Genomic DNA, 144,179 nt, shown 5'->3' with positions numbered 1-144,179 from the left:
TACATAAACAGAAATCTGTATCTCTAACCCAGAAATGTATAACTCTAGGAGAGCATCCTGGAGAAGGCAATGGCAACCCACTCCAGTACTCTTGCCTGGCAAATCCCATGGATGGAGGAGCCTGGTGGGCTGCAGTCCATGGGGTGCTAGGAGTCGGACACAACTGAGTGACTTCACTTTCACTTTTCACTTTCGTGCATTGGAGAAGGAAATGCCAACCCACTCCAGTATTCTTGCCTGGAGAATCCCAGGGATGAGGGAGCCTGGTGGGCTGCCATCTCTGGGGTCACACAGAGTCGGACAGGACTGAAGCGACTTAGCAGCAGCAGCAGCAGCAGGAGTGCATCCACAGAAATAATTTTTCACTGTACACACAAAACCTGAACCTCACATGCACAATCCACAAGGACCTCATACTCAGCTATCTGTTTGACTTCTAGGGCAAAAAATCTAACAAAAAGTATATATCTCCCATAGATCATCATACCTGAATCAGGCAGCTGTATTCTGACAAGTCACAGCATTGCAAATAGACTACACTACAACATAGCACAGGCATGATATTAAAGAGAAAGAAAGAAAACCAGTGCCTACTTTATTCCCTACAACCTCCCTGACTAAGGCTGCTACCCCATCCCTGGAGCCCAACCAGGCTTGGGTCCCACTGCTCGACTGGGGTGGGCTTGAGAGAGCCTGGCATGGTGCCCAGCATTGAATTCTTTTTAAACGTTTACTGTCTGCTTTGTTCTGGCTTGGACCAGACTCCCCAGTGGGATCCAGGCCTCCAGGGACTTGGGAACAAATACTACTAAGCTGCCACCTCTGCTGGTGCTGGGCATTCCAGCTCAAGCCTCCTTCCCAGCAAACTGTCACCCCTCATTTTTGTGAAAATGGAAAATACCTTCCATGAAGTTGTGATGCTGTGTGTTGGAAATATAACTGAAAGTTCTGAGATAAATGTGCTGATTATGGAACACATTTGATCCAGCTTTCTATGAAACACCAGTGACAACAATACCTTACATTTGTTTCGCACTTTAGTTTATATGAGGTTTTCATTTGTAGTCTTTTCAGTGCTGCTTCCTAATAACCAATCCCACAGGTTTTCCAAGAAATCCTCTGGGCTCCTTCTTCACCAGTTCTGGTCTGGCCTCTGGCCCTGGGACTGATATAGGTCCCTCAGCTCCTTGGAGACAGATTAACCCTAGGCTTTCGGCCCCACTTCCCAGAGTTGTAACCAGTGGTTAAGAGCACTCCACCTCTCCCACACACCTACAAGCAGACAGCTGTGTCTAGAGCCCAGCAAGTACCACAGTCTAGACCGCAGCACTCCTGGCAAACATGGAGCAGGGCAGAGTGATGGCAGGGAGAAGGGATGTTGGGCAGTGGTTCCTGCCCAGACCTTGTGTAAATGCAAAGCTTTCTGACTCTCATCCCCTCCTCGTGGGCCTTCCCATCCCTGTGTCTTCAGAGGTCTCTGCCCATGTGTTCTTTCCCCAAACCTGGCTTTTTATTGGGGGGGGGGGGTGTTGGAAATCGCATGGATAGAGGAGCCTGGTGGGCCACAGTACATAGGTTTGCAAAGAGGCTGACATGACTTAGCCACTACTTCACAACAAATGGAGAAGGCAATGGCACCCCACTCCAGTACTCTTGCCTGGAAAATCCCATGGACAGAGGAGCTGGTAGGCTACAGTCCATGGGGTTGCTAAGAGTTGGACACAACTGAGTGACTACCCTTTCACTTTTCACTTTCATGCATTGGAGAAGGAAATGGCAACCCACTCCATTAGTCTTGCTTGGAGAATCCCAGGGATGGGGTAGCCTGGTGGGCTGCTGTCTATGGGGTCGCCCAGAGTCGGACACGACTGAAGCGATTAAGTAGCAGCAGCAGCAACAACAACTAGTAGATGATAAAGTGAAGGAAGGTTAAAAGAGAGAGAGAGAGAATACAAAGCAATGAAAAACCATGTCACTGTCTTCATAAGGTAATTGAGGACCTGCCATCACCAATAGAAACTTTCAGATGAACACACAGTTGGAAACTGTACTGTATTCCTACATCCTACCGCACATATTCCTGCTATAATCTGACAGCAAAGACAATAACCATCATGATAATCAATCTCTGCTATTCATGACTATACTCTTCATTTTCAACACATATTTGTTGAATATTTAACCAGTGTGAGGCATTCTCTAGGGGCTTCTCTAGAAGGAGAAACATGCCAAGACACCAAACTAACAAAAATTAAACACAAAAAGCAGCAAGGGAAAAGCAACAGATAACACACAAGGGGATCCCCATAAAGCTAACAGCTGATCTTTCAATAGAAACTCTGCAGGCCAGGTGGGAATGGAAGAACATACTTAAGTAATGATTAGGAAACGCCTACAACCCAGATTAGTCTATTCAACAAGGATCTCATTCAGACTCAAAGGAAAAATTAAATGCTTTACAGACAAGCAAAAGCTAGAATTCCACACCACAATACTAGCTCTTCCACAAATGCTAAAGGAACATTTCTTCATAGGAAACACACAAAAAAGGCCTACAAAAACAAACCCAAAACAATAAAGTAAATGGTAACAAGATCATACATATTGGTAATTTGCTTAAATGTAAATGGGCTAAATGCTCCAACCAAAACATACAGACTGGCTGGCTGGATACAAAATAAGACCCCTATATATGCTGTCTACAATAAACCCACCTGAGACCCAGGGATACATACAGACTGAAAGTGAGGGGCTGGAAAAAGAGATCCCATGCAAATGGAAATCAAAAGAAAGGGGGAGTTGCAATACTCATATGAGATAAAGTAAACTTGAAAATAAAGACCATTTCAAGACATGAAGAAGGACACTACATAATGATTGAAGGATCAGTCCAAGAAGAAAATATAACAATTATAAATATGTATGCACCCAACATAGCATCTCAATACATAAGGCTAATGCTAACAACTATTAAAGGAGAAATTGACAGTAATACAATAATAGTGGGAGACTTTAATACTCTACTCACACCAACAGACAGATCATCCAATCAGATAATTAATAAGGAAACACAGGTTTTAAATGATACATTGGACCAGTTAGACCTAATTGATACCTACAGGGAATTTCACCGAAAAACAATACATTTCACTTTTTTCTCAAGTGCACATGGAACACTCTTCAGGACAGATCACATACTGCACCACAAATCAAGCCTTGGTAAATTTTTAAAAAGTGAAATTATTTCAAGCATCTTCTGTGACCACAACTCCGTAAGATTACACATCAACTACAGAAAAAAAAAAACTATAAAAAACACAAACATATGAAGGCTAAACAACATGCTTCTGAATAACCAACAGATCACTGAAGAAATAAAAAAGAAAATGAAAATATGCTTAGAAATAAATGACAATGATAACACAACAAGGCAAAACCTGTGGGATGCAGCAGAAACTATGCTAAGAATGAACTTTATAGCAATACAAACCTACCTCAAGAAACTATCGAATAATCTGATCCTACACCCAAAGCAACTAGAACAACAACAACAAATCCTAAGTAGAAGTGAAGAAATCATCAAGATTTATGAGCAGAAAAAAACAAAACAGAAACATAGTAGAAATAAATGAAAAAGAAATGGAGACAATAGCGAAGATCAATAAAACTAAAAGCTGGTGCTTTGAGAAGATAAACAGAATTGAAAATCTATTAGCGAGACTCACCAAGAGAAAAAAGGGAAGATTCAAATCAATAAAATTAGAAATGAAAAAGAAGTTACAACAACAAAAACATAAATACAGAGGATCATAAGATACTATTATGAGCAACTATATGCCAATATAATGGACAACGTGAGGGGAAAAGGGACAAATCTTAAAAAAATATATAACCTTCCAAAACTTAACCAAGAAGAAATAGAAAAAATGAACAGACCAACCACAAACATGGACATTGAAAACTGTAATCAAAAATCTTCCAACAAACAAAAGCCCAGGACCACATGGCTTCACAGACGAATTCTGCCATGTGTTGAGAGAAGAGCTAACATCTATCCTATCAAAACTCTTCAAGAAAATTGCAGAGGAAGGAGAACTCCCAAACTCATTGTATGATACCAAAACTAGAACTTTATAGCAATACAAACCTACTTCAAGAAACTATCAAATAATCTAATCTTATGCCTAAAGCAACTAGAACAACAACAACAACAAAAAAAATCCTAAGTAGAAGTAAAGAAATCATCAAGATTTATGAGCAGAAAGAAACAAAAAAGAAACAGAGCAGACAAAGATACCACTCACACAAAAAGAAAGTTACAGACCAGTATCATTGATGAACATAGATGCAAAAATCCTCAACAAAATTTCAGCAAACAGAATCCAACACATTAAAAAGATCATACATCTTGATCAAATGGGCTTTATCCCAGGGATGCAATGATTCTTCCATATACACAAATCAATCAATGTGATACATCATATTAACATATTGAAAGATAAAAAGCATATGATCATCTCAGGAGATGCAGAGAAAACTTTTGACAAAATTTAGCATCCATTTATTAAAAAAAAAAAAAAAACACCTCTCCAGAAAGTGGGCATAGAAGGAGTATACCTCAACATAACAAAGGCCATACACAATAAACCCACAGCAAACATTATCCTCAATGGTGTAAATTGCAAGCATTTCCTCTAAAATCAAGAACAAGATAAGGGTGCCCAATTGTCACCACTATTCAACATAGTTTTGGAAGTCCTAGCCACAACAATCAGAGAAGAAAAAGAAATAAAAGGAATCCAAATTGCAAAAGAAATCAAACTCTCACTGTTTGTACATGACATGATTCTTGACATAGAAAACTTTAAAGATGCTACCAGAAAATTGCTAGCACTAATCAATGAATTTATCAAAGTTGTAGGATATAAAATTAATGCACAAAAATCCCTTGCATTCCTATACACTAACAATGAAAACACAGAAAGAGAAATTAAGGGAACAGTCCATTCATCACTGCAACAAGAAGAATAAAATAATCAGGAGTAAACTTACCTAAAGAGACAAAAGACCTGTATGCAGAAAACTGTAAGACACTGGTGAAAGAAATTAAAGACGACACAGTTGGAGAGATACATCACGTTTTTGGATTGGAAGAATCAATATTGTGAAAATGACTACACTACCCAAAGAAATCTATAGATTCAATTCAATCCCTATCAAAGTACTAAATGGTATTTTTTTCACAGAACTACAACAAATAATTTCACAGTCTGTACAGAAACACAAAAGACCCTGAATAGCCAAAGCAATCTTGAGAAAGAAGAATGGAGCTGGAGAAATTGACCATCACAATCAGCCATCACAATCAACCAAAGTCTACAGTCCTGACTTCAGACTTTACTGCAATACTACAAAGCTCCAGTCATTGAGACAGTATGGTACAGGCACAAAAATAGAAATATGGACCAAGGGAACAAAGTAGAAAGCCTGGAGATAAATCCACACACCTATGGGCACCTCATCTTTGACAAAGGAGACAAAAGTATACAATGAAGAAAAGACAGTCTCTTCAATGAGTGGTGCTGGGAAAACTGGGCAGCTACATGTAAAAGAATGAAATTAGAACACTTTCTAACACCATACACAAAAGTAAGCTCAAAATGGATTAAAGAGTTAAATGTAAGACCAGAAACTATAAAACTCTTAGAGGAAAACATAGACAAAATAATCTTTGACATCAACCATAGCAAGATCCTCTACAACTCATCTCCTAGGGTAATGAAAATAACAACAAAAACAAACAAACGGGACCTAAGTAACTTAAAAGTTTTTGCACAAGAAAGGAAACTATAAGCAAGGTGAAAAGACAGCCCTCAGTATAGGAGAAAATAATAGAAAGTGAAACAACTGACAAAGAACTCATCTTCAAAATATACAAGCAGCTCATGCAGCTCAAAAATGGAAAAACAAACAGCCAAATCAACAAGTGGACAGAAAACCTAAATAGACATTTCTCCAAAGAAGACATACAGATGCCTAAAACACACATGGAAAGATGATCAACATTTCTTATTATTAGAGAAATGCAAATTAAAACTACAGTGAGGTGCCACCCAACAGTGGTCAGAATGGCCATCATCAAAAAGTCCACAAACAATAAATGCTAGGAAGGGTGTGAAGAAAGGGGAATCCTTTTGCTGTCTTGGTGGGAATACACACTGATACAGCCACTATGGAGAACAGTATGGAGATTCCTTCAGAAACTAGGAAGAAAACTACCATATGACACAGCAATGCTACTACTGCACATATACCCTGAGGAAACCATAACTGGAAAAGACACATGTACCTCATTGTTCACTGCAGCACTATTTACAATAGCTAGAACATGGAAACGACCTAGATGTCCATCAACAGATGAATGGAAGAAGAAGCTGTGGTACATATACACAATGGAATATTATTCAGCCATAAAAAGGAATGCATTTGAGTCACTGCTAATGAGGTAGATGGACCTAGAGGCTACTACACAAAGTGAAGTAAATCATAAAGAAAAGATAAATATTGTATATTAGCATATATATAGGGAATTTAGAAAGATGGTACTGATGAACCTACTTGCAGGGCAGCAATGGAGATGCAGACATAGAGATATAGAGATGCAGACACAGTGCAGAAAGGAGAGGGTGGGATGAATTGAGAGATTAGCATGGAAACATATGCACTACCACATGTAAAGTAGATAGCCAGTGGGAATTTGCTGTATGACACATGGATCCCAATTTGTGACACCTAGAGGGGTGGGATGTGGAGGAAGGTGGGAGAGAGGTTTTTAAGAGGGAGGGGACATGTGTATACCTATGGCTCATTCATGTTGATGTAGAGCAGAAACCATCAAAATATTGTGAAGTAATTATCCTCCAAGTAAAAATGAAATAAAACTGTTAAAGAAAAAACAAAGGACAGGTATAGAGTACGTTCCACTTACTGATGTCTGGACCTATTCCAAGCTACACTGCATCAACCACTAGAAGAATAAGAATCAAGAGAACATCTCATAATGGCTCTGCAAAGTGCACATTAGAGTAAATGAGCAGACCGATACATGGCACTAATGCAGTGTCAGCACTGAACTCCACAGGCTTTCCCAAGAGCTTGCCAGTCAGACCCACTAAACCTCCCTGAACAAGGAGCAAGACGTGGAGCCAAGGCATGGAGCTACCTAAAGCTAATGTAAGCCATTGCAAAAATAGTTCTGATGCTCTCAGTTTAAGAAAATGAGAGTCAGAACGACCCACTGCTAATTAATACTCACTTCACACACACACAAAGCTGGTCTCTCATTTACAAAGGGCAAGGGGTCAAGCAGAAAAATCAAACCCACCTCTGATAGCTTACGGTGAATGATGTTGGATTCATGATCTCCAAAGAAGAAGATTTAGCTTCGGGACCAGGGACCAGGCTTGATCACTCAAGAGCTTTTGTGTAGCAGAGTAAGAAAAGGGACAGAGAAAACTTCTGACATAGACATCAGAAGGGGGATGGAGAATGCCCCCCTTGCTAGTTTTAGTGAGGGACTTATGTATTGTTGTAATTAGTTATTACAATAAATCAAAAGAATGTCTCAAGACTGTAAAGATCTTACTAGACCCACTTCCATAATTTAAATCTTAAGATAACAGAGCAGGCAGCTGTGAGGGCGCACAAGTGTGGCTGAGAGGAGCTATCCCACGTCTGAGGTCAGGAGAGGCAGCAGAAGGGAGCTACCCCACGCCAAAGGTCAGGGGTGGTGGCCAGCAGGAGCTACCCCACGTCCAAGGTAAGGAGCAGCGTCTGTGCTTTGCTGGAGCAGCCGTGAAGAGATACCCCACATTCAAGGTAAGAGAAAACCAAGTAAGAGTGTAGGTATTGAGAGAGGGCATCAAAGTGCAGACAGACTGAAACCACAATCACAGACAACTAATCAATGTGATCACAGGGACCACAGCATTGTTTAACTCAATGAAAAAAAGCCATGCCATGTGGGACCACCCAAGACGGACAGGCCATGGTGGAGAGGTCTGACAGAATGTGGTCCACTGGAGAAGGGAATCGCAAACCACTTCAGTATTCTTGACTTGAGAACCCCATGAACAGTATGAAAAGGCAAAAAGATAGGACATTGAAAGATGAACTCCCCGGATTGGTAGGTACCCAATATGCTGCTGAAGATCAGTGGAGGAATAACTCCAGAAAGAATGAAGAGATGGAGCCAAAGCAGAAACACCACCCAGTTGTGGATGGGACTTGTGATAGAAGCAAGGTTTGATGCTCTAAAGAGCAGTATTGCATAGGAACCTGGAATGTTAGGTAAATGAATCAAGGCAAATTGGAAGTGGTCAAACAGGAGATGACAAGAGTGAACATTGACATTCTAGGAATCAGAGAACTTAGATGGACTGGAATGGATGAATTTAACTCAGATGACCATTTTATCTACTACTGTGGGCAGGAATCCCTGAGAAGAAATGAAGTAGCCATCATAGTCAATAAGAGACTCTTAAATTCAGTACTTGGATGCAATCTCAAAAACGACAGAATGATCTCTGTTCATTTCCAAGGCAAACCATTCAATATCATAGTAATCCAAGTCTGTGCCCCGACCAGTAATGCTGAAGAAGCTGAAGTTGAATGGTTCTATGAAGACCTACAAGAGCTTCTAAAACTAAAACCCAAAAAAGATGTCCTTTTCATCGTAGGGGACTGGAATGCAAAAGTAGGAAGTCAAGAAACACCTGGAGTAACAGGCAAATTTGGCCTTGGAGTACAGAATGAAGCAGGGCAAAGGTTAACAGAGTTTTGCCAAAAAAATGCACTGGTCATAGCAAACACCCTCTTCCAACAACACAAGAGAAGACTCTACACATGGACATCACTGAAATCAGACACTGAAATCAGATTGATTATATTCTTTGCAGCCAAAGATGGAGAAGTTCTATACAGTCAGCAAAAACAAGACCGGGAGCTGACTGTGGCTCAGATCATGAACTCCTTATTGCCAAATCCAGACTTAAATTGAAGAAGGTGGAGAAAATCACTAGACCATTCAGGTATGACCTAAATAAAATCCCTTATGATTATACAGTGCAAGTGAGAAATAGATTTAAGGGACTAGATCTGATAGACAGAGTATCTGATGAACTATGGATGGAGGTTCGTGACATTGTACAGGAGACAGGAATCAAGACCATCCCCATGGAAAAAAAATGCAAAAGAGCAAAACAGCTGTCTGATGAGGTCTTACAAATAGCTGTGAAAAGAAGGGAAGTGAAAAGCAAAGGAGAAAAGGAAAGGTATAAGGATCTGAATGCAGAGTTCCAAAGAATAGCAAGGAGAGATAAGAAAGCCTTCTTCAGCGATCAATGCAAAGAAATAGAGGAAAACAACAGAATGGGAAAGACTAGAGATCTCTTCAAGAAAATTAGAGATATGAAGAGAACATTTCATGCAAAGATGGGCTCGGTAAAGGACAGAAATTGTATGGACCACACTTCAAAAGCATCAATTCTTCGGGACTCAGCTTTCTTTATAGCCCAACTCTCACATCCATACATGACTACTAAAAAAAAACCATGGCCTTGACTAGATGGACCTTTGTTGACAAAGTAATGTCTCTGCTTTTTAATATGCTGTCCAGGTTGGTTATAACTTCCCTTCCAAGGAGTAAGCGTCTTTTAATTTCATGGCTGCAATCACCATCTGCAGTGATTTTGGAGCCCAAAAAACGAAAGTCTGACACTGTTTCCACTGTTTCCCCATCTATTTGCCATGAAGTGATGGGACCGGATGACATTATCTTCATTTTCTGAATGTTGAGCTTTAAGCCAACTTTTTCACTCTCCTCTTTCACTTTCATCAAGAGGTTCTTTAGTTCTTCTTCACTTTCTGCCATAAGGGTGGTGTCATCTGCATATCTGAGGTTATTGATATTTCTCCCAGCAATCTTGATTCCAGCTTGTGCTTCTTCCAGCCCGTGCTTCTTCCAGCCCAGCGTTTCTCATGATGTATTCTGCATATAAGTTAAATAAGCAGGGTGACAATATACAACCTTGATGTACTCCTTTTCCTGTTTGGAACCAGTTTGTTGTTCTTTGTCCAGTTCTAACTGTTGCTTCCTGACCTGCATACAGATTTCTCAAGAGGCAGGTCAGGTGGTCTGGTATTCCCATCTCTTTCAGAATTTTCCACAGTTTATTGTGATCCACACAGTTAAAGGCTTTGGCATAGTCAATAAAGCAGAAATAAATGTTTTTCTGGAACTCTCTTGCTTTTTCAATGATCCAGCAGATGTTGGCAATTTGATCTCTGGTTCCTCTGTGTTTTCTAAAATGACTTGAAAATCTGGAAGTTCATGGTTCACGTATTGTTGAAGTCTAGCTTGGAGAATTTTGAGCATCACTTTGCTTAGTAAATTTTTAATCCAAAGTGAAAAAATGGCAGAATACAAGAACACGTGCTCAACTCCTCCTGTGAGAACTCCAAAATACAACTCGCTGTGAACAGCCATCGACAGGACAATGTTGGATCCCACCAAAAAAAGATATCCCGTGTCCAAAGGCAAAGGAGAAGCCCCAGCAAGATGGTAGGAGGGGCAAAATCTTGTTTAGAATCAAACCGCATACCTGCCAGAGATACTTAGAGGGCTCAAACAAAACCTTGTGTGACCAAGGGACCCCACAGAGAATGACCAGACCTGCCTTTGAGTGTTTGAGCATCTCCTATGGAGGTACAGGTCAGCAGCTGCCTGCTACAGGGGCAGGGGCTCTGGCTGCAGCAGACCTGGGTGTGACATAAGCCCTCTTGGAGGAGGTTGTCATTTACCCCACCACAGAGACACCGAGCAGATGACCCACAAACTGCAGAACAATTATACCAAAGAAATTCTTGCACTATTAGGAAAGTTCTAGGACCCAAAACAGAATTCCCAACCTGGGGATCTGGCAAAGGGACTGAGAAATCCCAGGGAATTAGACTTTGGAGGCCAGTAGGATTTGATTACAGAACTGTCACAGGACTGGGGAAACAGACTCTTGGAGGGCACAAATAGAACCTTGTGCACACCAGGACCCAGGATAAAACAGCAATGTCCCCAAAAGAGACTGACCCAGGCTTGCCTATGAGTGTCCAGGAGCCTCTGGCAGAGGTGTGGGTTGGGGGTGGCCTGCTGAAGGGTCAGGGGCACTGAGTGCAGCAGTGTGGGAAAAGGATCTTTTGAAGGAGGTTGCCAATGTCTTCATTACCTCCACCATAGTTTGGTCTCAGGTCAAACAACAGGGAGAGCCATAGTCCCACCCATCGACAGATAGTCGTGTTGAGGGGCATTCAACATTCACAAGGTCCAAGGGTTTCTAAGTAAACAACAACTGATCTCCTGGAGTCTCCTGGGGGGTGTCATCAAAAAGAATTCGTAACTGGGTAGACTGCCACAAAGCCAATTTTAACAGGTACCTTTAACTCACACATTAAAAAAAAAAATCACATGAAAAGTTGCTAACATTGCTAAATATCAGGGAAGGGCATTCAGTATCACCTCATACTACCAATCAGAATGGTGACTGTCAAGCACTCTACGAAGGTTAAATCTGCCATATGCCATGAAGAAAGGGGAATCCTCCACCTCTGTTGCTGGAAATGAAAATAGGTGAATGCCACTAGGGAGGAGAGCGTGGACGTGCATCAACAATGAAAATGAGAGTGAAATTAGAATATCCCTCAAACCACACGCAAAAATAAACTTCAAAGAAGATAAAGATCTAAGTGTAGGACAGATACTATGCAAATTTGAGGACAATATAGGAGGGGCATGCTGTAACATCAGTTCCACAAAGTGTGCCTAGAATAATGAAAAACAAACCAAAACTAAGAAAACAGGACTGAATTAACCCTTAAAAGCATTTGCACAGCAAACAAAACCTTAAATGAAAAAGATAGTCCCCAGATTGGGAAAAAACACTTGAAAACAAAGATGTCCATAAGGAATAAAGAAGATGGGGTACATAGACACAATGAACCATCACTCGGCCACAACAAGCAAGAAAGAATGCCATGGGCAACCTCAGGGAAGAAAGTAGACATGATCATAGCAAGTGAGGTGAGAGGGACAGGGAGGAATATTAGCATAAGATATCACTTGTAGCTGGGATCTAAATATGTATACAGATGATCTTCTTTACCAAAGAGAAACAGTCTCACAGACTCAGAAAAGAATCAGTGGTCCCCAGAAAGAAAAAAACAAAACTGGGACAGGGAGTAGTGAACTGATTCAGTCTAACATAGGGAGGCTAATAGAATTAAAAAAAAAAAAAAAAGTATCCACCAGGAATCACTGAGTAACACAGGAATCCTGTTCAACACTCTGTAACATCCTATACTGGAACAGAACCTGGAAGAGAAGATATATACGTCTATGTACAAGTGAATCAAGTTCCTGTCGATCCAAAAGGAAAAAGAAAAAAGACACACACACACAACCTGGTCATTCAACTACATACACCAATTCAAATTAGGGAATAAAAGTACAAAAAAGGAATCAGAAAGGCTGACTCTATTGCCCTCAGGCCATGGTGAGGCGGATGGTGAAACATCCTTGGAGCATGAGCTGGTTTCAGTCCTAAGACTGGAGGGTCTCAGTGCAGATGGAGCTGGGAGCATGTGGCAGGAAATGTGACCCCATGATGGACCTGGGGTGCCTCCTGCCCTCTGCATGAGCTACCAATCTCCAGATGCAGGTGGGCCCTCCTGCTGAGAAACCAAGCCTACCTCACCCAAGAATTGGTGGAGCATCTGGGCTGGAACAGGTTTGCAAGGTCCCCTGGCCACTGTATGTCCCCTAGGCTGGGCTTCCTACCTCCATCCTTGGGGTCACCCCTCCTACAAATGACAGCACCTTCTACAGAGTGGTGTTCAAAAAAACTGGGATATGTCCTAGGGACACTGGGTAAGGGGGAAGGAGAAGAGACACAAACCTTGGGTGTTTCTTCTGGCACATTCCACACTAGCTGACAATCCATGAACAGAGTTTTCCATGGGGACTCAATGCCTGAGGACCAGAGTGGGGCAGGGAGCAATGCTGTTTCCCTAGGGCCATCTTCCAGAACAACTTTAAACCTAGTGCTGTTGGGCTTTTCATACTCACAAGGCCTGAGGGACTATAAATGACACCTCCCATCCAGTCATGTCCCAGGGTAAATCATCAGACAGGAATTCAAACAGGGCCACCTTTCAAGAAGACAATTTCAAGAGATAAACAGTCACACTGTACAATATCGAAAATCACCAGGAAAATCCTTCCAGCTCACTATGTATTCAGTTCAGTCACTCAGTTGCATCATACTCTTTGCAATCCCATGGACTGCAGCACACCACCATGTATTACATCCACACTAACCGCAACTCCCATGAAAAATCCCTTCCCACAGGTCAGAATGGCCACCGTCTAAAATATCTACAGAGAATACGAGCTGCAGAGGATGGAGGCAAAAGGGAATTCTCCTACACTCTTAGTGGGGGTGTAAATGGGTGCAGCAAGGAGGTTCCTTATCAACTAAAAACCCAAAAACCACAAGGCCCAACAATCCCATGTCTGTGTTCAGACCCAGAAAAAAATCAGAATTCACAGTGACCCATGCACCCTTGTTTTCAGGACAGCTCGACTGACAATGGCCAAACTAGAACTGCTGCTGGCCAAAACCTTGGCTTTCTCTGCCCAGTGAAGCCAAATAAAAAATACAAAGACAGATTTGGAAGGAAATATGAAGGTGGCTTTTATTCTCAAGCCAGCAGAGACGGGCACAGAGAAGGGTCATGCCTCAAGGACTGTGCACCCCCCACCCCACCCATGAAGAGTCTAGGGGCCCATATAAAGCAAGGCCTCACAGTCAGGAGTCAGTGATGAGGAACAAAGGGAACAGGATCTCAATTTCTTCCTCCTACATGTTTTCAAAGACAGTCATAGACTTAAGTCAATAACCCAGGAACTGACTCAGGGAGTTGGCGTGGCTCTATGGCCTTCTTTCTGATATGTAAGTACAAGGGGAAGGGTGTTATAAGGATAAACACCAGATAGCCAAGGTATTTAGCATACAGGAAAAAAATGTTAATTGTAGCTCCTGCAGAGTTAGGGGGCAGAAAAGCAAACTTAGTTATAGACATTCAGAGTTAGGAGCAATTAAAGCCTTTGACTGTGTGGATCACAATAAACTGTGGAAAATTCTGAAAGAGATGGGAATACCAGACCACCTGACCTGCCTCTTGAGAAATCTGTATGCAGTTTAGGAAGCAATAGTTAGAACTGGACATGGAGCAACAGACTGGTTCCAAATAAGAAAAGGAGTATGTCAAGGCTGTATATTGTCACCCTACTTATTTAACTTATATGCAGAGTACATCATGAGAAACGCTGGGCTGGAAGAAGCACAAGCTAGAATCAAGATTGCCAGGAGAAATATCAATAATCTCAGATATGCAGATGACACCACCCTTATGGCAGAAAGTGAAGAACTAAAAAGCCTCTTGATGAAAGTGAAAGAGGAGAGTGAAAAAGTTGGCTTAAAGCTCAACATTCAGAAAATGAAGACCATGGCATCTGGTCCCATCACTTCACGGGAAATAGATGGGGAAACAGTGGAAACAGTGTCAGACTTTCTTTTTGGGGGGCTCCAAAATCACTGCAGATGGTGATTGCAGCCATGAAATTAAAAGACCCTTACTCCTTGGAAGGAGAGTTATGACCAACCTAGATAGCATATTAAAAAGCAGAGACATTACTTTGCCAACAAAGGTCCGTCTAGTCAAGGCTATGGTTTTTCCAGTAGTCATGCATGGATATGAGAGTTGGACTGTGAAGAAAGCTGAGCACCGAAGAATTGATGCTTTTGAACTGTGATGTTGGAGAAGACTCTTGAGAGTCCCTTGGACTGCAAGGAGATCCAACCAGTCCATTCTGAAGGAGATTGGTCCTGGGTGTTCTTTGGAAGGAATGATGCTAAAGCTGAAACTCCAGTACTTTGGCCACCTCATGTGAAGAGTTGACTCATTGGAAAAGACTCTGATGCTGGGAGGGATTTGGGGCAGGAGGAGAAGGGGATGACAGAGGATGAGATGGCTGAATGGCATCACCAACTTGGTGAACATGAGTTTGAGTGAACTCCGGGAGTTGGTGATGGACAGGGAGGCCTGGTGTGCTGCAATTCATGGGGTCCCAAAGAGTCAGACACAAGTGAGTGACTGAACTGAACTGAAAGTAAAAAAATAAAAGAAACTAGGAATTTTCAGGCCTGCTCACTGTTGTCTTTATCCCCTTTGTTCTCAAAAAAAGGAAAGAATAAAAAACTCATTCCTCTTTTTTTCCTTTGCATGTATTCTCAGTCACTTCAGTCATGTCAAACACTTTGCGACCCCCATGGCCTGTAGCCTGCCAGGCTCCTTTGTCCATGGGATTCTCCAGACAAGAAGACTGGAGTGGGTTGCCTTTCCCTTCTCCAGGGGATCTTCCCCACTCAGGGACTGAACCTGCACCTCCTGCATTGGCAGGCAAATTCTTTATTGGCTGAGCCACCAGGGAAGCCCTTTTTTTCCTTCTCCCTGCAACAAATTCAACCAACTCATCCATCGACAGGAAAATGAAAACAGAATGGTGCACCTCTACACAGCAAAGGTACCCAGCTCTGAATCAGAATGGAATAATGCCAATGGCAACAGCGTGGGTGGATAGAGTGATTACCATACTAAGTAAAGGAAGTCCCAGAGAGAAAGACAAATATCACAAGGCATCACTGACAGGTATCTTCTTGAAACTGAGGCAAATGTAGGATATTACCCAGTAGAAACAGATTCACAAATTTTGAAAACCAACTTCTGATTTTTTTAAAAAAAGTTAGCAATGTAGGATAAATGAAGAGTTTGCAAGGAACAAAAAGACATAAATATACATCAAACAGAGAATCAGGAAAAAAAAAACTGTTGAACAGTAAAGGGCAGCATACTGGAGACACTGTAATCCTCTATCTGGGGAAATGAACCCCCAAAAAGAATTGATAAACGGCTGTGTATCATTGAATTAAGCTCCCATATTTCTGAAACAAACACAGTATCGGAAATCAACCCTACTCCAAAATAAAACAAGGAATGCACAGAAAAAATAAATTTAAAAAGGAACATGAGGAATCGCTGACGCCTTGCGGCCATTTTTTATAACAGCAAATCTACAGCTGTGTTCAGTGCAGTTCAATTGCTCAGCCATGTTCGACTCTTTGTGACCCCATGGATTGCAGCACACCAGGCTATCCTGTCCATCACCAGCTCCCGGGGCTTGCTCAAACTCATGTCCATTGAGTCAGTGATGCCATCCCACCATCTCATCCTCTGTTGTCCCCTTCTCCTTCCGCCTTCAATCTTTCCATGCACTTAATATTCACGAGGTCTGTGGGGCTGTAAGTGAAAGACAACTGCCTTCCAGAAGTCACCCAGGGGTTGTCAACAAACAAGAATTCAAAACTTGGCAGGTGATCACAGAGCCAAGTTCAACAGGTACCTTTATAAGGGATGAAAGAGGACACAGAGGAGAAGCCTCATGAAGACAGAGGCAGAGATGGAGGGAGGGGGCCACAAGCCCAGGGACCCCTGGAGCCCCCAAAGCTGGAAAAGGCAGGAAGGACCCTATGCTGGAGCCTCAGGAGGGACTTCAGTCCTGCACCACCTTGATCTCAGGTGTATGGTCTCCAGGACTGGAGGAGGATGAACTCCTATTGTTTTAAACTATTCAACATGTGGTCATTTGTTAAAGAAGCCACAGATAACTCACACAGCCTGTGCTCTGTAGGATCCTAGAAGTGTGAGTCTCACTAAAGGCAGATGGAGGCTGGATTACAGAACACTTAGAGTCAACATTGGGTCCTCAGAAACGCTAAAGCAGTGGCTGGACTCCAGAATGTTGAGGAGTCAATCTGAAGCATGTCCCTAGAGTACTAGCTGCACATGCCTCCCCAGGTTCTTACACCTGTACACGTGGCACAGTAAGTATCTTGTCCTGACTGAGGACATTTAATGTCACCGTTCACATTGCTCATTAAGAACCCACTAGGTACACAGGTGAAAATCCAAGTGGGATGCCAGGGTGAACAATTCTGAAGATGGTCGGGGTGGGGACTTTCTCCCATACAGCCAGCAGCCCCCGTATCCCTGCCCCTGCAAGGAGTGTCCTCACTGGGATGCTGGTGGGCCACAAGCAGGCATCTGGGAGTAAAGTTAGCTGCCCCCAGGCCAGTTGCTCCTGAACCTTATCCACCCTTCCCAGGTAAAATGTTGAAATATGTGGAAAGACTTTACAGGGTGGAGGAAAATGTTGGGAGCCACACTAGTGACAGCTCCCTTGCTGAGTTGGTGCCTGCAGACCAGGCAGGATGGTCCTGGCCTGGGTGCTCTTCTGGAAGCTGTCACTTTCTCTGAGTTTCTCCTTCCATTGTGGCCCCACTGTCTTTTTTCTTGCATCCTCACTTGCATCCTGGGGAGGCTTCAGACAGCAAGCATGGGCATCACATTCTCTTTCTCAGCAGGTGGCAGCCTCGCAAGTCCAGCAGAAGGTCCAGCAGAGCCCCACTCACCTCTTGCTGCCTGGACAGGGTGTTTATATAGACCCCAACTCAGGAATACCTGGGAAGGGCCAGCCAGCTAGGTCAGGCTGCCCTGGTCAGCCAGTCTTCACCCATCAGGGGCTCACAGTTGCAGAAAACAGGCCTTGCTGCACAGGTCAGGACCAAGGACCAGGTGTGGGGTCCTGAAGGTTAGGATGGACATGTGGCTGTTAACTCTGGTTTCTTTTCTCATCATTTCAACTGGCCCATGAGTAGGGAACAACTTCACAAAGACCATGTCTGCACAAGAGCAATCCAGGAGTCAGGGAGAAGGGGGTTGGTGGTGGAGTGGGGGAGACAGGAGCCCAGTGGCCTGGGTGCAGTGAAAGCCTTTAGAGGACTTGCTTCACTGGAAGGAGGCTGCAGAGTGAAGCCTCGGGCCATGGGCCTGGGCAGGAGACTCTCTTAGTTCAGGTTCTGCTCTGAAGCACCCTGGGTCAACTCCAACCAACAGGCGGGCTGGGGGTAGCCTGCAACAAGTGCTATGTGCATGCTTCCTGTGTGTGGAGCTGGAAGGGTGCCCTGTGGCCTCGGAGGGGCCTGCCCTCGTGAGCCCCCAATGGCCTTTGGGGGACCAGCCTCATGGGCTGCCATGTGCCTGCCCAGGAGAGCCCTGGGCACTGGGAGTGTATGAGCAAGCTTCTTCTCTTTGCAACTGGTGCTCTAAGCTGGTTGCTTAGGAGGCAGGGTAAAAGCAGCCAAGGGCAAAGGTCAGAGCAGGGTTGAGGGTTCCTCAGGTGTGTCCCAGTGAGTCCTGAGGTGCAGGGCTCATTGGAGTCCATTACATCCACCTGGGGACCACCACGTGCCTGACCTCAGCCTCGAGCTCCCAACCCATGGCATCAGCACAGACCAGCCTGATGCAAGGCCCATAAGTTTGGACACTTCCATCAGGACTCAAGGTGACCTCCTGGAGCTCAGAGCAGAGGCCCGACCTCTGTGCACAGGTGAACCCACACTGCAGAAGTCCTGGTGCAGCACCCATTCGGTGCAGTCAGCGTGGGTGCCCTTGGGGGAGCCAGTGTCTGCATCCCTCCCCCTGTAACAACCGACCACGCAGCCCTGTTTGGCTCACAAGAGCAGAGGCAATGGAAGGCCCATGGGGGCATGGGGGCATGGGGTCCAGAGGGAGGACTCAGCTACCCTTGCCTAGTGACCCAAGCCACACTGTCCACCCTGGGGTTGGTCAGGCCTTCCCACATCCTGCAGGAGGGCTGCCTCTCCTGTGTTTGGGGCACTGTCACAGCTGGGTGAAGCATTGCATGGTGACTAGAGGGGGCCGTCACCTGCCAGCCAGCATTATGTGGTGACTAGAGCGGGCCATCACCTGTCAGCCCAGGTGGATTGAGGACACCAACCAAGAGCAAGCGTGTGAGCCAGAAGATTGGCCTGGGTCAGCCCTGAGGCTGGATGGAGGCTGTGGAGGAGGCAAGGATCAGGGGATAGCGTTTGGAACACAGAGCTGACCACCCTGTAGCAGACAAACCAGCAAGGCAGCAGGGGGAGGTGAAAATGGCACCCTATGGGAGGATGGAGATACCAGCAGGCCTAGCCACAGGCATGGGGATCCAGGCTGTTCCTTCCTAGCCTGCACTCAGAGTGCCCCCAGCGCCCCCCAGGACCACTGGAAACCACCTCGTCTCCAACTAGACCTCAGCTAGGAAGGCAGGAAACCTGCAAACTCAATTGGACCATGCAGGAGTTGAGATGGGGAAGTGTGGGTGTTTGGAGCCTAGAAAGCAAGGTTTCCTGTGGGGGACAAGATCACAGGGTTCTGGAGAGGGACAGGGATGGACATGGACAGGGTGTTGGGCCTTGGACAGATGAGGGGACCATCAGTGAGTGTCCCCCACCAGTGCACGTCCATCCTCCCTCAGGCAGGTCCCCTCCCCTCAAAGCTGGGTCCTGAAACAGAGACAGGCAGCTCCAGGTATCAATAGATCAGTTTATTATCCAGTAACTTACACGGTGGAATCAGGATCCAGGAACGATCAGAAATATTTGCAGCTGCTTTTTGCATGGCCGGAGGTCACTGGGACTGTTGATAGTTGACGTGGCGGCAGACGGTGCTTGGAAACAGGGCGTACAGTCCTGAATCAAGTTTCATGAATAGTTGACTGGTCTCATGGGTGCCAGGAACGCTTCAGGGAAAAGTCTTCATGGGTTGGGAACTAACAAGGCAGAGGGACCACCTGGCCCTAACGATTATTCAGTTCAGTTCAGTTGCTCAGTTGTGTCTGACTCTTTGTGACCCCATGGACTGCAGCATGCCAGGCTTCAACAGCCTTTATTAGCTAGAAATGGGTTTATCCAGGATAGTTGTTGAGGGAATAAAAAAACCTTTCTAAGGAAGTATTGATAATGCATGATGACTAATTCCTCCCAAACAAACCCAAACACAATGAAGCAAAAGTTTTGTGGTGTCTATCTAAATGAAGGCAAACAGAGAAGAGGGTGGCAGAGGATGAGATGGTTAGATAGCATCATCAACTCAATGGACATGAATTTGAGCAAACTCCAGGAGACAGTGGAGGACAGAGAAGCCTGGCATGCTGCAGTCCATGGGGTCACAGTCAGACGTGACTTAGTGACTGAGCAACAACAAAGTGAAATGCGAGAAGGCAGAACGGTTGTCTGAAGAGGCTTTACAAATAGCTGAGGAAAGAAGCAAGTGAAACAGAAGGGAGAAAGGGAAAGATACACCCAACTGAATGCAGAGTTCCAGAGAATGGCAAGAAGGCCTTCTTCAATGAACAGTGCAAAAAAAAAAAAAGAGGAAACAATAAAATGAGAAAGATTAGAGATCTCTTCAAGAAAACTGGACATATCAAGGGAGTATTTCATGCAAGGATGAGCATGATAAAGGACAGAAATGGTAAATAAGGACCTAACAGAAACAGAAGAGATTAAGAAGAGGTGGCAAGAATACACTGAACTACTATACAGAAAAGGTCTTCATGACCCAGATAAACATAATGGTGTGATCACTCACCTGGAGCCAGACATTCTGGAGTGTGAAGTGGGCCTTATGAAGCACTACTACAAAGCTACTGGAGATGATGGAATTCCAGCTGAGGTATTTCAAATTCTACAAGATGATGTTGTTAAAGTGCTGCACTCAATATAGCAGCAAATTTGGAAAACTCAGCAATGGCCACCAGAATGAAAAGGTCAGTTTACATTCCAATCCCAAAGAAGATAAATGCCAAAGAATGTTCAAACTACTGTACAACTGCACTCATTTCATATGCTGGCAGTCATGCTAAAAATCTTTCAAACTAGGCTTCAGCAGAATGTGAACCAAGAAATTTCAGATGTACAAGCTGGGTTTTGAGGAAGCAGAGGAACCAGAGATCAATTTGCCAACATTCATTGGATTATGGAGAAATCAAGGGAGTTAAAAAAAAAAAACAAAACGACTTATGTTTCAGTGTCTACACTAAAGCCTTTGACTGTAGGGATCACAAAAAACTGAAAAATTCTTTTTTTAATTTTATTTTTAACTGGAAGATAATTGCTTTACAGTATTCTATTGGTTTCTACCAAACATCAATATGACTCAGTCATAGTCTTACCTATTTCCCCTTCCACTGTGGAAAATTCTTAAGAGATACCAGACCACCTTACCTGTCTCCTGAGAAACTTGTATATGGGTCAAGAAGCAACAGTTAGAATTGGACATGGAACAACTGACTGGTTCAGTACTGGGAAAGGATATGACAAGGCTGTATGTTGTCACCCTGCTTATTTAACTTCTATGCAGAGTACATCATGCAAATGCCAGGCTGGATGAATTACAAGTTGGAATCAAGATTGCCAGGAGAAACAGCAACATCCTCAGATATGCAGATGATACCACTCTAATGGCAGAAAGGGAAGAGGAACTAAAGAGTCTCTTGATGAAAGTGAAAAAGGAGAGTCAAAAAGTTGGCTTGAAACTCAACATTCCAAAAACTAAGATCATATCTGGGCTCATCACTTCATGGCAACTAGAAGGGGATAAAGTGGAAACAGTGACAAATTTTATTTTCGTGGGCTACAGAATCACTGCAGACAGTGACTCCAGCCATGAACTTAAAAGATGCTTGCTCCTTAGAAGGAAAGCTATGACAAACCTAGACAGCAGATTAAAAAGCAGAGACATTACTTTACCGACAAAAGTCCATATAATCAAAGCTATGGTTTTTCCAGTAGTTCGGTACAGATGTGAGAATTGGACCATGAAGAAGGTGAGCACCAAAGAACTGATGCTTTCAGGTTGTGGTGCTAAAGACTCTTGGGAGTCCCTTGGACAGCAAGGAGATCAAACCAGTCAATCCTACAGGAAATCAACCCTGAATATTCACTGGAAGGACTGATGCTGAAGCTGAAGAGCCAATGTTTTGGACAGCTGATGTGAACAGGTAACGCACTGGAAAAGACCCTGATGCTGGGAAAGATTGAAGGCAGAAGGAAAAGGGGGTGGCAGAGGATGCAATGGTTAGATAGAATCAATCACTCAATGGACTTGAATCTGAGCAAACTCCAAGAGTTGGCTGACATGAGGAGGCTGACATGCTGCAGTCCATGGGGTTGCAAAGAATCAGACATGACTTAGTGACTGAACAGCAACAGTAGCTAGTTTTGTAGGCCAGTGGTTCTTAGCCAAGGTTGATTTTGCTCCCCTACTCCAACTTGGCAGGAACACTGGGACATTTTTGGTTGTCACAACTGGAGACAGTGTGCTCCTGGCATCCAGTGGTTTGAGGTTAGGGATGCTACTGAACATCCTACAATGCACAGGACATCTGGTCCCAAACATCCACCATGCAAAGATTGAGAAAGCCTGGTTTATGCAAGACCCTTCTGACTACTCTACCAAATACCTTGGGTTCCTTCTCATTCTATCATGGCCAGAATACTCTCTCAACATAAGCTGGGGCAATAACTGAGTTCAGCCCTTTGAAACATCACTACCCCTTCATCGCCTTGAGTCCAGTGTCTTAAAAACAATCCCTTTACTGGGTTATTTCAAGCAGGAGGGTAAACATACTGTTACTCCATCTTATCCAGAAGTCAAGTCTGTAAGGGGTATTACTGAATTTAATGTCCTCTCTCTGAGCATGAGACTTTTAATTGGAGTGTAACCGCTTTACAAGATTGTGTTGGTTTCTGCTGTACAACAACATGAATCAGCCATTAATATGTCTGTCTGTATGTGTGTGCGTGTGTGTGTGTGAACCTCCCCTCCTCTTGAGCCCATGAGACTTTTAAGGTTTTCTTTATTTTGGTCCAAACTTGAAATGTGAATTTTAAAAAGGTAAATCAGGGTGTCAACCTGCACATATAAATTTGCTTTCACAGCCATTCCTCTCTTTGGAAGAGATACAACAAGTCACAATATATTTTGACTATAGATGTCTAATAAACAATACAAATCCATCAGTTTAATAAACAACACGAATCCAAAATAATCCTGTTCAATGTACCATGACCAAAAGAATACTTTAACTTCTCAAATGGTCTTTCTCCATAAGATGAAAGAGTTGAATCAATCTTTAGAATGAATCCAGGAAGAGCTTGGCTGGGCTAGATTGGCAGTGCTGTTCTGGCTAGAAGCTGGGAATTTTGTTGAAACTCCTTTCTTTACACACTTTTAGAATTCCATTTTGCCAGTGAAATGAACTCACGTGAGACTTGGAAAGCGGAAGGAAAGTGGAAGCCAATATTTTTTGCAGGTCAAGGCACTCAGACATGAAGATGCTAAGGTACCTGGCATATCTCCCAGCTTTGTCTCAATCTCCTCCATTCTGCATCCAACTCATCCTCTTGACTACTGGCCCTCCTCACCAACTGGGGACAAAATAGGGCACTTGGCATCAAGTTTACTGAGACCATCGCTTCTTTGCCACAGTCTTCGTCACACAGCTATTTTGGCAAACAGACACGGAGGGCTTCTCAGGTTTTCTAACTGTTCATCAGCACTAATACATTAAGTGAAAATATTTAGGACTCTTCCTCTTATCCCCTAGCACTTGGTTTCCAGACCATCTCTTCCTACTTTGTCATACAACTGTGTACACTTGAATACAGTATTAAACCCCTTATTTTCATCATCCTTCTCTTGGCTGTTTTCCCTCACTGAATTCAAACCAAATCATAGGTCAACCACCACCACCACTCTGCCCAATTTATTATCACCACTCTACCCCATTTATTATTTTTTAAGACAGAGTGGTTCAAACAGATCTGCTTCTAATGTAAATATCACACGAGGATCTATGGCTGCTATTTTTGTTGTTATATAGATTTCCACTAAGACCCCAGGCAAGCAACCCAATTTCTATGTCCATCTTGAGGCTGGGAAGGCAGAGTTAGATAAGGAAGAATCATTATCTGATGGAAGTCCTGCCCATTTATTCTGAAGGAAACATGAATTGTGGCACTATTTGACCTTGTGGCCAACAGTCTGAAGATAAATAATTAGCCTGTGCCACTTCTTTTTCTGTTCATAACAACAAATAATGGCATCACCAACTCAATGGACATGAATTTGAGTGAACTCCAGGAGTTGGTGATGGACAGGGAGGCATGGGGTCATAAAGAGTCAGACACGATTGAGCGACTGAACTGAACAACAAATAAATAGCATTCCCCCAGCCCATCTCTAAGTGTCTCCCTCGAGGAGGCCTGGAGAAAGCTAAATGGGCTGTTTCTGAGTTGCTTTATCATGTACTAGAACATATTCTATCATTCTTTACTTCAGTTACCAAGATTCAAAGGCCCCAAGTGACCCATTATTCTTTTGCTGTGGCCAAGCTTTTTGTACATTTGATCTTTGGCATTCTATCTCTTTTTTTCTTTACCTAAATCTGTTTTGCTATAACAAATTATTCACTCTCACCCTGTATGCCTTCCTTTGAGTCATCTATTTCAGAACCAGTCAGAGTTGAGTTGAAATGGATTACAATCCCTAGGGTTCTTCTGCTGTTCTGTCTCAACCATGGTCTCAGGATGATGGCTGTAGAGGCTGTGTGGTCATTTAATTATCTTTTTGTTGGTTACAGTATGGTCTACATATTTTTTAACTTTTGTGTCTTTTGATTTTGAAGAAAATTTTATACACCTGAGACAGTGCTATAGCTCTTTAAGGCTCCAGGTCACACTTTTAAATGTATTTCCATCACAAGTAAAATACTTTTGTTCTGCAAACTATGGTAAAATGTCATCAGAAGAAATTAGGTTCCATGAAGAAATTCTCAAACAAGCAACTCATTGTATTACTCTTATATTTTTATTAATGTCTTCAGTTTGTGCATCATTTAAAATAAGGTATGTGCTTCAAAAAGCATTCCTATACATAAATAGACCAAGAGATGGTTAAGTAATTTATCCCTAAAACATGCACATCATTTTTATTCAGGTATGTATAAGAAAGGGAAATGAGCTTTCAGTCTTTTTTGTTGAATTAAAGACATTTTGAAATTATTATTAAGAACACCAAATGTTTTCATGGAACAAACGCTTTCCAATGCAAAATGCTAATGGAATTAAAAGGCATTAGTGTTGATCAAAAGAACTGAAAAAACATTTCCACTATACACGATCACAAGGAAAAGGGTTCCAGTGGGTTGAAAACATATGTCAAATAAAGGAATTAGCATGAACTGAAAAGTTTAGATGGAAGAACAGGTAGCAGGATCCAGATTATGTGACATACATATATATATATATATATATATATATATATATGTATGTATGTATATTCAAGGCACATGACTAGGCTAAACAGGTGGCTAGGTTTCATAGACCAATTTGTTCTTTCATTGGGAAAATAGTCAAGTGTAATATAATTTCCATTTACTGGCCTTTATTGATAAGTAAATGCAATTATATCTACAGAGCAAATGTCTTTTCAGATACACACCAAAAGTACACACTAGCTAACAGATACCAGAGTAGCCAAAGCAGTATGATTACATTCCAGTTTTTTTTCACACTGCAGTTACATGGATGTTAGCTAAAATGTCTTTACATTGTTTCTAGATATCATACTGTCTACTCGCAAGTTACACAAAAAATAATCTTCAAACCTAGGCAGGTTAAATAACTTTCAAAACCACAAAGGATGTTCAAACAATTGTTCAACACCAGTTAAACCCAAACCCTGGAATTGATTGTTGATTATATTCAGCTTGGGCTTTTCCCAGGCTGGAAAATTTCTCCCACACTATCTCCCTTTATCTCCCTTTGTGCTAGCGAAAATGCTAGCACGTTGGCTGTAGTTCTCTTCTTTTTCTTTGGTGAATCAGTGGAATGCGCCTACCCACGCCCTCTACTGCCCATTCTATTATCTATACAATTGCCCTAAACATCCATGAAAGGAAAAGGAATATACAAAAAATCCTAGCCTTCAACAATATTTAAACCACCATCTTCTGAAATCAACTGCAATAGGGAAACAGAGGATATCAAGCTCTGCGAAGTTTGTGAATGATCAAAACTCTCGTTCTAAAAGTTAGTAATATGCAGACAAGGGTAATTCTGTGTGCTTCTAACAGGCTAGCAAAACATTTCCCTTCTGACTGAGATGAACTGTTTAATATCAATACTTTACCTGCTTGGGTTCCTTGAAACACCAACAATTGCATTACAATTCCCCAAATAACAATCCTCCATGAACATTGTTTTCAAGCACCTAAAACCCTTCAAAATCAAAAGACATCGAGACAAGATATTAGCAATACTATCAGTCTTTTCAACTTTTGTGTGCACAAAGGTCATCCAGAATTTTAGCCGACAGTTCATAAGACAGGTGGTTTCTACCTTGGTGATAGCTTTGTGCAATTACAAACAAAATGTTTCTGCAAGTAGATGACACTAAACAAAATGCTTTTTTTAAGGCTACTGCTACAATAAATGGTTCAGTCTGAAGTGCACTAAAATAAACAGGTTGACAGGACAAAGATAAACCTGGAGGCATGGAACAAGATTTCAAAAAAAAAGAGAGAAAGAAGCAGGTTGAAGAGACTGGCAGACACCATCTCTCAGGATTAAAAGGCCTGAATTACATGGATTGCTTTTAACTCCTTGGTCTCTTATATCCTTGGTTAATGATAACCTTTTTATTTCTTCACACAGCTTGGCCATGTAAATCCACCGCAGAGAGGTGATACAATAATATAGATGAATACCTGGGGTGGGGGAGAAGGCAATTTTATTTTCTTGAATCTATCACAGGCTCCTAAATAATATATAAAGGCAAGACCAATGAACACATTTTGGTTCCATGAGAGTAGCAGTGGTATAATAATACAACATACTAATCAAGTATTTCCAAAGATAATAGGATGAAAATGATCTTTTATGATATAACTCACAGCCACTTGAATTCCACTCTTTTTCTTTTTATTGGTAAACAGAGCAGTGGGGTTGTTTCTCTTCACTGGGAAGTGAGCAGACTAGAACTATATAAGCCACTCTACTGATAACATCATTGTCATAAGAATCACAAACTAACATAATTCCCTTGAGATATGATTTTATAATTAAGTACATTTTTAGATTTTGCACATGGATTTATTTTTTATTATTAGGGTGATTAAAATAATAAAAAGCATGAGTAGACTCTATATCTATACCACCTATGAACAAGAATGTTGGCATGAACATTTCAGTGGATGACACTAATTGTAATTATTCAATTGTAAGTAACACAGCAAAAATATGAGTCCTTTAAAGATATATTCACTTTTTAATTATGGTATTATAATTGTAAATTATTCTATTTTAATGGTGTATGCTTGCTCACATTACTACATTCCAAAAATAGGTTTACTATCAAATTTAGGTTCACTGCATTGTCAGTCATTCTGTTTTGATTTAAATTATAACCTAAGATCTTTAAGTGACTGATTTCATTACTCACATGCTTAGAAAAAAATACAGATTTTTTTTCCTCTACAAATGTTGGGGAAAATTATGGTTATTAATGAATATGGTAAAGTGCTCAAATTATATTCACACACAGATACTTCAACTTGATATAAAGCTGACATCTGCCACAGGTAAAACATAAGGATTTTTAAAGCTGAAGTACAATACTTGAGGTGACAGCACTTTTTGTCAGAGGTGGCAAAGTCCTCAAACGTAACAAGTAATCAACAAAAATAATCAGTAATCGATAAAAATAATCTGAATGTAACAATTATCTACTTTTATAACTCAATCTAAATTCCTAGATCATGGAAGGGAGAGGAAGCTAAGCTGAAAAGCCAAGAATGTGCCAGCCTTGGATACCATGGATTCTGAACAAGAAGACACACAAGGAGATGCCACAATTTCTAGGATAACATGAATAGATCTAGGGCTGCCCTTCTCAGTTAGGCAGGTCCAGCTGTCTAAGGTGGGAAGACCTTCAGTAGCCACCTTCTGGTGGCTCAGAAAGTAAAGAGTCTGCCTGCAGTGCAAGAGACCTGGGTTGAACCCCTGGGCCAGGAAGATCCCCTGGAGAAGGAAATGGCAACCCACCCCAGTATTCTTGCCTGGAAAATCCCATGGACAGAGGAGCCTGGCAGGCCACCATCCATGGGGTCACAGAGTCGGACCCAACTGAGCACCTTCACAACAGCCTGCTCTGTGGATTTTGCACTTCCCGAGCCAGCTCCTGCCATTGCATAAACTAATTCCCTGTGATATGTCTTTTAATATATATTCAAAGAAATTCAAAGCAGAGAGAATATCTGTTAACAAGTATAAAAGTTCCATGAAAAAATGTTAAAATATAGTAAGCATCCCTAGAAATTTAAAACATGGCTTCCCTTGTGGCTCAGCTGGTAAAGAATCTGCCTGCAATGCAGGAGACCTGGCTTTGATCCCTGGGTTGGGAAGATTCCCTGGAGAAGGGAAAGGCTACCCACTCCAGTATTCTGGCCTGGAGAATTCCATGGACTGTATAGTCCATAGGGTTGCAAAGAGTTGGACACAACTGAGCGACTTTCACTTCACTTACAAAAATAAACATTTTAAAATTAATCATTAATTTTTTAAATTAAGACCTGGATAGCAGAATGAACAGAGCTGGAAGAGTTAGCTGAATGATTCATCCAGAATGTGATACAAGAAAGGAGTTTAAACATATTTCAAAGGCTACCAAACATGCAGGATAGTTCAAAGTGATCCAATATCTGTTTATATTAAGAGTTCCAAAAGGAGAACAGCATATAGACTATATTTACACACAAGAGGATTATTGCATTATAATAAGTAAATACTAGGAAATGGAACTCACCATGCATTAAAAAGAACCTCTTAGTACTTATTCCAGAAATTAAAGTTAATTATTATTGCTTTCATTAATGTCATTCAATATATTAATAGTAAATGTAGTTTTATTATCAATTCATTGTGTGGAGAAATATCATCTCTTAAAGTGAAATGCCTATTCCCAATTAAAAACAAAAGCTTTTAGTACTCTAGAAATAAAAGGTTCTTTCACTTCACAATGAAAGTCTAGTAAGAATTCATAGTAAATATCACTCATAAATATTAGAAGCATCCCAATTAAAACCAGGAACTAAATAAAAATTCTCAGTCATACTGTAATTATTCAACACTGCTAGTAAATGCTATATATATATATATATATATATATATATATATGGTTAAGATTATTAACAGATGGCATTAATCTAATTAATTAACCTAAGATAATTAACCTACAGCAGGAGTCAGTAAACTATAGCCTTCACCTGTGAGCTAAGAATGGTTTTTATAATTTTCAACTTTTTTTTTTTATAAGAATATGTGACACAGGCAGTATGTGACCTGCAACACCTGGACATCACAGAACATTTGCTGACTCCTAATCTACAGCACACAGACGAATCAACTGACAAGCTATTACAACTAATAAAACTTATACAAGGTTGCCAGAAACAAAAAGATGAATTAGAAAAGAAAAAAACAGAAACAGATAATAGAATTAACTAGAAAATAGAGAATATGGACTCAACTAGAAAATGTAATTTGAAAAAAAATCCCATTTTAATAGTGAGAAAACCATGAAATAACCAGGAATATCATAGTAACTTCAGAGGAAAGTAAATGCCTAGCCATATATTTCAGCATTAAAAGTTATACATAGCTCATTTCAGAGTGCTAATCATTGAGAAAAAATTCCAACACCTAATTTCTTAGAGACTGAAAGCTAAAATCACTAAAGGACAAAACTTACAACTGATATGATGATGATGATGATAGTGAGCTTGAGATTCTTCATGCACATGGCTCGGGCAAGATTTCTGCTGGTTGTTTTGAAGGTGACAGACTACGGAAAAAAAAAAAAAAAAGCATGAATTGGTTGATCCCTGGCAATGACTACATGATGGATTTGCAATAATACCTGCCAAACTTTCACTTTCATTAATTCTGTTCCAATGTTCTTTACACCTTCCCTCTCTTCACATGTAGACTGGCCATTTGTAATCTCTAGTTTCCCAAAGCAGGACTCTGCCATATATATGGTAAGCAAAAAGCCCATTGCAAAGGGTTCCCTCCTTTTTCTTCTGCACTGTAGCAGTGCATGTAACGATGACCACTAGAAGTAGTTCTCCCTGCTAGCAGAAAAGCCTTTTTCCCTTTATGCTTCCAGTAGAGAAAGTTTCTTGGAAACACATTTGCCTATTCTGCCCCATTTAATCCTGCTATTGTGAACCATAAGAACTGTTTAGTTCCCCCAGGAAGATATCTATTTACTCATATGAGGGCCCAAACCCAAAGAACTTCACTCCTTCAGTTATCCATTTTCTTTTGCAGCATCAATTTCTTAATATATATCGAACCATTCCCACCAGGACACATGCAGTTTCAAACAAACAATAATCACTAATAGTTCAGAAGTTCCACTCCTAGATATATACCGAACAGAGAGGTATGTACAAGTTCAGCTAAAGACATATATAGAAATGTTACCAACTGCATTATTTGTTTTATTTCAAACCTGGAAACAACCCAAATGCCTGCCAACTGTACTGCAAAGAATTTAACCTTTCCTGAAAAGGATCTGACCTTTGCCCTCAGCTCCTGAAAGACAACATTTTCTTGCTTTGGAGCCATGGGCCCGCCAAATAGTAACTGTAGTTTAGTGCAGGGACTAGTCACTCCAGGAAGACCAACTATATGATTTAGGATAGGGGTTTAGGTCAGACCTAGAGGAGCTTAGACTGGAGACTGAGATTAAGCAAGTAGGCAATCATAAGTCAATCATGCTTACGTAATGAAATTGCAATGAAAAATTAAACAACAAAGTCCTACTGTAGCACAGGGAACTATATTCAATATTCTATATTTAAACCACAATGGAAAAGGATATGAAAAAGAACATATGCATATATACATATATGTATAACTGAATCACTTTGCTGTATACCAGAAACTAGCATAACACTGTATATAAATCAACTATGTTTCAATAAAAACAACAACAAAACTGAGCAATGAAGCCTGGGCAAGCTTCCATGTTGTACAATACTCTGCATATGTTGCAAAATAAATTTATCTGATGGCAAGATAGGAACAATTTAAATATAAAACATTTTCTCTATCCTTTGGCTTCTTCCCTTCCCTCACTGTGCACTGTATATCCGCATTAGGCATCAACCAAATCTTCTCCATCACCAAAATACCTGCTCAACCATAAAGACCAACATTCTACCAGCACCAACAAGACAACTTAAAGATAACATTCTTTCTTAATCTTGCGAGGGGCCACAATCTGGATTGTGTAAACTGTCAACAACATGTCACTTAATGTCCAGCCCTCTGTCTCAAAAACACTTATAGAACTGTGCATTGACTTCCAATGGGCAGAACAGTTCTCAGAGCTTTCTGAGATGCTGTTCCCAGGTTATAATCCTCAAATTTGGCTCGAATAAAATTTTCAGTTTCTTTGATCAATGGATTAATTCTTTGTTGACAATGTCATCACACATCTATGCTGGCAGAGTAACAACCCCACAGGGAGAGAACAGAAACTCTGGGTTTGGTACCTCCCTTGAACTCCACCCCAATGTGCTTCTGCTCTTGATTGAGCTTAATCTGTAACATTTGCCTGTAAAAAACCATAACTATAGGTATAATAGTTTTCACAAAGTCCTTCTAGTGAGTTATCAAACCTGAGAGTGATTTGGGGAATTAACAAGCTTGCACGCGGTGTCAGAATTGAGGGCTGTTTGGGGACTGTGGCCTCTAAACTGTATATAGTTGGTGAACACTTCTAAGTTGCCTAAACTCTTTACAATTACTCACAAACAAAGTCATAATAAAGAATCCAAGGAGGAAGAAGATAATATGAAGAAGTAGTGAGCAATGAGCTTCCTTGATGGCTCAGTCAGGAAAGTACCTGCCTGCAAATGCAGGAGACCCAAGAGACATGGGTTTGATCCCGGGGTCAGGAAGATCCCCTAGAGGAGGAAACAGCAACCTACTCTAGTTTTCTTGCGTGGAGAGTCCCACAGACAGAGGAGCCTGGCAGGCTACAGACCATGGGGTCACAGAGTCAGACACGACTTAGTGACTACACCACCACCACCAGTGAGCAATAAAGCTAATATAGTTAAGTGACTGAATGGATTGAAGATTTCTCCACAAGCCTCAGGTTAATATTCAAACACTAATAAATCACCTACTTAAAACCAGTTAAACTAAACAGAACAATTGTTACACCTTACCAAAGCTTTCCATGGAGACAGGTGGGGGTGGGTGTAAGTAGAAAAGAACAAGAATAAAGAAAAAAAAAACCTGTGAAAATGACAAGGGCAAGCTGACAAGCCTATGGCCTATCCACTCCGTGTTGATGATTTCATTAGCAGCTGATGATGCCCTAAAATTGGGCGAAGGACTTGACTAATTTCTCCAAAGAAGATACACCAATAGCCAATAAGCACATAGCTTCCCTGGTGGTTCAGATGGTAAAGAATCTGCCTGCAATGCAGTGACGCAGGAAGATCACTGGAGTTGGGAAGATCCCCTGGAGAAGGGAATGGCTATCCACTCCAGTATTCAAATTGGGAAAGAAGTATGTAAAGGTCGTATATTGTCACCCTGCTTCTTTAACTTGTATGCAGAGTACATCATGCAAAATGTCAGGCTAGATGAATCACAAGCTGGAATCAAAACTGCTGGAGGAAATATCAATGACCTCAGATATGTAGATGATTCTAATCTAATAGCAGAAAGGGAAGAGGAACTAAAGAGCCTCTTGATGAGGGTGAAAGAGGAGAGTGAAAAGGCTGGCTTAAAACTCAACATTTCAAAACCTAAGATCATGGCTTCTGGTCCCATCACTTCATGGCAAATATTAGCCTGGTGAAAAAGTAACTGCAGTTTCAGACTGTGAATTTTAAATCATTACAAGTAGGCTTAAACACATTTTTATTAATCAAAATAGGAACTAATACAATCAATACATTTTTGCCAGTGTGAAATAAGTTTGTTTATTCCTGTGGCATAAAAATCCATGCTTTGGGATTCGCTGAATTCTTGGGAAGTATTTTCTGCCTCCTGATGGTTGTGGAAGCATTTTCCTTGCAAAAAGTTGTCGAGATGCTTGAAAAACTGGCAGTCTGTTGGTGAGAGGTCAGGTGTTGAACATGATTGATGAGACAAAGCTCATAGCCCAGTTTATTCGATTTTTGAAACACTGATTGTGTAACGTACATTGTCATGAAAAAGAATTGGGCCCATCCTGTTGACCAATGCCAGGTGCAAGAGTTGCCAATTTTAGTGCATTTCATTGATTTGCTGAGCATACTTCTCAGATATAACGGTTTTCTTGGGATTCAGAAAGCTGTAGTGGATTAGACAGCAGCAGACCACCAAACAGTAACCAAGACCTTTTTTTGGTGCAAGTTTGGCTTTGGGAAGTGCTTTGGAGCTTCTTCTCAGTCCAACCACTGAGATGGTCATTGCCAGTTGTTGTATAAATCCATTTTTCATTGCATGTCACAATCCAATCAAGAAATGGTTCATTGTTGTAGTACAGAATAAGAGAAAACAACACTTCAAAACAATGATTCTTTTGACTTGTGGGCAGTTCATGAAGCACCTACTTATCAAACTTTTTCACCTTTCCAATTTGCCTCAAGTGCCAAATTACCATAAAATGATTGATGCTGAGTTCTTGGGCAACCTCTTGTGGTGTTTTAAGAGCATCAGCTTCAATGATGCTCTCAACTGGTCGTCGTCAGCTTCCAATAGCCAGCCACTGTGCTCCTCATCTTCAAGGCTTTTGTCTCCTCTGCAAAACTTCTTGAACCACCACTGCATTGTACGTTCATTAGCAGTTCCTGGGCCAAATGCATTGTTGATGTTGTGAGTTGTCACTGCTGCTTTATGACTCATTTTGAACTCGAATAAGAAAATTGCTCGAATTTGCTTTTTGTCCAACATCATTTCCCTAGACTAAAATAAATATAAAATAAACAGCAAGTATTAAGTCATTAGCAATAAAAACAAACAAATAAAGCAAGAAGTGTGCATTTAAATGATGTCTAACATAACCACATTTACTTAAGAATGTATTCAGTATCAAAGTGCAACAATGTAAAACCATAATTACTTTTGCACCAACCTACTAGAAGGGGAAACAGTGACAGATTTTATTTTCTTGGGCTCTAAAATCATTGAGGATGGTGACTGCAGCCATGAACTTAAAAGAGACCTGCTCTTTGGAAGGAAAGCTATGACAAACCTGACAGCATATTAAGAGGCAGGGACATCACTTTGCCAACAAAAGTTTGTATAGTCAAAGCTATGGTTTTTTCAGTAGTCAGGTATGGATGTGAGAGGTGAACCATAAGGAAGGCTGAGCGTCAAAGAACTAATGCTTTCAAATTGTGGTGCTGGAAAAGACTCTTGAGAGTCCCTTGTACTACAAGGAGATCAAATCAGTCCATCCTAAAGGAAATCAGTCCTGAATATTCACTGAAAGGACTGACGCTGAAGCTGAAGCTCCAATACTTTGGCTACCTGATGTAAAGAGCCAATTCAAAGAAAGAGACTTGGATGCTAGGAAAGATTGAAGACAAAAGGAAAAGGGGAGTGATAGAGTATAAGATGGTTGGATGGCATCACGGACCCAATGGACATGTGTTTCAGCAAACTCTGGGAGATAGTAAAGGACAGGGAAGCCTGGCATGATGCAGTCCATGGGGTCAAAGAGTCAGACACGACTCAGTGACTATATAACAACAAATAAGCACATGGCAAGATGATTAACATCACTAGTCACTGTTGTTGTTTCAGTTGCCAAATCCTGTACAATTCTTTGTATCCCCATGAACTGTAGCCTGCCAGGCTCCTCTGTCCATGGGATTTCCCAGGCAAGAATACTAGAGTGGGTTGCCACTTCCTTCTCCAAGGGATCTTCCCAACCCAGGGATCAAACCTGTGTCTCCTGCCTTTCAGGTGGATTCTTTACTGTTGAGCCACCACAGGAAGCCCCATTAGTCATTAGGGAAATGAAAATCAAAACCACAATGATCCCACTTCATATCAATGAGCATGGCTATAACAAAAATATGGAAAATGACAAGTGTTGGTGAAGATGTGGAAAAACTGGTATCCTTGTACATATATATATAGTGGACATATATGTATACATACACATATACATATAGTGGGACTATAAAATGGTGCAGCAGTTAAGAAAAACTGTTTGGTAGTCCCTCAAAAAGCTACAATTCCACTCCCCCATAAATACTCAAAGTAACTGAAAGCAGGGACTTGAATGAATACTTGTAATGCCAGTGTTTGTAGAAGCATAATTCACCAGAGCCCAAAGATGGAAATAACTCAATGGTCAATCAACAGATGAATGAATAAAAAAAGTGGTATATCCATATGATGGAATATCAGGCATAAAAATAAATTAAGTTCTGATACATGCAACAACATGGATGAAACTTGAAAATATGATGCTAAGTGAAATAAGCAAGGCACAAAAGGACAAATAACTATAGGATTCCAATTATAGGTACCTAGAAAAGGAAATTCATAGACAAAAAGTAGATAAGAGGTTATCAGGGGCTGAGGAGAGTAGGAATGGGAAGTAATTGGTTAACAGTTGCAGAATTTCTGTTTGGAACAATGACAAAGTTTTGTACACTGATAGCTATGATGGTTGTGCAACACTGTAAATGTAATTAATGTCACTGAATTATACACTAAACTGGTTAAAATGGGAAATTTATTATGTATATTTCAAAATTAGAAAAATATAATATGCCAAAGCCCACTGAACTGTATACTTTAAATGGGTCAACTGTATGGTCTGTGGTTTATTTATAAATAAAGAAATTTTAAAAGCTGTTAAAAATCAAGAGGTGATAAAATGAAACAATTTTTAAATACTTGAATAAAAAAATAAAGAAACATGTATAATATCATACATGAAATGAATCGCCAGTCCAGGTTCAATGCATGATACTAGATGCTTGGGGCTGGTGCAGTGGGACAATCCAGAGGGATGGTACGGGGAGGGTGGAAGGAGGGGGGTTCAGGATGGGGAACACGTGTATAACTGTGGCAGATTCATGTTGATGTATGGCAAAATCAATACAATATTGTAAAGTAATTAACCTCCAATTAAAATAAATTTATATTAAAAATAAATAAATAAAAAAGAGGAACAAAGAAGATGAAGCAAATAAAAACCAAAGTACAACATAGCTTACTTAAACCCAACTCTCCCAATATTTACATTACATGTAAATGGAATAAACATTTCAATTATAAGTACACTTTATATATTCAAGAACGTAAAGGAAAGCTTGCAAATGTTTAAGGAGATAACACAAAAGATATAAAAAAGATCCCTGTAGAGATGAAAAATACATAAAATGGGAGTAACAGATTATAAACTGCAGAAGAAAAAGACAAGTAAACTCAAAGACATAGTAACAGAAACTATCCTAAATGAAACACAGAAAGAAAAAAGACCAAAAAATAATGAACAGAGCATCAGTGAGTTGTGGGACAACTTCAAATAGTTTAATGTACATAGAGTTGGACTACTAGAAGGAAAGAAGGACAGAAAAATATTTGAAGAAATAATAGCTATTTTTATAATTTGATTAAAATCTACAAACTCACACTTCAACAAACTGAAAGCTGAAGAAACATGAAGAAAACTGAAGTATATTATAATGAAATATCTTAAAACCAATGATAGAAAAATGTTAAAAGCACCCAGAGGGGGAAAAAGACACATTATATATGTAAAAGCATCAATGGAATTTTTGTCAGAAACAACATAAAAGACAGCGATGAAATATCTCTAAAATGCTGAATGAAAAACTTAATGTAAAATTCTATTCTGTGAAAATATCTTTTAAAAAAGGAAATGAAAGACTTCAGATATACAAATACTGAAAGGATTCATTATTAGCAGACCTACAATGCAAGAAATTTTAAAAGATGTCCTATAAGCAGAAAGAAAATGTCACCAGATGGAAATCTGGACCTACAGAAAAGAATGATGTGAGTTATAAGAAATATTAACTACATGGGTTAACAGAAATGATGTTTTTTTAACTATTTAAATCTCTTTAAAAGATAACCAACTGGTTAAACAAAGAAAACGACAGAAAGAGAAGGTGAGGGGAAGAAAGAACAGATGGTACAACAGGAAACAAACAGTAACATGGCAGATTTAAAATCTTCCCATACAGAAAACTTCAGGCTGGGACTGCTTCACTGGTGAATTCTTTCAAATAACTAAGGAATAGATAATTTCAATAGTACTAGCACAAAAACTCTTTTGGAGGACAGAGAGATGCAGGTAACACTTTTCAACCTGTTTATTGGGGCCAGCATATCTCTGATACCAAAGCCCCAAAATAAAAGCAAATGACACACCAATGTCCCTCATGAACAAAGATGCAAAATTCCTGAATAGGTTAACAGCAGATCCAGTAAGATATTATATAAAAAGGATAATGGATAATGACCTTGCAGGAATGCAAGGCTGGTTTAACATTCAGAAATAAATATTAATTTAGTAAGTTAGGTTCAGTAATATTAACTGAATAAAAGAGAAAAACTATATAATTCTCTAAGTAAATAGAGAAAAAATATTTGATAAAATTCATGAATAACTTTCAAATGAGGAACTGAAAGAACTTCTTTCATCTGATAAAGTGTACCTATAAAGAAAATCTACAACATAATTGAAAATACTGAATCTTTCCCCACAAGATGTGCTCCATGCAGAAATGTCTATTCTTATGACTTGTCTTCACTATCATGTAGGTTCTAGTCAGTGTAATAAGATAAGGAAAAGAAATAAAAAGCAAGCATCTACCAAAAACACTAGTAGAATAAGTGAATTTTGCAAAGTTGCAGGATATAAACCAGGTCAATATATAAAAATCAACTTCATTTCTATATATGAGAATAAATATTGGAAAGCAAAATTTTAAATTTATAATAGAACACAAAACCATGAAATTCTCAAAGGTAAATTTCACAAAGTATGTGCAAGACTTGTATACAAAAAACTAAAAAACACTGGTGAGAAAAATTAAAAAAATTCTATGCAAAGCAGAGATATGCCAGGTTTATGCATAGGAAGACTCAAGGCTGTCAAGATTCCCAAATTTCCCTAAATTGACTTATTAAACGCAATCACAAAGACACATTAAAAAAAATAAAAGGATGGAAAATAACAGGCATATTCTGAAACATAAACGGAAATGCAAAGGACCTAAAATGGTGAAGACAATCCTGGAGAAGAACATAGTGAAGAACTTAGGGAATTCTATAAAGCTCAGTTAGCAATACAGTGTGGTACTGGCATAAAGGCAGACAAACAGACTATGGAACAAAATAAAGAATACAGAATTAAAGCCCAAAGAGAAGAATGGATAAACAAACTGTGGTTGGTAGATTTATACAATGGAATATGCAGTACAAAAAATAAAAATAATAAATTATTACTACACTCAACAACATGGACAAATAGGCATACTGGTGAGTGAAAGAGGCCAGACACAAAAAAATAGATAACATATGATTCCATTTTTCTATACATTCTAAGAACAGGAAAAAACACTATCTAAGGTGATGTAAAAAAAGGTCAGACCTCTGTTAGGGATTGTTAACTGGAAGAGGCATGAGGCAGTTTTCTGAGGTGTTGATAGTGTTTTATATCTTGATGTATGTCTTGATCTAGGTGGTGTTTGGGATTCCCTGGTGGCCCAGTCGTTAAAGAATCCACCTGCAATGAGGGAGACGTGGGTTTGATCCCTGGGTTGGAAAGATCCGCTGAAAAAGGGAAAGGCTACCCACTCCAGTATTCTGGCCTGGAGAATCCCCAAGGACAGAGGAGCCTGGTGGGCTGCAATCCATGGGGTCACAAAGAGTTGGACATGATTAAGCAACTAAGCACAGCATAACACAGGTGGTATTTACATGGGTATATTGTTGTTTAGTTGCTAAGTTGTGCCTGACTCTTTTGCGACCCCATGAAACTGTAGCCTGCAAGGTTCTTCTGTCCATGGGATTTTCCAGGCAAGAAAACTGGAGTGGGTTGCCATTTCCTTCTCCAGGGGAATCTTCCCTACCCTGGGATCAAATTTGTGTTTCCTACATTGCAGGTGGATTCTTTATCACTGAGCCACCTGTGAATCCTGTTCAGTTCAGTTCAGCTCAGCTCAGTCGTGTCCAACTATGGACTGCAGCACACTAGGCTTCTCTGTCCATTACCAACTCCCAGAGCTTATGCAAACTCATATCTACTGACTCGGTGATGCCATCCAACCATCTCACCCTCTGTCTTCCCCTTCTTCTCCCACCCTCAATCTAAGCCAGCATCAGGGTCTTTTCAAATCAGTCAGTTCTTCTCATCAAGTGGCCAAAGTACTGGAGCTTCAGCTTCAGCATCAGTCCTTCCAATGAACACTCAGGACTGATTTCCTTTAGGATGGACTGGATGGATCTCCTTACAGTCTAAGGGATTCTCAAGAGTCTTCTCCAACACCACAGTTCAAAGGCATCAATTCTTTGGCACTCAGCTTTCTTTATCCTCCATCTCTCACATTCACACATAACTACTGGAAAAACCATAGCTTTGACTAGATGGACCTTTGTCAGCAAAGTAATGTCTCTGCTTTTTAATATGCTGTCTAGGTTGGCCATAGCTTTTCTTCCAAGGAGCAGGCGTCTTTTAATTTCATGGTTGCAGTCACCATCTGCAGTGATTTTGGAGCCCCCCAAAATAAAGTCTGTTACTGTTTCCATTGTTTCCCCATCTATTTGCCATGAAGTGCTGGGACCATATGCCATGATCTTAGTTTTCTGAATGTTGAGTTTTAAGCCAAGTTTTTCACTCTCCTCTTTCACTTTTATCAAGAGGCTCTTTAGTTCTTTGCTTTCTGCCATAAGGGTGGTGTTATCTGCATATCTGAGGTTACTGATATTTCTCCCAGCAATCTTGATTCCAGCTGTGCTTCATCCCAGCCGGCATTTCACCTGATATACTCTGAATAGAAGTTAAATAAGCAGGGTGATGATATACAGCCTCGATGTACTCCTTTCCCAATTTGGAACCAGTCTGTTGTTCCATGTCCAGTTCTAACTGTTGCTTCTTGACCTGCATACAGATTTCAGATCTCAGGAGGCAGGTCAGGTGGTCTGGTATTTCCATCTCTTTCAGAATTTTCCATAGTTTGCTGTGATCTACACAAAGGGTTTGGTGTAGTCGATAAAATAGAAGTAGATGTTTTTCTGGAACTCTCTTGCTTTTTCGATGATCCAGTGGATGTTGGCAATTTGATCTCTGGTTCCTCTGCCTTTTCTAAAACCAGCTTGGGACTGGAGTGAAAACTGACCTTTTCTAGTCCTGTGGCCACTGTTGAGTTTTCCAAGTTTGCTGGCATATTGAGTGCAGCACTTTAACAGCATCATCTTTTAGGATTTGAAATAGCTCAACTGGAATTCCATCACCATGAACAGTATGAACCCCATGAACAGTATGAAAAGGGAAGCCTGCTACAGAGGTATAAACATATATATATATAAAATAACTGAGCTGCACATTTATTAATAGTACACTTGCTGTACTTTGCTGTATTTGTTACTCTTCCATAAAAAGAGGCAGCAGTTAGTTCATTAATACCTTTTATTATTCTGGGTCATTTAGTCAACAAAATTAAGGCTTTTTTTTGGAAAATTCTTAATAGTACACTTGCTGTACCTTGCTGTATTTGTTATTCTTCCATAAAAAGAGGCAGCAGTTAGTTAATTAATACCTTTTATTATTCTGGGTCATTTAGTCAACAAAAATAAGGCGCTTTTTTTTTTTTTTTTGGAAAAGTGAAGACTCTATTGGTACTGGTCAAACACAGGCCACTCCAGCTAAATAAGGTCATTTCCAGGGATTAAGGGGGCTTCCCAAGTGGCTCAGTGGTAAAGTATCTGCTCACCAATGCAGGAGACACCAGTTTGATCCTTGGGTCAGGAATATCTCCTGGAAAAGGAAATGGCAACCCACTCCAGTATTCTTGTCTGGGAAATCCCATGGACAGAGGAGCCTGGTGGGGCAATAGACCATAGGGTCGCAAAGAATCAGACACAACTGGATGACTAAATAATAACAACCAGGGATCAAGAATAACCAAGAGATGGACTGAGTGAGGGAGTGACAGTCACTCAGTCATGTCCGATGGACTGGAAGTACCAAAAAATCTGCCAGCAGATTTACAATCAGATAACATGTCTTCCCTCTTTGCCCCCAAGCAATGGTTTACAAAGTGAGACATTATAGAACCCTGGTGTTTTGACTTCCTGTATGGTGGCACCCTTCCTTCAATTTCCATGTACTTTGGCTAAAGACCACACTATTCTCCTAAGACTCACTGTTAAATAGATGTCACTATAAAACTAACAATAACAATAAACCTTTAAATAGCTCTTACTATATATATGACACTGTTAGGGACTTTGCATGCATTGTGTGCTTTAACCCTCAAAATACTATGAAGAAGATATATCTCCATTTTATATACGATGATTGGAGGCACAGAGAGGTTAAGCAACTTGCCTAAGGTCACAAAACTAGCAAGTGGCAGAGATGGGATTCAGTCTCAGGCAACAGACTCTAGAGCTTGTGCTGTAAACCACTACAATCTAGCTGTTAGTAAGAATGAACAAGATCACTCATTTATATCTGTTTTAAGATGCAAACTTCTACTCTTCATGTAAATTTGTAGATCCAAACTGTGACTGATCTCTGCCCTCCTTCTATTCGTTATCTATTCATTCCTTCTATATCTATCATCTTTCTTCAAAACTTTCATCTGCTAACCAAATGGAAAATGCAGAGACACACATTAACTGCAGCAAGAGTAGGTTACAGGGACATGTCAGTCTCTGCCTCTTGCTTAATGCAAAGAAAAGTCAAGCTCTCATGGTAAGCAAGAAAGTGACTTTACTGTCAGGTTTTCAGCATTCATCATGGGTCACAGGTGGCCTGTACTTTTGTTCTCTGTGTTACAAAATGTACACTTCTACAGAGCTGAAGTGCTAAGTTAGGTAAGCAACTATCCAAAGCTTTAAAAAAAAACAAAACTATTCTTTCATACTGAGTATATTTTCCAAAAAAAAGCTTGCTTAATGGCTATTAATGGGTTGTGGGTTTTTCTATGCCTCATGTTATCCTCATCATCACAAAGTAGTCAGGTAACAGGGGTTAGAAAGGAAAAAAAAAACTCCACTAAAGTATCGATTTTAAGACATTTCCCTATTATTTTAGCCATTAACCACAGTATCTCTACTTTACAATACTATCATATCCCATACTTACCGAATCCACAAGATTTTCTGTTTTATCTATTAACAATTCCAATCTTTCACCTCGTTGAGCTACCAGATCTGAAAATGTTGGGGAAAAAAATATCATGTTTATATCACAAAATTGCTAATTCTGGCTTTAACACAAATCAGATTTTAATTATAGTTGATATTCTTGACAACTCATATTTACTACAAAAGCACTTAAATCTTAAAGAAAAAGACTGTACTCAACTCTGGCAGACATAAGGGTTTCCCAGGTGGCTCAGTGGTAAAGAGTCAGCCTGCCAAGCAGGAGATGCTGGTTTGATTCCTGGTTAGGAAAGATACCCTGGAGGAGAAAACGGCAACCCACTCCAGTTTCTTGCCTGGAAATTCCATGGACAAAGGAGCCTGGAGGGCTACAGTCCATAGAGTTGCAAAGAGTCGGACAAGACTGAGCAACATCAGACACAAACAGATAAATGAATGGGCATGACTGTGTTTCAGCGAAACTTTATGTAGAAAAACAGGCCAGATTTGATGCAAGGGCTGTAGTTTGCAAACACCTAAATGAAGGGTACGATCTGAGACTAAAAACAAATGAGAGGTGGACATTTCCAGAATCACAGTGTGAGGTCCTCCCCAGAGTGTCTCTCCAATAAAACCATCACAACTGGTAAATTAGAAAAAAACAAACAAAAACAATTCAAAGTCTGTGAAAACTGTGACTGTCCTAAGGGCATACAGCAAATGGAGAAACATTTATACAAGAAAATCAATGAACTCTCAGTGAGAACAGTGAGAGTCTCGGGCATTTGAGCCACGATCTACTTCATCCTTCAGTTCAGTGAAATGGCAGCTCTACTTCTGGCAAATAAAGCCTGGGAGCTCTCTTTTCCCTCAGGTCCCATTCAAAATTTATGATTTCTCCCCATGAGGGGCAACTCATCAGCATTTCTCCTTCTGCCTTACCCCAGCCCCAGGTCCGTGAGGCAGAAGCTCTATTCGAGCATGGCATAGATGGTAGGTGTGAGGGCTCCTCCCTCTACCAAGCCCCCCCCCCCCACCCGCCACACACACACACAGGGCCGAAGCTCTACCACAGGAGGCAGGACAAGAACCCTGGGCTGTAAGTGCCCCTGCCCTGACATAACTCATAGAGCAGAGGTTCCACACTGGGAGGGGGCAAACCAAGAAGACCGGGGTTACCCAGCAGTCCAATAGCAGAGCAAGGGTGTCACTCTAAGAGAAGCACTTCGTTGCCCATATCCACAGCACAAGGGCAGTGGTTCATAGATTGTTCCCATGGGGAAAGGCAGGCCTTAGGAACAGATCTTCCCTGAGAGTTCAGACTTTATTTGGAACAGAGTATGGGCAAGTTCAAGCCTAAGGGTGCTGTCAAAAACAATGCTGTACACCCATGGCTGATTCATGTCAACGTATGGCAGAAACCACTACAATACTGTAAAGTAATTAGCCTCCAATTAAAATAAATCAATTAATTTTAAAAATATACATTTAAAAAAAACAATGAAGATTTTGGATGTAAGCAATGACAATGAGGCTGGTAGCTTCATGGGAATAACAAGTTAAAACTATGGGACAGCTGGAAGTTAACAGAGTATTTGGGGAAGAATCAGCTAAGAAGAGCCCTCCTGAAGTCAAAACAAACACCTAAGACTAGCCACAAAGACAAGGGAACACAAACCTAATTAGATCACTGGAGGAATTTATGTCTGGGGAACTGTGAGAAAAATAAAAATAGAGCAACTAGCCTGCAATTAGTGGAGGCTAACAGCTAGGTGAGATACTACAAAGGCAGGCTTAATAGGGAGATCAGGAAAAGAAACCAAGAGCGCTCTGTCATTCCAGGGTGACTGTGGGCATGCCCAAGGCTGTTCCCTCTGAGAAGTGACACTGGAGGCTGCACACTGTGGGAGAAACAGACTTCAAAGAAAAAGTCCAGCCAAGTCACTACACAAGTAAACAACAAACCCTGGGAGTTGGGAAAGAGAGCGCAGAGTTACTACATTATCTAAACTGTCCAATTAAAATATATATGAGATGAAAAGAAACAGGAAAGTGTGATCCAGACACAGGAAAAAGAACAGACATTAGACACCTGAGGAAGGGTGAGCTCAGCTGTTTCACTCAACAAGAGAATGCAATTAGAAATCAGTAACAGAAGAAAAACTTATGAGATGAAGTAAAAGCAGTGCACAGAAGAAAATTTATAGCAGCAAACACCTACATTAAAGAGAAGAAAATGGTATAGACTGAACTGCGTCCCTACAAATTCATATAATGAAGCCCTAACCCCTAATTCAGAGATGGGGCTTTTGGGAAATCATTAGGTTTAGATAAGGTCATGCAGGATTATGATGGGATTCATGTCCTTCCAAGAAGAAACACCAGAGAGCTTGTTCCCTATTTTATTTCCAGCTATCTGAGGACACAGTGATAAGGCACAATCTGCAAGCTGGGAAGACAGTTCCCACCAGGACCCAACCATGCAGGCACCCTGATCTTGGATTTCCAGTCTCCAGAACTGTGAGACAATCACTTTCTGTTGTTTAAGCTACCCAGTCTGTGGTACTTTTTATAGTACTCTAAGTTGACTAAGGGGAGAAGGCAATGCCACCCCACTTCAGTACTCTTGCCTGGAGAATCCCATGGACGGAGGAGCCTGAAAGACTGCAGTCCATGGGGTCACTAAGAGTCGGACACAACTGAGTGACTTCACTTTCACTTTTCACTTTCATGCACTGGAGAAGGAAATGGCAACCCACTCCAGTGTTCTTGCCTGGAGAATCCCAGGGACGGGGGAGCCTAGTGGGCTGCCGTCTATGGGGTCGCACAGAGTCGGACATGACTGAAGCGACTTAGCAGCAGCAGCAGCAGCAGCAAGTTGACTAAGACAAAAGATCTCAAATTAATAACCTATCTTTTTACCTTAAGGAACTGGAAAAAGAAGAGCAAACTAAATCCAAAGCTAAAAAGGGGAAGAAGATAATAAACATTAGAGCAGAAAAAATATCAGCAAAACAACAGAGGAAATCAATGAAACCAAAAGTAGGTTTGAAAACATCAACAAATCTGACAAATATTTGCATAAACAGACCAAAAAAAAGAAAGAAAATTCTCAAATTACTAAAAAAATCACTATCAACTTCACAGAAATGAAAGGGATCCTAAGAGAATACTATGAGCAAGAGTATGTCACACATTAGAAAAATGAAATGGATAAATTCCTAGGAAGACACAAACCACGTAAACAGACTCAAGAAGAAATAGAATATCTGAATAGAGCTACAACAAAGAGATTCAATCCGTAATTCTTAAACTTTGCACAAACAGAAGTACAGGCACAAATGGCTTTAAGGGTGAATTCTACCAAACGTTTCAAGAATTAATATCAGTTTTCACAAATTCTTATAAAAATAGAAGGGGGAATACTCAAAACTTATCTGATGAAGTCAATAACAGTGTAGTATCAAAACCAGATAAAGATATTACAAGAAAATAATACATCAATATATCTTATGAATATACATAAAAAAGCCCTTAGTAAAGTACTGGTAAAATGAATCTAGCAATATATAAAAACAATTATAAACCATGATGAAGTGGCATTTGTTTCAGAAATGCAAGGTTACTTTCATACTCAAAAATCAATGATTGCAATGTATGAATAAAATAAAGGACAATACAACATGAACATCTCAACAGATGCAAAAAGCACCTGATAAAATCCAACACCTTTACATGATAACCCAACAAACAAAAAATAGAAGGACACTTCCACAATCCAATGAATGGCATCTGTGAAAGACCACAGCTAACATCATACATAACTGTGAAAGCTTCCTAAGATCAGGTATAAGACAAGCATATCTGCTGTTGCTGCTTTTATTCAACACTGTACTGGAGGTTCTAGTTAGGGCAATTAGACAAGAGAAAGAAATGAAAATTATCCAGACTGGAAAGGAAGAATTAAAACTCTATTTTCCAATGGTATGATCCTGTATATATAAAATCATAAGGAACGATTAAAGTAAATGAATTTAACAAGGTTGTACAAGATCAAAATACAAAAACCGACTACATTGCTATACAAAAAGCAATGAAAAATCCAAGCATGAAAGAAAAATTCCATTTACAATAGCATAAAAAATGGGAACAAGGCAAGAAAGATGATGGACGAGAAATATTATTAAAAAGAAATAATTCTGCTCATCAAAAATGGTAAGAAAGACTTTATTCAAGACTATTGCAACAGGGACTTCCCTGGCAGTTCAGTGGTTAAGACTGTATGCTTCCAATGACGGTGCATGGGTTTGATCTGTGGTAGGGGAACTAAGATCCCACACACCATGTGGTGCAGCAAAAAAAAAAAAAAAAAAAAAAGACTACTGCAATAGAGGATAGAGATTGAGCTCAACTCTGAACATAATAAGGAAAAGTGGGATGATGTCAGCAACATAATAGCATAAGACATTGCTTCTTTTCTCCCTCCTTTTAAGCAACTAATTATACATCTATCCATGAATAAGAGTCTCTCTGTTAGAATTTTGGGGTCCAGCATCATATGCCAAGGGCCCTGGGAGGATTCTCATCCACCTGTACATTGGTAACAGGCAGATAGACCATCACACAGGCTGTAGAATCAGCAGGACTCGTGATCTGCCCCAACCCCTCTTGGCCATGGTGGGGTTAGGGAAAATCTGAATAGTGCTGACTTGGGCAGGCAGCCAAGGACAAAAGAGAATTAGTAGAAGTTCAGCCTTGCTGAGGTAGAGTCCAGCATGGTACTTGAGCAAAACAAAACAAATCTGAGGCTGGATTTCCATGACTGTGGGGAGATGGAACGGAGGAGATCAGGAAAGAAGCAGGTAAGAATATCAAACACTATTAAAGGATATGGTTCCTGATGATTGTGTTCAGGACTTCAGCAGAAAGCCCATTCACAAGTTTATGGGAAACCCTCACCCCATGAGCCCTTCACCAGTCCCACAATCACCTGCAATGCCCAGAGTGCAAGACTCATACCTCCCCCTACTCTCCAGCTATCTCCTTATACATACTCCTGAGTTCAGTGGCAAGAGCAAGCTCCAATAAAAAGAGTTATCTCAAAGTGTCTTACCAGGGTCTATGTGCAAGGGAGAAACTATATACTTGAGTTGTAGTGTTATCTTCAGCAAAACAAAAGAGATGTTTCTAGCAGACACCCTGGTGAGCTATAAAACCAGAGAAGACACAAAAGCTTAAAAATTATGCCACAAGAGGGAGCAAGAAGCATGGAGCATGGTATGTCAACACAAAGTCAGAGAAAATCCCAGATATAACAGGATTTATGAATAGAATTTCCCACCTGAAGGGAACTAATAAAGATGTGAGGAGAAGTCTCATACTTCTTATATGAAAGGAGTGACACAAAACTCCAAGCAACATTAAGAATTAAGAAAACACATGACATCACCAAAAGATAATCATTCACCAATAGCCAAAATCAAAGACATAAAATTTTGTGATTTAGCTGATAAAAGAATTCAAAAGAGCAGTTTTGAAGAAACCAAACAGCAGCAAGAAAACACAGAAAGACAATTCAACAAAATAAGGAAAACAGTACATGAACAAAATCTGAATCTTAATGAAGAGATAGAAATCATGGAAAAGAACCAAACAGAAATTCTGGAGCTGAAGAATTCAATGAATGAAATAAAAAACGGAATACAGAGTATCTATCTCAGAACAGACTGAGTGGAAGACAGAACAAATGAGCTAGAGGATAGGAAATCTGAAGTTAAAGGATAACAAAGAAAAAATAATGGAAAAGAGTAAAGAAAGCCTATGGATCTATAGGATTCTATTAGACATACAAATATTAGAATAACTGGGGTTCCAGAGGGAAAAGAGAGGGATCAAAGGCAAAAAAGTAGCTGAGAACTTCCCAAACTTGAAGAGAAACTTGGACATCAAAATTCATGATGCTAATCACCCTATTGTCTTAATGCAAAAAGACTTTATTAAGATAAATCATAATGATATTGTCAAAACAACAAAGATAAAGAAAAATCCTAAAAGCACCCAGAGAAAAAGACTGTGACCTAAAAAAGAATCCCCATTAGGTTATCAGCAGTTTTCTCAGCTGAAACCCTACAAGCCAGGAGAGAGCAAAATGACACATTCAAAATGTTGAATGAAAAACATTTCCAGCCAAGAATAGTACAGAAAAGTTATCCTTCAGATATGAAGGAGGAATACAGATATTCCCAGACAAACAAAATCTGAAGGATTTCATCACCACCAGACTCACAATGCAGAAATGCTATAAGGAAAAGATGTTAATTAGTGACATGAAAACATATAAAACTATATAATACACTGGTAAAGGTAAATACGCTGATTTAGAAGACTAATTCTGTAATATGATGGTGTCAAAGTTAAAGCAAAAGAGTATTAAAAATAACTACAGCTACTATAATTTGTTAATGAATACACAATATAAAAAGAGGCAAAGTGTGATAGCAAAAATATAAGAGGGACAGAAAATGAGTGGAGCTTTTGTATGCAAAATTAAGTTGCTATCAGTTTTAAATGGGCTGCTTTATCTATAATATTCTTTATTTAAGCCCAGTGGAAGCCATAAAACAAAAATTTATATCAGACTCACAGAAGACAAAGAAAGGGGAAATAGAGGACACTACTACAGAAACTTACCAATTTTTAAAAAGCAAGCATAAATAGAGGAAAAAAGGAGCAATGAAACTATAAAACAGCCAAAAAGCAATGAATTAGATGTAATCAGTAAGTCTTTTCATATCAATAATTAATCAAACTATAAATAGATTGAATTCACCAATCAAAAGGCACAGAGTGGTTGGACAGATTAGGAAAAAAAAAAGAAGACCCAACTATATACTGCCTCCAAGAGACTCACTTCAGACTAAAGTACACACACAGACTCAAAGTGAAGGAATGGGAAAACATATTCCATGCAAGTGGAAACCAAAAGAAAGTGGGGATAACTATACTTAATATCACACAAAATAAGACTGTACGTGGAATTCTCTAGGCCAGAATACTGGAGGAGATAGCCTTTTCTTTCTCCAGGGTATCTTCCCAACCCAGGAATCGAACCCAGGTCTCCCACATTGCAGGCGGAGTCTTTACCAGCTGAGAAACAAGGGAAGCCCCCAAAAATGTTACCAAGAGATAAATAAGGTCATTATAAAATAATAAAGTACACCAGCCCCAAGCATCCAGTATCATGCATCATACCTGGACTGGCGATTCATTTCATATATGATATTATACATGTTTAAATGCCATTCTCCCAGAGGGATGGTATGGGGAGGGAGGTGGGAGGGGGTTTCAGGATGGGGAACACGTGTATACCTATGGTGGATTCATGTTGATGTATGGCAAAACCAATAAAATATTGTAAAGTAATTAACCTCCAATTAAAATAAATAAATTTATATTAAAAATAAAAAAATAATAATAAAGTAATCAATTCATTAAGAAGATATAACAATCATACATCAGAGAACCTAATTATCTTCAGCTAATATTGAAAGATCTGAATGGAGAAACAGACAATACAATAATATTCAGTTCAGCTCAGTCGCTCAGTCATGTCAGTATCTTTGCAACCCCATGAATCACAGCACACCAGGCCTCCCTGTCCATCACCAACTCCTGGAGTTCACTCAAACTCACATCCATTGAGTGGGTGATGCCATCCAGCCATCTCATCCTCTGTCGTCCCCTTCTCCTCCTGCCCCCAATCCCTCCCAGCATCAGAGTCTTTTCCAATGAATCAACTCTACAAATGAGGTGGCCAAAGTATTGTAGTTTCAGCCTCAGCATCAGTCCTTCCAATGAACACCCAGGACTTATCTCCTTTAGGATGGACTGGTTTGGTCTCCCTGCAGTCCAAGGGACTCAGAAGAGTCTTCTCCAACACCACAGTTCAAAAGCATCAATTCTACGGGACTCAGCTTTCTTCACAGACCAACTCTCACATCCATACATAACTACTGGAAAAACCATAGCCTTGACTAGACTGGCCTTTGTTGGCAAAGTAATATCTCTGCTTTCTAATATGCTATCTAGGTTGGTCATAACTTTCCTTCCAAGGAGTAAGCGTCTTTTAATTTCATGGTTTCAGTCACCATCTGCAGTGATTTTGGAGCTCAAAAAAATAAAGTCTGACACTGTTTCCACTGTTTCCCCATCTATTTCCCATGAAATGATGGATGCCATGATCTTCGTTTTCTGAATGTTGAGCTTTAAGCCAAATTTTTCACTCTCCTCTTTCACTTTCATCAAGAGGCTCTTTAGCTCCTCTTCACTTTCTGCCATAAGAGTGGTGTCATTTGCATATCTGAGGTTATTGATATTTCTCCTGGCAATCTTGATTCCAGCTTGTGCTTCTTCCAGCCCAGCGTTTCTCATGATGTACTCTGCATATAAGTTAAATAAGCAGGGTGACAATATACAGCCTTGACGTACTCCTTTTCCTATTTGGAACCAGTCTGTTTTTCCATGTCCAGTTCTAACTGTTGCTTCCTGACCTGCATACAGATTTCTCAAGAGGCAGATTAGGTGGTCTGGTAGTCTCTTGAAGAATTTTCCACAGTTTATTGTGATCCACACAGTCAAAGGCTGTGGCATAGTCAATAAAGCAGAAATAGATGTTTTTTCTGGAACTCTCTTGCTTTTTCCATGATCCAGCGGATGCTGGCAATTTGATCTCTGGTTCCTCTGCCTTTCCTAAAATCAGCTTGAACATCTGGAAGTTCATGGTTCATGTATTGCTGAAGCCTGGCTTGGAGAATGTTGAGCATTACTTTAATAGCGTGTGAGATGAGTGCAATTGTGCAGTAGTTTGAGCATTCTTTGGCATTGCCTTTCTTTGGGATTGGAATGAAAATTGACCTTTTCCAGTCCTGTGGCCACTGCTGAGTTTTCCAAATTTGCTGGCATATTGAGTGCAGTACTTTCACAGCATCATCTTTCAGGATTTGAAATAGCTCAACTGGAATTCCATCACCTGCACTCGCTTTGTTTGTCATGATGCTTTCTAAGGCCCACTTGACTTCACATTCCAGGATGTCTGGCTCTAGGTGAGTGATCACACCATCGTGATTATCTGGGTCGTGAAGATCTTTTTTGTAGAGTTCTTCTGTGTATTCTTGCCATCTCTTCTTAATATCTACTTCAATACCCTACCTTCAGCAATGAATAGGTCATCCAGACAGAAAATCAAAAAAGAAACAGTGGATTTGAAACATATATTAGACCAAGTGAACCTAACAAACATGTAAGAAACATTCCATCCAACAGCAGCAGAATACACATTCTTCTCAAGTGCACACAGAACATTCTCCAGGATAGACTACATGATATAATACAAAGCAAGTCTTAACTAATTTAAGAAGATTAAACCATACTATCTTTTCTGTCCACAATGGCATGAAACTAGAAATCAATACTAAAAGGAAAGTTAGAAAATCTTCAAATATGTGGAACCTAAATAACACACTCCTAAACAACCAATGGATCCAAAAATAAATCAGAATGCAAATAAAAATTTAAAAAAACTTCAAACAAGTAAAAATGGAAAGACAACACACTAAAACATATAGGATGGTGCAAAAACAGTCTGAAAGGGAAATTTATAGTGAAAAATGAATATATCAAGAAATTAGAAAGCAACTAAACTTTACAATTCAAAGAATTAGAAAAAGAACAAAGTAAGCCAAAAATTAGCATAAGAAAGGAAATAACAAAACTTATGGTGGAAATTAACTGAAATAGAGGCCAAAAAATGCAACAGAATATACCAAGAAAACTATGAACTGGTTTTCTGAAAAGAGAAACAAAACTGACTAAGCTTTGGCTAGACTGAGAGGACCCAAATAAATAAAACCTGAAATAAAAGGGAAGACATCACAACTGATAGCTCAGAAATACAAAGAATCATTAGAGACTACTATGAATAGTTATGGCTTCCCTGGTGGCTCAGACGGTAAAGCATCTGCCTACAGTGTGAGAGACCCGGGTTCGATCCCTAGGTTGGGAAGATCCCCTGGAGAAGGAAATGGAAACCCACTCCAGTACTCTTGCCTGGAAAATTTCATGGACTGAGAGGCTCCTCAGAGCCTGGTAGGCTACAGTCCATGGGGTCACAAAGATTTGGACACGACTGAGTGACTTCACTTCACTTATGAATAGTTATATGCCAACAAACTGGATAACCTAGAAGAAATGAAATCATTTCTAGAAACATACAGCCTATCAAGACTGAATCAGAAAGAAATAAAGTATTAACATTGTAATAATGAATAAGGAGACTGAAAGTGAAAGTGAAAGTCACTCAGTCATGTCTGCCTCTTTGCGACCCCATGGACTATACAGTCCATGCAATTCTCCAAGCTACAGTACTGGCGTGGGTAGCCTTTCCCTTCTCCAGGAGATCTTCCCAACCCAGGGATCGAACCCAGGTCTCCTGCATTGCAGGTAGATTCTTTACCAGCTGAGCCACAAGGGAATCCCAAGAATACTGGAGTGGGTAGCCTATCCCTTCTCCAGGGGATCTTCCAACCCAGGAATTGAACCAAGGTCTCCTAAGGAGACTGAACCAGTAATCAAAATCCCAGTACCAAACAGCTTCACTAGTGAATTCTACCAAATATTTAAAGAAAAATGAATGGCAATTCATCTCAAACTCTTCGAAAAAACTTAGAAGGGAACACTCACAAACTCATTTTACAAGGCCAGCACTACCCTGATATCAAAGACAGATTGGGACACTATGAAAAAAGGAAAATAAATCAATACTCTTGATGAATATAGGTACAAAAATCCTAAAAAAAAAAAATACCAAATTGAATTTGACAACACATCAAAGCAATCACCATGACTAGGTGGGATTTATCCCTAGGAAGGAAGGATAGTTCAACTACACAAGTAGTTCAACAATACACAAGTCAATACATGTGATATCCATGTTAATAGAATGAAAACTATTTATGATCATCTCAAAAAATGCAAAAAATACAACTGATAAAATACAGCATAATTTCATGACAAAAACTCTCAACAACTTGAATACTGAAAGAACTTACTTCAAAATAATAAAGGCTATATATGCCAGACCCAGTGTTTTAACATCATACTCAATGGTGAAATATTGAAAGCGTTTCCTCTAATATCAGAAACAAGACAAGAGTGCCCACTTTCATCACTGTTATTCATAAAGTACTAGAAATCCTAGTTAGAGGAATCAGACAAGACAAAGAAATAAAAAGCATCCAAAATGAAAAGGAAGAAGTAAAATTGCCATTATTTAAGATAATATGATATTATACATTGAACATCTCAAAGATTCAACCAGAAAACCTGTTAAACTAATCCATGAATTCAGTCAAGTTGCAGGATGTAAAATCAACATACAGAAACCAGTTGTTTCTACATAACAACAAAATATCAAAAAAGTAACAAAACTATCCCAATCACAATAATATAAAATAATAAAATATTTAGGAATAATTTTAACCAAGGAAGTAGGAGGCAGTCCTAGGATGGCAGAGGAATAGGACAGGGAGATCACTTTCTCCCCCACAAATTCGTTGAAAGAACATTTGAACGCGGAGCAAATTCCACAAAACAACTTCTGAATGCTGGCAGAAGACATCAGGCACCCAGGAAGGCAGTCCATTGTCTTCGAAAGTAGGTAGGACAAAGTATAAAAGATAAAGAGAGAGATAAAAGAGGTAGGGATGGAGATCCGTCCCAGGAAGGGAGTCTTAAAAAAAAGAAAAGTTTCAAAACACCGGGAAACACTCTCTCTGGCGGGTCTGTGGCGAGCCTTGGAATCTCAGAGGGCAAAATAACCGGGAGGAAAAATAAATAAATAATTAAAACCCACATATTATGCGCCTAACAGCAACTCCCAACAGAGCAGCAGCCCAGATGTTCGCATCCCCCACTAGCAGGAGGGGCTAGACAGGGAGGCGAGGGCTGCATTGCATAGGGTAAGGACTGGGCCTGAATGCCCTGATGGCATTCTGAGGGAACTAGCTGGAGATAGCAATCCAGACTGTGGGACAGCTATCCAGTGAAAAGCCCTAACGTAAGACACCACCAGGCCCACTCACAGAACAAAGGACTAAGCAGAGATAGCTGGCTGCGGACCAGCCCATTTCCCGCTAGGGACAGGTAGGCAGCAGCCAGAGCCGGAAGGGGGCAATCACGGCCTCTGAGAGGCATCCTATACCAAACTGCAAGCAGATTTTGTTGCTAACAAGACTTCGTGGGATTCTGGACTGTCGACATCCACCGGGATAGTCGCAGCCAGAGATCAACTCCCCAGAAGAGACACACAGCACACCTGAGAAGGCATGCCCATTGTATACCCAGAAAATCAAGCGGCTGGGATGAGGGAGGCGATAAGTCGCAGTGCCCACCTGGGGGCGACTGTGCTCACCAAGCACCTTGTCACCTGAGCTGCTAGGACCGGAGACAGGCTCAAAACGCAGGCCCAACCAAGTCTGTGCCTTTGTGGAGTACCTGAGAAACTGAACCTGAGCAGTTTAGACCTGGGGAGTTCATGCAACCCAGGGCCTACGTCAGAGTTCCCCACAGAACAGCCTAGAGCCTGAACAATGTAGACTGGGAAAGCACACATGCTGTGAGCAGGGGCAAACCCAATGTGGCTGAATCACTGTGAGCATACACCAGTGTTATTTGTTTGCAGTGTTCCTCCCTCCGCATAGCATTACTGAACAAGTGAGCCTAAAAAAACTGACCACCACTGCCCCACCTTGTGTCAGGGTGGAAATTAGACACTGAAGAGACCAGCAAACAGAAGAAGCTAAAATAAACATAGGAAAATGCTTTGGAAGTGACAGGTGCAATATATTAAAACCCTGTAGTTAGCACAGACTACATAGCAAGGGGTCTATAGACCTTGAGAAGTATAGCCGGACCAAGGAACTCTCTGAAAATGAACTGACCCCACATTGTCCACAAGAGCTCTAGAGAAAGTCCTAGATGTATTTTAATTACTATCATTTAATAAATTAAAAAAATTATTTTTCAGTCCCCTATTATTCCTTTAATTTTCATTTTTATAATCTACTATTACCGTGAAAAAAAAACCCTATTTTTAAAGCAAACTTCATATATATATATTTCATGATTTTTGTGACTTTGTGTTTTTTTTTTTTACTATTGGATTTATCAAATTGCCAGCATCCACTGGATCATGGAAAAAGCAAGAGAGTTCCAGAAAAACATCTTCAGCTTTATTGACTATGCCAAAGCCTTTGACTATGTGGATCACAATAAACTGTGGAAAATTCTGAAAGAGATGGGAATACCAGACCATCTGACCTGCCTCTTGAGAAATCTGTATGCAGGTCAGGCAGCAACAGTTAGAACTGGACATGGAACAACAGACTGGTTCCAAATAGGAAAAGGAGTGGGTCAAGGCTGTATATTGTCATGCTGCTTATTGAACTTACATGCAGAGTACATCTTGAGAAACGCTGGGCTGGAAGAAGCACAAGCTGTAATCAAGATTGCCAGGAGAAATATCAATAACCTCAGATATGCAGATGACACCACCCTTATGGCAGAAAGTGAAGAGGAGCTAAAGAGCCTCTTGATGAAAGTGAAAGAGGAGAATGAAGAAGTTGGCTTAAAGCTCAACATTCAGAAAACGATCATGGCATCTGGTCCCATCACTTCATGGGAAATAGATGGGGAAACAGTGGAAACAGTGTCAGACTTTCTTTTTTTGGGCTCCAAAATCACTGCAAATGGTGACTGCAGCCATGAAATTAAAAGACGCTTACTCCTTGGAAGAAAAGTTATGACCAACCTAGACAGCATATTCAAAAGCAGAGACATTACTTTGCCAACTAAGGTCCATCTAGTCAAGGCTATGGTTTTTCCAGTAGTCATGTATGGATGTTAGAGCTGGACTGTGAAGAAGGCTGAGCGCCAAAGAATTGATGTGTTTGAACTGTGGTGTTGGAGAAGACTCTTGAGAGTCCCTTGGACTGCAAGGAGATCCAACCAGTCCATTCTGAAGGAGATCAGCCTTGGGATTTCTTTGGAACGAATGATCCTAGAGCTGAAACTCCAGTACTTTGGCCACCTCATGCGAAGAGTTGACTCTTTGGAAAAGACTCTGATGCTGGGAGGGCTTAGGGGCAGGAGGAGTATGGGACGACAGAGGATGAGATGGCTGGATGGCATCACTGACTCGATGGACATGAATCTGAGTGAACTCCAGGAGTTGGTGATGGACAGAGGCCTGGCGTGCTGCGATTCATGGGGTCGCAAAGAGTCGGACACGACTGAGCGACTGAACTGAACCTCTACTCTAGATTCTTAATCTTTCATTTTTGATATTTGTTATGAACTTTGTACCTTTAAGAACCCAATCTTCAGTATCCATTTTTACTTGGCAGCGAGATTACTGGTCTGATTGTTCTCTCCCCCTATTGACTTTCCTTCTTCTTCACCAGGTCGCCCTATCTCCCCTCTCCCCCTTTTCTTCTCTACCCAACTCTGTGAATTTCTTTGTGTGTTCCAAGCTGTGGAGAACACTTAGGGAAGGGATTACTGGCAGGATCTGTCTCTCTCCTTTTGATTCCATTTATCCTCCTGGACACCTCTGTCTCCTTCCTCCCTCTTCTCTTCTCTGTGTTAACTCCGTGAACATCTCTGAGGGGTCCAGACTGTGGAGAGCAAAGGGAAGTGATTACTGGCTAGCTTGCTCTCTCCCCTTTTGATTCCCCATCTTCTCCTTCTGGAAACTTCTATCTCCCTCCTCCCTCTTCTCTTCTCCATGTAACTCTGAGTACCTCTCCGGGTATCCCTCACTGTGGAGAAACTTTTCATCATTAACCTAGATGTTTTATCATCAGTGCTGTATAGATGGAGAAGTCTTGAGGCTACTCTAAGAATAAGACTGAAAACCAGAGGCAGGAGGCTTAAGTCCAAAACCTGAGAATACCAGACAACTCCTGAATCCAGGGAACATTAATTGATAGGAGCTCATCAAATGTCTCCATACCTACACTGAACCAAGCACCACCCAAGGGCCAACAAGTTCCAGAGCAAGACATACCATGCAAATTCGCCAGCAACACAGGAACATAGCCCTGAGCTTCAATATACAGGCTGCCCTGTTATACCAAACCCATTGACATCTCAAAACTCATTACTGGACACTTCATTGCACTCCAGAGAGAAGAAATCCAGCTCCACCCACCAGAAGATTGACACAAGTTTCTCTAACCAGGAAACCTTGACAAGCCTCCTGTCCAACCTCACACACAGTGAGGAACCTCCACAATAAAGTGGAACCACAAATTGCCAGAATACAGAAAGGCCACCCCAAACACAGCAATATAAACAAGATGAAAAGGCAGAGAAATACTCAGCAGGTAAAGGAGCAGGATAAATGCCCACCAGACCAAACAAAAGAGGAAGAGATAGGGAATCTACCTGATAAAGAATTCAGAATAGTGATAGTGAAAATGATCGAAATTTTGAAAACTAATTGGAGTTACAGATAAACAGCCTGGAGACAAGGATCGAGAAGATGCAAGAAAGGTTTTACAAGGACCTAGAACAAATAAAAAAGAGTCAACATATAATGAATAATGCAATAAATGAGATAAAAAACACTCTGGAGAGAACCAACAGTAGAAAAATGGAGGCAGAAGATAGGGTAAGTGAGGTAGAAGACAGAATGGTAGAAATAAATGAAACAGAGAGGAAAAAAAGAATTAAAAGAAATGAGGACAACCTCAGAGACCTCTGGAATAATGTTAAACACCGCAACATTCGAATCATAGGAGTCCCAGAAGAAGACAAAATTAAAGACCATGAGAAAATACTTAAGGAGATAATAATTGAAAACTTCCAAAAATGGGGAAGGAAATAATTACCCAAGTCCAAGAAACCCAGAGAGTCCCAAACAGGATAAACTCAAGATGAAACACCACAAGACACATATTAATCACATCAACAAAAGTCAAACACAAAGAACAAATATTAAAAGCAGCAAGGAAGAAACAACAAATAACACACAAGGGGATGCCCATTAGGATAACAGCTGATCTTTCAATAGAAACTCTTCAGGCCAAAAGGGAATGGCAGGACATACTTAAAGTGATGAAAGAGAAAAACCTACAACCCAGATTACTGTACCCAGCAAGGATCTCATTCAAATATGAAGGAGAAATCAAAAGCTTTACAGACAAGCGAAAGTTCAGAGAATTCAGCACCACCAAACCAGCTCTCCAACAAATGCTAAAGGATCTTCTCTAGACAGGAAACACAAAAAGGGTATATAAACTTAAACCCAAAACAATAAAGTAAATGGCAACAGGATCATACTTATCAATAATTACCTTAAATGTAAATGGGTTGAATGCCCCAACCAAAAGACAAAATGGCTGAATGGATATAAAAACAAGACCCTTATATATGTTGTCTACAAGAGACCCACCTCAAAACTAGGGACACATACAGACTGAAAGTGAAAAGCTGGAAAAAGGTATTCCACGCAAATAGACACCAAAAGAAAGCAGGAGTAGCAATACTCATACCACATTAAATAGACTTTAAAACAAAGGCTGTGAAAAGAGACAAAGAAGGACACTACATAATGATCAAAGGACCAACCCAAGAAGATATAACAATTATAAATCTATATGCACCCAACATAGGAGCACCACAATATGTAAGACAAACAAGTATGAAAGGGAAATAAACAATAACACAATAATAGTGGGAGACTTTAATACCCCACTCACACCTATGGATATATCAACTAAACAAAAAATTAACACGGAAACATAAACTTTCAATGACACAACAGACAAGCTAGACCTAATTGATATCTATAGGACATTTCACCCCAAAACAATGAATTTCACCTTTGTACCAAGCGCACATGGAACCTTCTCCAGGATAGATCACAGCCTGGGCCATCAACCTAGCCTTGGTAAATTCAAAAAAAGTGAAATCATTCCAAGCACACAATGCAGTAAGATTAGATCTCAATTACAGGAGAAAAACTATTAAAAATTCAAACATATGGAGGCTGAACAACACACTTCTGAATAACCAACAAATCACAGAAGAAATCAAAAAAGAAATCAAAATATGCTTAGAAACAAATGAAAATGAAAATACAACAACCCAAAACCTATAGCACACTGTAAAAGCAGTGCAAAGGAGAAGCTTCAAAGCAATACAGACTTACTACAAGAAACAAGAAAAAAGTCAAATAAATAACCTAACTCTACACCAAAGCAACTAGAAAAGGAAGAAATGAAGAAGCCCAGGGTTAGTAGAAGGAAAGAAATCTTTAAAATTAGGGCAGAAATTAATGCAAAAGAAACAAAAGAGGCCATAGCAAAAATCAACAGAGCCAAAAGCTAGTTCTCTGAGAAGATAAATAAAATAGACAAACCATTAGCCAGACTCATCAAGAAACAAAGGGAGAATAATCAAATCAACAAAATAGGAAATGAAAATAAAGACATCACAACAGACAATACAGAAATACAAAGGATCATAAGAGACTATTGTCAGCAACTATATGCCAATAAAATGGACAACTGGGAAGAAATGGACAAATTCTTAGAAAAGTACAACTTTCCAAAATTGAACCAGGAAGAAATAGAAACTCTTAACAGACCCATCACAAGCATGGAAATTGAAACTGTAATCAGAAATCTTCCAACAAACAAAAGCCCAGGACCAGACAGCTTCACAGCTGAATTCTACCAAAAATTTAGAGAAGTGCTAACACCTATCCTACTCAAACTCTTCCAGAAAACTGCAAAGGAAGGTAAACTTCCAAACTCATTCTAAGAGGCCACCATCACCCTAATACCAAACACTGATAGTTCAGTTCATTCAGTCACTCAGTCGTGTGCGCCTCTTTGTGACCCCATGAATTGCAGCATGCCAGGCCTCCCTGACCATCACCAACTCCCAGAGTTGACCCAAACTCTTGTCCATTGAGTTGGTGATGCCATCCAGCCATCTCATCCTCTGTCATCCCCTTCTCCTCCTGACCCTAAACCCTCCCAGCATCACAGTTTTTTCCAATAAGTCAACTCTTCGCATGAGGTGGCCAAAGTACTGGAGTTTCACCTTCAGCATCAGCCCTTCCAAAGAACACCCAGGACTGATCTCCTTTAGGATGGACTGGTTAGATCTCCTTGCAGTCCAAGGTACCCTCAGAGTCTTCTCCAACACCACAGTTCAAAAGCATCAATTCTTTGGCGCTCACCTTTCTTCACAGTCCAACTCTCACATCCATACATGACCACTAAAAAAAACCATAGCCTTGACTAGATGGACATTTGTTGGCAAAGTAATATCTCTGCTTTTTAATATGCTATCTACGTTGGTCATAACTCTCCTTCCAAGGAGTAAGCGTCTTTTAATTTCATGGCTGCAGTCACCATCTGCAGTGATTTTGGAGCCCCAAAAAAGAAAGTCTGACACTGTTTCCACTGTTACCCCATCTATTTCCCATGAAGTGATGGGACCAGATGCCACGATCTTCGTTTTCTGAATGTTGAGCTTTAAGCAGGCTTCTTCACTCTCCTCTTTAACTTTCATCAAGAGGCTTTTTAGTTCCTCTTCAGTTTCTGCCATAGGTGACATATGCATATGTCATCTGCATATCTGAGGTTATTGATATTTCACCCGGCAATCTTAAATCCAGCTTCTGCTTCTTCCAGCCCAGCATTTCTCATGATGTACCCTGCATATAAGTTAAATAAGCAGGGTGACATTATACAGCCTTGATGTTCTCCTTTTCCTTTTTGGAACCAGTCTGTTGTTTCATGTCCAGTTCTAACTGTTGCTTCCTGACCTGCATATAGATTTCTCAAGAGGGAGGTTAGGTGGTCTGGTATTCCCATCTCTTTCATAATTTTCCACAGTTTATTGTAATCCACACAGTCAAAGGCTTTGGCATAGTCAATAAAAGAGAAATGGATGTTTTTCTGGAACTCTCTTGCTTTTCCATGATCCAGCAGATGTTGGCAATCCGTGCCAGTGAGAAATAGATTTAAGGTTCTAGATCTGATACATAGAGTGTCTGATTAACTATGGATGGAGGTTGGTGACACTGTACAGGAGACAGGGATCAAGACCATCCCCATGGAAAACAAATGCAAAAAAGCAAAATGGCTGTCTGGGGAGGCCTTACAAATACCTCTGAAGAGAAGTGAAAAGCAAAGGATAAAGGAAAGATATAAGAAAAGAAAAGGAAAGATATAAGAAAAGAAAAGATATAAGCATCTGAATACAGAGTTCCAAAGAATAGCAAAGAGAGTTAAGAAAGCCTTCCTCAGCGGTCAATGCAAAGAAGTAGAGAAAAACAGTAGAATGGGAAAGATTAGAGATCTCTTCAAGAAAGTTAGAGATACCAAGGGAACACTTCATGCAAAGATGGGCTCAATAAAGGACAGAAGTGGTGTGGACCTAACAGAAGCAGAAGATATTAAGAAGAGGTGGCAAGAATACACAGAAGAAATGTACAAAAAAGATCTTCACAACCCAGATAATCACGATGGTATGATCACTCAGCTAGAGCCAGACATCTTGGAATGTGAAGTCAAGTGAGCCTTACAAAGCATCACGACGAACAAAGCTAGTGGAAGTGATGGAATTCCAGTTGAGCTATTTCAAATCCTGGAAGATGATGCTGTAAAAGTGCTGCACTCAATATGCCACCAAATTTGGAAAACTCAGCAGTGGCCACAGGACTGCAAAAGGTTAGTATTCATTCCAATCCCAAAGAAAGGCAATGCCAAAGAATGCTCAAACTACTGCACAATTGCACTCATCTCACACGCTAGTAAATTAATGCTCAAAATTCTCCAAAAACCTGATAAACAATGCCACAAAAAAAAAAGAAAACTACAGGCCAATATCACTGATGAACATAGATGCAAAAATCCTTAACAAAATTCTAGCAAAAAGAATCCAACAACATATTAAAAAGATCATACATCATGACCACAGGGCTCTATCCCAGGGATGCAAGGATTCTTCAATATCTGCAAATCAATCAAAGTAATATACCATATTAACAAACTGAAAGATAAAAACTGTATGATTATCTCAATAGATGCAGAAAAATCCTTTGACAAAATTCAACATCCATTTCTGATTAAAAAAAAAAAACCCTCCAGAAAGCAGGAATAGAAGGAACATACCTATACATAATGAAAGCTATATATGACAAATCCACAGCCAACATTATCCTCAATGGTGAAAAATTGAAAGCATTTCCCCTAAAGTCAGGGACAAGACAAGGGTGCCCACTTTCACCACTACTATTCAACATAGTTTTGGAAGTTTCACCCACAGCAATCAGAGCAGAAAAAGAAATAAAAGGAATCCAAATTGGAAAGGAAGAAATAAAACTCTCACTGTTTGCAGATGACATGATCTCTACATAGAAAACCCTAAAGACACCACCAGAAAATTTCTAGAGCTAATCAATGAATATAGTAAAGTTGAAGGATATAAAATCAACACACAGAAATCCCTTGCATTCCTATACACTAACAATGAGAAAATAGAAAAATTAAGGAAACAATTCCATTCACCATTGCAATGAAAAGAATAAAATACTTAGGAATATATCTACCTAAAGAAACTAAAGACCTATATATAGAAAACTATAAAACACTGATGAAAGAAATCAAAGAGGACACTAATAGATGGAGAAATATACTGTGTTCATGGATCGGAAGAATCAATATAGTGAAAAAGAGTATACTACCCAAAGCAATCTACAGATTCAATGCAATCCCTATTAAGCTACCAATGGTATTTTTATGGTCAACAAAAGAGTCCGAAATGCAGTACTTGGATGCAATCTCAAAAACGACAGAATGATCTCTGTTTGTCTCCAAGGCAAACCATTCAATATCACAGTTAACCAAGTCTACGCCCCAACGAGTAACACTGAAGAAGCTGAAGTTGAACGGTTTTATGAAGACCTACAAGACCTTTTAGAACTAACACCCAAAGGAAGTCAAAAAACACCTGGAGTAACAGGCAAATTTGGCCTTGGAATGCGGAATGAAGCAGGGCAAAGACTAATAGAGTTTTGCCAAGAAAATGCACTGGTCATAGCAAACACCCTCTTCCAACAACACAAGAGAAGACTACACATGGACATCACCAGATGGTCAACACTGAAATCAGACTGATTATATTCTATGCAGCCAAAGATGGAGAAGCCCTATACAGTCAACAAAAACAAGACCAGGAGCTGACTGTGGCTCAGATCATGAACTCCTTATTACCAAATTCAGACTTAAATTGAAGAAAGTAGGGAAAACCGCTAGACTATTCAGGTATGACCTAAATCAAATCCCTTATGATTCTACAGTGGAAGTGAGAAATAGATTTAAGGGTCTAGATCTGATAGATAAGAGTGCCTAATGAACTACGGACGGAGGTTCGTGACATTGTACAGGAGACAGGGATCAAGACCATCCCCATGGAAAACAAATGCAAAAAAGCAAAATGGCTGTCTGGGGAGGCCTTACAAATAGCTGTGAAAGAAGAGAGGCGAAAAGCAAAGGAGAAAAGGAAAGATATAGGCATCTGAATGCAGAGTTCCAGAGAATAGCAAGAAGAGATAAGAAAGCCTTCTTCAGCGATCAATGCAAAGAAATAGAGGAAAACAACAAATTGGGAAAGACTAGAGATCTCTTCAAGAAAATTAGAGATACCAAGGGAACATTTCATGCAAAGATGGGCTGATAAAGGACAGAATGGTATGGACCTAACAGAAGCAGAAGATATTAAGAAGAGGTGGCAAGAATACACAGAAGAACTGTACAAAATAGACCTTCACGACCCAGATAGTCATGATGATGTGATCACTCATCTAGAACCTGACATCTTGGAACGTGAAGTCAAGTGGGCCTTAGAAAGCATCACTACGAACTAAGCTAGTAGAGGTGATGGAATTCCAGTTGAGCTGTTTCAAATACTGAAAGATGATGCTGTGAAAGTGCTGAACTCAATATGCCAGCAAATTTGGAAAACTCAGCAGTGGCCACAGGACTGGAAAAGGTCAGTTTTCATTCCAATTCCAAAGAAAGGCAATGCCAAAGAACGTTCAAACTACCGCACAATTGCACTCATCTCACATGCTAGTAAAGTAATGCTCAACATTCTCCAAGCCAGGCTTCAGCAATACGTGAACCGTGAACTCCCTGATGCTCAAGCTGGTTTAAGAAAAGGCAGAGGAACCAGAGGTCAAATTGCCAACATCCGCTGGATCATGGAAAAAGCAAGAGAGCTCCAGAAAAACATCTATTTCTGCTTTATTGACGATGCCAAAGCCTTTGACTGTGTGGATCACAATAAACTGTGGAAAATTCTGAAAGAGATGGGAATACCAGACCACCTGACCTGCCTCTTGAGAAATCTGTATGCAGGTCAGGAAGCAACAGTTAGAACCGGACATGGAACAACAGACTGCTTCCAAATAGGAACAGGAGTACGTCAAGGCTGTATATTGTCACCCTGCTTATTTAACTTATATGCAGAGTACATCATGAGAAACGCTGGACTGGAAGAAACACAAGCTGGAATCAAGATTGCCGGGAGAAATATCAATAACCTCATATATGCAGATGACACCACCCTTATGGCAGAAAGTGAAGAGGAGCTAAAAAGCCTCTTGATGAAAGCGAAAGAGGAGAGTGAAAAAGTTGGCTTAAAGCTCAACATTCAGAAAAAGACGATCATGGCATCCGGTCCCATCACTTCATGGCAAATAGATGGGGAAACAGTAGAACCAGTGTCAGACTTTCTTTTTGGGGGCTCCAGTATCACTGCAGATGGTGACTGCAGCCATGAAATTAAAAGACGCTTACTCCTTGGAAGAAAAGTTATGACCAACCTAGATAGCATATTCAAAAGCAGAGACATCATTTTGCCGACTAAGGTCCATCTAGTAGGCTATGGTTTTTCCTGTGGTCATGTATGGATGTTAGAGTTGGACTTTGAAGAAGGCTGAGCACCAAAGAATTGATGCTTTTGAACTGTGGTGTTGGAGAAGACTCTTGAGAGTCCCTTGGACTGCAAGGAGATCCAACCAGTCCATTCTGAAGGAGATCAACCCTGGGATTTCTTTGGAAGGAGTGATGCTAGAGCTGAAACTCCAGTACTTTGGCCACCTCATGTGAAGAGTTAACTCATTGGAAACGACTCTGATGCTGGGAGGGACTGGGAGCAGGAGGAGAAGGGGACGACAGAGGATAAGATGGCTGGATGGCATCACGGACTCAATGGACGTGAGTCTGAGAGAACTCCGGTAGATGGTGATGGACAGGAAGGCCTGGCATGCTGCGTTTCATGGGGTCGGAAAGAATCGGACATGACTGAGTGACTGAACTGAACTGAACTGAGAACAAATAATTTCACAATTTGTATGGAAATACAAAAAAACTCAAATAGCCAAAGCAATCTTCAGAAAGAAGAATGGAACTGGAGGAATCAACCTGCCTTACTTTAGGCTCTACTACAAAGCCACAGTCATCAAGACAGTATGGTACTGGCACAAAGACAGAAATATAGATCACTGGAATAAAATAGAAAGCCCAGAGATAAATCCATGTGCCTATGGACACCTTATCTTTGACAAAGGAGACAAGAATATACAATGGAGAAAAGACAATCTCTTAAGTGGTGCTGGGGAAACAGGTCAACAACTTGTAAAAGACTGAAACTAGAACACTTTCTAACATCATACACAAAAATAAAGTCAGAGTGTATTAAAGATCTAAACGTAAGACCAGAAACTATAAAACTCCTAGAGGAAAACATAGGCAAAACACTCTCCGATATAAGTCAAAGCAGGATCTTCCGTGACCCACCTCCAAGAACATTGGAAATAAAAGCAAAAATAAACAAGTGGGACCTAATTAAAATTAAAAGCTTTTGCACAACAAAGGAAACTATAAGCAAGCTGAAAAGACAGACTTCAGAATGGGAGAACATAATAGCAAACGAAGCAACTGACAAAGAATTAATCTCAAAAATATACAAGCAACTCCTGCAGCTTAATTCCAGAAAAATAAACGACCCAATAAAAAGTGGTCTAAAGAACTAAACTGACATTTCTCCAAAGAAGACATACAGATAGTTACCAAACATATGAAAAGATGTTCAACATCACTCATTATCAGAGAAATGCAAATCAAAACCACAATGAGATAGCATTTCACGCCAGTCAGAATGGCTGCTATCCAAAAGTCTGCAAGCAATAAATGCTGGAGAGGGTGTGGAGAGAAGGGAACCCTCTTATACTGTTGTTGGGAATACAAACTAGTACAGCCACTATGGAGAACAGTGTGGAGATTCCTTAAAAAAAAACTGGAAATAGAACTGTCATATGACCCAGCAATCCCACTGCTGGGCCTATACACTGAGGAAACCAGAATTGAAAGAGACACGTGTACCCCAATGTTTATCGCAGCACTGTTTATAGTAGCCAGGACATGGAAACAACCTAGATGTCCATCAGCAGATGAATGGATCAGAAAGCTGTGGTACATATACACAATGGAGTATTACTCAGCCATTAAAAAGAATACATTTGAATCAGTTCTAATGAGGTGCATGAAACTGGAGCCTATTATACAGAGTGAAGTAAGCCAGAAAGAAAAACACCAATACAGTATACTAATACATATATATGGAATTTAGAAATGTGGTAGCAAAAACCCTGTATGCAAGACAGCAAAAGAAACACAGATGTATAGAACAGTCTTTTGGACTCTGGGAGAGGGCAAAGGCAGGATGTTATGGGAGAATGGCATTGAAACATGTAAATTACCATATGTAAAACGAATCACCAGTCCAGGTTCGATGCATGATACAGGGTGCTCGGGGCTGGTGCACTAGGATGACCCAGAGGGATGAGATGGGGTGGGAGGTGGGAGGGGGTTCAGGTTGGGGAACACATGTACACCCATGGCGGATCCATGTCAATGTATGGCAAAATCAATACAATATTGTAAAGTAAATAAATAAAACTGAAAAAAAAGAAATATCCAGTTTAAACAAATATTGAAAAAAAAAAGGAAGTAAAGATCCATGTGCTCCAAGACTTTGATGAAAGAAATTAAAGAAGATACAAACAAATGGAAATATATCCTACGTCCATGGATCAGAAAAATTAATAGCTAAAATGTTCATATTAGCCAAAGTCACCTACAGATTCAATGCAATCTCCATCAAAATTCTAATGGCATTTTTGACAGAAATAGAAAAAAAAATCCTAAAATGTGTACAAAACTAAAAAAGATCCCAAATAGCCAAAGAAATCCTGAGAAAGAACAAGGACAGAGGCATTACACTTCCTGATTTCAAGCTATACTAATAAAGCTATAGTAATTAAAACAGTATTCCTGGCAAAAATAGATATGTGGACCAAAGGAACAAAACTGAAAGACCAGAAACAAACCCCCATGCATGTGGTAAACTAAGATTTGACAAGAGAATCAAGAATACTCAATGAGAGAAAGGATAACCTCTTCAAAAAATGGTGTTCAGAAAACCCCATGGATAACCACATGTAGAAACTGGAAACTGGACCCCAATATACATCACTCAAAAATTAATATAAAATGGATAAAAGACTTAAACGTAAGACCTGAAGCCAATACACACCTAGAAGAAAATATAGGAAGAAAGTTCTTGACACTGGTCTTTGCAATGATACTTAGGATATCAAAAGCACAAGCAATGAAAGCAAAATCTGTAAGTTGGACTACATCAAACTAAAAAGCTTCTGGACAGGAAAAGTAACAATCAACAAAATGAAAAGGTAACCTATAGAATGGGAGAAAACATTTACAAACCATTTACTGGATAAGGGTTTATCATCCAAAATGTATAAGGAATTAATACAACTCAACAAAAAAAAAAAATCTGATTTAAAAATAGGCAGAGGGACTGAATAGAATTTTTCCAAAGAAGATATACAAATGGACAGCAGGTACATTAAAAATGCTCAACATCACAAATCAACAAGAACATGCAAATAAAAGCCACAATGAGATATCAACGTTATACCAATCAGAATAGCTAACATCAAGATAAGACATAAGTATTGATGAGCATATGGATTAAAGGGAAGACTTATGCACTGCTGGCGGGAATGTAAATTGGTTCAATCACTAAGAAAAACAGCATGGAGTTTCCTTAAAAAATTAAAACTATAACTAACACATATATCTAGTAACTGCATTTCTGGGTATCTATCTAAAGGAAATGAAAGCAGGATACTGAAAGGATATCTATACTCCCATGTTTAGTGCAGCATTATTCACAACAGTCTAGATATGTAAATGAACTAAGTGCCCATCAATGGATGAATAGATAAAGAAGGCATGGTGCATATATACAGTGGAATATTACTGTGCCATGAGAAAGATGGAAGTCCTGTCATTTGCAACAGGGATGAATCTTGAGGGCACCATGCTTAGTGAGTTAAGTTAGTCAAAGAAAGACAAATATTGTATGATGTTAATCATATGTGGAATCTAAAAATGTAAACCTTGCTGAACCAGAATGGTTAGTACCAAGACGGGAGGGGAAAGGAATTGGAGCGATGCTGTGAAAGGGTATAAATTTACAACTAGAAAATAAGTTCTGGACATCTAGTGTACAGTATACTAATCATCGTCAATAATATTGTATTATATACTTCAAAATCACTAAAGCCATGTTTTATATAACTCCATTTATATGAAATGTCAAGAACAGGCAAATACATGTACACAGAAAGGAGATTAATTGCTGCTTAGGTCTGGAGGTTGAAGAGAAAAGAGGAGTGACTGTAAATGGGTACAGGATTTCTTTTGGGGATAATGAAAATGTTCTAAAACTGATTGTGATGATTGTCACACAGCTCTGTGGATATAGTAAAAACAGTTGGATTGTACAGTTTAAAAGGATGAATTGTATGGTATGTGAATTGCATTTCAATAAAGCTGCTAAAAAGCAAAGGGAGAAGATTAGATATGTTTTTCCTACATTTTAAATTTGTTATTTCTATAATTCTAAAAATAAGCCATTTAAAAGGAGTTGATTAAAAAGGTTCATTTTCTGGAAACATTACACATCTGCAATAAATAATATTTCAGCAGGTGGCTGCTTCCACTTTCAAGCAAAATAAATATATTTGGTGACCAAAAAGAGAGAAAAATATTAGTAGTTTTTCACTAGGTTCTCTAGTCTGCATCTAGACATACAATCAAAATTAACATCAAAGAAAGAAAATCCCTTCAAATAACCAAGAGACATACATATTAAGAAATGTAAAAATGTTTCTGCCTTTTGATTATTAATCCCAATTCTGGGAATTAATCTCAACAAAACAAGAAAAATAAGCATGATGCTCAGTTGTTGTGTCAGACTCTTTGCAACCTCATGGACTGTAGCCTATCAGGCTCCTCTGTCTATGGGACTTGCCAGGCAAGAATACTGAAGTGGGTTCCCATTCCTCCTCCAGGGGATCTTCCCAACCCAGGGATTGAACCCCTGTCTCCTGAACCTACTGCATTTATGGGCAGATTCTTTACCCCTGTGCCACCTGATAAGCCGAAGAAAAAAATAATAGGCATAAAAATATTTATAACAGTACTTACTATAACAGAAACTTCTAAATCAGTGCTACATAAGAGTGTCTGCTACTGATCAACTAAGTTTCCAAATACACTGTTCAGTGCCTGGCCAGGGTGGGCAGTTTCAGTCAGTGTGTTTCCCCTAACAGAAAGGAAGTGGGAAGATGGTGGCCAGTTGTAGAGTCCAGCCACGAAGAGCAGAGGGAGAGAGACGAGATGGCACTGGAGGCAGAGCCTGAAACAAAAAAAAAAGCCAAGGAAGAGCCTGAAGCTTTGGGAGCCATTTTATCTTTCACTGTTCGCCTCAGTTCATTTAAAAATTTTATTCTAGAGAGACAATTTTAGGGAGACTCCTGATAATCTTGGGAAGCCCCAAAATACCAAATGAAATAAGCATTCCACTCACGTCTGGAAATTTTTGAGCTTTTGTAATTAAATCTGGCTTTAAGGAAATTAAGTTTGAGAATTTCAAAAGTTCCCCATTGGCCATTGGTATTCTAAATTGCCTTTGGGCAAGTCAGTCCATATAGTTAGAAGACACATCAGCTGGAAACCTGTTGGGGGGAGCACCCTCAAAATATTTAGATAACTGGGATTTCAATTCTTAGAGGTTTTTCCCTAGAGTTTAAAAAATGATTTTAAACAGCTCAAACATTTTACTATTCAAACAGCTCAATTCAAACTGCTTGCAGGTTAATCACAATCAATTCTAAGGAAACAGCTTGGTCCTGGAGAAGTCAGGTGAAATGCTTCTTAAAGCCAGTTTCCAGCTGAAAAACCTGGTACATGAAGCTAACAAAGGTCCGTCTAGTCAAAATTATGGTTTTTCCAGTAGTCATGTATGGATGTGAGAGTTGGACCATAAAGAAGGCAGAGCACTGAAGAATTGATGCTTTTGAACTGTGGTGTTGGAGAAGATTCTTGAGAGTCCCTGGGACTGCAAGGAGATCCAACCAGTCCATCCTAATGGAAATCAGTCCTGAATATTCATTGGAAGGACTGATGCTGAAGCTGAAACTCCAATACTTTGGCCACATGATGCAAAGAACTGAATCAATGGAAAAGACCCTGATGCTGGGAAAGATTGAAAGAGTGAGCAGAAGGAGATGACAGAGGATAAGATGGTTGGATGGCATCACCAACTCGATGGACATGAGTTTGAGTAAGCTCCGGGAGTTGGTAACGGACAGGGAAACCTGGCTTGCTGCAGTCCATGGGTTCGCAAAGAGTCAGACATGACTGAGTGACTGAACTGAAATGAACCCAGAGGATGCTGATGCTGCTAGCCTAAGAACTACAATGTGAAAACTGGAGCTAGTAAAAAATTAACATCATCCTAAATCTAAATACCATCATTATAATCAATCAAAAAAATAAACTTGATGTATTTTCTTGGATTATTTTAATGTGCTATATAGGTTCTTGACAAAACACAGGCCAATGGAATTTATGTCACAGTTCATTTTCTTGAAGAATACAACAGCTTTTTGATCCAATTATTTCTTTCAGTCAAGAGCTACAAACTTTATAAGGAGGTCAAAGAGTTATACTCTAAGTATCTATATTGATAATAACTATCTGGGTATTTCTAGCCCAAATTGAATTATTCTAAACTGCTGAACTATTTAAGGGTCTTAGACATAAGTTTTGCTAAGTAAACTAATGTTTTTATTTTTTAAAAACATCTTTACAGAATTTGTTACAACACTGATTCTGGTTTGTGCTTTGGTTTTTTGGTCTCAAGCCATGTGGGATCTCAGCTCTCCAAACAGGGATTGAACCCTCATCCATTGCATTGGAAGAAGTCTTAACCACTGGACCTCCAGGGAAGTCCCTAAACTAACCAATTTAGAATGAAGAAAGTCATAAATGCTAAAAGAAACCATTCATACAGCAGGCAGTATTAGAGGTAAGAAATATCCACAACTCAGCTGACAATTAGCTTCCAATATTAAGAATAAAGAAGTGCTATTTCAGTTTCTCTAGAATGATTTGACCCCAATCAAGTAATCTAATATCATTTTTGCCCACATACATGCAGAGTATGTCATGAAACATACCTATATTTCTGACCATGATTCCTTTAAGTTCATCCACTTGGGCTTGAGTCTCCATCACTTTATCTAGGCCCTTATTCTCAGAGTGATGCTTCTATAAAAAAAATATGATTTAACATATGATACCCAGACATTATTCACAATACGAAAACAAACAGAAGAGGAATGACACATAAAAGCTACAACACAAGCACAAAAGAGATGTCACTTCATTCAAAAATTGTTACCAGACCTAGGGAAAAAATATACAAAAGCATAAAATTTGCTACCATATGAAATATAAGTGTTATAGTATAAAAAGATCACCTTATTTCAAATGAAATAAAGCTAAGGATATCAAATACACATCTGAGATTCCTGGGCAGAAGTAGGGTGTTATATAATCTATGTTCAGACAAGGAAGAAAGGAGAAGACTGTAGCTGAGGCAGAGGTAACAGGTTAGGGAAAAGGTACTCTTAATCTTTTCCTATTTCTTGGGTGTGATGAGGTAGGGACTGGCCTAGCTTCTGGGCATCTATTTTTGAATCTATTGGGATCAGAGTATGCATGCTATTTTCACTGGCTTATTATAGGATCTAAAAATGTAAGAGTATAAATGAGAGTATATATTTTGAAGTTATTATCTATAGCAAATAATTGTAGACTTCATAATACACAATATTCCAGTCACTTCACTGCGCTAAGTGCTTCAAATATGGGATATTATTTAAACCATGCAAAAACTCTATGAAGATAGCATTATTATTCTTTCCATTTATAGACAAGATCCTGTCACAGATTTGTTTAGAGGTTCACACACATATCTGGAGCTAAAGACAAACTGGCTAAATTGAAAGTTTTGCTGCCAGCGGAACTAAATACCTTTTTTCCCCTTATGATGTGAACTCTTAGGATTTACTCTCAATGATGTTCATATATAACATAAAGCACTGTTAATTATATTTATCATGTTGTCCACTATATCCCTAGTATTTATCTTATAACTGTAAGTTTGTACTTTTGTGACCACTTTCATCCAATCATCCCTCCCCACAACCCCAGCTCTCTGATCTCTTTTTCTATGAGTCTGTTTTGACATTATGAGTTTGTTATGAGAGTTTGTTAGTTTCTGTTGCACAACACATTGCTGTTCAGTCACTAAGTCATGTGTGACTCTTTGAGATCCCATAGACTGCAGCATGCCAGGTTGCCCTGTCCTTCACTATCTCCAAGAGTTTCCTCAAACTCATGTCCATTGAGTAGGTGTTGCTATCCAACCATCTCATCCTCTGTCGCCCCTTCTCCTTTTGCCTTCAGTCTAACGCAGCATCAGGGTCTTCCAGTGAGTTGGCTGCTTGCATCAGGTATCCAAAGTACTAGAGCTTCAGCTTCAGCATCAGTCCTTCCAATGAACATTCAGGGTTGATATCCTTTAGGACTGACTGATTTGATCTCCTTGCTGTCCAAGGGACTCTCAAGAGTCTTCTCAGCACCACAGTTTGAAAGCATCAGATCTTCGGCACTCAACTGTCTTTATACTGTACTTAGTAGCTCAGTCACGTCTGACTCTTTGAGACCCCATGGACTACAGCCTGCCAGAATCCTCTGTCCATAGTGACTCTCCAGCCAAGAATACTGGAGTGGGTTGCCATGCCTTCCTTCAGGGGCTCTTCCCAACCCAGGGATTGAACCCAGATCTCTCGCATTGCAGGCAGATTGTTTCCTGTCTGAGCCACCAGGGAAGCCCCAATCTTCTTTCTGGTCCAACTCTAACATCTGTACATGACTACTAGAAAAACCACAGCTTTGACTAGATGGATTGTGTTGGAAAAGTGGTATCTCTGCTTTTTAATACACTGTTTAGGTTTGTCATAGCTTTTCTTTCATAGAGCAAGCATCTTTTAATTTCACGGCTGGAGTCACTGTCTGTAGTGATTTTGGAGCCCATGAAAATAAAACGTGTTACTCATTCCACTTCTCCCCATCTATTTTGCATGAAATGATGGGGCTAAATATCATGATCTTTGTTTTCTGAATGCTGAGTTTTAAGCCAGCTTTTTCACTCTCCTCTTTCACTTTCATCAAGAGGCTCTTTAGTTCTTCGCTTTCTGCCATTAGGGTGGTATCATCTGCAATTTCCGAGTTTTTTGATATTTCTCCCAGCAACCTTGATTCCATCTTGTGATTCATCTAGCCTGGCATTTCACATGATGCAGTCTTCATGTAAGTAAAATAAGCAGAGTGACAATATACAGCCTTGACATACTCTTTTCCCAGGTTGGAACCAGTTCATTGCTCCATGTCTGGTTCTAACTGTTGCTTCCTGACCTGCATACAGGTTTCTTAGGAGACAGGTAAGGTGGTTTGGTATTCCCATCTCTTTAAGAATTTTCCAGTTTCTTGTGATCCACACAGACAAAGACTTTTAGCACAGTCAGTTCAATTCAGTCGCTCAGTCGTGTCCGACTCTGTGACCCCATGAATCGCAGCACACCAGGCCTCCCTGTTCATCACCATCTCCTGGAGTTCACTCAGACTCACGTCCATCGAGTCCATGATGCCATCCAGCCATCTCATCCTCTGTCGACCCCTTCTTCTCCTGCCCCCAATCCCTCCCAGCATCAGAGTCTTTTCCAAAGAGTCAACTCTTCACGTGAGGTGGCCAAAGTACTGGAGTTTCAGCTCTAGCATCATTCCTTCCAAAGAAATCCCAGGGTTGATCTCCTTCAGAATGGACTGGTTGGATCTCCTTGCAGTCCAAGGGACTCTCAAGAGTCTTCTCCAACACCACAGTTCAAAAGCATCAATTCTTTGGCGCTCAGCCTTCTTCAAAGTCCAATATGACCACAGGAAAAACCATAGCATTGACTAGACGGACCTTAATCGGCAAAGTAATGTCTGTGCTTTTGAATATGCTATCTAGGCTGGTCATAACTTTTCTTCCAAGGAGTAAGCGTCTTTTAATTTCATGGCTGCAGTCACCATCTGCAGTGATTTTGGAGCCCCCCAAAATAAAGTCTGACACTGTTTCCACTGTTTCCCCATCTATTTCCCATGAAGTGATGGGACCAGATGCCATGATCTTCGTTTTCTGAATGTTGAGCTTTAGGCCAACTTTTTCGCTCTCCTCTTTCACTTTCATCAAGAGGCTTTTTAGTTCCTCTTCACTTTCTGCCATAAGGGTGGTGTCATCTGCATATCTGAGGTTATTGATATTTCTCCCAGCAATCTTGATTCCACCTTGTGTTTCTTCCAGTCCAGCGTTTCTCATGATGTACTCTGCATATAAGTTAAATAAGCAGGGTGACAATATACGGCCTTGACGTAGTCCTGTTCCTATTTGGAACCAGTCTGTTGTTCCATGTCCAGTTCTAACTGTTGCTTCCTGACCTGCATACAGGTTTCTCAAGAGGCAGGTCAGGTGGCCTGGTATTTCCATCTCTTTCAGAATTTTCCACAGTTTATTGTGATCCACACAGTCAAAGGCTTTGGCATAGTCAATAAGGCAGAAATAGATGTTTTTCTGGAACTCTCTTGCTTTTTCCATGATCCAGCGGATGTTGGCAATTTGATCTCTGGTTCCTCTGCCTTTTCTAAAACCAACTTGAACATCAGGGAGTTCACGGTTCACTTATTGCTGAAGCCTGGCTTGGAGAATTTTGAGCATTACCTTACTAGCATGTGAGATGAGTGCAATTGTGTGGTAGTTTGAACATTCTTTGGCATTGCCTTTCTTTGGAATTGGAATGAAAACTGACCTTTTCCAGTGCTGTGGCCACTGCTGAGTTTTCCAAATTTGCTGGCACATTGAGTGCAGCACTTTCACAGCATCATCTTTCAGGATTTGAAACAGCTCAACTGGAATTCCCTCACCTCCACTAGCTTTGTTCGTAGTGATGCTTTCTAAGGCCCACTTGACTTCACATTCCAAGATGTCTGGTTCTAGGTTAGTGATCACATCATCATGACTATCTGGGTCGTGAAGGTCTTTTTTGTACAGTTCTTCCGTGTATTCTTGCCACCTCTTCTTAATATCTTCTGCTTCTGCTAGGTCCATACCATTTCTGTCCTTTATCGAGCCCATTTTTGCATGAAATGTTCCCTTGGTATCTCTAATTTTCTTGAAGAGATCTCTAGTCTTTCCCAGTCTACTGTTTTCCTCTATTTCTTTGCACTGATCACTGAAGAAGGCTTTCTTATCTCTTCTTGCTATTCTTTGGAACTCTGCATTTAGATGCCTATATCTTTCCTTTTCTCCTTTGCTTTTCACCTCTCTTCTCTTCACAGCTATTTGTAAGGCCTCCCCAGACAGCCATTTTGCTTTTTTGCATTTGTTTTCCATGGGGATGGTCTTGATCCCTGTCTCCTATACAATGTCACAAACTTCATTCCATAGTTCATCAGGCACTCTTATCTATCAGATCTAGACCCTTAAATCTATTTCTCACTTCCACTGTAGAATCATAAGGGATTTGATTTAGGTCATACCTGAATGGTCTAGCGGTTTTCCCTACTTTCTTCAATTTAAGTCTGAATTTGGTAATAAGGAGTTCATGATCTGAGCCACAGTCAGCTCCTAGTCTTGTTCTTGTTGACTGTATAGAGCTTCTCCACCTTTGGCTGCACAGAATATAATCAATCTGATTTCAGTGTTGACCATCTGGTGATGTCCATGTGTAGAGTCTTCTCTTGTGTTGTTGGAAGAGGGTGTTTGCTATGACCAGTGCATTTTCTTGGCAAAACTCTATTAGTCTTTGCCCTGCTTCATTCCGCATTCCAAGGCCAAATTTTCCTGTTACTCCAGGTGTTTCTTGACTTCCTACTTTTGCATTCCAGCGCTTAGTGAGCCGGCTCTTGCAGCCACCCACGTTTAGTGAGCCAGCTCTCGCAGCCGCCCACGCTTAGTGATTTAGCACAGTCAATGATGCAGAATTTTTTCTGAAATTCTCTTGTTTGTTCTATGATACAACAGATGTTGGCAATTTGATTTCTGGTTCCTCTGTATTTTCTAAATTCAGCTTGTACATATGGAAGCTCTTGGTTCATGTATTGTTGAAGCCTAGTTTGAAGGGTTTTGAGCATTACCTTGCTAGCATGTGAAATGAGTGCAACTGTGCGACAGTTTGAACATTCTTTGGCATTGCCCTTCTTTGGGATTGGAATGAAAACTGACCTTTTCCAGTCCTATGGCCACTGCTGAATTTTCCAAATGTGCTGGTATACTGACTGCAGCACTTTAACAGCATCATCTTTTAGAATTTGAAATAGCTCAGCTGGAATTCCACCACCTCCACTAGCTTTGTTCATAGTGATGCTTCCTAAGGCCCACTTGACTTCACATTACAGGATGTCTGGCTCTAGGTCAGTGATCACAACATCATGGCTATCCAGGTCATTAAGACCTTTTTTGTACAGTTCTTCTGTGTATTCTTGCCACCTCTTCTTAATATCCTCTGCTTCTGTTAGATCCATATCATTTGTCCTTTATTGTGCCCATCTTTGCATGAAATGTTCCCTTGGTGGCTCTAATTTTCTCAAAGAGATCTCTAGTCTTTCCTGTTCTATTGTTTTCTTCTATTTCTTTGCATTGTTCACTTAAGAAGCCTTTCTTACCTTTCCTTGCTATTCTTTGGAACTCAGTATTTCTATACATTTCTAAATGATCACAAGCAATAAGCTTAGTTATCATATGTTAAAATCCAAAGACATTATATAGTTACAACTATATATTCACAGTATGGCATATTTCATACCTGCAACTCTTACATTGCAACTTGAATTTTGTAACTCGGTCTCCTTCACCTATTTCTGTCCTACCCCCAACATTTTCCCTCTGGCAATCATATATTTCTTCTCTGTATCTGTATCTCTGTTAGTGCTTTATTATGTTTCTTTTTTTGATTCTACATATAAGTGAAATGATACAATATCTGTCTTTTTTTTTCCACTTAGCAAGACATCCTCTAGATCCATCAATGTTGCTGCAAGTGACAAGATTTCCTTCATTTTTATGGTTGAGTAATACTCATGTGTGTGTGTGTGTGTATATATATATATATATATACATATCACATCTTCTTTATCCATTTATCCATTGATGCACATTTAGGTTGTTTCTATATCTTAGCTGTTGTAAATAATGCTTCAATGAACATAGGGGTGCATGTGCCTTTTCTAATTAGTGTTTCTGTTTTCTTCAGATAAATACCCAGGAGTAGAATTGCTGCTAATACGATAGTTCTATTTTTAATTTTTGGAGGAATCTCCATATTGTTTTCCATAGTGGCCGCACCAATTTACACTCCCATCAACAGTGCAGGAGGGTTCCTTTTTCTCTACATCCTCAACAACACTTGTTAATTCCTTGCCTTTTGGACAACAGCCATTCTGACAAGTGTGAGGTAGTATCTCTCACTGTGGTTTTGACTTGCATTTCCTGGACAAATAGTGATACTGTGTATCTTTTTTTAAGTGTCTGTTGGCCATCTGTCTGTCTTCTTTGGAAAGACAGCTATTCAGTTCTTGGGTCCACTTTATAGTTGGTTTTTTAATATAAATTTATTTATTTTAGTTGGAGGCTTATTACTTTATAATATTGTATTGGTTTTGCCATACATCAACATGAATCCACCACGGGTGTACATGTGTTCCCCATCTTGAACCCCCCCTCCCACCTCCCTCCCCGTACCATCCCTCTGTGTCATCCCAGTGCACCAGCCCCAAGCATCCTGTATCATGCATTGAGCCTGGTCTGGCGATTCATTTCACATATGATATTATATATGTTTCAATGCCATTCTCCAAATCATCCCACCCTTGCCCTCTCCCACAGTCCAAAAGACTGTTCTATACATCTGTGTCTCTTTTGCTGTCTCACATACAGGGTTATCATTACTATCTTTCTAAATTCCATATATGTTAGTATACTGTATTGGTGTTTTTCTTTCTGGCTTACTTCACTCTGTATAATAGGCTCCAGTTTCATCCGCCTCATTATAACTGATTTAAATGTATTATTTTTAATGGCTGAGTAATACTCCATTGTGGCTTTTTAGATGTCCAAGTTTTATCAGTTCTTTGCTCATTGTAGGTATTATCCCCTTATCAGATATATTGTTTGCAAATATCTTCTCCCTTTCAGTAAGCAGCCTTTTCATTTTATTGGTAATTTCCTTCACTGAGCAATAGCTTTTCAGTTTGATGTACTCCCATTTGTTTATTTTTGTTTCCCTTGCCAGAGACATATCCAAAAAAACTATCAATACCAATGTTAAAGAGCATACTATGTTTTCTTCTAGAAGTTTTATGGTTTCAGGTCTTATACTTGTGTCCACGGTGTAAGAAAGTAATCCAGTTTGATTCTTTTGCATGTAGCTGTCCAGATTTCCCAACACCATTTAGTGGAAAGGGAAAAAGACAGCTTTTTTTCCCACTGTATATTCTTGCCTCCTTTGTCATAGATTAATTGACCATATAAGCATGGGTTTATTTCTGGGCTCTCTATTCTGTTCCATGGGCTTCCCAGGTGGCTCAGTGGTAAAGAATCCACCTGCCAATGCAGGAGATACAAGAGACACAGGTTCGATCCCTGGGTTGAGAAGATCCCCCAGACGAGGAAACAGCAACCCATTCCAGCATTCCTGCCTGGAAAATCCCATGGACAAAGGAGATTGGTACAGCCCATGGGGTCACAAAGAGCTGTACAAGGCTAAGCATGCATGCATTCCAGTCCACAGATCTATGTGTCTGTTTTTTTTTTTTTGACAGTACTATACTGTTTTGACTATTGCAGCTTTGTAGTATAGCTTGAAATGAGGTAGCGTAATACATCAGGTTTTGTTCTTCTTTGTCAAGATAGTTCTGGCCATTCTGCCATCTTTTATGTCTCCACACAAATTTTAGAATTATTTGTTCTAGTCCCATAAAAAAAAAACCATCATTGTTGGTATTTTGATAGGGATGGCATTGCCTCCATAGAATGCATAGCATAGTCTTTATTTTTAGTATAATCATTTTTAACAATATAAATTCTTCAAATCCATGAGCACAGTATATCTTTCCAACTTCTTCAATATCTTCAATATCTTTCATTAGGTTCTTAGTTTTCAGAGTACAGGTCTTTTATCTCTTTAGTTAAATGCATTCTTTTTTATTCTTTTTGATCTGATGGTTAAGTGGGATTGTTTTTGTAATTTGTTTTCCTGATAGTCTGTTGTTAGTATATAGAAAGGTGATAGGTTTCTGTATAATTTTGTATCCTGCAATTGTACTGTATTATTTCTAACAATTGCTTTTTTGGAAGTATCGTTAGGATTTTCTATAGATAGTAAGATAGTTATCTACAAAGAGAGACAATTTTGCTTCTTCTTTTTGAATTTGGATTCCTTGCATTTCTTTTTCGTATCTGATTACTGTAGCTAGGGGTTCTAACACTATGTTGAATAAAAGTGGCAAGAGTGGCATCCTTGTCTTATTCCGAATTTTAGAGGGAATGCTTTGTTTTTCACTACTTAGTATGATGTTAGCTGTAGGCCTGTCATACATACCCTTTATTATGATGGGGTATGTTCCCATTTTGTTGAGAGGTTTTATCATAAATGGATGTTGAATACTGTTAAAAGCTTTTTCTGTACCTATTGAGATAATCATATGATTTTTATTCTTCAATTTGTTATCATGGTGTATCACATTGATTTCCAGATACTGAACCATCCTTGCATCTTTGAAATAAATCCCACTTGATCATGTGTATAATCCTTTCAATGTATTGTTGAGTTCAGTTTGTTAAATTGTGATTTCTAAATCTATGTTCATTAGCTATAATGGTCTGTAATTTTCTTCATTTGTGATATCTTTGCTTTTTGTGTCAGGGTGATATTGACCTACAGAATGAGTTTAGATGTGTTCCTTTTGCTGCAATTTTTGAAAGAGTTTTCTAAATGTTTGGTAGAATTGACCTGTGAAGCCATCTGGTCCTAGACTTTTGTTTGTTGGAAGTTTTAAAACTTCAATTTTCCATATCATTAGTGGTAATTGTTCTGTTCATGTTTTCTATTTCTTCTTGGTTCAGTCTTGGGAGACTGTGCATTTCTAGGAATTTCCCTGTTTCTCTTAGTTTGTCCATTTTACTGGCATATAGTTGTTCATAGTAGTCTATTATGAACTTTGCATTTCAATGTTATCTGTTTAATTTTTCCTTTTTTCTTATTTTATTGATCTGAGCCCGATTTTTTTTCTTGATCAGTCTGGATAAAAGTGATTAGCTTTGTTTATCTTATCAAAGAACTAGCTCTTAGTTTCATTGATCTTTTCTATTATTTCCTTATCTCTGATTCACTTATTTTTGCTCTCATTTTTATGATTTCTTTCTTTCTACTAATTTTGGGTTTTGTTTTTTCTTTTCCTGGGTCCTTTGGGTATAATGTTTGTTTGATATTTTTCTTGTTTCCTGAGGTAAAATTCTATTACTATAAACATTCCTCTTAGAACTGCTCTTGCTGGATCCCATAGAGTTTGAATCACTGTGTTTTCATTTTCAATTGTCTTCAAGTATTCTTTTTCTCCAAGTATTTTTTTTATTTCCTCTTTGGTTTCTTCAGTAATCCATTGTTTAGTAGTATATTGTTTAGCCTTCAAGTGTTTGTGTTTTTGGATTTTTTTTTCTTATAGTTGATTTCTAGCCTCATAACATTGTGGTTAGAAAAAACGCTTGACATGAATTCAATTTTTCTTAAATTTACTGAGGCTTGTTTTATGCCCAGCATGTGATCTGTCCTGGAGAATGTGCTGTGTGCACTTGGAAAGAATGTGTATTCTGCTGTTTTTGGACAGAATGTTCTATATATGTCAATTAAGCCCAATTAGGTGTAATGTGTTGTTTAAGACCAGTGTTTCCTCCCTGATTTTCTGTCTGGATGATCTGTCCATTGAGGTTAAGTGTGGTGTTAAACTCTCCTACTATTATTGTGTTACTATCAATTTCTTGCTTCATGTCTATTAATATTTGTCTTATATATTTAGGTGCTCCTATGCTGGGTGCATATACATTTAAAATTGTTGTATCTTCTCGGATTAATTCCTTTATCATTAAGTAATGTCTTTGTCTCTTACAGTTTTTGTTTTAAAGTCTATTTTCTCTGATATAAGTATTGCTATCCCAGCTTCCCTTTCATTTCTATTTGCATGGAATAACCTTTCCCATCCCTTCACTTTCTATTTTTGTCTTTAGAGCCATACTGAGTCCCCTGTAGGCAGTATGTATATATGGGTTTTGTTTTGTTATCCGTTCAGCCACTCTGTGTCTTTTGACTGAAGCATTTAGTCCATTTCCATTTAATTATTGATAGGTATGTACTTACTGCCATTTTGTTAATTTTCAGTTGTTTTTGTACTTCTCTTTTGTTCTTTTGCTTTCATCCCTTATGATTTGATTAGTATCTTTTGTGTTATATTTGGATTCCTTTCCCTTTGTGTGCATCTAGTGTAGGTTTCCTGGTTTACGATTATCATAAGGTTTGTATGTAACAATCTGTATATATCTACATGATTATTTTAAGTTGCTCATCTCTTAAGTAGAAATGCATTTTAATAACCCTACATTTTTATGCCCCCTCCCACAGTTACTGTTTTGACATATTTTATACCTCTGTTTTGAAATCCCTTATTGTGGTTATGGGTGATTTTACTCCTTTTGTAATCCTCCTCATAGCTTTATATGTGATTGGTTTAGTACCCTTACTGTGTATTTGCCTTTACCAATGAGATTTCACCTTTCATAATTTTCATATTTCTTCTTACAACCTTTTTTTCGGCTTGGAGAAGCCCCTTAAACATTTCCTTTAAAGCAAACCTGGTGGTGATGAACTCTTTTAGCTTTTGTTTATCTGTAAAACTTTCTATTTCTCTATCAAATCTGAGTGAAAGCCTTGTTTAGGATTCTTGGTTGTCGGTTTTTCCCTTTTACCACTTGAAATGGGAATTTCCTTGTGTGCAACATTTTGCTTTTCCCTAGCTGCTTTTAATATTCTCTCTTTATCTTTAATTTTTGCCATTTTAATTACAATGTCTTAGTGTGGTCCTCTTTGGGTGGATCCTGTGGGAACTCTCTGTGCTTGCTGAACCTGGATATCTGTTTCTTTCCCCAAGTTAAGGAAGTCTTCAGTTAATTTGCTTTCAAATATGTTCTCTGCCTCCTTTTCTCCTTCTTCTGGGAGCCCTATCATGCAAATGTTAGTACATCTGATGCTGTTTCAGAGGTTTCTTAAACAGTACTTATTTCTTATATTTATTCTTTTTTTCTGTTGAGCTTCAGTGATTTCCACTACTCTGTCTTACAGCTCACTGATCTGTTCCTCTGTATCATACAATTCACTGTTGATTCCCTCTAGTGTATTTATTTCAGTTATTGTATTCTTCATCTTTGCTTGGTCATTCTTTACATATTCTAACTCTTTGTTAAGAAATTCTAATTTCTCACTCTGTTAATCCAATCATTTATTGGGTTCTTTGATCATTTTACAATCACTACCTTGAGTTTTTTATTGGGTAGGTCGCTTACATCCACTTCACTTAGCTCTTCTTATGGGCTTTTCTCTTGTTCTTTCATTTGCAACATGTTCCTCTGTCTCATTTTGCCTTATTTCCTTTTTAATTTCTATGTATTTGGTAAGTTGATTACATTTCCTGACCTTGAAGATGTGGCCTTTTCTAGGAAACATCCTATGAATCCTAGCAGTGTACTTCCCTCTGGTCACCAGAGCCATATGCTGTAGGGACAGTACCTACACAGGCTGTGTGGGTCCTTCTGTTGTGGACAATGTGGTAGGGATGGCTGGCCCCCAGTCTGGTTGGTTCCCAGACCTTACCTTGCACAGAGGCTGTCAGCCACTGATGGGCAGGGCCAGGTCACAAGCCAGCTGGCTGCAGAGACCCAGGGGGTCCTGGGATCTCTGGCTGAAGGGCCTTGGAGGGTCCCAAGCTGATGTTGGTCTGCTGCTGGGCAGGGCAAGCACCCAGTGGGTCCTGGGACTGCTGTTTGTCCACTGGCTGGTGAGACCTACTGGTTTGTGGAGCTGGGCCATGGGATCTCTGGCTGAAGGTTTCTGGAGGTTCCAGAGTTGATGCGCCAGCCTGCTGATGAGCGAGGCTGGGGTCCAGGGGGTCCTAGGGTGGCGCCTGCTCACCAGTAGGTGATCTTGGCCCTGGGGACAGTGCTGGCTCACTGGTGGGCAGATCCAGGTTTCAGGATCTCTGGCTGCAGGGCCTAAGTCGGGGTTCCCAGGGCTAGTGCACACACACTGGTGTGCAGGGCCATGTCCTGAGCCCCCTGTAGGTTCAGGGGTTCTTAAAGCAACCAGCCTGCAGTAAGTGGGGCTGATTCCCTGTTTGGCTAGTTGTTTGGCTTCAGATGTCTCAGCATTGGTGCAGATAGGCTGGTGGGTAGGGCCACGTTCTGGCATTAATATGCTAAATTGTGCTTACGGGCTCCATTGGTAAAGAATGGTAGAATGAGGTCCCAAAAATGCCTACCACCAATGTCTATGTCCCGAGGGTGAGCTCCAGTGGCCTTCCACCTTTCCATGAGACTCTCCAAGATCAGCAGGTGGATCTGATCCGGGCTCCTTTCAAATTACTGCTTCTGCCCTCATTTCCTGAGCATGTGGATTTTATACACACTGTTTAAGAGTAGAGTCTCTATTTCTCACAGTCTTTCAGCACTCTTGTAATTAAGCCCTGCTGGTCTTCAAAGCCAGATATTCTGGGGGCTCTTCTTCCCAATGGAGGACTCCAGGGCTGGGGAGCCTCATGTGGAGCTTGAGCCCCTAGCTGCTTGGAGAGAATCTCTGCAATTGTAATTATCATTCTACTTGTGGGCCACCCACTCCAAGGTATGGATCTTGATTATACTGTGTGTCTGCCCCTCTGTCTTCTTATGGTTCCTTCTCTATATCTTCAATAGTATAATATTCTTTCTGCTAGTCTTCTGATCTTTCTCATCAATAGCTGCTCTGTAAACAGTTGTAATTTTGGTGTGTCCATGGAAGGAGGTGAGCTCAGGGTTTCCTACTTCACCATCTTGGCCATCAACCTGAACCTATTTATTTTCAAATGGGCATTGGTATATATTTTGCTGATTGTGTTTTACTTAGATGTATGTATATAAGTATTCCCTAGTGGAAGTATGAAACAAACCAACTGAATAATAAAGACTCATAACTATTTAAATGAACTTCATCCTGACAGGATACATATTTAGAAGTATAATCCTCAAAAAGGTATTAAAAACAACACTTACAGGAGAAATAAAGAGGAAATTATTCAATGACAGTGAGTCCTTTTTTCTCATTCACAACACTATCATAGATAAAACTTATGTCTTTGTACTCATACGGTTTGATGGATAAAAAGTAAGCATTCTTTAATGCAAAATAAGACCACAATGAGATATCATTACACATCCACAAGGATGAATTACATTAAAAAGACAGACCATAAGAAGTGTTGGCAAGTATGCAGAAACACTGGAAGTGCTAGTGGGACTATAAATGGTACAACCACTTTGGAAAAAAGTTTCATGATTCATTATAAAATTAAACATCATTCACCATATGACCCAGCAATTCCACCCCTAGGTATTTACCAAAGAAAAATAAAAACACATGTCTATGCAAAGACTTGTACATGGATATTCATAATAGTTTTGTTGGTGATAGCTGAAAACTGGAAGTAACTCAAATATCCAGCAACAGGTGAATGGATAAACAAATTGTGTTATATGCATACAATACTACTCAGATAAAAAGGAAACTACTGATTTATACAATATGGATCAATATCAAAAACCTTACACTGAGCAAAACAAGGAAGATACAAAAGAGTATATAATGTATGATTCCATTTATAAGAAATTCTAGAAAAGAGAAAACTAATTTATGGTGACAAAAATAGAGCAGCGGTTGCCTCAGGGAAGGACCTGACTGCATAGGAACATGAGGACCCCTTTAGAGTCATGAGATGTTTTCTATCTGTAAAAAGTATATAAATATGTATATGTAAATATAAATGTATGTATATGTATAATATGTATATATATGTATAAATTCACTGAACTGAGAATTAAGTATTCATACAGATAAACAGATTTTCAAATGACTAACTGAACTACCCAAAAATTAAATTTACCTTGTGGGAGGGTAGAGGTTAATCTACAGGTTAAGACACCATTTGGCATGTTGAGTGGATTGATACATTAAATGGGCAGTTGAAGTAGATATCTTTAATCTCCTTCCCAATCATGAGATACTCTGACCACCATTTATAGAGAGTATCACTTTCCATCCTAAAATGGCCCATTTGTATATTTTTTTTAATCTGGGAAGTTTTACTATCTGGGCATATAATAACAGTCAGAAAAATACACTGCAGGTCAGGGTCCCCTATATCCATGGCTCTTTAAAGTAATAAAGAAGATATGAATCAAATACTATATCCTGAGAAAGATCTTACCAGCTGTGCAGCCAAGACACTTGAGAACTCACTATTCATGGCATATGGGAGTGCTGTTTGTGCTCTTGAACCATATGTAGTCTGGAACCTCTTCTTTATCTCATTCAGAAAATTAAAGGCTCGCGAACGCTCAAAATCCTGAGGAGATGAATACAGAGTTAACACTAAACAAAAATTATATGGATGATTAAAAACAACCAAAAGAACAGATAATATTTACTGAGCAATGATTCTACAAAGAGGAACTGACCTCATTTTACAGATAAAGAAACAAAGGCTCTAAAAAGAAACTAACTTGCCAAAAGCAAAACTAGTAAATGAAAGAGCTGAGTCGAATCCAAATGTTAGATTACTGCCAACTAAGATAACAATACCTACGCTAGCGTCTTAAGAGCAGGAATTGGGTTTTACTCCAACCATATCTTTCACAGGATCTATTAGAAAGCCCAGCCCAAGAAGATGCTTGAGAAATCCATTGTAATAGTACAGTCTTTCACACACAAAGATAACACTATTGACATAAACTTTTAATTAACTTTTTTCAGTAGTGGAGGTATATTTGAAAAGATCAAGGAATGTACTCTTGTCTAGTTCCAGTCAAAAACTGTGTGTATGTGTATAACCTATACACAAAAGTACAATTATAGCTTAAGAAATGTAAGACTCAACTCTGACCAACCCAAATTTAGTGCTATTTCTCACCTACTCTCAGCACTTTCACATCAGTCATTTCAGATATAACTGGATTTTTAAAATAATTTTAGAAAATACTGTGAAACCAGGGAATATAAGTCATTGTGATAATCACTGTGGTTGCCACACATCTCCAATTCACCTAAGATGAGTAGTCTAAGCCAAGAATTCTTAAAGTTGGGTCAACGGTCCAAATTCAAGGGGCCAATGTATTTGGATTAAAAAAATATCTCACTATTATTTTCACCAAACTTTAACTCAAATTTCAACTGTGAATGTAGTAACAAAATAGAGTAGTATTAAACAGTATCTGGGACTCTGTCACCAAGAGAAGTCTTTTTTGCATATATCATCAGTTACAGACATCTCTCAAAATATCATTAATACTTGTCACCACATCAAAACTATGTTTATTAAACCTATGACTATATCTTGTTATTAGTGAATTCATAAAGAAGCATATATTACTAAATCAATATTTAAACTACTTTGAATACTGTGAAAGTCACTCAGTTGTGTCTGACTCTGTGACCCCACGGACTATAGCCTGCCAGGCTCCTCTGTCCATGAAATTCTCCAGGCCAGAATACTGGAGTGGGTAGCTGTTCCCTTCTCCAGGGGATCTTCTCAACTCAGGAATCAAACCCAGGTCTCCTGCATTGCAGGAAGATTCTTTATCACCTGAGCCACCAGGGAAGCCCTGAATACTGAATTTCAACATAACTGGTATTACTAGGTTGGTGCAAAAGTAATTTTGATTTTGCATTGTTGAACTTTGCCATTTGATACTGAAATACATTTTTAAATACATGTGGTTATGTTACATATCATTTTAATGAGCATTTCTTGTTTTATGATTTTTGCTAATTATTACTTGCTAACTATATGTATTTTAGACTATGGAAATGATATTAGGCAAAAAGCAAATCTGAGTGATTTTCTTATTTGAGTTCAATATAGGTCATAGCTGCAGAGACAACTCACAACATCAACAATGTGTTTGGCCCACGAACTGCTAACAAATGTACGGTGCAGCGGTGGTTCAAGAAACTTTTCAAAGAAATCAAGTCTTGACAATAAGAACCACGGTGGCTGGCCATCAGAAGTTGACAATAACTAACTGAGAGCATCATCAAAGCTGATCCTCTTACAACTACATGAGAAGTTACCCAAGAACTCAATGTTGATCATTCTACGGTCATTTGGCAATTGAGGGAAATTGGTAAGGTGAAAAAGTTTGATAAGTGGTTGCCTACTGTTGTTGTTGAGTCACTCAGTTGTGTCCAACTATCTGCAACCCCATGGACTGCAGCATGCCAGGCTTCCCTGTCCTTCACCATCTACCAGAGCTTGCTCAAAATCATGTCCATTGACTCAGTGATGCCATACAACCATCTTGTCCTCTGTCGTCCCCTTCTCCTCCTGCCTTCAGTACTTTCCAGCATCAGAGTCTTTTCTAATGAGTTGGCTCTTTGCATTAGGTGGCCAAACTATTGGAGCTTCATCATCAGTCCTTCCAAAGAATAGTCAGGGATGATTTCCTTTAGGATTAACTGGTTTGATCTCCTTGCAGTCCAAGGGACTGTCAAGAGTCTTCTCCAACACCACAGTTCAAAACCATCAATTCTTCGGTGCTCAGCTTTCTTCACAGTCCAACTCTCACATCCATACATGACTACTGGAAAAACCATAGCTTTGACTATATGGACCTTTGTTGGCAAAGTAATGTCTCTGCTTTTTAATGTCTAGGTTGGTTATATTTTCTCTTCCAAGGAGCAAGCACCTTTTAATTTTATGGCTGCAGTCACCATCTGCAGCAATTTTGGAGCCCAAGAAAATACAGTCTGTCACTCTTTGCATTGTTTCCCCATCTATTTGCCATGACGTAATGGAACAGATGCCATGATCTTCATTTTTTGAATGTTGAGTTTTAAGTCAGGTTTTTCACTCTCTTCTTTCATCTTCATCAAGAAGTTCTTTAGTTCTTTGCTTTCTGCCATAAGGGTGGTGTCATCTGCATATCTGAGGTTATTGATATTTATCCCAGCAATCTTGATTCCAGCTTGTTCTTCATCTAGTCCGGCATTTTGCACGATGTACACTGCATGTAATTAAATAAACAGGGTGACAATATACAGCCTTGACATACTCCTTTCCCAATTTGAAACCAGTCTATTGTTCCATGTCCTGTTCTAAGTGTTGCTTCTTGACCTGCATACAGGTTCTGCAGGAGGCAATTAAGGTGGTTTAGTAGTCCCATCTCTTTAAGAATTTTCCAGTTTGTTGTGATTCACAGAGTCAAACGTTTTAGTGTAGTCCATGAAGCAGAAGTTGATTTTTTTTTTAATTCTCTTGCTTTTTCTATGATCCAACAGATGTCAGCAATTTGATCTCTCTGGTTCCTCTGCCTTTTTAAACTCCATCTTGAACATCTGGAAGTTCACAGTTCATGTACTATAGAAGTCTGGCTTGGAGAATTTTGAGCATTACTTTGCTAGCATGTGAAATGAGTGCAATTGGGCAGTAGTCTGAACATTCTTTCGCATTGCCCTTCTTTGGCACTGGAATGAAAACTGATCTTTTCCAGTCCTGTGGCCACTGCTGAATTTTTTAAATTTGCTGGCATATTGAATGCAGCATTTTAACAGCATCATCTTTCAGGATTTGAAATAGCTCAGCTGGAATTCCATCACCTGCACTCTTTGTTCATAGTGATGTTTCCTAAGGCCCACTTGACTTTGCCCTCTAAGATGTATGGCTCTAGGTGAGTGATCAAACCAGTGCGGTTATCTGCGTCATGAAGATCTTTTTGTATAGTTCTTCTGTGTACTCTTGCCACCTCTTCTTAGTATCTTCTACTTCTGTTAGGTGCATACTGTTACTGTCCTTATTGTGCTCATCTTTGTGTGAAATGTTCCCTTGGTATCTAATTTTCTTGAAGAAATATCCAATCTTTCCTATTGTATTGTTTCCTTCTATTTCTTTGCATTGTTCACTTAGAAATCTTTCTTATCTCTCGTTGCTATTCTTTGGAACTCTCCATTCAGATGGGTATATCATTCCTTTTCTCCTTTGCCTTTCGCCTTTTTCTCAGTTATTTGTAAGGCCTCCACAGACAAGCTCTTTTCCTCCTGAGCTGACCACAAATCAAAAAAAGATAATAACTTTGAAGTGTTATCTTCTCTTATTCTACACAACAACAACAAACCACTTCTTGGTTGGATTGTGATGTGCGACAAAAATTGGATTTTCCACAACAACCAGCTCAGTGGTTGAACTGAGATGAAGCTCCAAAGCACCTCCCCATGCCAAACTTGCACCAAGAAAAAAAAAAAAAAAGGTATTAGTCACTGTTTGGTTGTCTACTGCCCATCTGATCCACTACAGCTTTCTGAATCTTGGCAAAACCATTAACATCTGAGAAGTGTGCTCAGCAAATTAAGGAGATGCACCAAAAACTGCAATGACTGCAGCTTGCATCAGTCAACAAAAAGGGCCCAGTTCTTCTCTGCAACAATGCCCGGCCACTTGTCACATAACCAAAGCTTCAAAAGTTGAATGAATTGGGCTATGAAGTTTTGCCTCATCTGCCATTCACTTGACCTCTTGCAAACTGACTACCACTTCTTCAAGCATCTCAACAACTTTTTGCAGGGAAAATGCTTCCATGACCAGCAGCACACAGAAAAAGCTTTCCAAGAGTTCATCAAATCCTAAAGCACAGATTTTTTTTTGCTACAGGAATAATCAAGCTTATTTCTCATTGGCAAAAATGTATTGATTGTAATGGTTCTCATTTTGATTAATAAAGATGTATTTGAGCCTAGATTTAAAATTCAGGGTCCAAAACTGCTATTACTTTTGCAGCAACCTAATAAAATCATGCATTTAAAAAATTCTGGGAGTGATCCATGAGCAGCAAAGAGGTCTGTGATACAATAAACGTTAAGAACCACTACCTATGGCAATCATGCCAATTCCATGGCTCTTGTCTGTGATCAATTTAAAAATAAGTACATAACCTAGTCCTAGCCATAAGGCATAAAAAGTCCACTTTGAAAGTGGGAGAAGGGAAAGGTGTGCCTCTGGGGAGTTTCCTCATTCCTGCAGGAAGAGACTTGAGAAGACATAGCCCCTCTTTTTTGGACACAAATAAATAAGCACATAGCTCTTTGAAACCATAAGGGAAATGTGTCCAAGAAGAAGTTGACACTAGGATTGCAGAGAGGAGAGAGGACCTTGATGGCACTGTTAAGGTATTGAGCATTTTGCATCAAACTACAAATGCTCAAAAACAACCTACCAATGTAAACTATGGGTTTACAAAGTTGATTATAATGTGTTGTGATTTTGTTTTCCCAAAGTCCACATACATTAAAAAATTCACTAACTACTGATTAAAGGAGTGAAATCATCTATTTACTATTTCAGATAAATTTTGAGGGTCTGATACTGAAGAATCATAATAATGAACACCAATTCTCACTAAAACAATAAATTAAGTATAGAAGTTATAATAAATGGTTCATCTAAAACTCTACAAAACCAAACTGATTTGCATATACCCAGATATCAACTTTTTCTGTGATTTGCTGCTTTATATGACAAATGCAAAGCATAAAAAACAATTTTGAGCTATAGAAAGTTATATTTGCGTCAACTTTACCCACCACAGATACAGATAATTAAGAACTAACTCTACTAATGTTACACACAGTTAAAGAGCAACATGTCCTCAAATTACTTACATCATCAGTGATACAAAGATATACAATCCTGTCTTGGCAGATGTAATGAAACAGATAACTGTAGAATAAAAGATATAAAACTTACTGTGGTTATGAGCAATATCTCTTTCACTTCTATCTTCTATCTACGTATAAGAAATTTTAGAACTGCCAACATGACCATATTATTTACAAATACTGTCTATTTTCCCTCTCGCCTATATACCTATTTCTCTCAAGTCAAACTTGATAGAAATAAAAAAGAAATTAAAACAAGGTCTTTATCCTACCTAAATAGTGCAACATCATGCACATTATTCTTAAAAATAATATCTAAGAAAGCATACTTGGACTGTTTTTGCTCTGCTGCACGACATGCTGGATCTTAGTTCCCTGACCAGGGACTGAACCCAGGCCCCAGCAGGGAAAGCACTGAATCCTAACCACTGGATTGCTAGCGAAGTCTCAGATTCTTAAGGTTTGAACAAGAGATGACATCTGAAGGACACATAATTAAGATAAACACCCAAATGGGCCACACAGAGCAAACATTTTTTTCTACCAGATACTCAACAATGACATATATTTGGCATCGACTCGGAGCCAGTTACTGGGTTAGGCGCTGAGGATACAAATAAGCAAAATCATCAGTCCATGCCTTCAGAGAATGAAAGTGTAGGCAACTGTGGAACTGCATAGTAAGGAGGATGATAAAGAGTTAGAGGGGAGGGGAAGAGTTAAAGGCAGTACATGGTGCTATAGGGATATAGAAGAGACACCTATATCTATATAGAGGAGTTTGGCAAAGGGTAACTGGAGGACATCCCGGAGCACATGTCTGAGCTGAACCTGAAGACCAAGTAAGAGATGGCAAGAAGAACAAGTGAAGACCAACAGGCTTAAGGGCTTCGAGATAAAACAGCACATACTGGGTTTGAAAGTAAAATTAATTAACATGGCTAAAGTATAGAATGTACAGAACAAAAATAAATGGCTTCCACAAAGGAGGCTGTAAGTAAGCAAATACTTTCAAATCTTGTAGAAGGTTTTCAAGTCTCACTATATCTATATAATCCTAAGATCAATGATCAAGCATCAAACGGTCTTAGAAAGGGGAGTGTGATCAGAACTGCCACAGAAAAGGATGCTTTGGCTAGAGTGTGAGAATTAATCAAAAGGAGGAGCAGGCAGGAGACTACTAAGTAGAACACTGAAGGAAACAAACTAAAGTACTATGGACAACGAAGAAGGAACAGATAAAAGAACTTGAGGACTGGCTATTGGGGTTGAGGCAGAGAGATAATTTGATTTTGCTTCCCAGATTTCTACTCTGGGCAAGTAGATACACAAGAGTAGCTGCTGAATTGTATCATTAATGTTCACATAGAGGTTTGATATGAATTATAAGGAGGTGTTGGAACTCAAATGTCTTCCTCCACCACTCTGAAACTGTTCACATCAACTCCACCAATCATTTCCACACTCCACATCCAGTGGCTCTCTCTGACACATTTGATACTGCTGACCACTTCCTTCCTCTAGAAACTGCTCTCTCTTCACTAGATATTTTGACACCAGGCTTGCCTGGTTTATATGGTAATCTCTTTCCCTCTCTGTTGATGCTTTCCAGCATCCTCAGCCCCCTGCTTTTCTCACAAAGATTCCTTGGAGGGTGGCACCCACTTTCATGTTTTGCTGCTGATACCTGTTTTCAGCTAATACAATTACACTGATTTCCAAATCTAAATCTGACCTATCTCCTAGGCTCAAGGCCTGAATATGCTACTGTTGGCTAGACATATCTAACTAGACATACCATAGACAAACACAGCAGGTACAAAAATAGAAGTCATCATTCCCCCCACAAAATTTGTTTCTACTAAACCACACTTTTTGCCTTTTCATACTTTTCATGGGGTTCTCAAGGACTTTGGAAGTTCTTTGGAAGGACGGATGCTGAAGCTGAAACTCCGATACTTTGGCCACCTGATGCAAAGAACTGACTCATTGGAAAAGACCCTGATGCTGGGAAAGATTGAAGGCAGGAGGAGAAGGGGACAATATAGGATGAGATGGTTGGATGGCACCACCAACTCAATGTACATGAGTTTGAGCAGGCCCCAGGAGTTGGTAATAAAACACAGAAGCCTGGTGTGCTGCAGTACATTGGGTTGCAAAGAGTCAGACACGACTGAGTGACTGGACTGAACTGAAACCACACTTAGAATTAATGCTTTCGAATCGTGGTGCTGGAGAAGATTCTTGAGAGTTCCTTGGACAGCAAGGAGATCAAACCAGTCAATCTTAAAGGAAATCAATCCTGAATACTCATTGAAAGTACTGATGCTAAAGATGAAGCTCCAATACTTTGGCCACCTGATGCAAACAGCTGACTCCTTGGAAAAAAACTGATGCTAGGAAAGATTGAAGGCAGAAGAAGAGGTCGACAGAGAGTGAGATGGTTGGATGACATCACTGATTCAATGGATGTGAACTTGGGCCAACTCCAGGAGATGATGAGGGACAGGGAACCTGGCATGCTGCAGTCCATTGGGTCACAAAGAGTCAGACACAACTTGGTGACTGGACAACAACAACAAAACCACACTTGGGAGTACCTTGGCACAAAGACCATAGGAGGTAATGAGGTATGGTTGCTGCCATCAAGGAGCCTATAGTCAGGGGACAGAGACAAAAAAGGAAGATTGCAATTATAACACAGTGTCAGAAGTGCTATAATGAATAAATACAGGATACTATGCTGCTGCTAAGTCACTTCAGTCATGTCCGAGTCTGTGCAACCCCACAGATGGCAGCCTACCAGGCTCCCCTGTCCCTGGGATTCTCCAGGCAAGAACACCGGAGTGGGTTGCCATTTCCTTCTCCAATGCATGAAGGTGAAAAGTGAAAGTGAAGTCGCTCAGTCGTGTCCTACCCTCAGCAACCCCATGGACTGCAGTCTTCCAGGCTCCTCCATCCATGGGATTTTCTAGGCAAGAGTACTAGAATGCGGTGCCATTGCCTTCTCTGACAAGATACTATGGAGACACATAAAAAGGGGGCACCTGGCACAGTCTTGGAGTTTTCAGGGGTTTCTAGAAGAGGAAACATAAGCTCAGGAAGACAAACTCAAATTTTGAAAAAGTAACAGCTATTGCAGAGGCTAAAAAGAGAGAACGAACCCAGAATTGATATGCACATAGCTAAGTATGGCTGAAGAACAAAACTGAGGGCTCAAGTAATGAGAGATGGGGCCAGAAGAGGCAAATCTTGAAGAATTTTTCAAGCTGAGTTAAGAAACTTTACCCTGAGCACCTGGTGAAGGAAGGGACATTATTAGAATCGCCCTTTTAGAAGGATTAAAGTGAAAATTAGAAAGTATTTCATTTGGGACATGTAAAAAGAGCAAAAATGTACCAGGGGACCTAGGAGGGGAAGGACATTCCAAGATGCAAGATCAAAAAAATATATATACCAAAGCTTAAAATAACGTAGATTGGTCTGGGACTGACAAAGATATCTATAGAGACAAAGATGGAAAAGTCAGAAATAGACAAAATAATGAAGGCTTAGTTTGGGTTTTAAGCAAGAAAGTATAATCTTAGGAATGTTAAACACAGATTTAACGAGGGATCAACTAGAAGCAGAAAGACCAGTTGTGGTTTAGTCGCTCAGTCATGTCCAACTGTTTGCAACACCATGGACTGTAGCCCACCAGGCTCCTCTGTCCATGGAATTCTCCAGGCAAGAATGCTGGAGTGGGTTGTCATTTCCTTCTCCAGGAGACCTTCCTGACCCAGGGATCAAACCTGTGTCTCCCGTGCTGCAGGTGATCTGCATTGTAGATGGATTCCTTACTGACTGAGCCACCAAGGAAGCCGAAAAACCAGTTAGGAGGAGGTCATTAGGAATGAGAAACAATGAGTGTCTGAGCAAACACTATGATGAATGTGGAGAGAGGAGACTAAAATACCTCTTGTAGCAGAATGGCAAAGATTTGGTGAAGAAGTCAAATGTGATTCTGAAGTTTTAAGCTTAGCCAGCTGAATGACTGGTGATGCTATTAATGAAAGAAATAGCAAGAAGAAGGTCAGATTTCAGGAAAAAATTATTTTCATACAGTAAAATGGAACTTTTTCTTTTGGTATACAGTGATAACACTGGAAAAGACCCTGATGTTGGGAAAGATTGAAGGCAGGAGGAGAAGGGAATGACAGAGGATGATGGTTGGATGGCATCACCAACTCAATGGACATGAGTTTGAGTAAGCTCCAGGAGTTGGTGATGGACAGGGAAGCCTGGCGTGCTGCAGTCCATGGGGTCACAAAGAGTCGGAAATGACTGAGTGAAGTGAACTGACTGAAATAAAAGATATGTTTGATTGGGATAATGGAACATGATTATAGGAAAGAAACCAAGGTAGAAGCTTAAAAAGAAAGAAACAACTCAGTGACGGATACTTACTCCAAATGAGACCAGGTAGGACTGGGTAAGGATGCAGGTAGAAAGACACAGCAGATAAGTAACATTGCTTTCTTGCAGTATAACCACATTTTCATTGAATTACATAGCCAACTTCCCTTAGAGTTAGATATGGCTATGTGATAAGTTCTGCCTGATAAAATGTGAGTGGAAGGTACATATCCTGTTTCCCACTCTTGCCTCTAAAAAGATGACACATGCTTTCCCTGAGCATTTTCCTGGGAACTGACTAGAAACACGATCGTTAAGCCCAGCAAATTTTTTAAGAAACCCTAAAGCCATACTCACGAGCAACTGGGGTCATTTAACCCCTAGGTAATTTCTCAGACCCTAAACTACACCAAAGAGTAGTAGACTACGGAACCTGTGCAGTTCCCAAAGATGACAAACTCACTAATACCCATTTTGGACGTGGCCACAGAGGATAATGTACCAGGAGGAGCCTCTGGGAGAACAAAGGCAGAAAAGATGAAGAAATTCTTCATGCAAAGCAGAACCACTCCTGGGTCAGAACAGGAGTCTCTGAAATTACTGTGTGGTAGTTATCTGAATACTGCTGGGAAGCAGTGACATCTGCATGTCAATAGGCCACAGGAGTCATCTCTGGGTATGACGGAGAGGACTGTATCACCCAGACTGTCTGGACCTGGAGCTGAACAAAGCGATCAGATAAATCTTTGGGGCCACTTCCTGCAGAGAGGAAGTGTGTTTTTTGGGAAGAAGAGCACATCCAAATATTTTGGAGGCCCAGAACAGTAAACTAGAAGATTGTGAGCTATCTCCTGATACCCTAGAATTTCTTCCAGAGTAATGGAGTTTTAGCTGAGCACATGGCTACATAGCTAGAAATGACAAATTTTAGTCTCCATTTCCAGCTAGGTTAGCTGCATAATGATGTAGTGAACAATACTATCAGCCACTTCTGGAATGTGCCTTAAAAAATACCAGAGCTGAAGAAGCTGCCTTGGCCAGAATTTGAAGGCACTAACTGAAACTGGCAGAGCCACTCCAACAGTCCCGAAGTCTTCACCTCTGGGCTATCTCATAAATTAACACTGTCTTTTAGGGTCTCTCTGTTGCAGTAGCTTACACTAAATCCTAAATGATATAAGGAGTTAGTTCTGGAAACCAACAAGGACCTCCTACTGAGATAGGGTCTAAGGAAATTAGGATGAGTTAGGTAGCAAAAGATTTTTAAGTATTAAGGAGGAAGGCTGAGGCAATATTTATGATTACTAAGATTTCCCACCTATGCCCCCTTCAATTCATTCTCCAATCAGCCACAACAGTGATCTTTCTAAAGCAAAACCTTACCATGTCACACCCCAGCTGGAAACGTTCAATGCCTTCCCATTGCCCACTGCGTAATGTACAACCCCTTAACATGGCCTATGAGGCCCTATAGGACTTCTCTTCTATCAATCTCTCTAGCTTTATTTTCATGACGTTGTGCACCAGTCACAGAGAATCACCCAAAGTTCACTAAATATGCATTATGAGCTCATGTCTCCATACTTCTCTACCAGCTGTTCCTTCTACCTGCAATACCACCCCCTACCCACTACTTTCTACTCTCTACTGTGATTATCTATGAATTTGACCATCTCCTTCATTAAACTATAACCTCCATTAAACAACGAGGACAAATACTGAGTAATTTCATGTATCTCCAGCACCACCAAAGTGTCTGGTGACAGTTAAGTGCTCAGTAAATATTTACAGAAAGAATGAACAAATAATTATTATTTACCATAACTATATCAAGTTTCACATATCCTAGAGCTCTATAGCAGAGTCACTTTTATACCTAACATTTGCATACTGTTCTTTAAAATACAAGTAACACTTAGGTGACAGAATAAAATAATTTTTAGCTAAATTTAAAATTAATAGAACCAGACATTTTCTAAGCTGGTAAAGATTATTGTTCTGTCAGCTTATTAAAATTATCTACTGAGAAGCTTGCTTTTCTAGTTTTCTACTGTTCTGAGTATAATAATATAATTCATTTCTTTTACCCGCTACCCACACAAAGCAGAACTCACTTGCCATGTGAGTACGTTAGTTTGTTATTTTCAGAAGGTATCTTAGCCAGAATCTGCTCTGTCACCTCCAGGAAGTTGCCTCCACACCAAGCATGTTTGGCAAGGATAGTGGTTCCCCTGGCAACAACAGCAAAAAGAATGGCCATGGCTTCAATCTATCAAAAAGAAAAAAAAAGAAACATAAGATTTAGAATATTTCTTTGATATAACCTTTCAAAAGTAACTTACTATCTATCATTTACCAACATCCATCCATCCATCCATGACAATATTGACCAAGGCACTGTAAGAGTAAACAGAACAGACTTAACAAGGTCACAGTCTCGTACAAGCCTAAAACATACTGATGTGCATTCAAATACACAGACAAATCAAATGGATACATATATATATATACTTTTATGTATATGTGTGTGTATACAATGCAATGCATATGATACATACATACACACACAATTACATTGATAGATAGGTTGCATTTGCAAATTATACAGCACAAATTGATTATCACCCTCTGAAAAGCAATGACCATAGATGGCAAAGGGACAGAAAGAGTCTTCATTCTTTAATGAAGTGATCTCATCTTGAAAATTTATCCTAGGGAAATAGTTCAATAAAAGTTAGATTCTAGATTTACAAATATATGTATTATCAATAATAATAGCCCATATGTATTAAGTACTTACTATATGCCAGGCACAATTTTAAACACTTTACATTTATTAACTCATTTAATCCTTACATCAATTAAATTAATACACTACTATGACACTTACGGTAAAATGAGGAAACTTAAGGATAGATGACTTACATAATTTATCCAGAATTACAGAACTAAAATTACAGTGGCAAAAGTTGTGATTTAAACTGAGGAAGTATGATTCTAGTATCCACAATTTTATCTCTACACTGTATACTGCCTCTACTATGAAGGCATTAACCATCACAGGAACAAAGTGAAAACAACCCAAATCTTCCACAAGAGAGGAATGGTTCTATAAATTATTGTAAGATCTTTTATAAACAAAATATTTCAAAAACAGTACAGCATGAGTTTAAGACTATAGTAATACCTGGGAGATACTGTAGGTTCAGTTCTAGACTACTACAATAAAGCAAATATAACAATAAAACAAGTAACATGAACTTTTTGCTTTCCCAATGTGTACAGAAAATATGTTTATAATACGCTATAGTCTACTAAGTGTGCAATAGCATTATATCTTAAAAAATAATATTCATGTCTTAAATAAAAAATACTTAATTGCTAAAAAATGCTAACCATCATGTGAGCCTTCAGCAAGTCATAATCGTAACATCCGAGATGACTGATCACAGATCACCATAACAAATAAAATGAAAAAGTTTGAAATATTGCAAGAATTATTAAAATGTTACACAGAGACATGAAATGTACAAAATATTACTGGAAAAGTGATGCTGATAGACCTGTTCAATGCAGGGTAGCTACAAACCTTTGATTTGTTAAAAAAAAAAAAAAGCAAAATCCATGAAGCACAATAAGGCATACTTCAATAAAAAGAGGTTTGTGTGTATTTTCCTCATATTTATGAATTTATACTATCTTTCCCCACAGAACAGTCAGGTTTCTCTTATTTAATGCCATAAACTTATAAAAGGGATGAACAAATGTCTTCCTATTCTTCAGCTAATTCTTCAACCTAATGTTATTTGTTAACATGCTCCATTTCATCCAATAAGCCAGAGTCATCCTGGGTGGCAGAGTGAGAATCCCTTATTAAAAATTCAAATCCCTGGTACAATCTCCTGAAATTCTGTTCAAGTAGGCCTGAGGTAGGGTCCTGAAATATACATTTAAGCCAACCCAGTCTGGATGCAGGTGATTCACAGGACCACATTTTGTGAAATGCAGCAATTATATTGAGGTGAGGGATTCCCTCTTGGAATGTCCTTGGTAAGAAGGATAGTATACAGAAGTGCTCATCTGTCTTTTGAGCTGAACTCCTCTTGAGGTCTCTGCATTTCACTCTCTAGATGAAAGTGTTTCAAGGGTTGTGTTCTCAGCCATCTTCTTTCTGGATTTCTCCAAACACATAAGTAGTAGCATGTCTTAATTTCCAAATGACTCTCTCATACATTATATCCCTTGATTCTAAAAGCCTCAACTGGCGGAGGAATAGGATGGGGAGACCACTTTCTCCCCCACAAATTCATCAAAAGATCATTTGAATGCTGAGCAACTTCCACAAAACAACTTCTGAACGCTGGCAGAGGACACCAAGCACCTAGAAAGGCAGCCCATTCTCTTCGAAAGGAGGTAGAACAAAATATAATAGACAAAAAGAGAGACAAGAGTCTGGGACAGAGACTCATCCCGGGGAGGGAGTCGTGAAGGAGGAGAAGTTTCCAAACACCAGGAAACCCTCTCAATGGCAGGTCTGTGGGGAGTTTGGAATCTCAGAGGGCAACATAACCGGGAGAAAGAAAAAGAAAACTCACAGAATACAAGCCTAACTGCAACTGCCAGTGGAAGAAGTAGCCCAGATGCTCGCGTCTGCCAGCAGCAAGCAGGTGCTGAACAGGGAGGCGCAGGCTGCACTGCTTAGGGTAAGGACCGGGCCTGAATGCCCTGAGGGCAATCTGAGGGAGCTACGGTGAGACAGCAAGCCAAACCATGGGGTAGCCAGAAAGAGAGCAAAAAAGAGAGAGAGAGAACTTTCCCACAAAAAGCTCTAACCTGAGGCACAGCCTGGGCAGCTCACAGAACAAAGGACTGAATGATCACCAAAGGAGTGCTGGCTGGCTGCAGACTGGCCCCTCACCCACTGGAGGCAGAGAGGCAGGCGTGCAACAGCCATAGCCCAAAGGCGAGGGGCCATCTCAGTCCCAGAGACAGCATCCTCCACCAAACTGTGAGCAGGCTCCCAGATGCTAACCACGTCTTCCTGGGATCCTGGATGGTTGACATCTGCCAGGAGGGTCCCAGTCAGAGGAGACATATGGCACAACTGCAACGGTGCTCTTGCAGTGCACCTGGGAAACCAAGGTGCCAGGACCAGGGAGGAGATTAAGATGAACAGCCCACATGGGACAGTGCGCTCACTAAAAACCTGGTCACCTGAGCTGCTCGGACCTGGGAAGGGCACAAAACGCACGCCCAACCAAGTCTGTGCCTTTGTGGAGTACCCGAGAACCTGAACCTGAGCAGCTTAGACCTGGGAAGTTCACAAAAACGCAGGGCCCACTTTGGACAGTTCCCCTGCAGAGCAACCTGGAGCCTGAGCAGTATAGACTGGGAAAGCACAGGCCATCGTGAGCTGAGGCAAACCCCATGTGGTCTATACACTGCGAGCACTCCCCAAACATGGCAGTGATATTTGTTTGCCGTGTTCCTCCCTCCCCACAACACAACTGAACAAGTGAGCCTAAAGACGTGACCACCTTCACCTGCTTCTGTCGGCAGAAATTACACTGAAGAGACTTGAAGCCAAAATAAAGAAAGAACAAGGAGCCACTCTAAAAGTGACAGGTGCAACAGATTAAAACCTTTAGTTAGCATTGACTAAGCACTGGAAGGGGCCTACAGACCTTGAGAAGAAGTATAAGCTGGAACAAGGACTATCTGAAACTGAACTGACCCCACACTGCCCTCAGCAGCTCCAGACAAATTCCTAGATATATTTTACTATAACATTTTTTAACTTTTTTAAAATTTGTTTTATTTTTAAATTCTTTATTACTCCCTTTTCATTTTTATAATCTATCACCTTGCAAAACAAGACTATTTTTAAAGCAAATTTCACATATATTTTTCATAATTTTTGTGATTTTGTTTTGTATTCTTAATATTGTATTATTGAGAGTCTAACCTCTACTCTAAATTTTTAATCTTTGCTTTTTGGTATTTGTTATCAATTTTGCACCTTTAAGAATCTAATCTTCAGTACCCATTTTTACTTAGGGGTGTGATTACTGGCTTGATTCCTCTCTCCCCTTTTGACTCTCCTTTTTTTCCCACAGGTCACCTCTATCTCCTCCCTCCCCCTTCTCTTCTCTACCCAACTTTGTGAATCTCTTTGGGCATTCCAGGCTGTGGTGAGCACATAGGGAATTGATTACTGGCTAGATGGCTCTCTCCCCTTTTGACTCCCTCCCTTCTCCTCCTGGTCACTTCTGTCTCCCTCATCCCTCTTCTCTTCTCCATGCAACTCTGTGAACCTCTCTGGGTGTCCCCCACTGTCGAGAAGCTTTTCACCATTAATCTAGATGTTTTATCATCAATGCTGTATAGATGGAGAATTCTTGAGGCTACTGTAAGACTAAGACTGAAAGCCAGGGGCAGGAGGCTTAAATCCAAAACTTGAGAACACCAGGGAACTCCTGACTCCACGGAACATTAATCAACAAGAGCTCATCCAAAAGCCTCCTTACCTACACTGAAACCAAGCTCCACCCAAGAGCCAACAAGTTCCAGAGCAAGACATACCAAGCTAATTCTCCAGCAACGCAGGAACACAGCCCTGAGCATTAATATACAGATGGCCAAAAGTCACACTAAACCCACAGACATCCCAAAAATCACTACTGGACACTTCATTGCACTCCAGAGAGAAGAGATCCAGCTCCACCCACCAGAACACGGATGCAGGCTTCCCTAACCAGGAAACCTTGACAAGCCGCTAGTCCAACCCCATCCACAGGGAGGAACCTCCACAATAAAGAGGAACCACAAACTTCCAGCCTACAGAAAGGCCACTCCCAAACACAGCAATAAACAAAATGAAAAGGCAGAGAAATAGTCAGCAGGTAAATGAACATTATAAATGCCCAGCAAACCAAACAAAAGAGGAAGAGATAGGGAGTCTACCCGAAAAAGAATTCAGGATAATTAAAGTAAAGGTGATCCAAAATCTTCAAAACAAAATGGAGTTACAGATAAACAAACTAGAGACAGGGATTGAGAAGATGCAAGAAATGTTTAACAAGGATCTAACAGAAATAAAAAAAAGAGTCAATCAATAATGAATAATGCAATAACAGAGGTCAAAAGCATCTGGAGGGAACCAACAGTAAATAACTGAGGCAGAGGATAGAATAAGTGAGGTGGAAGACAGAATGGTGGAATTAAATGAAGCATAGAGGAAAAAAGGAAAAAGAATTAAAAGAAATGAGGACAACCTCAGAGACCTCTGGGACAATGTTAAATGTCCCAACGTTCAAATCATAGGAGTCCCAGAAGAAGACAAAAAGAAAGGCCATGAGAAAATACTTGAGGAGATAATAGTTGAAACACTTTCTAACACCATACACAAAAATAAACTCAAAATGGATTAAAGATCTCAATGTAAGACTAGAAACTATAAATCTCCTAGAGGAAAACACAGGCAAAACACTCTCCAACATAAATCACAGCAGGATCCTCTATGACCCACCTCCCAGAATATTGGAAATAAAAGCAAAAATAAACAAATGGGACCTAATTAAACTTAACAGTTTTACACAAAGAAGCAAACTATAAGCAAGGTGAAAGACAGCCTTCAGAAAGGGAGAAAATAATAGCAAACAAAGCAACTGACAAAGAATTAATCTCAAAAACATACAAGCAGCTCCTGCAGCTCAATTCCAGAAAAATATAAAACCAAACAGAAATTTCTCCAAATAAGACTAACACATGAAAAGATGCTCAACATCACTCATTATCAGAGAAATGCACATCAAAACCAGAAATGTAAAATCAAAATGAGGTACCATCTCACACCAGTCAGAATGGCTGCTATCAAAAAGTCTACAAACAATGAATGCTGGAGAGGGTGCGGAGAAAAGAGGACACTCTTACACTGTTGGTGGGAATGCAAACTAGTACAGCCACTATGGAAAAGAGTGTGGAGATTCCTTAAAAAACTGGAAATAGAATCGCCATACGACCCAGCAATCCCACTGCTGAGCATACACACCGAGGAAACCAAAATTGAAAGAGACACGTGTACCCCAATGTTCACTGCAGCACTGTTTACAATATCTAGGACTTGGAGGCAACCTAGATGTCCATCAGCAGATGAATGGATAAGAAAGCTCCGGTATACTATTACTCAGCTATTAAAAAGAATGCATTTGAATCAGTTCTAATGAGGTGGATGAAACTGGAGCCTATTATAGAGAGTGAAATAAGTCAGAAAGAAAAACACCAATACAGTATATTAACGCATATATGTGGAATTTAGAAATATGGTAATGATGACCCTATATGAGAGACAGCAAAAGAGACACAGATGTAAAGAACAGACTTTTGGACTCTATGGGAGAAGAGGGTGGGAAAATTTAAGAGAATAACACTGAAACATATATGCTATCATATGTGAAATAGATTTCCAGTCCAGGTTCGATGCATGAGACAGGGAGCTCAGGGCCAGCGCACTGGGATGACCCTAAGGGATGAAACAGGGAGGGAGGTGGGATGGGGGTTCAGGATGGGAACACATGTATACCCATGGCTGATTCATGTCAATGTATAGCAAAAACTACTACAGTATTGTAAAGAATTAGCCTCCAATTAAAATAATTTTTTTTAAAAAAAGCTTGATCTGACCCTCTAACATGCTCCAGGTACTGGTCCATTTCTTAAAATCATTTACACACTATCACTGCATCTCTATCTCCTTGTAGTTCTTCAGCTTCCTATAATCTGGCTTTTGCTCTCAACACTCCAGAAAACCATGCCTGTGAAGAGCACCAACAGCCTCTACATAGCAAAATTGTGTATTCACTTCTCTAGTCTCACCTCAATTGATCTCTCAAGAATACTCAACACAGCTAAATAACCCTCCTTCTGAAAACACTCCTACAAGTCTGGCTGCTCCTTCTGTCTCCCTGCTGAATCCTCCTCTGCTAGCTGACCTCTAAATGCTGACTTTCCATGGGGACTGGTTCTGCACTCTCTTAACCCTAGATAAGCTCATCTAGACCTGCAATAATAAACATGCATTTTTTGCTGAAGACACATTGCATACAGAAAAAAACGAAAGGCATAACTACAGCTGAGGGACAAACCAAAGACAAAACCCAAGGTATACCAAATAGTTGAGGCAAAGGTAGATGAATAGAGACCCACAAAGAAGACAGAGGAGGACCAACCAGGAAAGTAAGAGGAAAGCCAGGAAAGTGTGGTGATCTTGAAGCCAAAGGTCGAGGGGGGGGAACAAAACAAAACTTCAAGAAGGAACAAGTGTCACCTCCCAGCTCCGTTCACTGATAACATTAGGACTTTAAAATAGTCACTGAATTTTTACAAGGAAGGAGGCCATTGGTAAGGGTCAGAGAGACATGCTGTGGAATGGAACAAAAACACAAGAGAAACAGTGACGACAAATCATATGGTCCCTGAGACAAAGAGATGAAAATGTAGCAGCCTTAAAGAAGAAAACTGACTTTAGCAACAATACAAAAATATCTAGGGTCTTAGTGGACCATAAATTGTTTATGAATGGTAATTGCTTAAAATGCTTATGCTTATGAAATCTTAAAATTACATTAAGTAACAGGGTGTCTTGATTTCTTTAAGTACTCTTGCCATTATACCCTGTGTTGGTTAGAACGCATGCATAATACTGAGTTAAATTCTGGGACAGTGTATTAAGACTAGACAGAAGTGCAAAGTATGGTGAGAGACTTGGAGACTGTCATCACCCAAAAAATGGCTAGAGGACTAGAAATATTAAACATGAAAAGGACTTAGATGGAATGTGACAGCAATCTTCAAGTTTATATAAAGTGTAATCCAATGGCTCTGCGGGTAGAGAATCCATCTGTAATGCAGGAGACACAGGAGATAAGGGTTCAATCCCTGGGTCAGAAAGATCCCCTGAAGGAAGACATGGCAACTCACTGCAGTATCCTTGCCTGGGAAATTCCACTGACAGAGGAACCTGGCAGGCTACAGTCCATGGGGTCACAAAAGAGACATGACTGAGCAACTACGCACAAGCATACAAATCACCTAGAAGGGGGATGACATTATTTGGAATATAACTAAGAACAGTGGATATAAGGATAGCTATGGAAGCTATGCATACAGTGTTTTAGTCAATTTAAAAAGTCCTCAATTTTAAAAATGGCTGACTATTACATACTGGGTATAAAGCCACAGAAACTTTATTCTCCTCTCAGATGTCACTAACAAGCATTTCTTATTTGCTCCTATATTGCTAAAACTCACACCTATAATCAAGTCTCACATACCCCCACTACAATGCTCTTGCAACAGAATCTGTAATGTCTAAAGGAATACTGGAATAATGGAAATAACTATGGTACAAACAATATTGCATATGAAGTCAGAAAATATGTTTCTGCTAATAATGAGGAGTATGTGAATGCCCAATAAATGATAAAGTGCTATATAAGATCATGGTCAAGAAGAAAAAGAATTAAATTCTAAGCCATAGAGAGAAGAGGAAAAAAAGATAACGAAATATAAAGGAAAGTCGTCTTACCACAGTTCTTCCCTGTTCTCTTACTCACTCCTTGCTTTGTCCCACAGCCATTAACCCTATTCCACTACATTTCTGCTAAGAATCCTGAATGAGTTTCCTGTGGCTGCTCTGACAAAACACCAAAAGATGCAAAGTTGAAAACAACAGAAATTTATTGTCTCATAGTTCTGGAGGCCAGAAGCCCCAAATCAAGATGTTGGCAGGTCCATGTTCCCTCTAAAATCTGTAGCAGGGAATCCTTCCCTGTCTCTTCCTAGTTTCTGGTGGTTTGCCAGCAATCCGTGGTGTTCTTTGGTGCGTCCATGTCTTCACATGAGAGTCTCTGTGTCTCTTCTCATAAGGACACCTACTCCAGTATGATCTCATTTTAACTTACATCTTAATTATATATGCAAAGACCCTATTTCCAAATAAGGTCCCATTCACAGGTAGCAGGGGTCAGGATTCAACACATGTTTTTTGAGGACACAACAAATTCCCATCTTGGAAACTCACTGTTCCTCTCAAATCACTCCTAGTCTCCTCCTTCTACATATTCATTATCACCCCAACTTGCCTCCCTGACCTCTCAAAAACCTCTATCTAATCCCTTTCCTTAATGATATTAGAGGCATGTCCTTAGAACAATGGACCAGAAGGGCAACCTCCAATTAAAAAGACCTGTTTCTTCTGCCTAGAAAGTTCCAAGGAAAGAACATTTTTGTTTCAGCTTCTGGGGATTCCCCCCCCTCAAAAAAAGATATACTATTGGGGAATCCGAGTGAGAATTCTGAATGCAGTTTTTTCTTATAGAGGAATTATTAGAAATTGTGGTGAGGGTCTTTTAGTCCGTTAAATGAAAGGCTATATAAGATGCAACTGGTTGACCTAACAACCAAAATGTCATGAATACCCTTATTTATAGAAAAAAAATGCATCCAGAGTTTCAAAAATCTTACAAAGGAATTTTTGGGTTATATCCATTTGTAAGTAAGAGGCTGCTTGCATTTAAAAAGAACTGCTAACAAAACAGCACAGCAACAATATATATGCTCCTCCTCAGTGGAGGCATCTTCAAATGGAAGTTGAAGATGCTTTCAGAGAACTGAGTATTGAAAAAGGATGAGATGGTGTTTCTCACACTCAAGTCAATGCGTTTGGACAATTTTTTTAATTCTGTATTTTTATTTTGATAACATTAAAAATATATAAAGTATCCTGGATTATCTACACATATACCCATTAAATGAGTGATGGCACACAATTCAGTGTTGCACTTGAATTACAAAGGCATAGGTGCCAAGATATTCCCTAAAATAATAGTGCTTAATTTTTAATGTACTGGAAGCATGTCTGGCTGCTGTTAGGTTGGCACATCCTAAAATCATGACAATCATGACTCAAGCACTCTTGTATTCCTGCTGTGTTTTTAAATCTGTTATAGAGACAAAATTTATCTCTTGCAGTAATGATTTACAAGAGCTGAGACTTTTTTTTATCTGATAGTCTGAAAATGACGGTGTGGAAAAATAACGTTAACACATAAATTATCTCAAGCTAAACAGAAAATAATACTGAAAGGTGTTTGTATCAAGTGGAAACCAAGTAATACTACAATGTACTATATGAATAAAGGTAGTGCAACTATTTAAACAGAACAAAGAAATGGAAAAATTAACTTGCCACATAGTGCATGGTAATGGCCAATGCTAAAGCATTCCATATCATTAATTGTATTACTGCAAGGAGATGTATTATGTTTAATCCTTACAACAGTTTATTAGCAGGATGTTTCACAGAATATATGTTAAGAAAATTAAATTTTCCACCCTTGTATCATGGGCCATACTATTAAACTGGCCCATTAAATTAAATGCAGGTGGAGATGGAAGGTGCTCAGGAAGGTGGCACTAGTGGTAAAGAACCTGCCTGCCAATACATGAGACACAAGAGGCCCGGATTCTATCCCTAGGTGGGGAAGATCACCTGGAAGAGGGTACGGTCACCCACCCCAGTATTCTTGCCTGGAGAATCCCATGAACAGAGGAGCCTGGTGGGCTAGTCCATGGGGTCATGAAGAGTGGGACACGACTGAAGCAGCTGAGCACACTGCATGGAACAAGAGAAGGCACAGAAGTGAGAACAAGCTAGAGAAGGTTCACGAACTAGCTGGATGAGATGGAACAGTCGGCATTTGGCAAATGAGACGATTTAGGGATAAGGATAATGGCCATATGTAAAAACAAGGCCTCACATAAATTAAGTACTTTGTATTTGCTCAAGTAGTCTTTCAATTTCAGTTCAACACATGTTCTAAGCATTCAGTATAGCAGACACTGGAGGCATGAAGACCAGTGAGAAAGGATAGCTATACTCAAGGGAGCCAGAGTACAATATGGAAGACAGAAACAAATAAATGCAATAAAGTTTAAGAGTGAATAATCTAAGAATGTACACAACTGTTCAGAAGATTCCTTGTGATTATCTCATCTTGGACAATGAAAAAATTTTAAAAAATGCAGGTGTCAGACTGTATATTGGGAATTTCCTCAGTATACAATTATTTCATCTTGGAAGAGAGGTCAAAGTGTCTATTTTATCCTCACTAGGCTCTCAAAACCCAGCACAGAGCCTTACATATAATAAGCCCTCAAATATTTAATAAATTAATCAACACTGAGCATCTTTTGGTTTTATGGGGGCTTCCCTGGTGGCTCAGATGGTAAAGAATCTGCCTGCAATGCTGAAGACCCAGGTTCAATCCCTGGGAGGGGAAGATTCCCTGGAGAAGGGAATGGCTAACTACTCCAGTATTCTTGCCTGGAGAATTCCATGGACAGAGGAGCCTGGTGGGCTCCATGGGGTCACAAAGAGTTGGACACATCTGAGTGACTTTCATACACACACATAAATGGTAGATAACTTTATATCCAGTAGGAGCTTGCAAGAACAATATTTTGATTACCAAGCTATCTCCCTAAGTAAGATAAATGAGTTGAGCTGAGAGTAATGCAATCCTCAACTCTTCTCAGAGAGGAAATAAGCAAATGACAGAAAACCACCAATTCTGATGCAATAACCTTGGAAGAGACAGAAGAATGAAGAACAATCATTTATATGGGAGAAAAAGAAGATATGTTTATGAAAATCCTGAAATCTGGCCCCAGATCAAGAATATTCTTGTTGGTATTGCAAATATTCTTTTAGGGTGATGCTCTGAGACCCAACCTAATCCTTGTCACTTTCTCAAGACAGGAGATTACCCTGTCAAGTAAAAAATACCTGTTCTGTTTTGCATTCACCACCACCACCATATAACATCATCTTGATTCTTTCTGTTTGCCCCTTCCACACACACTCACATATATGTAAGCTACTGAGAGTAGCGATCTATCTTATTACCAGCTATATTCCCTGCAGTTAGAAGAGCGTCTAGCTCATATTAGCTGTTCAATAAATGTTTGTAAAACATATGAGTGGCTCTGCTTTCAGTCACAGCTATTCAAAGTGAAAGAATGTCCAAAACATAACAGTATCCTCTGGGATCGAGGATGAGACCATGGAGTTACAGGTAGCTGGAAGCAATTCATAAAACATAAAGATAACTGTTTGTGAGGGTTATGGAGGAGGAGGGAGGTGTAAAGCATTTCCTCAAGAGTCTAGTACGCGTTCAGTTCGTTAAATATCAGCCAATAGTAACAACAAGAACATCACCATACAGGTCTGACGCTGAGGAAATAAGTCTGGGCAGAGAGAGAGAGAGTTCCTATTTGAACTGAGGAAGAAGAAACGACAACACTAGGCCTTGGAGGAAGGGCTCGCAGAGGGTTACAAACCCAGAAGTAGAAGGTAAGGCAGAAAGTGACGTCATCGAAACTAGGGCGTAGAGTTTTTAGAAGATTCAAGAAATCTCAAGAGATTCGAAACCTACAAAGGGGTCTTGTGGAATACAAAGTGAGGGAAAATTTAACATTTTTTTTCTCTTCTGTAACAACTTGTGACGCATTCGGACTCTTTCGCTCGAGGCCTTTTTAGGTGTATAAAACGCACTTAATCCAAAGTGGACCTGTCCGACCATTCGAACTGTCGACACCAGAGAAGCCCTAGTCACCCTTCCACTGCCTCCTAATTCCACCTTCCCGTGAGCACCTCTGCGGTCCCCGTGCCGTCGTCTCTCCGCCTTCCACCCCGTTCTCCCCGCTGCTTTTACCTGTCCGGGCACCGTGCGAGAACTCGCCGCGTCAGGACAGAGCCGCTCGGATTAGCACCGGGTCGCAGGCTGCGGGGTCCCAGAGGAGGCTGGACCGGACGCCACCGGCTTCCGCAAAAAAGCGCCCCGCCCGCGCGCGGCCCCCTGGGAATGTGAACGCTCACCCAATGGGAGCGAGAGGCGGGGCGGGGCCGGTGGCGTTCCCAGTCCTCGTACTTCCCAGGAGCCGCACTGCATCCTGGGAGTGGTAGTTTCGGCTGTCCTATCGCCGACGCTGTCGCGCCTGCTCAATCAACAGTTCTCATCATCAACCACATCAAGCGCTATTCCTTAGAGAAAACGAGAGCATGTAGGGCCACCAAAAGCCTAGCATTGAGTTGGTAGGATCAATGAAGAGCTGAGCTTTACCAACCGTCTCCCTGCTTAGTCGCAGCAGGTAGCATCACCTGTTACTTCATAGACAAGAAAGAATTCATCTGACAGGAATTCTCTCTACTTTCACCACGACATTTTTTAACCGGTTTGGGTCGCTGAGCAATCCTTTCTCCCATTTCTTTCAATGATAGTTGTAGAGTAGTAGTAGTAATAATAATAATCAACTACTCTCATTGGCTGTAAACTCCCTCATCCCTTTTACATCCCTATTCCTTCTTACCAACTTGAGCTCCACTAATAAACTCGAACTCCACTAAGAAACTCGCCTGTGTCACATCTCAACGGCTCTCTGCTTTCTTGCTCTTTGTTGTTCAGTTGCCAAGTCGTGTCCAACTCATTGCAAGCCTATGGACTGCTGCACGACAGGGTTACCAGGCCCTCATCATTTCCCGGAGCTTGCTCAAACTCATATCCATTGAGTCGGTGATGCCATCCAACCATCTCATCCTCTGTCGACTTCTTTTTCTGCCTTCAATCTTGCCCAGCATCGGGGTCTTTTCCAATCAGGTGTTTCCATCAGGTGGCCAAAGCATTAGAGCTTCAGCTTCAGCATCAGTCCTTCCAAACAGTCCTTCCAAATCAATTCAGGATTGATTTCCTTTAAGATTGACTGGTTTGATCTCCTTACTTTCCAAGGGACTGTGTAGAGTCTTTTGAAGCACCATAGTTTAAAGGCATTAATTCTTCCATATTCTGCCTTCTTTATTGTCCAGCTCTCACATCTGTACATGACTACAGGAAAGATTATAGCCAGACAATACAGACTTCTGTTGGCAAAGTGATGTCTTTGCTTTTTAACATATTGTCTAGATTTGTCATAGCTTTCCGGCCAAGAAGCAATTGTCTTCTAATTTCATGGCTGCAGACATACAAGATGAGAGAAACCGCCCCAAGCCTCTCACCACACACAGACTTAACCTCCCCTTTCCAGTCAAAATTCTCAAAGGTGTTGTTAAATAGACATTCTCCAACCAACAGGGGCAAATATTATTTTCTTGGGCTCCAAAATTACTGTGGATGGTGACTACAGCCAGGAAATTAAGAGACACTTGCTCCTTGGAAGAAAAGCTATGACAAACATAGACAGTGTATTTAAAAAGCAGAGACATCACTTTGCCAACAAAGGTCCATATAGTCAAAGCTATGGTTTTTCCAGTAGTCTGTACGGATGTGAGAGTTGGAACATGAAGAAGGCTGAGTGCCGAAGAATTGATGCTTTTGAACTATGGTTTTGGAGAAGACTCTTGAGAGTGCCTTGGACTAAAAGGAGATCAAACCAGTCAATCCTAAAGGGAATCAGTCCTGACTATTCACTGGAAGGACTGATGCTGAAGCTCCAATACTTTGACCAACTAATAGGAAGATCTGACTCATTGTAAAGAAAACCCTGATGTTGGGAAACATTAAGGGCAGGAAGAGAAGGGGACGACAGAGGATGTGATCGTTGGATGACATCACCAACACAATGGACATGAGTTTGAACAGACTCTGGGAGATAGTGAAGGACAGGGAAGCCTGGTGGGCTGCAGTCCATGGGGTCAGAGAAAGTTGGAAATGATTCTTTTTTTGAAGTGCTTCTGGATATCCACACTAGAGTGCATGCAGAACCATTTAAATAGGTGGCTTTATAATTTTATAATTTTCTAATTTAGAAGTTCTGTTACCATTTCTCCAAGTTATTGAAGAGTGGAATCTCTTTTTATAATACATGATTTTAGATAGTTTGAAATTCTGTAATAAAGGTTTCAATTTCCATTTCAGTTCCTGTTGTTAACAAGCCTATATAGAACTGATGATTTATATAACCTAATGTAATCTCCCAACAGTACGGACGACAAAAATTACGAAGCCAAGAAGAGATGGAGCCTGGATTATGAACTAGCTTTCTTACACTATAGGCTCGAGAAATGTCTGGTGGGCTAAAATAAGATACATATATCACACAGAACTCTACTCATATCTGAGAGATCTTGGATTTACATTCTGCTTATCAGGATTTGATCATGATGTATTATTTTGTAGTTCACAAACGAATTCAGTGACTTTTGCTTTGGCAACATCAAAATCATTCACATTATTGCAATATATCACTGATCATCAGTGCTGTTTATGCTTCTTTTCTCCTGGATATTTGAACTTGGGCACATTTTCTTCCTATTTGTGCTCATAATAAAATTACCTCGAGAACACCTGTTCTCCTTCAAAATTCACAGTCACTAGAGGGAGTGAACACATTATCAATATCTACAAAATCATTGCCTTTTACTATGGAACAGTTTCTCTTTGCAGCTCATTCCAGTTAATGTTGCCACATATCCTGCTCTGCTGGTCTGAGCCATCAATGATTCCAACATCAGCTTTGGCAAAGCATCTCTGAATCACTTCTAAGCTGTCTATTCCATTTGCAAAAAAAAGGCAAAATGGCTGTCTGAGGAGGCCTTGCAAATAGTTGTGGAAAGAAGAGAAGAGAAAAGCAAAGGAGAAAAGGAAAGATATACCCATTTGAATGCAGAGTTTTAAAGAATAGCAAGGAGAGATAAGAAAGCCTTCTTCAGCGATCAATGCAAAGAAATAGAGGAAAATAATAGAATGGGAAAAACGTCTTCAAGAAAATTAGAGATACCAAGGGAGCATTTCATGCAAAGATGGGCTCAATAAAGGACAGAAATGGTATGGACCTAACAGAAGCAGAAAATATTAAGAAGAGGTGGCAAGAATACACGGAAGAACTGTACAAAAAAGATCTTCACGACCCAGATAATCATGAAGGTGTGATTACTCACACTCACCTAGAGCAGGACATCCTGAAATGTGAAATCAGGTGAGCCTTAGGAAGAATCACTATGAACAGAGCTAGAGGAGGTAATGGAATTCCAGTTGAGCTATTTCCAATCTTAAAAGATGATGCTGTGAAAGTGCTGCACTGAATATGCCAGCAAATCTGGAAAACTCAGCAGTGGCCACAGCATTGGAAACGGTCAGTTTTCATTCCAATCCCAAAGAAAGGCAATGCCAAAGAAAGTTCAAACTACCGTACAATTGCACTCATCTCACACACTAGTAAAGTAATGATCAAAATTCTCCAAGCCAGGCTTCAGCAATAAGTGAACCGTGAACTTCTAGACATTCAAGCTGGTTTTAGAAAAGGCAGAGGAACCAGAGATCAAATTGCCAACATCTGCTGGATCATCAAAAAAGCAAGAGAGTTCCAGAAAAACATCTATTTCTGCTTTATTGACTATGCCAAAGCCTTTGACTGTGTGGATCACAATAAACTGTGGAAAATTCTGAAAGAGATGGGAATACCAGACCACCTGACCTGCCTCTTGAGAAATCTGTATGCAGGTCAGGAAGCAACAGTTAGAACTGAACATGGAACAACAGACTGGTTCCAACTAAGAAAAGGAGTACGTCAAGGCTGTATATTATCACCCTGCTTATTTAACTTGTATGCAGAGTACATTATGGGAAATGCTGGGCTGGAGGAAGCACAAGCTGGAATAAGATTGCAGGGAGAAATATCAATAACCTCAGATATGTAGATGAAACCACCCTTATGGCACAAAGTGAAGAGGAACTAAAGATCCTCTTGATGAAAGTGAAAGAGGAGAGTGAAAAAGTTGGCTTAAAGCTCAACATTCAGAAAACGAAGATCATGGCATCTGGTCCCATCACTTCATGGGAAATAGATGGGGAAACAGTGGAAACAGTGTCAGACTTTATTTTTGCGGGCTGCAAAATCACTGCAGATGGTGATTTCAGCCATGAAATTAAAACACCCTTGCTCCTTGGAAGGAAAGTTATGACCAACCTAAACAGCATATTAAAAAGCAGAGACATTAATTTGCCAACAAAGGTCCATCTAGTCAAGGCTATGGTTTTCCCAGTAGTCATGTATGCATGGGAGAGTTGGACTATAAAGAAAGCTAAGCACCTAACAATTGATGCTTTTGAACTGTGGTGTTGGAGAAGACTCTTGAGAGTCCCTTGGTCTGCAAGGAGATACAACCAGTCCATCCTAAAGAAGGTCAGTCCTGAGTGTTGGTTGGAGGGACTGATGTTGAAGCTGAAACTCCAATACTTTGACCACCTGATGTGGAGAGCTGACTCATTTGAAAAGACCCCGATGCTGGGAAAGATTGAGGGCAGGAGCAGAAGGGGACGACAGAGGATGAGATGGTTGGATGGCATCACCGACACAATGGACATGGGTTTGTGTGGACTCTGGGAGTTGGTGATGGACAGTGAGGCCTGGTATGCTGTGGTTCATGGGATTGTGAAGAGTCGGACATGACTGAGTGACTGAACTGAACTGAACTGAACTGTCTATCCCACATAGCAGTGAAATTTCTCATCACACCAAGGACATGCCATTTCTTTCCACCTGCAATAGAACAGTGCTTCTCATAATGTACCAAGCATTTGCAGCATCCAACTTTTGATGATTTATTATTTTTCAGTCGAATGGCTACACACAGTCATAGTGCTGGTAGGCACTATGTTGTTGTTGTTGTTTAGTCATGTCCCACTATTGCCGACCCCACGGACCACGGCACACCAGGCTCCTCTGTCCTTCACTATCTCTCAGAGTTTGCTCTAATTCATGTCTATTGAATTGGTCATGCCATCCGACTATTTCATCCTCTCTTGCTCCCTTCTCCTTTTGCCTTCAATCTTTCAAGGCATGAGGGTCTTTTCCAGTGAATCAGCTCTTCCCATCTAGTGGACAAAGTATTGGAGCTTCAGCAAAACTCCTTCCAGTGAATATTCAGGGTTGATTTCCTTTAGGAGTGACTGGTTTGATCTCCTTGCAGTTCAAGGGACTCTCAAAAGTCTATTCCAGTACCACAGTTTGAAAGCATTTATACTTTGGCCTCCAACCTTCTTTATTGGTCCAACCTACACATCTGCACATGACTACTGGAAAAACCATTGTTTTGACTATATGGACCTTTGTCTGCAAAATGATGCCTCTGCTTTTTAATACACTGTCTCGATTTGTCATAGCTTCCCTGGTGGCTCAGATGGTAAAGAATCTGCCTGTAATGCAGGAGACCTGGGTTTGATCCCTGGGTCAGGAAGATCTCCTGGAGAAGGGAATGGCTACTGACTCCAGCATTCTTGCCTGGAGAATTTCAAGCACAGAGGAGCCTGGTAGGCTACTGTCCATGGGGATCATGAAGAGTCAGACGTGACCAAGAGACTAACAATGTCTTTTTATTTCATGTTCCCAGTGATTTTAGAGTCCAAGAAAACAAAATCTGTCACTGCTTCCATTTTTTTTCTCTTCTAGTTGCCTTGAACTGATGGAACCATCTGCCATGATCTTGTTTTTTAATTGTTGAGTTTTAAACCAGCTTTTTTACTCTCCACTTTTACCCTCATCAAGAGGCTCTTTAGTTCCTCTTCCCTTTCTGCCGTTAGAGTGGTATCATCTGCATGTCTGAGGTTGTTGATATTTTCCCCAACAATCTTGATTTCAATTTGTGATACATCCAGCTTGGCATTTCTCATGATGTACTCTGCACAAAAGTTAAATAAGCAGGGTGACAATACACCACTTTAACGTACTCCTTTCCCAATTTTGAACCAGTCCATTGTTCTATTCCAGCTCTAACTGTTGCTTCTTGATTTGCATAAAGGATTTTCCGGAGACAGATAAGGTGGTGGCACTCCCACCTTTTTAAAGAATTTTGCAATTTGTTGTTATCCAGTATTGCATAGGAAACTTAAATGATAGGTCCATGAATCAAGGTAAATTGGAAGTGGTCAAACAGGAGATGACAGGAGTGAACATCTACATTTTAGGAATCAGCGAAGTAAAATGGACTGGAGTGGGCGAATTTAATTCAGATGACCTTTATATCTACTACTGTGGGCAAGAATACCTTAGAAGAAATGGAGTAGACCTCATAGTCAACAAAAGAGTCCAAAATGTAGTACTTGGGTGTAATCTCAAAAACAACAGAATGATTTGTTTGTTTCTATGGCAAACCATTCGATATCACAGTAATCCAAGTCTATGTCCCAACCAGTAATGCTGAAGAAGCTGAAGTTGAACATTTCTATGAAGACTTACAAGACCTTCTAGAACTAACACCAAAAAAAGAGAAAAGATGTTATTTTCATCATAGGGGACTGGAATGCAAAAGTAGGAAGTCAAGAGATACCTGGAGTAACAGGTAAGTTTGGCCGTGGAGTACAAAATGAAACAGGGCAAAGGTAACAGAGTTTTGCGAAGAGAATGCACTGGTCATAGCAAACACCTTCTTCCGACAACACAAGAGAAGACTACATGTGGACCTTTATATTTCTGATGTATTTGACATCACCAGATGGTCAATCACAAAATCAGATCGGTTATATTCTTTGCAGCCAAAGATGTAGAAGCTCCATACAGTCAGCAAAAACAAGACTGGGAGCTGACTACAGCTCAGATCATGAACTCTTTATTGCCAAATTCAGACTTAAATTGAAGAAAGCAGGGAAAACCACTAGACTATTCAGGTATGACCTAAATCAAATCCATTACGATTATACAGTGGAAGTGACAGAAAGATTCAAGGGATTAGATCTGATAGATAAGGTGCCTGAAAAACTATGGATACGGGTTTGCAACATTGTACAGGCAGTGATCAAGATCATCCCCAAGAAAAAGAAATGCAAAAAGGCAAAGTGTTTGTCTGAGGAGACCTTACAAATAGCTGACAAAAGAAGAGAAGCTAAAGGCAAAAAAGAAAAGGAAAGATATAAGCATCTGAATGCAGAGTTCCAAAGAATAGCAAGGAGAGCTAAGAAAGCCTTCTTAAGTGATCAATGCAAAGAAATAGAGGAAAACAATAGAATGGGAAAGACTAGAGATCTCTTCAAGAAAATTAGAGATACCAAGGGACTATTTCATACAAAGATGGGCACAATAAAGGACAGAACTGGTATGTACCTAACAGAAGCAGAAGATACAAAGAAGAAGTGGCAAAAATACACAGAAGAACTCTAAAAAAAGGATCTTAATGACCCAGATAACCACTATGGTATGTTCACTCACCTAGAGCCAGACATCCTGGAATGTGAAGTCAAGTGGGCCTTAGGAAGCATCACTACAAACAAAGCTAGTGGATGTGATGGAATTCCAGTTGAGCTACTTCCAATCCTAAAAGATGATGCTGTGAAAGTGCTGCGCTCAATATGCCAGCAAATTTGGAAAACTCAGCAGTGGTCACAGGACTGGAAATGGTCAGTTTTCATTCCAATCCCAAAGGAAGGCAATGCCAAAGAAAGTTCAGACTACCGCACAATTGCACTCATCTCACACGCTAGTAAAGTAATGCTACTACTAGTAGCAAAAAAATTCTCCAAGCCAGGCTTCAACAGGATGTAAACCATGAATTTATGAATGTTCAAGCTGGATTTAGAAAAGAGTCAGACATGACTGAGAGACTGAACTGAACTGAACTAAGTAGTGAGAGCACTGAATGCTATAGAAGTATATGATGAGGACATGATGTAGTCTTCAAGGGACCAGAGTCAAAAGTTATAGTTAAAATATCTAAAGAATGAGCTGCAGTAAACTATGTGAAGAGAATTGATTAGTTAGTCAAACATGGGCAAATGTCTGAGCAGGAGAAAGCTTGGTATGTTCAAGGAAATGAAAGAAGGCCAGTATACCTGGAATAAAGTGAGGGGAGAATGTAAGACATGAGATAGGAGAGAACTAGGCAGTGACATGACAATGTTAAGAAATTTGATACAGTAATTAGGGGGACTGCAAAGAACAATGAAAATCAAGTTAATGACATAATCAAATTTGAATTAAATTTTTTTACTCTTTATTATGTAGAGAAAATTTTGGATGGTGACAAAAGGTTTTATTTTAAAACTAGTTAAGAAAGTATTGGAGCAGTACAATTAAGCATTATTAATAACTTCGTGGTTAGCAGGTATGGTTTGGGAGACCTAGGAAAGTTAATAAATTGGAGAGTTTCTTTAAGAAAGTAAAATTGACAGGACTTTTTTTGATCCATTGTATATATGGGATAGCCATTCCCTTCTTTGGGGGATCTTGTCAAACCAGGGATAGAACCCAGGTCACTCACACTGCAGGCAGATGTATGAGATGGGCTTCTCTTGTGGTTCAGATGGTAAAGAATCTTCCCACAATGTAGGAGACCCAGGGTCCATCCCTGGGTCAGGAAGATCCCTTGGGATAGGGAATTGCTACCCACTCCAGCGTTCTTGCCTGCAGAATTCCATGGAGAGAGGAGTATGATGGGCCTATGGTCCATGGTGTCACAAAGAGTCAGACACGACTGAGTGAATAACACAAATACACACATATGGGATGAAGAAAAAGGAGAAAATAAGATTGATTCATAAGCTTATGGCTTAAGCAGTTGAATGGTTATGAAGCTTTCCTGATGGCTTAGCAGGTAAAGAATCCACATGCAATGCAAGAAACACTGACAAATGCAGGTTCCTTCCCTGGGTCTGGAAGATCCCCTGGAGGATGAAATGGCAACCCAATCCAGTATTTTTGCCTGAAAAATCTTATGGACAGAGAAGCCTGGTGGGCTATAGTTCATGGAGCTACAAGAGTCAGACGCTACTAAGTGTGCTCACAGCACCATTACCATTTATTGAGTTTGGAAACCCCAGAAGATGAGCACCTTTAAGGGAAAAAAAGTTCAATTTTGAACATATTGAACTTGAAATATGCAGATGTAGAGTATGCAATTAGGTATATTATTGAGCTTAGAAAATGGTGTATGCTGGAGATTCAAAGGGGGAAGTCATCAGCATATCAGGTGGTAATTAAAGTAAAGAGTGGATGACATTTCTTAGGACATGTGTGTAGAACTGAAAAGCAAAGTGTCCAGAAGAGTTCTCAGTACTCCAGCATTAAAGGACCAGGTATAAGAGAGGGACCTACTAAAAGAGACTGGGAAATAACCACATTGATAGGAGGGAAACCAGGAAAATAAAGTTTGATTGAAGCCGAGGTAGGAAAGAACTTCAAAGAAGGAAGGGTCATTTGTGTTGAAAGCTCCTGATCTGGTATAATAAAATGAAAAGATGTGTTTAATGTTCATACACATATTCTACATGAATATAATTAACAAAGAAGATGGTATTACAGAGTGCAAAGAAAATGACATTTGGTTGATACAAACCAGGTTTAAAAGCCTAGCTCAAGAAGATAATGTCAGCAAGACACTGAAATAGGGGTTTTAGCTCTCCTCCCTCCAACAGAAACACAGATTTTTGACAATCACCCATGACAAGAATACCTTTGTGGGCATGCAGAAGTCCATAGAGAGGTTTCAGAACCTCATTGGAGCAAAAATCCAAGAATAAAGTCATTGATGAGAATAAGAACAGTGTTACTTTATCTGTGTAAAACTTCCCCAAAGGGAACACAGCTCAGTGCCAAGAGAGATCCCCTTGGCCTGAGAGTTTTCTCATGGCGGGGGAAGTGAGTATCTGGCTTCTCTAGCTGCTCCAAAGGCCCACTTTATTTTCACTCCACCCATAACATTTAAGATTTTGGCAGAGTGAGTAGTCAGGAGGCAGCAAGGAGTGGGGAAAAGGAATGGGGACTCAGAAAAATTGATTTATAGAATTCAACAAAAAGTCATGGAGTCTACTAGCCACTTCATGGACTCCACCAAGGGGCCTATACACTAACCTAGTAGGATACATTACCTGCAGGCTCCACCAACTGGTCCATAGGTGCCTCCAGAACTCCATGCATCCCTCACCCCCCTGGAGTTAGTGCCCTGTGCCTGCCCCATAAAAGGTACATGTGAGCTTCTGCAGACCATGCACAAGTACATACATTTAGCTGGCTCAACTCTACTGGTTTGAGAGAAGGTATATAATCTTGAATGCTTCAGGGCACTACTCTAGGGGAAACAAATGGGAGACCCTCAGTAATTGGCCTGTCTTTGCAGGATTGAGACTAAAACTCCCCTACCCTCAAGAAGGAACTAGAGGAACAGAGTAGACACATCCATATGAAAGATCTGAGAGGCCCCCAGATTCCCTAGTGAGGCTGACTGGTGAAGATCCTTTTCTCCTGCAGTCAGTTAGTAAAGACCAGAAGAGGTGATAGTTTCTTCAAATACAAAGAAGGCAATGCAAGTATTCAAGGGACTAAAAAATAAAATCAAAGAAATAACACCACCAAAAGAATGCAATAATTTCCCAGTAATCTGCCCTAAAGAAATGTAGATATACAAATTTCCTGACAAATAATTCAAAATAATTGTTTTAAGGAAGCTTAGAAAGCTATAAAAGAACATAGACAATTCAACAAAGTAGGAAAAACCATAAAAACAAAATGAGAACTTCAACAAAGAAGGAAAAAAATCATAAAAAGAGAACAAAACAGAAATTCTGGGGCTGAAGAATATGATGAATGAAATGAAACATACAATAGAGAGCTTCAACAGTAGGTTTGATCAAATGGAAGAAAGAATCTGTGAACTCAAAAACAGACCATTTGAAATTATCCAGTCAAGAGGAAAAAAGAATAAAAAAGAGTGAAGAAGTGAAGTGAAGTGAAAGTCATTCAGTCATGTCCGACTCTTTGTGACCCCATGGACTATACAATTCATAGAATTCTCTAGGCCAGAATACTGGAGTGGGTAGCCTTTCCCTTCTCCAGGGAATCTTCCCAATTCAGGGATTGAACCCAGGTCTCCCACATTGCAGGTGGATTCTTTACCAGCTGAGCCACAAGGGAACCCCAAGATACTGGAGTGGGTAGCCTATCCCTTCTCCAGCAGATCTTCCTAACCCAGGAATCAAACCAGGGTCTCCTGCATTACAGGCAGATTCCTTATCAACTGAGCCATCAGGGAAGCCTCATCATGTAATTCATGAGGCCTCATCAAACAAACTAATAAACACATAGGACTCCCTGAACAAGAAAGAGAAAAGGGGACAGATGTTTTATTTAAAAGTATAATAGCTGAAACTTCCAAATCACAATATCCAGATCTAGGAAACTCGGATCATCAAACAGGATCAACCAAAAGAAGATTAAACCTAAACGTACTGTACTTTGGCCAATACTTCAGCCACCTGATGCGAAGGGCCAACTCATTGGAAAAGACCCTGATGCCGGAAAAGATTGAGGGCAAAAGGAGAAGGATGAGATGGATAGATAGCATCACCAACTGGGTGGACATGAATGTGACCAAACTCCAGAGGATAGTGAAGGACAGGGAAGCCTGGTGTGCTACAGCCCATGAGGTCTCAAAGAGTTGGACATGGCTTAGCCACTGAACAACAACAGCAAACATATTATAATCAAATTCTCAAGAGTCAAAGACAGAATTTTGAAAGCAGCAAGAGAAAACAACTCATAATATACAAAAGAAATCTCATAAGGCTATCAGTGGATTTCTTAGCAGAAACCTTATAGACTAGGAGAGAGTGAGATGATATATATTCAAAGTCCTGAAAGAAAAAAGAAAACCTGCAAACCAAGAATTGTATACCTGGCAAAGATGTCCTCCAGAGATGGAGAGATAAAGTCTTTCATGGGCAAACAAACACTGAGGGAGTTTATCACCACTAGACCTGCCTTACAAGAAATGCTAAAGGGAATTCTTCAAGTTGAAATTAGAAAATGCTCATTAATAGCATTGCTGCTACTGTTGCTAAGTAGCTTCAGTCGTGTCCGACTCTGTGTGACCCTATGGACGGCAGCCCACCAGGCTCCCCAGTCCCTGGGATTCTCCAGGCAAGAACACTGGAGTGAATTGCCATCTCCTTCTCCATTGTAGGAAAGTGAAAAGTGAAAGTGAAGTCACTCAGCCGTGCCCGACTGTTAGCAACCCCATGGACTGCAGCCCACCAGGCTCCTCCATCCACGGGATTCTCCAGGCAAGAGTACTGGAGTGGGGTGCCATTGCCTTCTCCATTAATACATATGAAAGTATAAAGCTGAATGGTAAAGGTAAGTATAGTTAAATTCAGAATACTCTAATACCGCAGCTGCTGCTGCTGCTAAGTCGCTTCAGTCGTGTCCGACTCTGTGCGACCCCATAGACGGCAGCCCACCAGGCTCTGCTGTCCTTGGGATTCTCCAGGCAAGAACATTGGAGTGGGTTGCCATTTCCTTCTCCAATGCATGAAAGTGAAAAGTGAAAGTGAAGTCGCTCAGTTGTGTCTGACTTTTAGCGAACCCATGATGGCTTTTAACTCTAGCATAAAAGTTAAAAGTGTTAAAAATAATTACAGCTACAATATTTGATAACAGATACACATTATAAAAATGATGTAAATTGTGTTATCAATACACAAAATATGGGCTGAGGAGTAAAAGTATACAACTTGTATGCAATTGAAATTAAATTGCTATCAGCTTAAATTAGACTTTTATAATTTTTATAAATTGTTTTATATAACCCTAATAGTGGGTGGCTCAGTTGTAAAGATCTGCCTGAAATGCAGGAGATGTGGGTTTGATTCATGGATTGGAAAGATCCCCTGGAGAAGAAAATGTCAGCCCACTCTAGCATCCTTGCCTAGAAAATCCCATGGACAGAAGAGTCTGGTGGGCTACAGTCCATGGTCTCACAAAAGAGAACAACTTAGCAACTAAAATAACAACAATAGTAACTCAAAGGGAAAAAAAAAACCTCTAGCAGAGTCACAAAAGATAAAGAGAAAGGAATCAAAGCACTGCACTGTAAAAAGTCATCAAATCACAGAGGAAGACAGTAAGAAAGAAACAAAGGAACTTTAAAATCATCACAAAACAATGAACAAAATGGCAATAGTAAGTCCCTGTGTATGCATGTGTGCATCCTGAGTCACTTCAGTCATGTCCTACTCTTTGTGATAGTATGAACTGTAGCCCACCAGGCTCCTCTGTCCATGGGATTCTCCAGACAAGAATACTGGAGTGGGTTGCCATGTCTTCCTCCAGGGGATCTTCCCAACCTAGAGATCAAACCTGAGTCTCTTACATCTCCTGCATTGACAGGTGGGTTCTTTACCACCAGCACCACCTGGGAAACCCAGAAAGCCCTTACCTATCTATAATTAACTCTAAATGGATTAAATTTCTCCAATCAAAAGACTCTGAGTGCCTGAATGGCTTTTCTTAATGTTATGTGGTAGCCTGGATGGGAGGGGAGTTTGGGGGAGAATGGATACATGTATATCCAAAAAAAATAGACTTTAAGTCAAAAACTGCCAGAAGATTGGAAGTAGGTTAATTATAAATGGGTAAATTCATCAAGAAGATATAGATTTTGTAAATATATAAGCATCTAACCCTGGGGCACCTAAATATGTAAGACAAATGTTACTGAAATGAAGATAAGAGAGAGAATGTTTTTGGCTGAGAGAAGACTACAAAAGCAAGGTCTGAAAATTATGCTAAACAGAGACTGCTGCTGGGTTAAGAGGCTTTGTGTCTTAAGATGCATCTGTGGAGCAACACATACCAAGCAGGTTAGAAATATGTGAAGCAGGGATTGGTCTCAAGATGGCAGAGTAGAAAGATGCTCACCCTCTTCTTGATGGAGCACCAAAGTCATAACCAACTGCTAGAGAGCCATCAACCAAAAATGCTGGAACAAAAAAAAGACACTGACTCATTGGGAAAGACCCTGATACTGGGAAAGATTGAGGGCAGGAGGAGAAGGGGGCAACAGAGGATAAGATGGTTGGATGGCATCATTGACTCAATGGGCATGAGTTAGACCCCACAGTTGTGCTCCAGTCTATGGGGAGGCAAAGATTCAGACTGACTTAGCGACTGAACAACAACAGCACTTACAATGAAAGATCAGAAAGAGAAATTAAGGAACCAATCCCATTTACAAAAGCATCAAAAAGAATAAAATATCTAGAAATAAACCTACTTAAGGATACAAAAGATCTATACTCCTGCAGTTAGGAAGTAAATGGCTTGTGAGAATGTGAACATTTCATTACCGCTAGCTGCGCATAGACACCAGAAGCTTAAATTGAAATGTTTGTAGTCAATGAAGCTATGATTCGCCTTGCAGGGCCACCCAAGACAGCTTATAGTGAAGAGTTCAGACAAATTGTGGCCCACTGGAGGAGGAAATGGCAAACCACTCCTGTATTCTTGCCTTGAGAACTCCATAAAGAGTATGAAAAGGCAAAAATATATGATGCCAGAAGGTGAGTCCCTTAGGTCAGAAGATGTCCAATATGCTACTGGGGAAAAGCAGAGGGCAATTACTAATAGCTCCAGAAAGAAAGAAGCGGCTGGGTCAAAGCTGAAAGGATGCTCAGTTGTGGATGTGTCTGGTGGGCGAAAGTAAAGCTGATGCTGTAAAGAACAATATTGCACAGGAATCCGGAATGTTAGGTCCATGAATCAAGGTAAATTGGAGTGAACATCAATATTTTAGGAATCAGTGAACTAAAATGGACAAGAATGTCCAGATTTCATTCAGATGATCATCATATCTACTACTGTGGTCAAGGATCCCTTGGAAGAAATAGAGTGGTCCTCAGAGTCAACAAAAGAATCTGAAATGCAGTACCTGGGTGCAATCTCAAAAAGAACAGAATGATCTTGATTTGTTTCCAAGACAAGCCATTCAACACCACAGTATTCCAAGTCTACACCCCAACCACTGATGCCAAAGAAGCTGAAGCTGGTTCTGTGAAGAAACACAATGCCTTCTAGAACAAACACTAAAAAAGATGTCCTGTTCATCATAGGGGGTTGGAATGAAAAAGTAGGAAGTCAAGAGATACCCAGAATAACAGGCAAGTTTGGCCCTGGAGTTCAAAATGAAGCAGGGCAAAGGCTAATAGAGTTTTGTCAAGAGAACATGTTGATCATAGCAAACACCCTTTTCCAACAACCCAAGAGACAAGTCTACACATGGACATCACCAGATGGTCAACACTGAAATTAGATTGATTATGTTCTTTGCAGCAGAAGATTGAGAAGTTCTGTACAGTTAGCAAAGGGAAAAAAAAAAAAAAGATCTGGAGCTTACTGTGGCTCAGATCATGGTCTCCTTATTGCAAAATTCAAGCTTAAATTGAGGAATACAGGGAAATCATTAGGCCATTCCAGCACAACCTTTATCAAGTCCCTTATGATTATACAATGGAGGTGATGAATAGATACAAGGGACTAGACTTGATAGACAAAGTACCTGAATAACTAAGGATGGAGGTTCATAACATTGTACAGGAGGCAGTGACCAAAACAATCCCAAAGAAAAAGAAATGCAAGAAGGCCAAGTGATTGTCTGAGGAGGCTTTCCAAATAGCTGAGAAAAGAAGAGAGGCAAAAAGCAAGAGAGAAAGAGAAAGACATACCCGACTGAATGCAGAATTCCAGATAATAGCAAGGAGAGATAAGAAAGCCTTCTTAGAAGTTACTAAGCTTCTGGTTCAAGATGGCAGAGTAGAAGGATGTGCACTCATCTCCTGTGAGAGCACCAAACTTGCAACTAACTGTTGAACAACCATCAACAGGAGGATGTTTTGTGTGTTAGTCGCTCAGTCATGTCCCACTCTTTGTGACCCCATGAACTATAGCCTGCCAGGCTCCTCTGTCCATGGATTTCTCCAGGCAAGAATACTGGAGTGGGTTGCCATGCCCTTCCCCAGAGAATCTTCCTGACCCAAGGTTCGAACAAAGTCTCCATTGCAGGCAGATTCTCTACGAGTTGAGCTACCTGGGGAGAAGGATGCTAGAACCCACCAAAAAAAGATAGCCCAAATCCAAAGACAGAGATGAAGCCTCAGCAAGATGGTTAGAGGGGCACAATCATGATAAAAATCAAATCCCATACCTGCCAGGGTGACCCACAGACTGGAGAACAATAATACCAAAGAAGTTCTCACACTACTGTGTAGGTTCTGAACCCCATGTCAGGTTTCTCAGCCTGGGGATCCAACAAGGGGACTGGGAATCCCCAGGGAATATGGCTTTGAAGGCCAGTGGGATTTGGTTATAGGCCTTCCAGAAGACTAAGGGAAACAAAGACTCCAGTCTTGGAGGGCACAAACCAAATTTTGCATGCACTAAGACCCAGAGGAGAAGAGCAGTGACCCCACAGGAAACTGAACCAAAATTACCTGCTAGTGCTGGTGGGCTTCCTGTGGAGGCATGGGTCAGGAGGAGCTCACCACAGGGACAGGGACACTGGAAGTTCCCCCTTGGTGTAAACCCTCTTGGAATTCACCATTAACCCTACCATAGAGCTCATAGACCCCAGGGCTGGGTCGTCTCAGGCAAAACAACTACCAGGGAGGGAGTGAAATCCCACCCATTAGCAGATAACTGGATTAAAGCTTTACTGAGCAAGGCCCCATCCACCAGAGTAAGACCCAGTTTTTCCCATTGCCAGTCCCTCCCATCAAGAAGTTTACACAAGCCTCTTAGCTTCATCCTTCAGATGGCAGACAGAAGAAGCACAGTCTCACAGTGGCTAAAACAAAAACCATATGACAGAAAGCCAATTGTGATAAAAAAGCTGAAAGTTAAATCCCAGATGAAGGGACAAGATAAAACTCCAGAAAAACAAGTAAATGAAGTGGAGATAGGTAACCTTCCAGAAAAAAAATCAGAATAATGATACTGAAGATGATCCAGGATCTTGGAAAAAGAATGGAGGCAAAGATCGGGAAGACATAAGAAATGTTTATGAAAGACCTAGAAGAACTAAGGAACAGAGATGAATAATACACTAGAAAGAAACAATAGCAGAATAACTGAGGCAAAAGGACAGATAAAAGACCTGAAAGACAGAATGGCAGAAATCACTGCCATGAAACAAAATATAGACAAGAATGACAAGAAATTAAGACAGCCTAAGAGACTTCTGGGGCAACATTAAACACACTAACATTCGCATTATAGGGGTTCCAGAGGAGAAGGGAAAAAGAAAGGACCTGAGAAAATATTTGAAGAAATAATAGCTGAAAACTTCCCATACATGGGAAAGGAAATAGCCAACCAAGTCCAGGAATCACAGAAAGTCCCAAGCAGGATATACCCAAGGAGGAACAAATCGAGACACCTAGTAGTCAAACTTACAGAAAATAAAGACATACATAAAATATTAACAGCAACAAGGGAAAAATGACAAATAATGTACAAGGGGACTCCCATCAGGCTATCAGCTGATTTCTTAACAGGAACTCTACAAGCCAGAAGAGAATGGCATGATATATTTAAAGTGATGAAGGGGAAGAACCTACAACCAGAACACTCTACCCAGCAAGACTCTTCTTCAGATTTGATGGAGAAATCAGAAGCTTTCCATAAAAACAAAAGTTAAGAGAATTCAGCACCACCAAACCAGCTTTACAACAGATGAAAAAGGAACTTCTCTAAGCAGGAAACACAAGAGAAGGAAAAGACCTGCAGGAAATATACCTAAAACAATTAAGAAAATAGTAATAGGATCATGTGTGTGTGCATGTGCTCAGATGTTTCTGATTCTTTGCGACCCCGTGGACTATAGACCGCCAGGCTTCTCTGTCCGTGGGATTTTCCCAGCAAGAATATTGCAGTGGGCTGTCATTTCCTTTTCCATAAAAGAATCATGTGTGTGGGTATTGGTTGCTCAGCCTTGTTGAACTCTATAAGACCCCATAGACTGTAGCCTTCCAGGCCCCTCTGTCCATGGGATTCTTCAGGCAAGAATACTGGAGTGTTGCCATGCCCTCCTCCAGGGGATCTTCCCTACCCAGGGATCAAACCCGTGTCTCCTGTGGCTCCTGCATTGTAGGCAGATTCCTTTTCATCTGAGCCACCAGGGTACATATAGATAACTACCTTAAATGTAAGTGGATTCAATGCACCAACCAAAAGACAGAGACTGACTGGGTGGATGAAAACATGTGCATGTATGCACTTTCACTTACCAAAACACTCTGCTTGACACCCCCTAACCCAAATTATATGTACTTATCTTATTTTGTTAAGTTAATCATGTTCCCATTATGGATAGAAATTTTAATTACCTTTTACTTTTTGTCTGGCTCTTGATGGTGAAAACTAGTAAACATCTTTTACTATTGTGATTATGTAATTATTACTCACTTCAGTTCAGTTCAGTTCAGTTCAGTCGCTCAGTCAGTCGTGTCCGACTCTTTGCGACCCCATGAATCACAGCATGCCAGGCCTCTCTGTTCATTACCACCTCCCGGAGTTCACTCAGACTCACGTCCATCGAGTTCGTGATGCCATCTCATCCTCTGTTGTCCCCTTCTCCTCCTGCCCCCAATCCCTCCCAGCATCAGGGTCTTTTCCAATGAGTCAACTCTTCCCATGAGGTGGCCAAAGTACTGGAGTTTCAGCTTTAGCATCATTCCTTCCAAAGAAATCCCAGGGTTGATCTCCTTCAGAATGGACTGGTTGGAACTCCTTGCAGTCCAAGGGATTCTCAAGAGTCTTCCCCAACACCACAGTTCAAAAGCATCAATTCTTCAGCGCTCAGCTTTCTTCACAGTCCAACTCTCACATCCATACATGACCACAGGAAAAACCATAGCCTACTAGACGGAACTTAGTCAGCAAAGTAATGTCTCTGCTTTTGATATACTATCTAGGTTGGTCATAACTTTTCTTCCAAGGAGTAAGCATCTTTTAATTTCATGGCTGCAGTCACCATCTGCAGTGATACTGGAGCCCAAAAAGAGAAAGTCTAACACTGTTTCTACTGTTTCCCCAACTATTTCCCATGAAGTGATGGGACCGGATGCCATGATCTTTGTTTTCTGAATGTTGAGCTTTAAGCCAACTTTTTCACTCTCCTCTTTCACTTTCATCAAGAGGATCTTTAGTTCTTCTTCACTTTCTGCCATAAGGGTGGTGTCATCTGCATATCTAAGGTTATTGATATTTCTCCTGGCAATCTTATTCCAGCTTGTGCTTCATCCAGCCCAGCGTTTCTCATGATGTACTTACTCAGCATATAAGTTAAATAAGCAGGGTGACAATATACAGCCTTGACGTACTCCTTTTCCTATTTGGAACCAGTCTGTTGTTCCATGTCCAGTTCTAACTGTTGCTTTCTGACCTGCATACACGTTTCTCAAGAGGCAGGTCAGGTGGTCTGGTATTCCCATCTCTTTCAGATTTTCCACAGTTTATTGTGATCCACACAGTCAAAGGCTTTGGCATAGTCAATAAAGCAGAAATAGATGTTTTTCTGGAACTCTCTTGCTTTTTCCATGATCCAGCAGATGTTGGCAATTTGATCTCTGGTTCCTCTGCCTTTTCTAAAACCAGCTTGAATGTCAGGGAGTTAACGGTTCACATATTGCTGAAGCCTGGCTTGGAGAATTTTGATCATTACTTTACTAGCATGTGAGATGAGTGCAATTGTGCAGTAGTTTGAGCATTCTTTTGCATTTCCTTTCTTAGGGATTGGAATGAAAACTGACCTTTTCCAGTGCTGTGGCCACTGCTGAGTTTTCCAAATTTGCTGGCCTATTGAGTGCAACACTTTCACAGCATCATCTTTCAGGATTTGAAACAGCTCAACTGGAATTCCATCACCTCCACTAGCTTAATACCATTTTATTACGATTGATCAACAGAAACATAATAGAACTGTATATCACCAAAAGTAAGATCTAACAGAAAAACTTGTAATGACTTTTTAAAATAGAGATGCATATCAGAATTATCTTGAAATTTTTTGAAAAATATAAATGCTCAGGTATTACTTTCTCCAGAGGTCCAGATATGTTTCTAATCAGCAGTCATGTTTAAAAGCAACTAGACTATATGAGGATCTTTTACTTTTATCTACTTGGTTTCACTTTTTAAATTTCATATTCAGTGCTCCCATTTCATTTAGTTTATATTATCCAATTTCTCCATCTTTTCTTTCTTTGATGTTCTTTTTCAAGCCTTCATCAAGTGTAGTAGAAAAGCTTTTATATACATATATACATAAGTATATATAACATATATATTTTAGAAAACATATGAATTTTTGCCTAACTAAAAAAATATGACATTTTGAGTCTACTTGTTTGACTCACTATGAATAAGATGCTAGATTTTTAATTAAAAAATAGATATGCAACAAACAACAAAGGTTTACTGTGTAGCTTATAGAACTATAGTCAATATATTGCAATAACTTAGGATGGAAAATACTTCTAAAAATAATATATGTGCTTTTGAATAACTGAATCACCTTGCTGTGCACCTGAAACATTGTAAGTCAACTATACTTATATATATTTATATATATATATAAAAGTGTATATATATATATAAAGAGAGAAAATATTTCAAGTTTCTAAAAAGATTTTGGAAAATATTTTTAATTAAATCTACCATAAACATAAAAACAGAAATCATTCTTAAATGAAGGATGCAAAGAAATACAGAGAAACAATAGAATGGGAAAGATTAGAGATTTTTTCAAGAAAACTGGAGATATCAAGGGAACATTTCATGCAAACATGAGCATGATAAAGGACAGAATGGTAAGGACCTAACAGAAGCAAAAGAGATTAAGATAAGTTGGCAAGAATACACAGAAGAACTATATAAGAAAGGTTTAATGACCCAGATAGTCACGATGGTGTGGTCACTCACCTAGAGCCATGTATCCTGGAGTGTGAAGTCAAGTGGGCTTAAGGAAGCATTACTGTGAACAAAGCTACTGGAGGTAATGGAATTCCAACAGAGATATTTAAAATCTTAAAAGATGGTGTTGTTAAAGAGTTGCACCCAATATGTCAACAAATTTGCAAAACTCACAAGGCCACAGGACTGGAAAAAATCAGTTTCCATTCTAATCCCAGAGTAGGGTAATGCCACAGAATGTTCAAACTACCATACAATTGTGTTTATTTCATATGCTAGCAAGATCATGCTCAAAATCCTTCAGACTAAGCTTCAGCAATATGTGAACAGAGACCTTCCAGATATACAAGCTGTATTTGAAGAGTCAGAGGAACCAGATCAAATTGCCAACAGTCATTGGATCATAGAGAAAGCAAAGTAATTCTAGAACCTGTACTACTTCTGCTTCATTGACTAGGCTAAAGTCTGATTGTATTAAGTTCAGTTGAGTCATTCAGTCATGTCTGATTCTTTGTGACCCCATGGACCGCAGCATGCCAGGCTTCCCTGTCCATCACCAACTCCCAGAGCTTGCTCAAACTCATGTCCATCGAGTCGGTGATGCCATCCAACCATCTCATCCTCTGCCGTCCCCTTTTCCTCCTGCCCTCAATCTTTCCCAGCATCAAAGTCTTTTCCAGTGAGTCAGTTCTTCACATCAGGTGGCCAAAGTTTTGGAGTTTTGGCTTCAGCATCAGTCCTTCCAATGAATATTCAGGACTGATTTCCATTAGGATGGACTGGTTGGATCTCCTTGCAGTCCAAGGGACTCTCAAGAATCTTCTTCAACACCACAGTTCAAAAGCATCAATTCTTCAGTGCTCAGCTTTCTTTATAGTCCAACTCTCACATCCATACATGACTACTGGGAAACTCATAGCCTTGACTAAACAGACCTTTGTTGGCAAATTAATGTCTCTTCTTTTTAATATGTTGTCTAGGTTTGTCAGAGGTTTTCTTCCAAGGAGCAAGCATCTTTTAATATCGTGGCTGCAGTCACCATCTGCAGTGATTTTGGAGCCCACCCAAAATAAAGTCAGTCACTGTTTCCATTGTTCTATTTGCTAGGAACTGTTGGGACCAGAGGCCATGATCTTCATTTTTTTAATGTTGAGTTTTAGGCCAACTTTTTCACTCTCCCATTGCACTTTCATCAAGAGGCTCTTTAGTTCTTCACTTTCTGCCATAAGGGTGGTGTCATCTGCATATCTGAGGTTATTGATATTTCTCCCAGCAATCTTGATTCCACCCTGTGCTTCATCCACCCTGGCATTTTGCATGATGTACTCTGCATATAATTTAAATAAGCAGGGTAGCAATATACAGCCTTGATATACTCCTTTCCTGATTTGGAACCAGTCTGTTGTCCCATGTCTAGTTCTAACTGTTGCTTCTTGACCTGAATACAGATTTCTCAGGAGGCAGGTAAGGTGGTCTGGTATTCCCATCTCTTTAAGAATTTTCCACAGTTTGTTGTAATCTACACAGACAAAGGCTTTGGTGTAGTCAATAAAGCAGATGTTTTTCTGGAACTCTCTTGCTTTTTCGATGATCCAGTGGATGTTGGCAATTTGATCTCTGGTTCCTCTGCATTTTCTAAATCCAGCTTGAACATCTGAAAGTTCACAGTTCATGTACTGTTGAAGTCTGGCTTGGAGAATTTTGAGCATTATTTTGCTAGTGTGTGAGATGAATGCAAATGTGTGGTAGTTTGAACGTTCTTTGGCATTGCCTTTCTTTGGGATTGGAATGAAAACTGACCTTTTCCAGTCCTGTTGCTGCTGCTGAGTTCTCCAAATTTGCTGGCGTATTGAGTGCAGCACTTTCACGGCATCATCTTTTAGGATTTGAAATAAGTCAACCCAAATCCCACCACCTCCACTAGCTTTGTTCATAGTGATGCTTCCTAAGGCCCACTTGACTTCGCATTCCAAAATGTCTGGCTCTAGGTGAGTGATCACACTATAGTGGTTATCTGGGTAATTAAGCTTTTTTTGGTATAAGTAAAGTAAGTAAAGTCGCTCAGTCGTGTCCGATTCTTTGCGACCCCATGGACTGTAGCCTACCAGGCTCCTCCCTCCATGGGATTCTCCAGGCAAGAGTACTGGAGTGGGTTGCCATTTCCTTCTCCAGGGGATCTTCCCAACCCAGGGATCGAACCCGGGTCTCTCGCATGCCAGACAGACACTTTAATCTATAGTTATAGTGTATATTCTTGCCACCTCTTCTTAATATCTTCTGCTTTTGTTAGGTCCCTACCATTTCTGTCCTTTATGCCCATCTTAGCATGAAATGTTCCCTTGGTATCTCTGATTTTCTTGAAGAGATCTCTAGTTTTTTCCAATCTACTATTTTCTTCTCTTTCTTTGCATTGATCACTGAGGAAGTCAATTACAAGTACTTATTTAATTACATATTTCAGTCTTCCTTCCGCTAAAATAGTAATTGTGTTGTTAATTGTTGTGTACTACCTATCTGGTCTATTTTTAAACTGCTGGGGAAAAAAAGCACATATTAATGTGCTATAGTCTATTCCACTGATAAATAAAGTTTTAGATTTCTTCTTTACAGGTTGTCGATATCTTTGCTCCCTTATACTAAGGCATAACATTGAGAGATATCTGTATTTCAATTGTGTCTGTGACTTAGACCTATACTTAATTCTCTAATGCAATCTCATTATAAAATGTGCCTGAGATGTTGACTCAAAATTTTAATTTGTATTATATGCTGCTTGAAAGTCATGCATTATTCATTCAGTGTCAAAATGCCCAGAAGTATTTTTAATTTTTTCTTATTTCTTACTGTGATTTTTAAAATCTTGTTTAGTCAGGTGGCATTGACTCATCTTGGAAAACATAGTGATTTGACTTTACTTACTTTGACTTTGAAAGAAGAGTTCCTTATGTTATAAAGGAAAAGAAATATTTTCTCCTCTCTTGGATCCAAAATCAAGATGCAGTTATATGTTTTCTATAAAAGACTCACTTTATTATAAAAACACAGAAAGGTTAAAAGGAAATATGTGGTAAATTGTACATAATCCAAAAATAATCCAAAGAAAGATGGAGTAGCTATATTAATATCATATAAAATAGATTTCAGAATAAGAAATATTGTTAGGAATAAAGATAGACATTTCACAATGATAAACAGGATCATTCTCTAGGAAGATACAGCGATCCTAAATATGTATGCACATAACAGCAGGGACTGAATGCACAGTAAGCAAAAGCTGACATAAATACAAGGCAAATAGACAAAACATGATTATAGTTGGATATTCCAACAGGTTTTTCTCTGTAACTGATAGAGCAAGTAGACAGAACATCAATATGGGTATAAAACATTTGAAGAACTAGATCAACCAACATGATTTAATTGGCATCTATAGAGAACAGCAAAACACAAATTCTTTTCAACTGTACATGGACTATTAGCCACCAAAATAGCCATAAAACAAGTCTCAATAAGTTTAAAAGGAGTGAAATCATACAAAGTATGTTTTCTGACTACAGTGGAATAAAATTAGGACTCTATTGCCATAAACCAAGAGATTTCACAACTAGATGAAATTGAAAAATTGCTTGATAAATATCAAATTTTTGAAATTTACTAAAAAAAGGAAAATTGGAATAAGCTTATATTATAGAAAGACACTGAATTCATCATTTAAATCATTATAGGATCAGATGGACACAAAAATTCTATGAAACATTTAAGGAAGAAGTATTGATTCCTGGTTCAGGAAGATCTTCTGAAGGAGGAAATGGCAACTCACTCCAGTATTCTTGCCTGGAAAATCCCATGGACAGCCCATGGGGTCACAAAAAAGTCAGACACAACTTAGCGACTAAACAACAATGACAACAAAATATCAATCCTACACAAACTCTTCCACAAATTAGAAGAAAGAACATTTTAAAAACAATCTTTAGACCAGCGTAACCCTGATATTAAAACCAGACTAAAATAATATAGGAATAGAAAGCTACAGAGCAACCTCTCTTATGAACGAATATATAAAATTACTCAACAAAACATTAGCAACTGGGATCCAGCAATATGTATTAAAAAATGTATCACAATCAAGTGGGGTTTATTCTGTGAGTGCAAGGTTGCATTATTTGAAATACTTTAAATATTTGAAAATAAATTGTCATAATTCACCATATGAACAGAGTAATGGAGAAAAACCATATGATTATCTTTATATGCAGAAAAAAAATTTGAAAAATTCAAGGCTAATTGATGATTTTTAACAAGGTCTTAGCTAAAGGAAATAGAAGAGTAACCTGACAAAGGGCATCTACAAAAAAGGCCCTGATGTTTTACCCTTAAAATTGAGAACAATGCAAGGATGCCTACTCTTGTCATTTCTTTTCAACATTGTACTGGGGATCCTAACCATTATAATGAGATCAGTATAAGAAATAAAATCATGAAAATTGGAAAGGAAAACAAAAACATTATCTTTATTTACAAGTGACATTTTGCATAAATGGAAAATCCTAGTGAATCTTCAGAAATGCTATTAAATACACAGTTGAACAAGGTCACAAGATACAAGATCACACACAAAAACTGATTTTTTAAGTAAATAAGCAAATAACAATTGAATATTGACATAAAAACAATTACATTTAAAATAGTATCTAAAACATGAATTACTTAAAGCTACATTTAGCAAAATATGTGAAAACTTGTACCTTTAACAGTTCAAATTTTGTTGAAAGAAAAAAAGTTAAATAAATGGACAGATCCACCATATTCATAGATTGGAGGACTCAGTTGTGTCAAAGTTGTATCAAATTTTCATTAACTCACAGATCAGCTTAAGATGATCAATATCTCAACAGGTTTTTAGAAGATATTTATAAGCTGATACTAAAATTTTTATGGACCTTTGAAGGATCTAAATGTCAGAAAGAATTTCCTAAAATAACAAAATGGGGGTGGTATGGTCAAGATGGTGGAATAGGAGGTCATCTCCTCACACGGGCACACCAAAATTACAACTATTTACAGAGTAGCTATCTATGAGGATGACTTGAACACTAGCATAAAAGATGTTTCACAACTAAAGATATAGAGAAGGAACCATGATGAGATGGGTAGGAGAGATGCAGTATAGTCAAGGCCCATTCCCATGGTAGGCAACCAACAGATGGGAGGATGGGAGGATAATCATAACTGCAAAAGTTCTTCACAAAGAGCAAGGATTCTAAGGCCCACATTGGGTTCCTTAGTCTGGGTGTTCTGCACCAGGAAAACAAGCTCCCAAAACAACTGGGTTTGAAAGCAAGCAAGGCTTGAAAATAAGAGAGCTGGAGGGCTAAAGGAAAAGAAGACTTCACTCTTAAAGTGAAAGTGAAGTCGCTCAGTCATGGCCAACTCTTTGCAACCCCACAGACTGTAGCCCACCAGGATCCTCCATCCATGGGATTTTCCAGGCAAAAATACTGGAGTGGGTTGCTATTTCCTTCTCCAGGGGATCTTCCCAATCCAGGGATCGAACCCAGGTCTCCCACATTGTAGGCAGACACTTTACCATCTGAGCCACCAGGGAAGTCTTAAGGGTATGTCACTCTTAAAGGTATGTATAAAAGCTCACATGCTCTGGATCAGACCCACTCACTGATATTGGAGAGCTTCCTAGAGAGGCAGGAGGCAACCAGAACTTCCCCTGGGGCACATAATGTTGAGAGCCATTTGGGGGAGCTCATTCTACCACAAGGACCTGGGACTGGCAATTGCCATTTTGGAGTTCCCTCTCTAGCCTATTAATGCTGAGAGCTTATCTGGCCATGAACAGGCAGCACAAGTTTTGGGACTTCCTAGACCATGGAGGGACAGGACCTCACTCACCAGTGCAGCAGACCAGCCCTGGGACCCTCCCAGCCCCACACCCAGGCACCCAGGTGACACAGCCAGATGCCCTGGGAACAGGCCCCATCCACCAGTGGGCCAGTACTGGCCCAAGTCCCTGAACATCCCATAGCCAGCCAGCCAGAACCTAGCTGTGCCCACCAAAGAGACACTATCAACCCCAGGCACCTGCAAGCCCTGCAACCAACCATGATCATTGCTGGACCTGCCTACCACTGGGGCAGCCACTGCATGAGCCAGGTCCTGGCAGCCGACTGCCAGGGGCCAGCCTCACCTACCAGCATGCCCACAGTAGTTGGCTCCTCCACCAGAAGGGTGCATGCAGCCTAAATAGGGGGAACTCCTAAAGCATATAACTGGTGACCAGGAGGAAGCATCTTGCTCAAGTCAACAAAATGTCTTCTACATAAAGCCACTCTTCAAGACTGGAAAATGTAACTGGCCTATCTAATATATAGAAGTAAACACAGAAAATGAGGAAAAAGTGGACTATGTTCCAAATGAAGAAACAAGATAAACACTCAGTAAAAGAACTATAAAGAAAGGAGATAAGAAATTCACCCAATAAAGAGTTCAAGGTAATCATTACAAGAATTCTCATGGGAGGAGAATTGATGAACAGAGTGAGAATTTTAACAAAAAGTTGCAAAATATAAAAAAGAACTAAACAGAGCTGAATAATATAATAACTGAAATAAAAAAAATATATACCAGGAGGAATCAATAGTAGATTATGTGATACACAGGAACTAATTGTTTGACTAGAAGATGGAGTTGTGAGAATTACCCAAGCTGAACAGAAAAAGAAAAAAAAAAAAATTTAAACTGAGGATTTTTTTAGAAAAAAAAAAGTACAGTTTAATAGACCTTTTGGACAGCACCAAATGTACTAACATTCACATTATAGGAATCTCAATGGACAAGTAAGAGAGAAAGGGGCAGAGAACGTATTTAAAAAAATAATAGCTGAAAATTTCACTAATCTTGGAAAGAAAACACACATCCAGGTCCAGGAAGCACAGAGAGTCCCAAACAAGATTAATCCAACAAGGACCACACAAAGACACGTTGTAATTAAAATGACAAAAATTAAAATGGGAATATTAAAGCAGCAAGAGAAAAGCAACTGTTTATGTATATAAGACTCTGAATAGACTTTTTAGCAGAAAAACTGCAGATCAGAAGGAAGTAGCACTATATATTCAAAGTGATGAAAGGGGGAAAAAAAGCCGTGATCAAGAATACTCTATCCACCAAGGCTAGCATTCAGATATGGAGGAGAGATAAAGAGTTTTCAGACAAGCTAAAGCTAGAAGACTTCAGCATCACAAAACCAGCTCTATAAGAAATATTAAAATCTGAATCAAAAAGAATGAAATACTTAAGAATAAACTTGCCTAAGGGACAAAAGTCTTTTACTCTGAAAACTGTAAGACATTGATGAAAGAAATTGAAGATGACACACACAGATGGAAAAATATATTATGTTCTTCAATTGCAAGAATAATATTGTGAAAATGTCTATACTACCTAAGGGAATCTACAGATTCAATGCAATCCCTATCAAATAACCAATGGCATTTTTCACAGAACTAGAAAAAAAATTATTTGTATTGAAACACAAGAGACCCTGAATAGCCAAAGCAATCCTGAGGTGGGGGAACAGAGTTAAAGGAATCAGGCTCCCTGGCTTCAGACTCTACTACAAAGCTACAATCATCAAAATATTGGTATTTGGTATTGGCCCCCAAACAGAAATATAGATCAGTGGAACAGGATAGAATGCCCAGAAATAAACCCACTCAACTATGGTCAATTGATCTATAACAAAGGAGGCAAGAATACACAATGAAGAAAAGACAGTCTCTTCAGTAAGTGGTGCTGGGAAAACAAGACAGTTACATGTAACAGGATGAAATCAGAATATTCTGTAACACCATACTCAAAAATAAACTCAAAATGGATTAAAGACCTAAATGTAAGACTGCACACTATAAAACTTCTAGAGGAAAACATAGGCAGAACACTTTTTGACATAAATCACAGCAATATCATTTTGGATCCACCTCTTAGAATAATGAAAATAAGAATAAGAATAAACAAATGGGACCCAGTTAAAAGCTTTTGTACAGCAAAGGAAACCATAAACAAAATGAAAAAACAATACATAGAATGGGAAAAAATATTTGCAAATAAAGTGACAAACAAGGGATTGATCTCCAAAATATACAAACAGTGAATGCAGCTCAGTATCAAAAAACAAACAAACGAAACAAAACAACCCAATCAAAAATAGGCAGAATATCTAAACAGGCACTTCTCCAAAGAAGACATACAGATGGCCAAAAAGCACATGAAAAGATGTTCAACATTGCTAATCATTACAGAAATGCAAATCAAAACTACAATGAGGTGTCACTACACATTGGTCAGAAAGGCCATCATCAAAAAGTCTAGAAATAAATGCAGGAGAGGGTATGAAAAAAAGGAAAACCTTTTCTAAACTATTGGTAGGAATGTAAATTGGCACAGTGACTATAGAGAACAGTATGGAGGTTCCTTAAAACAATAAAAATAGAACTACAGTATGATCCAGCAATCCCACTCTTGGGCATATATTTGGAGAAAACCGTAATTCAAAAAGATACCTACACCTCAATGTTTATAGCAGCACTATAGGAAAGGAAAATATAAAAGAAACCTCAGGGATATGTATGTGTAATAGAAATAGAGGTGCTAATATGTAGGTAATAAGAGTGTCAGAAAAGGAGAAAAAAATTAACATACAGAAAAGGTAAGTTTTTAAAAAAATCATGTAGATAAATTTTCCAGAATTAGAGATAAACAACTTCTTATTAGCAGTGCCCTTAAGGAGAATAAGAAAAAACCCACACCTAGTGATAGTGGAATTTCAGAATGCCTTGAGGAGAAAATTCTAAGAGCTTATAAAGAGAATGAGCCAATTGCCTGGCAATGGCATACATAGTGTATTTATCACCAGGAGTAGATCGTTTTTTTAGTGTTCTCATCCTTTGTATGAAAAAAGTATTTTTAATATCATGCAACAATATGCAAAAATCACTCTCTTTTCAATTTCTTCTTTAGTTTCAAAATGACAATTAATTTTAAAATGCTAAATTTCAGATGTATTGAATACATGTGTATGTATGGATGAGTCCCTTGGCTATTCACCTGAAACTATCACAGCATTGTTAATTGGCTGTACTCCAAAATAAAATAAAAAGGTTTTTTTTTTTATTTCAATTGTAAGCGTATCAATCCAATGTTCTCACAGCTCATACTGTTTGTTTTGAATTTTTTTTAATCCATGTTCAAGCAAAATGATAGAAATAAAGTAACTCAAGGTTCTATTTATTTAATCTTTACAACCACTATGATTATTTCAAGTCCAGTATTTAAATACAGGAATATGTAGTAGCAGAGAGATTATTGACATGAACTATACCTGCAGCAAGCTTGAACAATTAGAAATCATTATGGACTAACTTCCCAAATGAATGTGTGTATTTGACTCTGTGTGTGTCATGGGTCAAATTCATAATTAGGATTTCTCTGAATTAACTTCCATTTATAATTAAAGGGTAAGTGATCCAAAGTTGCTAATTTGAAGGTTACATATAAATAGTTAAAAGTAGTTCTTACAGTAATAGCAACAAATGTTTAAAATTTAGCCCAATAAAAGACTTTTTATCAGTAAAAGCATGGGAAAAATAGCAGGCAAAAATTAAGAAAAGGAAAATGGTGTGCCTACATTAATATCGGATAAAATAGACTTTTACACAAAAATATTAGATATAGAAAGAATCACCACTGAATGCTGTGTTTAATTTACATTTTAAATATATTTATAACCTCAAAACTGCAAAGCAAAAATTGACTGAATACAGGGAAAGTTCCTGGGGTTCTTAAGGAAGAATACTGAAGTGGTTTGCTATTGCCTTCTCCAGTGGACCACATTTTGTCAAAACTCTCCACCACGACCCATCAGTCTTGGGTGGCCCTGTGTGGCATGGCTCATCACTTCATTGAGTTACACAAGACTGTGATCCACGTGATCATTTAGATTAGCCTTCTGTGGTTGTGATTTTCATTCTGGAGGCTGTGGGAATGTAGTTCTTGCTTCTCCTGTCTGCCCTCTGATGGATGAGGATAAGAAGCTTGTGCAAGATTCCTGATGGGAGGAGCTGGCTGTGGGGAAAACTGGGTCTTGCTCTGGTGGGCAGGGCTAGGCTCAGTAAATCTTTAATTCAGTTTTCTCTGATGGTTGGGGCTGTGTTCCCTCCCTGTTAGTTGTTTGGCCTGAGGCAGCACAGTCCTAGAATCTACAAGCTTTATGGTACCTTTAAGGGTGAATATCAAGGAGAGATAAGAAAGCCTTCCTCAGTGAGTGCAAAGAAATAGAGGAAAACAACAGAATGGAAAAGACTAGAGATCTCTTCAAGAAAATTAGAGATACCAAGGGAACATTTCATGCAAAGATGGGCTCAATAAAGGACAGAAATGGTAGGGACCTAACAGAAGCAGAAGATACTAAGAACAGGTGGCAAGAATAAAGAGAACTGTACAAGATAATCACGATGGTGTAATCGTTCACCTACAGCCAGACATCCTGGAATGTGAAGTCAAGTGGGCCTTAGGAAGCATCACTACGAATAAAGCTAGTGGAGGTGATGGAATTCCAGTTGAGCTATTTCAAATCATAAAAAGTGCTGCACTCAATATGTCAGCAAATTTGGAAAACTCAGCAGTGGCCGCAGCATTGGAAAAGGTCAGTTTTCATTCCAATCCCAAAGAAAGGCAATGCCAAAGAATGCTCAAACTACCACATAATTGCACTCATCTCCCACGCTAGTAAAGTAATGCTCAAAATTCTCCAAGCCAGGCTTCAGCAATACGTGAATCATGAACTTCCAGATGTTCAAGCTGGTTTTAGAAAAGGCAGAGGAACCAGAGATCAAATTGCCAACATCCATTGAATCATGGAAAAAGCAAGAGAGTTCCAGAAAAACATCTATTTCTGCTTTATTGACTATGCCAAAGCCTTTGACTGTGTGGATCACAATAAACTGTGGAAAATTCTGAAAGAGATGGGAATACCAGACCACCTGACCCGCCTCTTGAGAATCCTGTATGCAGGTCAGGAAGCAACAGTTAGAACTGGACATGGAACAGACTGGTTCCAAATAGGAAAAGGAGTACATCAAGGCTGTATATTGTCACCCTGCTTATTTAACTTATATGCTGAGTAAGTACATCATGAGAAATGCTGGGCTGGAAGAAGCACAAGCTGGAATCAAGATTGCCGGGAGAAATGTCAATAACCTTAGATATGCAGATGACACCACCCTTATGGCAGAAAGTGAAGAAGAACTAAAGATCCTCTTGATGAAAGTGAAAGAGGAGAGTGAAAAATTTGGCTTAAAACTCAACATTCAGAAAACTAAGATCATGGCATCCAGTTCCATCACTTCATGGCAAATAGATGGAGAAACAGTGAAACCAGTGGCAGACTTTATTTGGGGAGCTCCCAAATCACTGCAGACGGTGACTGCATCCATGAAATAAAAAGGCATTTACTCTTTGGAAGAAAAGTTATGAGCAACCTAGACAGCATATTAAAAAGCAGAGACATTACTTTGCCAACAAAGGTCCGCCTGGTTAAGGCTATGGTTTTCCCAGTAGTCATGTATGGATGTGAGAGTTGGACTATAAAGCTGAGCACTGAAGAATTGATGCTTTTGAACTGTGGTGTTGGAGAAGACTCTTCAGAGTCCCTTGGCCTGCAGGGAGATCCAACCAGTCCACCTTAAAGGAGATCAGCCCTGAATATTCATTGGAAGGACTGATGTTGAAGCTGAAACTCCAATACT

The 144,179-nt window shown here is 39.8% G+C and overlaps 1 protein-coding gene across 3 annotated transcripts; it reads right to left on the bottom strand.

Annotated features, from left to right (window-relative positions):
• Positions 1 to 24,920: 24,920 nt before the first annotated feature.
• VAMP7 (vesicle associated membrane protein 7) lies at positions 24,921 to 111,487 on the bottom strand. 3 transcript variants are annotated; one of them, XM_005700541.3, is made up of 8 exons: positions 111,354 to 111,487; positions 98,694 to 98,848; positions 92,188 to 92,245; positions 86,747 to 86,884; positions 72,265 to 72,355; positions 42,511 to 42,578; positions 29,884 to 29,976; positions 24,921 to 26,842 (listed from the first exon to the last, which is right to left on the bottom strand). In XM_005700541.3, exons 2-8 carry the CDS (start codon positions 98,837 to 98,839, stop codon positions 26,774 to 26,776), a joined length of 663 nt encoding a protein of 220 aa, XP_005700598.1. In that variant the 5' UTR covers positions 98,840 to 98,848; positions 111,354 to 111,487; the 3' UTR covers positions 24,921 to 26,773. The 3 variants fall into 3 exon arrangements, with proteins under 3 accessions (XP_005700598.1, XP_005700597.1, XP_017900537.1); XM_005700540.3 differs by lacking the exon at positions 42,511 to 42,578; XM_018045048.1 differs by lacking the exons at positions 24,921 to 26,842; positions 29,884 to 29,976 and adding an exon at positions 33,580 to 34,109.
• Between the last annotated feature and the right edge of the window lie 32,692 nt (positions 111,488 to 144,179).

Source organism: Capra hircus, unplaced genomic scaffold (assembly GCF_001704415.2).
Source record: "Capra hircus breed San Clemente unplaced genomic scaffold, ASM170441v1, whole genome shotgun sequence".
NCBI classification, from domain to species: domain Eukaryota; kingdom Metazoa; phylum Chordata; class Mammalia; order Artiodactyla; family Bovidae; genus Capra; species Capra hircus.
Note: the sequence above shows the minus strand (reverse complement) of the source record. Positions and strands in the feature narration are given on the sequence as shown.

What these genes read in the sequence shown, in the direction of transcription:
- VAMP7 (XM_018045048.1), bottom strand. Translation starts at nt 98,839, where the DNA reads ATGGCCATTCTTTTTGCTGTTGTTGCCAGGGGAACCACTATCCTTGCC. An exon ending in CTAACGTACTCACATGGCAA is followed by an intron (nt 92,246 to 98,693) that starts GTGAGTTCTGCT and finishes TTTATTCTACAG; the next exon opens with TTATCTGTTTCATTACATCT. An exon ending in AATCATGGTCAGAAATATAG is followed by an intron (nt 42,579 to 72,264) that starts GTATGTTTCATG and finishes CAACATTTTCAG; the next exon opens with ATCTGGTAGCTCAACGAGGT.